The sequence below is a fragment of the Patagioenas fasciata genome, chromosome 16 (genome assembly GCF_037038585.1).
Source record: "Patagioenas fasciata isolate bPatFas1 chromosome 16, bPatFas1.hap1, whole genome shotgun sequence".
Taxonomy (NCBI): Eukaryota; Metazoa; Chordata; class Aves; order Columbiformes; family Columbidae; genus Patagioenas; species Patagioenas fasciata.
The window spans coordinates 10,332,268-10,451,813 of NC_092535.1; the positions used below are offsets into that span (position 1 = coordinate 10,332,268).

The 119,546-nt window shown below is 45.4% G+C and overlaps 3 protein-coding genes across 4 annotated transcripts; all 3 read right to left on the reverse strand.

Annotated features, from left to right (window-relative positions):
- Positions 1 to 8,528: 8,528 nt before the first annotated feature.
- MAP1LC3A (microtubule associated protein 1 light chain 3 alpha) lies at positions 8,529 to 29,166 on the reverse strand. Its single transcript, XM_071815529.1, has 5 exons — positions 29,100 to 29,166; positions 27,119 to 27,307; positions 17,009 to 17,064; positions 10,206 to 10,312; positions 8,529 to 9,721 (listed from the first exon to the last, which is right to left on the reverse strand). Exons 1-5 carry the CDS (start codon positions 29,164 to 29,166, stop codon positions 9,559 to 9,561), a joined length of 582 nt encoding a protein of 193 aa, XP_071671630.1. The 3' UTR covers positions 8,529 to 9,558.
- Positions 29,167 to 35,057: 5,891 nt separating this feature from the next.
- DYNLRB1 (dynein light chain roadblock-type 1) lies at positions 35,058 to 43,063 on the reverse strand. 2 transcript variants are annotated; one of them, XM_065850198.2, is made up of 4 exons: positions 42,974 to 43,063; positions 39,648 to 39,723; positions 37,245 to 37,412; positions 35,058 to 35,589 (listed from the first exon to the last, which is right to left on the reverse strand). In XM_065850198.2, exons 1-4 carry the CDS (start codon positions 42,974 to 42,976, stop codon positions 35,546 to 35,548), a joined length of 291 nt encoding a protein of 96 aa, XP_065706270.1. In that variant the 5' UTR covers positions 42,977 to 43,063; the 3' UTR covers positions 35,058 to 35,545. The 2 variants fall into 2 exon arrangements, with proteins under 2 accessions (XP_065706270.1, XP_065706268.1); XM_065850196.2 differs by having other exon boundaries at positions 42,929 to 43,063.
- Positions 43,064 to 46,442: 3,379 nt separating this feature from the next.
- ITCH (itchy E3 ubiquitin protein ligase) lies at positions 46,443 to 107,308 on the reverse strand. Its single transcript, XM_065849751.2, has 24 exons — positions 107,223 to 107,308; positions 82,784 to 82,874; positions 80,176 to 80,314; positions 79,010 to 79,134; positions 78,058 to 78,195; positions 76,133 to 76,175; positions 73,159 to 73,328; positions 71,692 to 71,989; positions 70,354 to 70,449; positions 68,871 to 69,045; positions 67,243 to 67,309; positions 65,282 to 65,366; positions 64,003 to 64,131; positions 63,273 to 63,345; positions 61,610 to 61,681; positions 59,511 to 59,599; positions 58,744 to 58,903; positions 58,329 to 58,462; positions 54,500 to 54,640; positions 52,606 to 52,726; positions 51,972 to 52,076; positions 51,651 to 51,747; positions 50,436 to 50,508; positions 46,443 to 49,854 (listed from the first exon to the last, which is right to left on the reverse strand). The coding sequence occupies exons 2-24, from the start codon at positions 82,851 to 82,853 to the stop codon at positions 49,755 to 49,757; spliced, it is 2,700 nt and encodes an 899-aa protein (XP_065705823.2). The 5' UTR covers positions 82,854 to 82,874; positions 107,223 to 107,308; the 3' UTR covers positions 46,443 to 49,754.
- Between the last annotated feature and the right edge of the window lie 12,238 nt (positions 107,309 to 119,546).

The window sequence follows — 119,546 nt, forward strand, 5'->3', positions numbered from 1 at the left end:
TTCAGTGCTGGAGGGGTCTGTTCCAGCTCCTTCACTCCTCACAAGCACTGCGGACAGAGAGCTGGTTTTATACCATCTTGTCTAGGCAGGGGATCATCAGAAACAAAGCACATGGGGCCCCACCTTGTATCACGTCCTTGGCCTGCGTGACGGTGTGAAGTCGCATCTCCATGTGACTCCGGGCGATCTCCAGCTGAGACCTCATTCTCTTGCTCCAGCTACAATCACAGAAGCAGAGAGCACATCAAAGACAGGAACATTTCCTAGGAAGGAGCTTTGGCTTGGACAGGACAAGGAACAACATTTGCACAGCCAGCCAGTCCTACTGCTGGAAGGCAAGAAGGCTGAGAAGCAGCAGCAGCTGGAGACAAACAGCTGGCAAGAGCTTTGGCAACTCTGCTCACCTGCAGCACAAGGTGGTTCAGCTGCACTTTCTCCACTGCAAGAGTTTCATTGATACTGCTCATGTTGGCTGCTGCAGCACGGAGATCAGCTATTTCTACACTCAGCTGCTTCTGAGACCCTGTCAACTCCGCTACTGACTGCTTGGCCAGAAAAAAGATCAAAAAAGACAGCAAAAAGGCTGTACAGAGACAGAGCTCTCTTTATGCTGCTCTCCATTTCTCACCAAGAATCAGCTAACTGCAAAAACACTGTGCTATGCAATCTCTTTGCCAGTCCGGTCTTACTCAGAACAGCTTCTGTCAGTCTGATTTTTTTTCTGTCCGTCCTGTTGAAGGCAACAGTTTGACCAGGCACAGAAACAGGGCTGTGCAGAATGGGTGTGTTTAAAACGTGAACACAGCTCATCTACGAATCACAGCAGCAGCCACAAAAGATCATGTTGGTAACAGCAAAGTTTAAAACAGCTTCACCTGTCCTGAAGCTCCTTCTTCTCCAGGTCGCCAGAGGTTGGACGGGAGCAGCTCACAAGCACAGCTCCAGAAAGCCTCATGTGCTCTGTCTTCAGCTCAGAGAAATCTCTGAAGAAGAATCAAGAAAGAGACCGTGTTCACAGCACCATCTCTATCAGCTCACTCGCTTCTGAAGTGCATCATTGTGCACCAGTCCCAGCTGGCAGGAAAGGTGACATCTTGGCTGGGATGAGCCGCTCATCTGGCACTTTGGCACCAGGACGCATCTGGACAGTTGAGCAATGAGTCTGCGTGATCGTCGAGGATGAGTCTGTTTTCTCCTCAGAGATGAGAAGAAATGTGTGGGACGGCCAGAAGGCCTCAAGGCCCTCCACTGACTCTCACTGATTATTGCTCCTGCTCTAGCTTATTAACATACTCTCATTGTCATTAATAGATGCAAGGAAGTTTACCAAGGTCCCCAGCTTTTATACCCTGGGGATCAGCCTGAAGCGACCTGACAAAAAGAGGTATCAGACCAAGAAAGACAAAATTGAAAAATGCCATAATAGGATGGAGAAGCTATTCTTTCTCTCTGATTTGGGGTTCCCCACCCGCCACCCTTCTTGCATTGGTTTCTGTCACTTGGTTTTGGTTCCAAATTAAGGCTGATTTAAACTTACTATTCGTTTGGAGTTGTTTTGGGGTGCCTCCATGAGAGCCCCCCATGAGGGGCAGGGACCCAGGCATCTAGCGCGCCACATCCTGCCCCACAGCAGTGCTGAGCACCCAGGTATCTGCCCCACTACTTCTCCGCTCCCTGCCTCCCAGTGCTGCAGGGGATCTAGGTGTCCGGCCCCCGTGTGCCCCACAGCCCCCTAAGCTGCTGGTGAGGTGGGGCTGAAAATGAACTTTTTCAGATCTGTGAAGCCCTTATAGCTCTTAGGAGGGACTTGAGGGGTCCCCATTTCACCCAAAGCCCACCCCCCCACACCACAGGTCCTGGGGAAAGGAAGTTATCCTTTTTCTTGTGCCACCTGCCTGTGTCTGCCAGCCCAAGCAAATGTCTTTGGGAGACCATTTCTAGACCCTTTTTAGACCGTTTCCCTGTCACGGGCAAAGCAGCCTCCGCTCAGGGAATTGCCCTGACTTGGCCCCCAGACCCAAACCACCAGTGGTGCCCCCATGCCTCCCCCAGCTTTCACCTGCACAGGACAGGCCGGGAGGCCACGCCAGCTGAACCTGAGGGAAAAGAGGAGAAAAGGAGCTCCCGGGGCAGAGAAACGCAGAGCCCGGCACCCAGGGCACAGGGAGCGCCGTGCTGGGTACCCAGAGGCAGCTGTACAGAAATTCACTTCGCTAGAGCTCCGTGTTCAGAAAAACAGACAGAGGAGTCAAACCCAAACTTCATTTGAATAACGAAGACCCTACCAGGTATATCCCTGTGGGTTCTCTTCCAAAACACAGGGGACGCAGCCCCCGTTGACCCCAGTTCCCCAGCCCTAGCTCCCGGCCGCAATGATCCCTCCTCCTTTCCCCATGGGCTGAGGTACTCGGAGGGTACAACCTTTCCGATCCACCTGCTCCCCGTCTCCCCCCCACCCCGGCAGCGGCCTGGTTCAACCTCACTGCCCTCATTGCAGCATCGGGCTGTCGCAGCCCATGTTTGTAAAGACCCGGGACAGCTGCTCCTGCCCCAGGGAGAGGGCTCTGCTGGGCACCCACAGGCACACGCAGGCTCGGGGCTGCACCCCAGGACACACACAGGGCCCAGGAGGGGCCGAGCTGGGCTCATTCATGGGAGCGCTCCAGAAACTTCTCTCAGCCGAGGCGTTTCATTGGTCACGGGCCCTGTCTGTCCACCAAGGGCGGGAACATGACCATGGTGGTCTCTTGGGCCAGAAGCTTCTGGTGCTTTGAGGGCGGGGGAAATGAATCTGCCCCTTGGCAAGGGAGAAACAGCAGAGAGGTCGCTCAACAACTGCTGCCCACAAGCAGCAGCCCTGGGATTTCCCAGCTCCCCCAACACATTGAGCGTATTTCCAGTCCAAAACTCCAGCCCAAACTCCTCAGGCTCCAGGACCACACATTCAGTTAATTAACTATCTATATTACGTCAGTTCACTATATATCAGAAGTAATATATCATTTATATATAATATACGACATTCTTGTAATCACAACTATTGATTTCTGTGCACTTACATATACATATAGCTTTAATTATGGATATTGTGGCTACCTCCTCAGCCTGTTCTTCTGCATTGAGACAACATCCCAGGTGTCTCGGGAAGATTTTCCTCTGTCCTTCATTGTAACCCTAGTGGTATTGTCCTACTTGGAGCTTTTTCAGAAGCTTTCTTATGGGAGAGATGGTCACTGCACCCCCTGAATTTCACTCTATAGCCCTGGCAAAGCCAGGCAATGGTGCACCGTAAATAGTAGATGTATTGTGAGGGCTGTACAGATCTCAGCTGGCAAAATGGAGCACTGCAGGCCCTGCTGGGGCTTCTTCCTGTGGGAGCTGTCAAAGGAGCAGCAGATGTGCTAAACACAGCGAGCTGGAGCCTCTGATGGGCTGTGGTGGTGGAGCCGAGGTGTCCTGTTGTCAGCACCGTGAACACAATCACTGGAGATGTGCTGATTGCCTTCACCACTGTAGCTCTCTGCTCCATGTGACCTCAGCCAGCAAAAGGATGCTTTCAAAATGCAGAGCTATGGGAGAGGCAAACCAGGGCTGCCTGTGTTGGCGAATCTTCTCAGAATAGTTTGGGCTGGAACCTTTTCAAGATCATCTACTCCAAGCCCCCGAAATGAGCAGGGACACCTTCAGCATTTTAGAGCACAAGTCTTACGAGGAACAGCTGAGGGAAGTGGAGTTGTTTGTGTGTGTATGATTGTTACGTATGGAAGACCAGTAAGGGCAGACCAGCAGTCTGAGGGCCGTACCAAGCTCGGAAGTTTCATGGCAATGTCCTTGACCCCGGCCCCAGGGAGGCAGCAGACTTCTCTACGGGGAAGGTCTGTCTGGCATTTTGGGCCTTCTGTTCCTGACAGAAGCGAGTCACCTACAACTGTAACCCATTTTTTCCTTCCTCGTGTAGCTGGTCTTGATACAGCAGGTATGCTTCCTGACCCTGTCAACACCTCTGGTGTGGATGGGCCTTCGTCCTCATGATCCATTGACTGGTCTTCCACATCCAGAGCCTCATACCTGTTGTACGGAGGCACCTGGGAGGGCGAGGTGGGCAAGGAGGGGTTTCACGTGCTGCCCCAAGTGTGGACTTGCTTCCATTCACTCCTTTCCCTTGAGCTACTCCCTCCAGCCCGGCAGGGTGAGGGTAAAGGGCCCCCTTGATCTTGGTGGGCTTTGTTGGGTTTTTTTTGGTGGCTGTTCCTGTCCCAGGGAAGCCAGAGCATAGTCCCACCAGTCTCCTCAGACTCCCTGATGCTTCTTAACCTTTCTGCTTCCTCTCTTAGCTCTGCCACCAGGCTGAGCAGATGGACGCCTGGTCACCCCTCCCACAGCTCTGGTCTCTACTGCCATCCCAGCCCAGGAAAGGCTCTGGCACTGCCGGCAGCCCCAGGCCTGCAGGGCTGCATGTTTCCCTGGCAGCTCTGCCTCGGTTGCTGCAGGACCTTCCTGGCAAGTGCAGAGGACACAACTTTCTGCTGGGTGGATACCATGGCCAAGCTCCTCCTGGGAGGGTGACAACCACCAGCTGAGCTCGGCTCTTGAGCCGGTGGGGTGACGGCGCCCTCCCCGCACGCACGGGCCTGCCCCTGGCTCTCCACAGGTGGTTTGCTCGCTGAAGGAGTTCAACCAGTACAGGCAGTACCGGACCATGCTCAAGCTGGAGGCCCAGAAAGCGTTCATCCGAGAGCAGGTCAGCAAAGCGGGGTGCTCGCAGACACGCAGAGTCCCGAGGGAAGCCCTTCCCTCCTGCCCTCGTCGCGGGGCTGGAGCAGAGCCCTGTCCTGGGCCCACGGGACGCCTCAGCACGCAGGGCCAGGAGCGCTTGTCCAGCCCACAGCCAGACACAACCTGCTGTCACCTTGCAGGAGAAGCTTCAGGAACACCTGCCCAAGTTAGAGCATGCTCCCAAACGGACAGGAGCCATCAATACTTCTCGCCTGCGACAGCAGCTGCTGCAGCCTCAGAAACCACCTTGTCTGGGACAGCGGCTGCTGCTGCCTCAGAAACCATCTGGCCTGGGACCGCAGCTGCTGCAGCCTCACAAACCATCGTGCCCGCCTCCAACCAAAGGAGGAAACAACTCCATGAAATGGGGGCGATGCTTAAGAGTGGATGCTGCTTTGAGCAAGGGCCAAAGCCCCTCCCAACCTGAGCTGGGACACGAAGGTGCAGCCGGTGCGCTCAGAGCTGCAGAGCCTCCGGAGATCTCTTCTCTGCGCCATCGGCAGCAAATCGGACTGGTGGCCGAGCAGCTTACAGCGACTGTGTCGGAGAGCTTGGGGAAGCACTTTGCATCCGGCACACCTGAGCCAGGGCCTGTTGCCGGAGCAACCACCGAAGCGGGCAAATCCAAGGAAGAGAAATCGGGGCAAGCTGAAAGAGCAGCTTCCGACAGAGCAACTTCAGGGGCTTTGCTTGACCGTCTGGCCACAGAAGTTGTCAACGTTGTCTGCAGCACCTTGGAAGCCATTGGAGCCTCTCAGGCTGAAGGAGGCTGTAGCTGCCCATGCTCTGGACTGCTGGAGCTTTTCAGGGGAGCTGTCTCCAACAGACGGCCGCAGCCACCCCGGGCGCCTTTCTCAAGTCCAGGCGTGGAGGAAGGACAAGGATACCCCGGCGCACCTCAAGAGCAGAGCCTGGAAGCCGGCAAGGGAGCAACGTCGCCCAGACCTCCAGGCAGAGAGGAGAGCCGTCCCGCTGAGGACACCCGCCCCTCCACGGGCCCACAGCTCTGCAGACAGCCCGTCCCTCCGGCAGCTCCGAGGGCCCCTGCCCAGACAGCAGCACGACGCAGAGCAGCGCGCGGCCAGCTGGTGGGAGGCGAGCCCCAGCAGCCGCGGCAGCAGCGAGGCCGTTAGCTGGGAGGCTTGCGGGCCATGTCCTGGGCAGGGCTGCGGCAAGAGACGCGTAGAGCCCTGGGCAGCTCCGCCAAGTACAACCCCGTGCTTCCAATAAAGAGTTTGTTGCCAAGTGCTGGCTTGTGCCTGCCTTCTTCGCTGAGGGAGCTGCTCCTGCACCCGATGGGCGGCGGAGCGGCAGACCTTGCCACGCTGAGGGGTTTCCTGGGGCAGGAAACACCGAGAGAGGCCGCCCGGAGCCGGCAGCTCTGGCCAGAGGCGCCGAGGAGACCTGGGCCTGGCCGGAGCCACGCTGACCACCGCTCTCGCCCCCACCTGTCAGCAGCAGCGCCAGCCCGCAGCGTGTGGCACGGCCCGTGCGTGCGGGGAGGGCGCCGTCACCTCACCGGCTCAAGAGCCGAGCTCAGCTGGTGGTTGTCACCCTCCCAGGAGGAGCTTGGCCATGGTATCCACCCAGCAGAAAGTTGTGTCCTCTGCACTTGCCAGGAAGGTCCTGCAGCAACCGAGGCAGAGCTGCCAGGGAAACATGCAGCCCTGCAGGCCTGGGGCTGCCGGCAGTGCCAGAGCCTTTCCTGGGCTGGGATGGCAGTAGAGACCAGAGCTGTGGGAGGGGTGACCAGGCGTCCATCTGCTCAGCCTGGTGGCAGAGCTAAGAGAGGAAGCAGAAAGGTTAAGAAGCATCAGGGAGTCTGAGGAGACTGGTGGGACTATGCTCTGGCTTCCCTGGGACAGGAACAGCCACCAAAAAAAACCCAACAAAGCCCACCAAGATCAAGGGGGCCCTTTACCCTCACCCTGCCGGGCTGGAGGGAGTAGCTCAAGGAAAAGGAGTGAATGGAAGCAAGTCCACACTTGGGGCAGCACGTGAAACCCCTCCTTGCCCACCTCGCCCTCCCAGGTGCCTCCGTACAACAGGTATGAGGCTCTGGATGTGGAAGACCAGTCAATGGATCATGAGGACGAAGGCCCATCCACACCAGAGGTGTTGACAGGGTCAGGAAGCATACCTGCTGTATCAAGACCAGCTACACGAGGAAGGAAAAAATGGGTTACAGTTGTAGGTGACTCGCTTCTGTCAGGAACAGAAGGCCCAAAATGCCAGACAGACCTTCCCCGTAGAGAAGTCTGCTGCCTCCCTGGGGCCGGGGTCAAGGACATTGCCATGAAACTTCCGAGCTTGGTACGGCCCTCAGACTGCTGGTCTGCCCTTACTGGTCTTCCATATGTAACAATCATACACACACAAACAACTCCACTTCCCTCAGCTGTTCCTCGTAAGACTTGTGCTCTAAAATGCTGAAGGTGTCCCTGCTCATTTCGGGGGCTTGGAGTAGATGATCTTGAAAAGGTTCCAGCCCAAACTATTCTGAGAAGATTCGCCAACACAGGCAGCCCTGGTTTGCCTCTCCCATAGCTCTGCCTCTTGAAAGCATCCTTTTGCTGGCTGAGGTCACATGGAGCAGAGAGCTACAGTGGTGAAGGCAATCAGCACATCTCCAGTGATTGTGTTCATGGTGCTCGGCTCCACCACCACACCCATCAGAGGCTCCACCACCACAGCCCATCAGAGGCTCCAGCTCGCTGTGTTTAGCACATCTGCTGCTCCTTTGACAGCTCCCACAGGGAGAAGCCCCAGCAGGGCTGACACTGCTGTGGGGTCAGTGCAGTAGGCACAGGCCCATCACCCATGCCGCAAGGAGGTGGTTCAGAGAGGTCCTGAGCTCAGGGACCAGAGTTTAAATACCGTGAGGCTGGTGCTTAACAAGGGTCAACCTGCATTGCTGCTCCAGATGCCAGGACCAGTGAGGCAACTGTTCTCACCTACACGCTGCTGCATGCTGAGCTTCCAGCTGGCTTCCCACCATCTTTCTTCAGCACTTACCCACCCGTGTGCGCTCTGCTGGCCCTGTCCCTTACACCCGCAGCTCCTGCCCTGGACAGAAGATTCAGCTGGACAGGGTGCTGGGCCACCTTGTCTAGACTGTGCTTTGCCGAGAAAGGTTGGACCAGATGATCCTCATGGTCCCTTCCAACCTGGTGTTCTATGATTCCATGATTCCCTGCAGGCGTAGGACATAAACACAACAGTCAGCTGCAACTCAGGCAAACGGTATCTAACCCCACCTCTGCTGGGCAGTGCAAAGGGCCTGAGCCAAGGGGCAGCAAAACACACTGAGATGCTAAATGGTCATCGGCCCCTGTCTTTGGTTGGAAGACAGTTTTGACTGAGCGCTCGGGGAGGTTTCCTGCACTGCTCAAAGTTTCCTTTAAAAGCAGAGACTTTGCAAATGCCCACCACCGCAGGGTTTGGTTTTTTTCCCAGGTGAGGCAACTTGGTCATGGGACAAGAGACTTACCTGTGTCACGGGTAGGGCAACGATAACCACATTTCCCACATCACTATCCAATGATCTGTCCTCTAAACTGAGCTTCCACCTTTGCCGCAGCCCCTCAACCCCAGCCAGTCGCCTTTGCCACAGCTGGGACCAACCAGCTCCAGATCTTGGGCAGGCGTAAAATGCACCAGCGAAGACGGGGAACACGCAGCGCTCTGACTTGGTACTAGGGACATGAACAGAGACAGTGAGGTGGGAACAGAACATTCCTACAAGACACGACTTGAATTTATGTTTATTTTATATATATATTTATAGATATATATACCTTTGTATAGATTAAACTGGGTGGGATTTTATCATATACATTGTTTTGGTATAATACATGAGAAACAGGAAAGGGAACATAGCAAGTATAAATCAGTACATTCCTTGAGCGAACTCTTTGCCACACTGAGACTGTAAAGTTGCATGCAATGGGGAGACAGAAAGGAAACCAATTTTACTAAAAAAAAAACCAAAAAAATAAGACAATCTAGGTACAACTGTCAACAGAGGAGCAGCACTTTATATGGCGACCTGTATAAATTAAAATTAAGTTCCACTCTGACATCTACTATGCTTTAAAGTGCAATGAAGCCTGATTTATTTACCTACAGATACAGGAAAGATTACCCCCTCTCCCCATTCCAATCTATCCCTAAAAAAACAACCCAAACAAACAAACAAAACCCAATAAAATAAATCTAAAGGATATACATTATCCACAGTCCTATAGAGACGCCTACATCTACTCAGTAGCACCAAGAATCTGATATGGGTGTAATTAAAATCAATTAAAAGTCGGGAGCAATGGTAACATCTGTTTGCTGCTTTTGCAGACCTCCTGCCCGTTGTTAGTGTGTCGGAGGAGAGGCGGCTCTCCCTGCGCTGCCAGCGAAGGCGACAGTGTCCTGTCCCCTCTCCATCACTGGCCGGACTGTCTTGGCAGTGGGTTACAAAGCTGCGGAGCACAGCGAGAGCAGCAGGGGGTGACACAGGGGGGACGGGACAGGGAGCTGAGGCCCCACGTGCGCGCTTGGGTGTCTGCACGTGGGTGCGTGTGTGTGGAGGGAGCGGGACTAATGCACACAGAGCTGAAGGGCTGTGCTGGTCCACCACACGCCACGAGCCTCTTCGGTGATGGGAAGGGGAGGGAGGGAAGGGGGGTCAGCACAGCCCCCGTCTCGTGAGCCTCTGGTTGTGTCGTCTTCCAAAGCCGGGGCCTGTGTGCCACAGTTCATCTGTCTCCACACGCCACCTCTCAGCAGGCCTCAGTAGCCAAAGGTCTCCTGGGACGCATAGACCATGTAGAGGAAGCCATCCTCATCCTTCTCCTGCTCGTAGATCTCCGAGATGGGGGTGGACACGCTCACCATGCTGTGCTGGTTCACCAGCAGGAAGAACGCCTGGGTGGGATTCAGCTGCAGGCGACGCCTGTGGGGACAAGGGCAGGAGGGCTGGGGTCAGCCCACTGGGCAGGCACCGCGACAACAAGTTCTGCCTCCCCCAGCAACACTGTTCACGCGGGGCCAGGCCTGCACAGCCAGGACATGGTGTCTATGAGCCCAGCTGAGCTGCTCGGGGTTCTGTGGCCCCCTGAATTGGGACTCTGCAAAGCCCCTTTCTCCAAGTACTGGTGGGCAAGGGCAAAGCCAAGGAGCCTCTTCCATCTGAGCTGACGGACGAGAGAAGGGTACTGGGGTCCCCCCATCGGCTCATGGAGTGTCCCTGGCAGGGAGAGGTCACAGTCCTTCACCAGATGTGAAGAACCTGCCCCCTCCAGCCCCCTGTACCACAACACAAGGATGCTGTGGTTGTCATGTCCCCATCCCCACCCTCAGCAGCTGTCTCTGCATCACCCTCGCCCACCACTCTGTGCCCAGGTTCTCGGCATGCCAGCTGGGGCCACCCCACTCACCGGATTATTTTGACCAATTCACTCATGTTGACATGGTCTGGGACAAGGAACTTGGTCTTGTCCAGCACTGGGAGCTGTTTCTCCCCTTTATAGCGTTCGATGATGACCTGGGGAGAAAGTCAATGGTAGGGTTGGCCAGAGTTTAGCGTGTCCCAGGCACTGGCCTCAAGGTCAAACCCAAATCAAACAAGTACAAGTTAAAAAGTTGAAGTAAGGCCCCACTTTGCTTCACCCTCACAGGAAAACAAAAAAAGAGGACATGAGCAGTGACCACCTGGTTGGCTGCAGACAGCTCTTCGACAAAGCGTCGGCAAAGAGTCACCTGTCTGTCTGAGCCACATGATGGACAGCATCTAAGACAAGTGAACCAAGGCATCCATTGCTCTGGCTGGCTGGGACGCAGTAGGTGTTAGGGTATTGATTTAGCTGCACCTCCCAAAGAGCAGGAGACCCACAAGAGGAGTGAGGTGCATTGTAACATCACTTTCAGACTGACCAAAACCACAGGTTTTGCTGGCTTGAGCTAAGGGCGGAACTCACGGTGCACACAGCAAGAGACGTTTGCCTCCCTTCTGTGCCACAGCTCTGTGCTGCTGCCGTTCGGCATCACCCTGTTTGCTCAGGAAGAGCTGCAGATATTCCCAAACCAGCAGTTTTTACAAATCGCTGCAAAGCCACCCGAAGCATTCCTTCAGAAAGGGGGAGGTTGGATTTTGCCAGTCACACCCCTCGTGTTAACGCTCAGACGCGCTGACTCCAAAACGGATCACAAACCCACGGCCACTTCTCCCGTGTGCCACAACGGTGGCACCATGGGGACAGTCCAGCCTGTCCTCCCCTGCAAGAGGTCTTGCTTGGGAAAGCTCTTACCAAACCTACATTCTGAAATGGCTAAACATGGATCTCTGTTCAGTTTTCCTGCTATTATAATTAATTAATTTCTTCCATTAAGGAGTGTCTGCAAACAGCTACAACTGCTATTCTAAAACAGCTTGGAAATGTACTATTTGTATTCTAAGAAACAAGGTGATAAGCAGTTAAAATAAGTAATGATATGATTTATAAAGCTCAATATGTTTCCATGACAGTGATACTCTGACTCTCTCCAGTACCCAGTTGTTTTCTCTACAGAAAGACACTTCTATACTAATCAGTTCATCATTCTCTCTGAGTTGAGACTGAACATCATGTTTCACTATAAGGCAAGGAGTTCCCATAAATCATTTTCTTGGGTCTTTTCCAAAAATATACGGGAGACTGCACATGCCCTCGGACAGCGGAGGGATGGAGCAGCATGCAGCGATCAGGATCCCCAGAAGATGGCTCTCTGGAGCCGAAAGGATCAGTCAAACCTCTGGGAACACAGATTTGCCTTTCCCTGAATTGTTTGGTGACACACCATTCTCCATCATCAGCAATGCAACTCCTGCTGCCCATCTACCCCAAAGGCACACGAGACGCTCCTGTTGGGATGTGGTATCACCAGTGAGCTGGGAACGTTCCGCAGGTTCTCCAGACCACACGGATGGTCTCAAGGTCCGCCAGGATGGATCGAGCTCTGCTGCAGACAGCTCCTGGGTGAGGGAGGGTACGAGCTGCCGTGGTGAGAGCCCTGCACCTAAATGCCCTCTGAAGAACCCACCCTGCACAAAGCTTCTGCAGGGGAAACCCAAGAGTCTGAGCGCTGGACAAGCAGCAAAAGAAGGACCCCATGAGTCCACCAATGCTTTCTCACGCTGGCCGTGTCTCCTCTTGATACTGAGCGAGAGAGCCAGAGGGAAACAAACAAACAAACAAACATCAGGGAAAGCCACATACTGCTCCTTCAGCCCCTTTTGCAAGATGGGCACCTGATGAAACAATACTTTTCTGTAACAGACTAAATCATGCCTCAGGATGCCCCTACCAACCTCCTAGCATCCCTTCCTCCCTCCAGGGGCGAGCAGAGAAAGGACAAAGACAAGCAGAACCACCCTACTGTAAGCCTTACTTGGACAAGGAGTATTTTGGCTGTAGGCAGATGAACAATCTCAGGGACTGGACACTCACAACAGCTCCGGCCACTGAGGAACACAGAGACAACAGCCGGACCTCGAGGTTTTAACACTCGTTTGCACAAAGGGGCAGCTGTGCAGCAGCTGTGCACACACCTTTACACGCACAGAGGGCCTGTGCACCTGGGCTACGCCTCATTTCTCTCTTGTATCTCACAGGAAGAGAAGCAGATGTCTCCAATTACCAGCCAGTTCCATCCCACAAAGAAAAGCCCCTCAATTAGTCCAAGAACGGGCTGAAAGGGATGTCATGGCTGTTAAAGCAGCAGCTGCCTTGTGCCCTGAGCAGGCAGAACAGCTCCAAGAGTCTCTGTTTCCAGATGAGCTGCTATCTGGGTAACCCAGCTATGGGAACAGGTGGCCAATGGACAAAAAGTTCTTGTCTAGCTTTGGAGGGAAAAGCATGACCAAATGCTAATATTACATCCCTGTGGCCACAGGGCCTGTACACAAAGCCACCTCCCATCCCGTATCCTCTTCCAAGCTGCTGCCTCAGGCCAGCAGGCTCCTCAGTGTGGGACGCCTGCTCTTGCAGTGGGAACCCACCACAGAAATAACACAAGCTGGGCACATGTGGAAAGGGCAGAGCTTGGGGTCCCGGTCTCACTGCAGAGGGGGCTCAGGCAGCATTTGTAACCTCAACCCTTGTTCTGGGGCCAGTCTGAAGGGGTGGAAAGGGATTATGATGGGGAATGGGGCCAGATCTGGCAGTCCTCAGTCCAAACAGTGCTTGGATGTTGATCCATCTCGAGCCGTGTCAGCCCTGGACACTGGGTCTGCAGCTCCCTGGAACAGCCCTTAGAGGTGCCCACAGAAGGTTGTGCCTTCCTCCAAGTCTGTAATTTGGGTTTCCATCCACCACTGTGCCAGGGCAGGGCATTATTTGGGCTCCCTCACCTGTCATTGCCTCTCTGTGCTCCTCTGAAGGTGTGCAGATGAGCTCTTGATCATGTAATTTAATAGAGATGCCATCAGACTCCCCATCAGCATGAGAGGTGGCTCTGCCGTAACACACCCTCTGAGCAGTACAGTCTCACCAGGCCTCACTGAATTTGTTATTACGGTGCTGGAAAATGGTTTGCTCCCATTGCTGCCCAGCACAAGCTGCTCCCCAGTGATTTTAGACTCCCCAAAGCTCACCAGAGCTGGCTTGGAGCTTGCAGCTGGTCCTCAACAGGCTCCAGGAGGGCACTGGGGCTGCCGGCAGGCGAGGGCGATGGGCAGGCATAAGCTTGGTCTATCATCTAACAGTGCAGAAGGCGATTACTGAAGCACCTGCTGAGGCTGTGGATGGAGGTCCCAGCAAGAAGGCAGGAATCTCTCTGCTTGCTCTGACTGCCCAAGGAGGAGTCAGCCTGCAGCTGGAGGAGGAGCCCCCAGGTCCTGCCTTTCCCCTTAGTACATGGGCCACTGAGGTGTCCTGGGATGCTGGAGAGGGGCCAGAGGAGCCCCAGAAATGATTCAAGGCTGGAACAGCTCTACTAGGAGGACAGGCTGAGAGAGCTGGGGTGTTCAGCTGGAGAAGAGAAGCTCCACGGAGACCTTATTGCGGACTTTCTGTACTTAGAAGGGGTCAATAAGAAAGATGGGGACAGACTTTTTAGCAGGCTCTATTGTGATAGGGCAAGGGGTGATGGTTTAAAACTAAAGGAGGGAGATTCAGGCTGGACATGAGGAAGACATTTTTTACACTGAGGGTGGTGAGAGCCTGGCCCAGGTTGGCCAGAGAGGTGGTGGATGAACCATCCCTGGAGACATCCCAGGCCAGGCTGGACGGGGCTCTGAGCAACCTGAGCTGGTGAAGATGTCCCTGCTCACGGCAGGGGGGGCACTGGGGAGCTGGGAAGGTCCCTTCAACACAAACCATTCTATGATTTCCCTTCAAACACACGCAGAGAACTCCACACCTCAGGCAGGGTCCAGGTTATCTACTGCTTTGTCTCTGGTGGGCTCCGCCAGACAGCTCCACCTGCTCTGTCCCCACATTGGCCCCCCAAGTGTGTGTGGCACAGCCCCCTCCCCAGCCTGCCCTGGAAGCACCTCCATATAAACAGCAGAGAAATGCTCATCCCTGGGCACAAAGCCAGGCCAGGCACTCTGCAAATCCTCCTGGTCTTCTGTCAAAGCAAAAAGGGACTCACCCAAGGGCTCTAAGGAGAAACTGGAGATGCAAGAAGAGGGCAGCAGCTGCAGCACTGCTTGCTGTGATTTCTGTCAACAACAAGGGGGTGACCCGGGCCATTCTCCCTGACTGTTCCTGGGCTGCCGGGTCAAACCCCAAACCCCTCAGCTAATCCCAAGTGCCTCTCCACAAAGCCAGGCTCTTGGCAAACATCGTTCTTGCCTTTCACAGAAGACCAAGAGCTCCCTACAGCCCACCTGCCTGCACTGCGCAGACCCACAGCCATCCCCCACACTGTGCTCCGTTCTGCACTACGAGGATTTGCTCACAGCCCGAGCACCGAAAACTGCATACAGGGACTTGCAGGAGCTTTGCTATGTAAAAGAGAAGAGACAGCATCAAACTTGGTGTCATGAGCCAATGGGGACCAGGCCTTTAGAGCCACCAAGGACACCAACAGCGCTGGGCCTCCCATGGCCTTCAACACCCTTCTCTCCTCCCCATTCTATTTATGCTCCAGCAGAACTGGCAGCTAAACTTATCCTCCTGTCACGTCTGTCAGCCCAGGAAAGCAAAGCTGAGGGTCCAGGTGAGTCCCTCCTCCTCTCACAGGGCTGGCATTCGGGACACTCCCGAGGACAAGGCACTGAACAAAGAGGTCAGTGGAGCAGGCGTGGGAGGGCTCCGGTCTCTGCAATGGCTGAACCTCCCCCGCCCACCACACCTGGGCCAGGCCCTTCTCCTGGGACACCTGCTGTTGGACCCCAACGCAAAGAGCACTCCAGCTGTGGAAGCTCTCCCGGCACGTTTCAGAAACACTGGTGAAATTCTGCACGTGGATGCAGCGCCCTGGCTCCTTCTGCTCATTTCCCAGGCAACACACATCTGCGTACAGGCACTTGGTACGTGTGTGTGTACCATGGAATCACAGAATGTCCTTAGTTGGAAGGGACCCACAAGGATCATCGGGTCCAACTCCTGTCCCTGCACATGACAACTCCACAGTCCACACCTTATACCATTCTATTACTCTGCATCCATATTAAGTTACTAATTGTGACCAGAACAGTAAATTACCTATAATGGCATATTTAGAGCCAATTAGAGGTTAGTTTTCAAGACAAAAGGACTGATTGTCTTGAACCTTCCATTTTTCCATACAAGAGGTGCAACTGTTCATTGGTCAGGCAGGGGTATCCCGGGTTTCGGCGTTTTCAAAGGATTTTCTCATTGTGAAAAAAAAAAATACCATAGCAACAAAGTGTGGTGTGTTTTTTAGTTGTTTTTTTGTTTGTGTCTTTCAAATTAATGTCATTCAAACTTCTACCACAGCTAAGAGCTTGAGCTTTGTCAGGCCCCGGACCCACCTTCAATTCCTTCCCAGCCTGATGCACCTGATGGCAACACCCCAAGCACAGCGGCCAGCGATGCCCAGGGAGCACCCAGATGCCCAAATCTCCCACATCCATGATTTCCCATCAGCTGCAGGCATGGGACAGCCCTGCACTGGGGACTGTGACCTCCCCATAGCACATATATGCTATGTACAACTTATTTCTAGCCTGTCCTTACTGCTAGAGCCTTAAGGCATTACAATTAGCTCAGCCACAGCTCTGGAGAAATGCAGAGCCAGCCTAATGCCATGAAAACCATGTTAAAAGCAGTGGTTAAATGTGCAGATGATGTGGCACACTGGTATTCGGTGTGCTGCAAGAGGCAGGTCCTGCTGTGCTGAGCTGACAACACGCGGACACCACACTGCTGGTGGAAGAGAAGAAGAGAAAGAACTCTTTCTGCTAATAGATGCTGTGCTAAAATGAAAAGAAGAGCGAGGCAGGAATGGACAAGTGTGTGCAAAGAGCAGTGTGAAACGTTAAGCCTTGAAGGCTAAACACAGAGGAACTGTACGCATTTTAAAGACAAGACTGATATTCATCCAATGTGGAGAGCAAGCTGAACTAGCAACACTTCTCATTTTTTGGTTATATGTGCTATGGTATTGCAACTACTAACGAGTAAGCCCTGAGTATGTCACCTCTCCATCTTCCCAGGAAGAGAGGCCAATACTCAGCTGGGGTATTTAAAGCACACTCACAGCACACTCAAAGCACACTCACAGAGCAGGGCAGCATATTAGGCCTGACACGGGCAGGAAGAACTGGAGACAATTCAGAGTCTCACCTACATATAGAGCCATTTGGCTGTGGTATGAATTACCCTAACAGAGTCTCTTTGCTTTCAACAGAACAAAGATCATCTCACACATCTATCCCTGGGCAGATGCAGAGAAATCCTTAGCATATTATCCAGGAAAAGTCAGGTAGCTACTGCAGCAACAACAACAAAGGCCACTGCAGTTTTCTCCTGCTTGCAAGTAAGTTTGAGATCAAATCGGTTCCTTGCCTCTAGGGCAGGCATGAAGCTTAACACAAAGATTCTATTTTGCACTGCTGACAATGTGGTCTGCTCTCGAGCACTGGCATGCACAAGGCACTGGAGGCTTGTGGAAAGCATCCCATGTTGATCCTGGGGAGCAGAGCTTTGTAAGCTCCATGGCTGGTTATCCAGCAGCACAGAGGGCTCAGGAGCACAAAGTCTGATGCAGAACAGTGAGAAAGATAACTTACCGGGATTTTGTTTGGATGCTGCTCTCGGATCTGCTGTACTTCTTTACAACGATCCGCTGGAAAGCAAGAAGTACAGAAACCATGTTAGAAACACATGGCTGCACTAGTTCAGGCAAAAACGAGGTAACGACCCTGCAAGCCGTGAAATGACTCAGATGGACATTGCAAAAGAAATACAAATTCTGTCCAGGCCTTTTCTGAACGTTTTGCAGCAGTGAGATGGTCAGTGAGGCATCAGCTTCACCTCCTATGACTGCAACCACCCCCCAAGCCATAAAACCAGGCAGCACACACAGACACTGAATGACTTAAATGAGCCCATAAGGATTACAAAACCATACTCCTAAATCCACCTTGAGCAAATACAGCCCCTGATCATCAGTGCCAGGCAGCAGCACAGATTGAGGGTCCCAGCCCTGGAAGTCCTTTGTGTTTCCTGGCCACCTCCCAGAGATGATTCTCCAGCTGGCGCTGGGTTCCGGCCGTTTCCTTCTGCCTGTCGTGTGCTTCCAAGCACTACCTGGCACGGTGCCTCAGTCCAAAACTGACCCACCTTGCCAAGGAGGAGTCGTTCACTGTCACATATCTGCAGAGTGGATACAACAGCTGCTGGCCTGACATATTTCTAGAGAAATCTCCTGTGTGAGGAAAGGCTGAGGGAGCTGGGGCTCTGGAGCTGGAGAAGAGGAGGCTGAGGGGGGACTCATTCATGGGGATCAATATGGAAAGGGGGAGTGTCAGGAGGATGGAGCCAGGCTCTTCTCGGTGACAATCAGTGACAGGACAAGGGGCAATGGGTGCAAACTGGAACACAAAAGGTTCCACTTGAATATGAGAAGAAACTTCTTGATGGTGAGGGTGGCAGAGCCTGGCCCAGGCTGCCCAGGGAGGTTGTGGAGTCTCCTTCTCTGCAGACATTCAAACCCGCCTGGACACCTTCCTGTGGAACCTCAGCTGGGTGTTCCTGCTCCATGGGGGGATTGCACTGGATGAGCTTTCCAGGTCCCTTCCAACCCCCGACATTCTGGGATTCTGTGAAAACTTCAGCAAGATTACCCACAGACTAAAAGATTTTTTTGATGCAGTTGTTCTCACACTTTGTAACCTACTTTGTAACCTATTTTCCTCCAGAGTTCATGTTTACTGACACATATAAAAGCCTGTATGCTCTTGGAGCTTGCAGGAGAATTTCAATGCCCTCCCAGTGCTCCACCAGAGAGCCAGCCCTCCGCTTTCCACAGCTCACAGCGGCACAAAGCCGGGGAAGCAGCTGTCCCAGGACCAGGAGCGGCTCTGTGCCACAAACCATCGCTCCCCTCACATCACCACCACCCTGGGAAGGGTTCAGAGCCTACAATGGCCCCTCTGCAGTACCCAGGGGAGGCAGTTTCATGGATCACAGTAGATAAAACCGGGGGTGAAGGCCAACGTGTAAGCAGAAATGCAAGGTCTGGGGATCACAGGGTCTATCCTGGATCATCCCACCACTCACAGTCACTGGGGCAGCACCCACTTCAAATCTGGCTCCATACAGTCCAGCTCTCATCACCCACTGGGATCATGTACGGCAGGATAAATGCATGTGTTCCAGTGTGTTTTCTCCCCACAAATATTGTGGGGTTCCCCTCTAACCACTCAGTAAAACCTTAATGCTTATAAATTGAATTTGGCTAGATATTACTTTGGGAAGAGACTGGAGTTTCTTTAGAGGACACAAGACTACAAAATCACCACATCACAGAAGATTTAAGCACCATTTCTGTCTCCTCTGAGAGGAAAATATCCCTCTGCTCAGAATTGCCAGACCTTTTTTCTGTAGGACTCCATGGCTAGCAGGACAGAGCAAGATTATTTGGACTTAATGGAAAATTTGGGCATACTTGTTTTGGGTCTTACGAGTGAAAATGTAGCTCCTCATGTTTCCTTTTCATCCTATTCAATGCTTCAGGACATCCTTGTGATACAGACAACTTTCCCCTGAGGTCCCAATCAGCACGGAGAAATCAGCACTGCATGTGATGCTGGGACAGCAAAGGCTCCGCAGGAACGCTGAAGGACATGGGGACAACAAGCACCCCGCACCCGAGCGCCCAAGGAGCAGCACCCAGCCTGGGGAGCTGGCCAGGACTGTGAGCCCTCTATTCTGCAGGGCTCACACGGGTTCACTGCAGCCGAGCTTCAGTGGGACAGAGAGTCTGAAAGGCTGGACATCAGAGCTGGAGCGGACAACACTTGTCCAGGTACGTACTGCAGGCAGCTCAGACCTGCCAGGCATAGCAGAGCCTGCAGAGAGCTGTGAGCCCTCATTGCTGCCTCGTTTGTCCAGCTTCAGCAACCACACTGTCCTGTCTCTCCACACTATCAGATGGGCCACGTGGATGAACTTCCTACACATCATGCATTTCCCTGTAGGGTCACAGGACTGTTCACAAAGGAAGCCCCAACAATTCCAGGTAATTATGTCTGCAGAAGGCAAATGTGCAGCCTTTGCATGTTATCATGGCTAGTCATGTCAACAACCCCAGGGAAAGGCTGAGGGAGCTGGGGCTCTGGAGCCTGGAGGAGACTGAGGGGGGACTCATTCATGGGGATCAATATGGAAAGGGGGAGTGTCAGGAGGATGGAGCCAGGCTCTTCTCAGTGACAACCAATGACAGGGCAAGGGGCAATGGGTACAAACTGGAACACAGGAGGTTCCACTTAAATTTGAGAAGAAACTTCTTCATGGTGAGGGTGGCAGAACCTGGCCCAGGCTGCCCAGGGAGGTTGTGGAGTCTCCTTCTCTGCAGACATTCAAACCCGCCTGGACACCTTCCTGTGGAACCTCAGCTGGGTGTTCCTGCTCCATGGGGGGATTGCACTGGATGAGCTTTCCAGGTCCCTTCTAACCCCTGACATTCTGGGATTCTGTGTCCAACTGCTGAACTGCGCCTGACACCCCCTCTTGCCTCCCTGCAGCGTCACCAACTCCAGCACAAGGCTGGTAGGCATCAATCACCACCTCCGCTTCCACAGAGCAGCCCGAGGTGCCCCCTGCCCATCACAATGAAAAAGATACCTCACAGAGAACGAAATGGTCCATCATCAATCCAGCTACACACCAGGGGCTCAGGATCCCACCCCAGAAAGCAGAGTCCTTTGTCTCCCACGGTGCAGACTGCAGGTGCCTCAGACACAGGCTGCAGCTCCAGCACATTTTTTACAGGTCTTGCTGACTCTATGCTCAGCAGGAGCCAAGGGCAATGAGCCACCAGTGATAACGCCCTCAACTGCCATCAAGCGTGATGGGCCACAGAGGCAGCTCCCGCTCTTTAAGACCTGCCACATGCCCAGGACCTGGTTGCTCTGGTCAGATGGGCCAGGGCTTTTGCAGTCATTCCTAATCTCAGTGGACTCTGCAGGAAGGGGCTGATTTGCAGGTTACCACAATGCAATGGCAGGAGGTGCTGATCTGCTCCAGTAAATCCCTTCGGCTGCTGAGTATGACTGCAATCACAAGCACCTAAAGCCCTGCACTGCTTCTTCTGCCCAGCTCAGACATTTCATTTAGGAAGGCAGTCAGGAGCAAACCCACCTAAGCTGCTCTGGAGCCTGAAGATTCAGGCAGAAATTTCCAGGACATCTGACACTCTGATAAGGAGCACACTCGATCCCATCCTAGACCTGGAGATGCAACCAAGCAGACTTGGGAATCAGGAGAAGCTGTCCTGCATCAAACCCTGCACAAGAGTCACTTCTGTGAACACAACAGCTCAGGCACTGCAGATCTCCTGCAAGAAATGGGGGATGGTCACCCACACCCTGCTCAGCCTGCAGCGAGAGCTGGAGGTTGATCCTCTGTCTCATGAAAGCACCTTCAACATCACACAGCAAGGAATTTATATACCACCTTTAATTTAATGTATATGTAGTCTAACCTAAGCCAGAGGAATAAAGAGAAACCATTAAAGGGCACTTCAGAGATGCTTTCAGAGGTGCCAGCCTAGCGCCCAAGCGCAGACAGGTAACGCTCCCTCCACCCTTTCACCAGCAGTGGCTGCACACTCGTTTCATACATGACACATCTGATTTTACAAGCCTTGTTCTCCTGCAGCTCTCCCAAATTATAGCTATGCTAAGTGAGGTTGAGACTTCCCTCTTTTCTGCAGCATCTGGCTGTAGTTAATCCTCAGCCTATATGTAAAGTGAACCAGAACTGTTTTGTGTAAAATTGCCTATTTCTCCTCCAACTGCTGTTTCAACTGTTAAGTACCAAAAGCAAAGCTTACAAATTGCCCCAAACACCAGAATCTCAGCTGTTTTCTTGACTGAGGTCCCTCCCAAAGATACGGGCACACAATGTATCCCATGGCAATGCAGGATGGAATCATTGTGATAGTCAAGGAGAACAGCAGAAAACTTTAAGCCAGATTTCCCTCTTTTATAAACAGTGCCCAGGAACCCTGGCTACAGGAGGCAGGTCTCTGCTGTGATGCACACCGTGCAGAAGAGAGCCCTGGATGCAAAGGAGCTTAATCAGACAAAACATACAGATGGTGGAACAGAAGGAAAACACATGGCAAGTTCTCCAACAGCACAGTTGCGTAAGAGACAGCATTTTTCAGGAGATGATAGACAAACACTGGTCAGGCACAGGTGCTGCCCTGGGGGAGCGCATGGACTCTACAACCAGTCCTGCAGCCTGCGACCAACGGGAACGCTGTCAAGAAAACACAATGAAGACAAAACACCACCTGGAAATGTCATCAATGTGCTACCAGGTCAATGGCTCCTGAGCTGAGGAAGAGCTGTGTGTGGAAAGCAAAGCGGAGAGTAGAAATTCAGCCAGGAGCGGCTGCCGCTCCCTGCGGTCCCCGTCCCATGGCACCGAGGGTGCTGCAACTCAATGACAGACCCCAGGGAAAGGCAGAAGATGAGCCAGGGGAGGGTCAGCTGGACATGAGGAAAAGGTTCTTCACCCAGAGGTGCTGGACACTGAACAGGCTCCCAGGGAGGGGTCACGGCCCAACCTGACAGTGTTCAAGAAGAGACTGGACAACGTCCTCAGACACACGGGGTGACCTGTGGGGTGTCCTGTGCAGGGACACGAGTTGGACTCCATGAGCCTTGGGGGTCCCTTCCAGCTCAGGACATTCTATGATTCTCTGGTCAGTCCCAGGGAAGAGAGTCACTAGGATGCTGTCTCTTCAAGAGGTTTTCTGCAAGGGGAGGAGGAATTGGATGGTCTGAAATCAGGATATGTCCAGGATGAGCTGGCAACAGCTGAAAACACAGGCAAGTTATGCAGGTCATTCCAGATGAACATCAATAAATATTTTTGTAATGTCACACCACCCTGAGGCCAGACACCTGTAACCATCAGGAAACACAGCCCTGTGGATGTGTCACGGCTCACACAACAGCTGACCTGTCCCAGCCCAGGGCCGGAGAGCTTGATCTCGGGCCAGTGACACTGTGGGAGCAGCAAGGACAGACTCCCACAGCAGGACAGACTCCCACAGCAGGACAGAGCTGGTGAGGCCAGGTGTGCCCAGGGAAAACCATCCTCACTGTCGATAAGGGGTTCTTGTCCCAGGTTACATTGGACAGCAGCGTCACAGGAACTTGACAGCGATTCTGATCACTAGACATATTTTACTTCCGTCTGCAAAACTGGGGGTCCAGACAGGATGAATGACTCGGGTCCAAAACTACACTGTTTTGAACTTATTGCCTGATAGAAAGTGTGTCTCTACGACATGGTGTACGTAGAGCTTGATGCTCCACTGTCACAGGCAGGTGCTGCCAGTGTGAACGTGGAGCACCTGATGCCCTGTCTGCATGAGTGTCCATGTCGTTGTCACTGCTTCACTGCAAGACGTGCGATGTCTGGAAGGATTTCTGAACACCCCATGACTGCAGAGGGATCTCAGCACTCTTCATCTGCATCAGTTCCAAATTTTCCTGGCTCCAGAGCACAACTTTGAAAATGGATTTTAAAAGACAAACACAAACCACCTTCATTGCTTTTTTTTTTTTTTTAGCAGTTTCAAAATTGAACTGAGTATGATGTAAAGCCTGGCTCCAGGAATGAGCAGTTGTAGCTGGCAAACCCAGGATAAGTGCTCAGCTCGTGACTAAGCAGAGCCACACAACAACTGTGAAGTCTAAATCCGTGTCAGGACACTTGTCCTCTGGTTACACGTACCACGTCAGCCCCGCCGTGGACCAGGCAGGATGAGCACTGGACCCCCATCATTCACAGACATTAAAACATGCCTTCCAGCTCCCTCCACCTCCCGAGCACAGCGGGCAAACAGGCAACACCTTCTGTGCCACGTCTGGGTGGCATACGGAGTCTTTACATCAGCGGTCCAGATAAGGAACTGGTTTTTTGCTCTAATGTTTAATCGCAGTTTCACCAGTCTTGGAGAGAGAACAGCAAGTTCCCTGCATACAAGACTGTCCTCGGCCAGGGCTTCCCTCTGGCTGCTGTTTGACCTTCTCTTCCGTTTCGACAACCTTCACACTTACGAGCGTCCAGTACAGCAGGAACACGCTCAGATTTCTCAGAACTACTCGGGACACTTGGAATTGCTCAAACCAAGAACTGGTGCCCCGACAGAACTGTATTTCCATGCAGAACAGCACACACGTGAGACCTTGCACAGCCCGGGTCATTGCTATTTGTGCACAAACACGCCTGGACATGCACGGATTTGCGGGGCCTGTGTGGGGAGACGTGCCAGACACAGGAGTCTTGAATTTATTCTTTCGTTTTCTCTCACAACCTCTTTCCAAACCTCCTTCTGAAGACAAAAGGCAGCAAACAACTGCATAAGCACTGTGTCAGGGTGCTCACACTGCAGAGAATGTCACACGAGCAGGGTGACACCCCAGAAATCCTTCTGAGTGACTCTCCTGACCACGATCCACCCAGGACTGACCACAGAACCCAGAGCCAGGGGAGGTGACCGGGCTGTCACTCGATGACTGAGGATCAGGACTCCCAAATTCAGCCATCTCCACCCTTCTGGCTCAGAGGGATATCTCAAGTTTTTGTAGTGGAGAAAGTATTAAGTATCAAACAAAGAACACAGAGGTTTTATTAATCCTGGCTGCCAGAGAGAAGCTTTTGTTCTATAAAAGAATAATAACAAAAAATTCAATATCTGTGCTCTACATGTCTAGCTGACATTTGTTCTGGATGTTTGTTTAGTTCTTGTACCAATGTTTTCTTCAATGCTGATAATTAACCCCATATCAAATCATGTCACAGAATGTCCTCAGTAATTAATACAATCAGACACGGGCAACTAAGCATCAATTTGCAGCCACAGCCTCATTTCAAGGAATCACAGTTCTTAAAGCACGACTACTGGAGCACAAATACCCCGAGCACAGAGTATGAGGACAAGCTGACACATTAACCAACCTCAGATCAAGACCAAGATGCTTTTTTAAGCCACCAATAAACAAAACCGTTACGACAAGCACAGGGTTACGTGCAAGACAGACAATTCAACCCCCTGTTGATCTTCCAATGGGTACGAGCATGGCTGCCTGGCACCAGAGCGTCCTCGGAGAAGGCAACGTTCCACTTTTCCCCAGAGCCAGGAGAGGGAATCCGGCTCCACACACAAAGCCTGGCACCTCTTGGCAGCCACACGAGTTCAAAACAACCACTTCAACAACAGAGGGAGGCGCGAGCACTGCCCAATGCTCCGAAGGACTCGTGCTCTTTACGGGAAGCGCATCGGTGTCGTCAGGCTGCGCCACAGCCAGGACAGCCTGTTCCTTTGACAGCAAGCACAGCTTTGTTCTGGGAATTGTTTTGGACCCCTGCAATGATCTGATCCACAGAAGGAAGCCGCCTCTGTCCACAGTCGGGTTCAGCACATGGAAGCAGAGGGTTCTGCACCCAGACCGAAGATGCTCAGCTGCAGATGTGTCAAGGATGGAGCAGGTCACAGAGTGTCCCCTCTCACCACTAATGGCACAGCAGATGATGGGAGAAGTCAGCACGGGTGTCTTCAGCACACCTTGACTCAAACCCCAGCCGCTTCCCAGCCAGTCCAAAAATTTTATTCAGGACAGGCCCAAGACAAGGCAGCCAAAGAAGCAGAAGAAATTAATGGAAAAACAAACCTCAAAAATACAAGCGGGGGAAAACACATGAAGGAAAGCAGAACCTCCAGCAAGGGGTGGCAGATCAGACCTAATCAAGCCACTTGCAGTGAAACTGGAGCCTGGGTGCCTTTAGTAAAGCATCATGTTCCTGACTCTGCCTTTTCTCTGTTTTTTTGGAACCGTTCCACTCCTATAAAGTTTTGAAGCCTTATAAATTAATCCATTCTGAGGGTACAGTGTCACTGGCGATGTTTTCCATCAGCCCTCTCTAACTGCATTGTAAACAATCGCTTCCTGCTCCTGTTGTGTAATGATTTGAAGACAAAAACAAGCTGTATTTACTTTCTCCAACTGAGCGATTCCAGCCCTGACCCAAAGCAAGCGTGTGGGCTGCCAGGCCTCCTCCTCCTCCCTCCGCCGAGCTCTGCGGACCAGTCAGCTGAGAGAGCGAAAGGGCAGAGGAAAGTACACAGAAACAGGAGCCCAAACCCCCTCACCCCCCTTCCCTCCTGGGCTATTTTAATCCTGCTTTCTCTCAGCTACTCCGAGCCACAGATTTTGTTTTCCTTCTGGCTCATAAAAAGCCTGAGCAATGTGCAAAGGCAAATGACTTCTCCTGACCATAATAAGCTGATTCTCACCAGTTCAACAGTAGGTAGTTGCTAAGGGTTTAATTTGGGACTTTACTGCTTTTGACACATAGCTTAAGAGAGCATAGCAGGGTCGCAAGCAAGTACTGCAGGGCACTCACACTTCATTTTACTCCTGTTTGTGCAAGTTCACTTGGCTCGGCCGCTGTGGCACGAGCAGGCTGGGTAAGCATTCAAGGCCGGAAGGGTTGTGCCAATAAATTACCAAATATTTACAGTTTCCAAGAGAGCAGCGAGGGGTGGGATTGGCAGTTCAGTAGGAAAAAGCTCCAATTTTAAAACTCACATAGGAAACACGCCCTCACCTGCATTTGGACAGTACCTGACACAAAACGAGCCTTTGTTTGGCATGAATACACTGATTTCAGCATTATTCAGGCAGTAAGGCTCAACCAGTATCTTCTTTGGGGTGTAACCTGCCAGAAACCCAGAAACATGCACCTTTCCCAATGCCGGCTGGCAAAGGTCGAGAGAAACAGATGTTTCGTCTGATCTCACTATCTGCTCTGGCAATCAAATCTGGTACCTCCTCTGGTGACATCCTTTGTCATTGGAGTTTTCCCACCACATGTACATTAAACAAAGGGATGGCATGATGTGATCGTTAACTCTTCTAGGCCTCAAGAACAATTAGAGAGGGTGTATCAAATTCTTGGAACAACAACCACTCTAACGCTAATGAGACAGGGAACACAGGAGGTAATTTTTGAAGAGCTCATTGTACTCTGACAGTCAAAAGTGTAAAGACTGGAGCCAGGGCAAGAGTGAAACAAGAATATTTACCCCCTCAGCCTGTAGATTCCAGACCGCCCCGCAGCCAGCACCCCACCCCAGCCATCCGGGGGGACCCTCCGGCCGTGACCCCGGCGGGCGGTGGCTCAGCAAACACCGCTTTTGTGCGACACCGCAGCCGCCCCGGCTCCGCTCACCCCACACATCTGTTATCATGGCTTTACAGAACATAGAGGCGCACTGGGGAGCGGTGTCCCCTGCCCAGGGACCCCTGCCCGGGGACACCGGCGGCAGCCGATGCCCAGCGCAACTATAAATATTTCGGCAAACGGCGGCGCGACCCGCGGTTGGGAGCTGCGGGATCGTGTGCCGCGGACACAAAGCGGCCGGGGGGCTGCCGCACACGGCAGGGGAGGCTCCAACGCCCCCGGGCCGCCCAGGCACGGCCCGTTCTCCGGCTCCCGCTCCCCCTGAGGCCGCTGTCCCGCGGTGACATCACCGCAGCCCCGCCGCCCCCGAACCCCCTCCCGCGGCCCGGCGGACATCGACAGCGGCCGAGGCTCCGCCCGCCCGGCGGCGGGTGGCCCCGGAGGGCAGGGGGACGCGGGACCCGGCTCACCGAAGGTGCGGCGCTGCTTGAAGGGCCGGTCCGAGGGCATGGCGGCCGGGCCGGGCGCGGCTGCCGGCGGCGGCTCCGGGTGGCGGCGGCCTGAGCTGCGGCTGCGGTGGAGCGGCGTGGTGACGTCACCGCGGCACGCCCGGAGGGGGCGGGGCTTGGGGATGCCCCGCCCAGAGCCGTGTGCGCCCCCTGCCGAGGCCGCGGAAGCAGCGGCGAGGACAGAGTGGAACGAAGGAAGAAGCTGAACAGAGTCAATTGTACTGTTAATCACACATAGAATCCCAGGATGTCAGGGGTTGGAAGGGACCTGGAAAGCTCATCCAGAGCAATCCCCCCATGGAGCAGGAACACCCAGCTGAGGTTCCACAGGAAGGTGTCCAGGCGGGTTTGAATGTCTGCAGAGAAGGAGACTCCACAACCCCCCTGGGCAGCCTGGGCCAGGCTCTGCCACCCTCACCGGGAAGAAGTTTCTTCTCAAATTTAAGTGGAACCTCCTGTGTTCCAGTTTGCACCCATTGCTCCTTGCCCTATCACTGGTTGTCACCGAGAAGAGCCTGGCTCCATCCTCCTGACACTCCCCCTTTCCATATTGATCCCCATGAATGAGTCCCCCCTCAGTCTCCTCTTCTCTAGCTCCAGAGCCCCAGCTCCCTCAGCCTTTCCTCACACGGGAGATGCTCCACTCCCTTCAGCATCTTGGTGGCTGCGCTGGACTCTCTCCAGCAGTTCCCTGTCCTCCTGGAACTGAGGGGCCAGACGTATTCAGTACTTCACAGAAATACGCATTCTTGTATTATCAAGTGTACATTTTGATCAGCAGACTATAACCCTCAAGAGAAGAGGAATTTAGAAATACATTCTGTCATAAATATATATATTAAAAAATCAAAGTCTTTAAACAAATACAGAAAAGAGATTATATGATATCCTAAATAATTCAAGTTAGTACTTACAATTTTAACTGTAGAATTTCACTGGAGAGGGACGTTTTACAAGGGCGTGCAGTGACAGGACAAGGGCTTTAAACAGAAAGAGGGGAGATTCAGGGTGGACATGAGGAAGAAATTGTCGCCCCTGAGGGTGGTGAGAGCCTGGCCCAGGTTGGCCAGAGAGGTGGTGGATGAACCATCCCTGGAGACATCCCAGGCCAGGCTGGACGGGGCTCTGAGCAACCTGAGCTGGTGAAGATGTCCCTGCTCATGGCAGGGGGGCACTGGGGAGCTGGGAAGGTCCCCTCAACACAAACCATCTGTGACTCTGTGATCTCCAATGCAACTGCTGGCTCCCGTCAGCAATCGCTGACACTGTGGGTGTCGGGGGGACAATCCCCGCGGGGGTGGCTGCCGAGACCAGTCAGACCACAGGGGCATCCATCAGCTTCCACCGTCAACAAACCGGGACATAAACCAACCTCACCCAGATAATCAGGTATTTGCAATTCCCACAACCACCTCCATCATTTCCCAACTAATGAGGCTGTTGTTTTCCCCACTGCATCCAGAGCCACATCTGCACTGAATATTTCAGAGACGGCAGCACAACTACAAATAGGGCAGGCTATTTCTGGAGCTACCGTAAATGAACCCAAACATAACTGCAAACAGGCCGTCAGCGCTTCGCAAAGAGCCACACTGAATATTCCTCCTCGATGCGCGCCACAATAAAAGCTGTGTTCTGCGAAGCAATGGCTCGTTGTTCACACCGAATGGGCACGACATGCAAGTGAACACAACGTGTTGCGGGATTCAGCACAACCTTGGTAAGAAAAGACGTGAAAGATGCACCTACTAAAAAATTCTCCAATTATTGAAAGTGTCACCAATCAAAAGAAAAATATATTTAACTACAACTGAACTTTTTTTTTTCCTTATAGAATTTATCCAAGAAAGGAAACAACGACTTTCACGGCTGACATCATGGATTTTCCTTGACCAAGTGTAGCAGCAGTTAATTAAAGGAAGTGTAAACTGTTCGGACTCACCTTTATAATTAAGATACAGGTAGGCACATTCGTCTCTGATATAGGTGCTTTTAATCAGAAAACACATAAGGGAAAGCAGCAGTGCTGAATTAGGTACAGCAAGCAGATCAGCTTTACAGAATGCATCCTCAGGCAAAGGATTTTTTATTACTATTGTTACAAAGCATTAACCCCTTTTTGATGAGAAGCACGAGGAACTCTTTCCAATTTAGTGATCTGATCCCTGATTTTATCCATCATTGCAGGACCGGGGCTGTGACCCATAGAGGACGATTCATACACCCAGCATGGGAGAAAAGACACTGGTTCATGGAAGCTCTGGAGCTCCTCAGCATGTTAATGTGCTTGAAAAATGGGACACAGATCAAGGAAGTTTTACTTCTAATACAGCAGAGAATGATTTATACACTTCAGCTCTCCTGAAAAATGGTGCATGCACCAATACCCCTTGCCTGTTCATACTGATATCATTGGCAAAGCGCCTTATTTAAAGAGATGCACTTCAGATCCAAAAGATCCCGGATCAAAGGTTTAATGAAGATAGAAGGAACCATCTGTATCAACCCAGCAGCAGCAAGCGCTGCCAGCATCACCCGGGATCAACAACAGGCTTTCCACATGCCAGCGTTCCTGGGGTAAACACCCCGATAATGAGCACCCTGGATGCTTGTGAAAGTGCGTTAGTGGAGCGGAATCCCCCGAAGGAATCCTGTCCTGCTGGTAAAGAAGCGTATTCTTGTCAGCAGATGTGTTGATGCTCAGTTCTGACACGAGTTTGTTGGAGCTCACTGCCCTGGCTGCTCCTGCACATCACGCTGGCTCCAGGAGCTGTGTGCTGGTTTGACTGAAAACGGGTTAATTTTCTTCCTGCAGTTAGAAACCTTTATTTTCCATAGCTCATTATTTGCACTCAGTTTGAGAACAAGCAGATAACACCCAGCACAGAGTTAATGTTTTTACTTGCTCTGCTCTGAGAGCCAAGGACACGCTAAGCTCTGCCCACAGAGATGGGGCAGAGCTTAACTGACATCCAGATTGATCAGTAAGAGTATTCCATCCCATTAGCATCATGTTTCGTATATAAAGAGTCCGGCTGTTGGGGGCTCTTCTGTTTTCTTGCCTGCTTACTCTTGCTGTCGAGCCAGGGGAGTTGGGTCAGGACATTTAGCCCGGCCTGTGCCACCCTGCAGAGCCTCTGGGCTTTTCTGCCTTTTTCCTCTCTTTTCTCTCTCCAGGATCGGCTTTAGGACCAGTTGTGGTTTGCTGGGAATGGCTGCTCAGTTGTGGACAGAATTCATTTGGAATTGCCTTGAGTATCTTTTATTTTATATTCTATTTCTATTTTATATATATATATATATATATTTACTAGGAGTGTATTACTATTTAGTTATTTATTAAACTGTGTTCCTCTCAATCCAAGTTTCTCCCTTCCCTTTTGATTCTCCCCTGTTGAGGGGGTGAGTGAGCAGCTACCGTGGTTGTATTGCTACCTGGGGTTAAACCACGACACTCTGATAATGTAAGACCAGCCCGTATCAGTGTAACTATGCCAGACTTTCACCTCCTGTAGATGTAGCTACACATAACAAAAGTGTTAGGATAAGCTCCAGCATAAACATCCCATGCGCAATGACGAGCGCTGCACAAGGCAGCTCAGCCATTGCAGGCAGAGCTGTCAGGAGGGTGCTGGAACAAACACAAGCTGGAGCAGCTTAAAAGAGCTGCTCTGAGGTGCACAGAAAACGCCTGTCCAAGCCTGGCTTTCGCAGTAATAACACATTATCATCTCCATTGCTCTGCCAGGGCCTCATCCTGGTGCAGTCAGCACCAGAGCCTCAGGTGGGGCTGGTCACAGTTGAACCAGCCTCAGGCTGCCCTTCACACAGAATCACAGAATCCCAGAATGTCAGGGGTTGGAAGGGACCTGGAAAGCTTATCCAGTGCAATCCCCCCATGGAGCAGGAACACCCAGCTGAGGTTCCACAGGAAGGTGTCCAGGCGGGTTTGAATGTCTGCAGAGAAGGAGACTCCACAGCCTCCCTGGGCAGCCTGGGCCAGGCTCTGCCACCCTCACCCCCAACAAGTTTCTTCTCATATTTAAGCGAAACCTTTTGTGTTCCAGTTTGTACCCATTGCCCCTTGTCCTATCATTGGTTGTCACCAAGAAGAGCCTGGCTCCATCCTTAGCTCCTTAATACATTGGGGTTGGTTTTCCAAGGCGCAGATCGCAGAATTCGCTGTTCAGACCCAGCTGTGTCTCCTGGCTGCAAAAAAGGCCATGATGCTCAGTTTTTCATTCTTTCTCACTTTGACAATAATTTTACCATACAAAATGACCAGGCTCAAACTCAGCAAACACAGGACAAGAAGCAGAACTGCATCCCATCACTTCCTTGACCCTCTTTAAGATAATTTAGAAATGAAATCCTCCCCTAACATGCATATAGAGGAATTGCTGCTGGTCAGATCACTGCAACTCCCTAATGCTCCTGATCCAAATAAGACATTGTTTCCTCCATAGTAAACGGAAGTTGTTGATCTCCAGCTTCATACACCTTTCCCCCTTTTTTCTAAAACAAACAAACAAACAAAATCAAACCAACAAACAAAAAAACCCCAAATTAAATGGAATTACCTTTGAATTCTAATGTAAAGGTAGCATGAGTATGGCATAAGCAAGGCCCTGCCCTGACCAGATGGATTTGAAAAGCTCCTGCATCCTCCAAAACCAACTTCTTCAAGACCCCTTTATTCAAATTGCCGAGTGTATTTCAAGTCAGACTGCAAACAGTCCTTGAGAAACCCCCTCGAAACACAACAGGCACCGGGAACCAACCTCCTCCAAAACCCCAATCAGTCTGCACATAGCAGGAGCTCAGTAATTTCACTGTGAGTTTATGGTCTAAACACAATGCAGAAAAGGGGTACGATCTTTATTTTGCAATAGGGTTACTTACCACAGCTTGTTTAATAGAAAACACCTCAACACTGTCTCAAACTCAGACACCACACAAAACCACTGGTGGGGCAGCTGTCCTTAAAGAAGCATCCAACATAAAGCAGGACACTACAGTTCTTTGCTGTTCAAAGAGTGACGCTGCCACCTACCAAGGACAACCAAGGTGCAGAAGCAGGTCAGCACCTCCAAGAAACATTTCCCTGGTTACGAACAACAAGACAGACAGAGGTACCTGAAGTCACTTTTTGATTCTGCCTTTCCTCACTATTCAGTTATTATCCGGAGACTTCAGCTTGCTGGAGATCATTTTTGGAGACGGTATTCAATGATGACAGATCACACACATCATATAAGCTGCTGTGTATCGGGACACACGCAGAGCATTTCAGCCCCTATTCGTGTTGGATGGCATGGCTTAAACCCAGATGCAATAATGAAAATAATCCATGCTCTGAGAGTTATCTGTCAGTTTTCTGCAAGTAGGGAACGGATGTTTGTGTTGGTCCCTTCTTGGCACAGAACATGATCCCACGGCGATGCCAATGTAGTGTGGTCAAATACGTGCTGATGGGAGAAACGGTTCATAAACAGAGTAACAACTGAAACCAAGACATGACGACAGCAGAGATACAACCAAAATAGTGTAAAGCACCCTCACCAGGTGCTGCGGGACTGACCACGGGTCACAAACAGCATTTCTGACCTTCCCATTCATACACACTACCTCAAAAAATTAGACGGTCTATAAATTAATGCCCAAGTCTGAAAAGGCACGGAAAGCAAACGCTGAACATACAGGTGGTCTCAGCTGTTTGAGTCACCTCAGATCCACCTTGTGCGCTGAAACCCAGAAAAGTGTCTGAGTCAACACCCACATTTTTACTGAAGATTCCAAAGCAGGAAAGCAGCTGCCTGGGACATCCAGGAATTCTTGGTGTGTTCCTCAGTGTGGGCAGCATCACATGTCCCAACTACGGTTTGTAATTCTGACAGAGCAGGGCGAAACACGGGCGCTTCTGCTGACAGAGATACGTGAGTCAGGAGCGATCCCTCAGCAGCACAATAAACGTCATCCCCTAATAAAACTGCAGGTACTCGGTCAAGGTTCTTCCTCTGGTTGTACAGAATGTTTCGTGCCTGGAGGCTGTGGCTCTTTGCTCAGGTGCACTTTGGCACAAATCCTTTTTGGACAGGTGAACACTGATAGGCAGTTGAGGAGAAATGTATTGTGTGGACAGCAATGTATTGTGTAACTCAATTGTGGTTAATAATGTATACAATGTGATTGGCTTAATTAACAGAAATAGGGGCTTCAACAGGAACTTAAAGAAGATCACCTATCCCAGCCTTAACTGCATCCCAGCGTGAAGCAAACTAAGCAACAAAGCATGACAAGGAGTCACATATCAAATGGTTTCCAGGCCAAAGAGCAAGGGTTTATGAAAGTTTGTCAAGAGGAAGACTACTTACTTCAGCCTGAAGACCCCAACAGACGACCACCAGCAAGCTGTGCGCACGCGCGACAAGGGGTGCGGATATTAAAATTATTTTTGAGAACTAATTGTAATATGACCGCCCACTCTAAGAAATAGCTTGAGTATGTATGAACTAATGGGCATAAACCAGCAAGCTTTGGGAGCGATCCCCTTGCACATACCTGCTTTATAACTCATTCTGAGTTGTAGTTTATTCCGCATGTCAACACTTGTGTCACAATTGGTTCCACCGCCGTGAATCCCCAGCCCCGTGGGACAGAGGAGGCTGAAGGAGCCGATGCTCTGACCGCGCTGCAGCGTTGGCTGCGTTCAGCTGCCCGAGCACACAAACGTAGCGCTGACAACGTACGAATTGCTGAACCTGGGCTGGGACCGTCTGCATGTCTGTCCTGGTTTTATTAAAAACAAGTTTTTCTTTTAGTGAATTTGCCTGTCAGCTAAAGCTTCATATCAGCTGCATTTTCCTGGAGAACCAGATCCATGTTTTGGTGAACATAGCAATGGAATGGGAAGTTACTGATAAGCATGGATGGACATCTCGCGAGAGGGGCAACGAGAAACAGGGGACCAAGAAACTGACCGAGTATAACATCCCATTCACGTGAATACTTCATATAAAAGTGGGAGATCACAAGGATCTTGTCCCTTTTCCCTCTTTTCTTATGGTGACATTAGGAGAGGACCTTGCGAGTCGTCCCTGTGAACTGAGGCCCAGTGACAGACTGAATCCAGCTCCGGTTGGCTGCAGAATCCAGTCCAGGACTTTGGGTGCCAGCTCTGCAGTTGCTGGGACTTTCCAGATTGGTTTTGTATATTTTGTATTATTTTCTCTATTCTTATTAGTAGCATAGGTAAAACATTTTTAATTTTTCCAGTTCTCCTTTCTCTGTCCTTCTTTCCCTCCCGATCGCCTGTGCTGAGTGGGAAGGGGGAGAGGGAAGGGTTGAAGGGGAGGGGGTTAACAATACATCTGCCAGGGTTTTATTGTCACCCCGCAATCAAAACCCTCAACAATGTCGCTAAGACTCTTCAGGACAAGCCAGAGTTGTGTCTGTCGCACACGTGAGAAACATCTTCAATGCAGATGTTTCGCACAAATTCCTGAGCTCTGCGTGCAATTACAGGGCTCTATTAAGGCTACAAAAATAAGCCCTTTATTACTTCAGAGGACCCAGATGACCACCTGTCCTTAACGGCCATATTTAAACATTACTAAAGGAAGACACCAGATAAAACTGGATACTGGACTGTGATGTTAGGAGAGCTCCAACGGGCAACCGATGGCCTTGCCACGACGTTTCTGTCTAAAACAAAACGGAGGTGGTAGGAAAACACACGATTATGCGTCTATTGCACATGCACTTAGACTAAAAACTTGTTTATAGAAAGCAACAGATGAGTGAAAATAGCCCTAAGAAGGTTCTGTTTTCTGAAGAAAAACCCAATCAATCACGAGAATAATTAAAACCTTCAGAAGGAAAACACGTAAGGCAAAACCAGTCACTGATGACACTTTTTAATTCGATATGGCCAGACTCTTTCAAAGTAACTTATAAAACCAACAGAATAAGACAGAACTAGAGGACAGACAAGTTTCATATTTACAAAAGTAATAGTGTAAAAGTAATTCAAAACTAATAGTGTAAAAGCATTTTTCAAATAGTGGTGACAGAAGCATGGAAACATACAAAGCATAATGTGTTTTAGAACATTATTAGAGTTTTATTATATTATCTTCTTAACTATTAAAAGAATCTGTTCATTTTTTTACTGCCTGATTCTAATTCACCATCTCGTCCTCAAAACGACTTGCGATACAAACTAAAGAAAGCCACTTTTTCTACTTGTAAACAACAAAACCACCTGCTTTTGTTTTCCCAGACATTACTGAAGTGACACAGCAGAGTTAACACGAACGCTCTATTCATTACCATTAAATTAAAAAAAAACAGTTGAGCAAAGGGAAACAAACAGACCAAGTCAGTGAATCATTCAGTTGGATTCTGGATGACAATCAGGAAGTAGTCTTTATCTGGAGAAAAACAAAACACAACAAAATCATTCTTTCATTGCTGATATTTGTTCACAGCAGCAGTAAATGTCAACATTTCTTCATATCTCGTTGATACACTGGAACGATAGAGTCCTGACATTCATCCTCAATGAGCAAAACAGGCTTGGCATCTCAGATCACTTACGAGTCTCACTGAGAAAAAGTGTCAGGTTTAGAAACTCCACGCTTCCAAACGAACTGAATTTAGCTCAGTTTGTGCTTAGGAAACTCTAACTGGGGCGGCTGGAGCTGCGTTTTTGCGGGAGCAACGCTCATTTCTCTCTTTTCATGCCTCGCATGGAAATCAGAGGCTGTCTCAGCATCAACCCCAGAGCTGGGCTTTAGATCTGCCTCGACCAGCCCCCGAGGAGAGGTTTATTGCAGCTGCCATCCCCTCCTGCAGCACAACCCACTGCGGAGCAGCACCAACAAACAAAGCCGAGTTCCTGCCCCACGAGCGACCTCCACTCATCTCACTGCTTCCCAGGTGTCCTGGTTTTGTTAAAAACAAGTTTCTCTTTTAGTGAATTTGCCTGTCAGCTAAAGCTTCATATCAGCTGCATTTTCCTGGAAAACCAGATCCATGTTTTGGTGAACATAGCAATGGAATGGGAAGTTACTGATAAGCATGGATGGACATCTCGCGAGAGGGACAACGATAAACAGGTGACCAAGAAACTGACTGAGTATAACATCCCATTCACGTGAATACTTCATATAAAAGTGGGAGATCACAAGGATCTCGTCCCTTTTTCCCTCTTTCCTTATGGCCGACATTAGGAGAGGACCTTGCGAGTCATCCCTGTGAACTGAGGCCCAGTGAGAGACTGAATCCAGCTCTGGTTGGCTGCAGAGTCCAGTCCAGGACTTCGGGTGCTGGCTCTGCAGTTGCTGGGACTTTCCAGATTGGTTTTGTATATTTTGTATTATTTTCTCTATTCTTATTAGTAGCATTAGTAAAACATTTTTAATTTTTCCAACTGTCTTCTCTCTGTCCTTCTTTCCCTCCTGATTGCCTGTGCTGAGTGGCAAGGGGGGAGAGGGACAGGCAAAAGGGGGAAGGGGGGAAGTAGAGGAGGTTAACAAAACATCTGCCAGGGTTTTGTTGTCACCCCGCAATCAAAACCCTCGACACCAGGGCATAATTGGATGAAATGAGGATGTCCCCTGAAAAGATGGTTGCTGCTGCTACATTCTACAACTCACGATTCCAGCCACAATATGTTCTATTACTTTTCTCTGAACTGGAAAATCTATTAGACTGTTTTGCTTTATCACAGTGCAGAGCTGGAATCGCTTTCCAAACATATTCCTTTCCAACTCTTGTAGTTTTATACCGAAAGCACAAAACATGAGAGGCTGCAACACGCTCTCAAACACTATTTAACACTTTCTACTTTGATCAATGTGAAATGAGAGAAGTGATTTCCCACATTCAAACATGAAAAAAGCAAATTTAGGTCAATGATAAAAGCTTTCGACTCAGAAGAAACCAGAACAGCTTCTTGGAAGGGATTATACAATATGAATAAAAGCAGCAGGCAGAACAGTCGTCTCAGGCTGACAGTGTCAATCGCACGAGAAGAGAACTGCGCTGAATTCCCTGATCCCTGCTTTACCCCACTCGCTTTTACCTGGTGCAACCATGATTTCGTTTTTCTTGGAGCGGATCCGCAGGAACGTGAGGTCGTTCTGGGGATCGATGTCCCTCACGGTGCTCCGCGCCTTCATGATGAAGCTGTGCATGAGGCCCGCGTACTGGATCGTCGTGGAGTTGTCCATAGTGCTTTTGATAGGAATACCTGCAAAACAGGGTCAGTGACAAAACTGCAGAACTAACTCCGCCTTGGGCAGCACCAGGTCCAACTGGGGTGGCCATTTAACCTCAGCAGATGATGTTGCTACACTGGGGATTCTTTTTAAAACCTTAAACGGAGAACACAAACAGAAATACGATGTGGAAAGGCTAAGATCTGGAACTGCAGGTGTAGGCCAGAAGAACTGTTTACCTCTAGTAGCATCAGTGCTTTACTTTTGCTTTTTCATTTAATTGTTTACTTGTGAAATTTATAAATCGAAATAAATAATAACAAAAATATCTGGGACAGAGAGAGGAAATACCAATGTTTCAATGCTTTTATCCTGACTAGGGACAGCTTTTCCTTTCAGAAAGGCTCCTGAACATCATAGCTGGGCTGGGATCGGTGCTGATTACCGAGAACATTGGTTGCTGCATCACACAGGTATGGGGCCTGTACCTAGTGGAGTCCCTCAAGGGTCGGTACTGGGACCAGTATTATTCAATATATTCATCAACAACTTGGATGAGGGAATAGAGTGACTGTCAGCAAGTTTGCTGATGACACCAAGCTGGGAGGAGTGGCTGACACTGGAAGCTGTGCTGCCATCCAGAGACCTGGACAGGCTGGAGAGCTGGGCAGGGAAAAATGTAATGAAATAGAACAAGGGCAAGTGTAGAGTCTTGAATCTGGGCAGGAACAACCCCAGGTTCCAGTATAAGTTGGGGAATGACCTGTTAGAGAGCAGTGTAGGGGAAAGGGACCTGGGGGTCCTGGGGACAGCAGGGTGACCATGAGCCAGCACTGGGCCCTTGTGGCCAGGAAGCCAATGGTACCTGGGGTGGGTTAGAAGGGGGTGGTCAGTAGGTCAGAGAGGTTCTCCTGCCCCTCTGCTCTGCCCTGGGGAGACCACATCTGGAATATTGTGTCCAGTTGTGGCCCCTCAGTTCCAGAAGGACAGGGAACTGCTGGAGAGAGTCCAGCGCAGCCACCAAGATGCTGAAGGGAGTGAAGCATCTCCCGTGTGAGGAAAGGCTGAGGGAGCTGGGGCTCTGGAGCTGGAGAAGAGGAGACTGAGGGGGGACTCATTCATGGGGATCAATATGGAAAGGGGCAGTGTCAGGAGGATGGAGCCAGGCTCTTCTGGGTGACAACCAACGATAGGACAAGGGGCAATGGGTATAAACTGGAACACAAGAGGTTCCACTTAAATTTGAGAAGAAACTTTGTCATGGTGAGGGTGGCAGAGCCTGGCCCAGGCTGCCCAGGGAGGTTGTGGAGTCTCCTTCTCTGCAGACATTCAAACCCGCCTGGACACCTTCCTGTGTAACTTCAGCTGGGTGTTCCTGCTCCATGGGGGGATTGCACTGGTGAGCTTTCCAGGTCCAGTCCAGTCCCTGACATTTTGTGAAAGTGAAGGCTCCAATAGATACGTTTCCCCACAAAAAGGCAGCTAAAATTCAGCTCATGTGTCCGAACAACGCAGCAGCCAACTACCGGCACAGCAGAAAAACCCCTGTAGGTGTTTGTTCAAATAAGTGCAGCTCCAGCCTGGAGAGTACGATCCATTATTCACCATCATGAAAAAACAGCGAGCAGGAACACAAGCTGCATACAAGTATGCAAGGATCTGATCTTCAATAGATTCACATACAGTTACTGTCTGTCATCTTTCCTAAGGGTTACTTCTAGGAAATATTCAATTTAAAAAGACAATGACACAATTTTAAGAAGCTGGGCTGCGCCCAGTGTATTTAGAGGGCTCTGAACAAGTCTGTTCTGTTGGGCCCTTCACTGAGTTCAAAAAGAGACAACCAGCTTACGAGTGTCATGGATCACAGGGCGGTTGGGGTTGGAAGGGACCTCAGGAGATCATCGAGTCCAAGAGGCCGAGAGAGCAGCGCTCTGGACATGCACAGCAGCAACATTTCAGATGTCATGAGAGCTTTTAGCGCTACTGATAAACGCTTTGACCAAACACAGCCTCAAACACTGGCATAACTCAAGTATTTCTAAGCGTTTGCTATTTATCTTCATTTATTTATTTCCTAAAATACTAAAGAGAGCTTACAGAAAAGCAGAAATGGGAAACCAATTTTTCTTGTCTCTCTGCTTTGGCTACAGTAGAACCTTTGCTAAAGACGGACTGGAATCTAAACGCAAGTAGCACCATCAGCTGTTTTTAAAGTGCGTGTTCAGAAGAAGTTACATCTCAGATAACCGAGACTGACACTGTACCTTCAGAATTAACCACAATGATTCCTTGCACTCCTTTTTGGCTCTGGATTCGCTTCAGTGTTTCTTCCACCTCAGCCTGCAAACAGAAAAAGCCCAAATCAATAGATGACAGCTGCTGTTCACCTTCCACCAAAGCTTTGGAATCATGTGTCCAAAAATAAAGCTGCACCAAGATGATTCAGGCAGATTTTACCTACACCGCCCTATGCAGCGACATGTCTGTGCTTTGGTACCGCCTTCTCTGCACCACCTTTTCAGCTGTTTTCCATCTTCGCTCTTCACTCATTTGCGATTATAATCTTGTGGCAATTCGGAACTCCTCTCTAATCTTGCCCTCTCACCGCAACCTCACCCATCAGCTCCTCACTGCAGGATGGCAGCTGGAACACTGCTGACTCAGACTGCTGCCATTCAGGTGGCAAGCAAAAAGCACATAAGAAAATATACATGGAATTTATATTTTTTAAATATTTTTAATATATTTTTAAAATAATTTTATATTATAATTTTTTCTGCATTCTTCATGCAAGGCTACCTCCCCTTTTATCAAATGAATGCTAAGAGCAATTACAAATAAGTGAGAGGAAAATCAGCAAATAAATGCTATTTATTTCTAATTATGATTCATGCTGGGATAACTAACAAGATTATAACCACTAACAATAATTTGCAACTTTGTGAAATCAACTTAAAAAACCCCAAAAACTGAAGGCCAAGGCAAAAGTCCCTTTGTCTTTGTAAAAATCACCATCAACTTTGGAAGAGCTTTCAAACCCTTCTGCGCAACTGCCACTGCTACAAGACATCAATCAAAATTCACCTATGTGTTCTCTAATAGGGTCATAAAGCCTCAGCACCTGAGCTGTTTTCCACAGCCGGGGGAATATTTGGCATTTTCTATTCCCATTAAAGGGAACTGAGACACAAGGCACCTTTCAGGTCTTGCTAGAGAGTCGCACAGAAACGCTCCTGCGGTGACAGGAATCACCTGAACCTGGGAAAGGTGAGACCGCCCGGCGCATCTGGCCACGGCGGCTGTTCCTGGGGCATCGTGAAAATCCTGTCTGATTCCACCCCACAGCACGAGAACGTGGGCGCGTTATAAACCCTGTTCCCTTGTCCTAACAAAACCACACGGCCTCAACCTCAGATCTTCAAACCAACTTTCCGCAGGGTGCTGTCGGTACAAGCAGCTCGGAGTAACAAACTGTCGCTGATAAGAGATGGCGCCGCCGGAGTTTGTCTTTACAAAGCAGAGTTTTTCTGTCTTATTCAGCATAGAAAAATTCAGTCTTTTCAACAAAGCTCTTGATTATTTCTGAATGCTGGACTATTTTCAAATAGAAGACAAAGGAAGCGGAACAAAAACCAAACTACCGCGTGTACAGATGCTGAGAGGAATATGGCAGCTCACTTGAAGCTGAAATAAATTCCTGACTTATTAGCAGTAATTAAGTCCTGATTTGTTAAATACTTTCTTTCATTGGACCTTAACAAATTCATTTAAATGCAAAGAAGCATCTGCAGATAACAACACCAATTTTTAATTTCTTCTAACAACCGGCAGATAATCTAATGACAAGGGGGGGTGATCTGCGGCTGACATGGGAAGGTCTCGCTCCTCCTGTTCTTATGTCCCGACACGGGGAGCTCTGGAGCTTGTCCAACACCTCCACAAGCCAGTTCAGCTCAGCAGAGCAGCAAAAACACTGCTGAGGAAAAAAAATGTATATTTAACTTGCAAAACAAACAAAAGCTATCTTCACAAAGGGATGGATAGCTACAAAAGGCAGTAAATGGGGCAGGAGAGATGCACACTTCAAAAGGAGAATAAATACTCCCCATCACTGGTTTGCTCTTCCATAACCTTTGCTGTATATACAACAGTAGCCTTTGTCTTTCTGTTTTCATCTAGAACACTTTAACTCCTCGGTTTGCTGAAAAAATCTCTTATTAGACCATTTCAACTCCACACCTTCAATTTAGGTCAATATATATTTCTTTAGAAATTTTTCCACATATTTTCATCCCCAATTTCACAAACACAAACTGGCCAACAAGATACTTGAACAGGAAACAACCTCCAGCACAATCACAACAAAATAAATACGGTCCAGGTTCCAAAGAATACCGAACAGCCAGTTGGTTTAAAACGGTCTTTCTCCTGACTGCTTCCAGCTTTAGAAGCTGTAACCTGGTAGCCACGAGAAACGCAAACGCTTTCCTTGAACAGCACCTTCCCCCATCCCAGGGGGTGTTCGAGTGTCTGACAGAACGAACTGAAGGGTTCAGTCCAGGCGATGATTTGGGGCAGGACCCACAGTCCCGGGCGGGCCAGGTGAATCCCCTGGTGACAGCACAGGAACTGTCCCTCTGTTTTGCTCCAGCTGTCCTGGGCTTGTACCTCTCGGAGAAGGAGTCTGATCACACTCCCACGTTACCCTAAAAAGGCACCAGGCACAGCTGAGAGCAGAGGGACCCACCTCAGACCATGACACATCTCACCCTTTCCTAAGGTCTCATCACCTCACTTTTAGCCCAGGAAACACACGGCTCATTTCACAAACCCAGCAGCATCTTCTCTGTCGCATCATCTCTGTGCTTCTCCACGGGGATTTCATGTAACACAAAGATGCTGTAGGACAGGTTTGCATCCTGGAGGGAGCTCCCAGCTTGTGAGGACGCCCCGAGGAGCCAGCCAAGCGTCCTAGTGATGGCACTGGATCCAGGGACACTCAGCCCCACAGGCTCACTGCCCACCACCCCACAGCTCAGAGGAAACCTGGGACATGCGTCCCCATGGACACACCTGCAGGAAAGGACCCACAAGACCAGGGTGACAAGGTGTGTGTCACACAGTATGCAAGACGCAGTGTGTGACATGGGGTGTGACCCAAGGGGTGTGACACAGGGGGTGTGACACGGGCTGTGACCCCGGCCAAGCCACAATCAGCACAGACCCCGCTCAACCCCCACCTCACAACACACCGATCGCACCGGCGCGGTCCCAGAGCCCAAACCGAACCCGTCCCGAACCGGTGGGACCAGGGCAAACCGGATAGAGACCAAACGGACACCAGACGGACACCGGACGGCCCAGAGACCCGCCCAGGCGGGGCAGCCCCAGCACCGCTCCCTCCGCCCCGCTCTGCGCCAACACGGGCGTTTCCCACAGCGGAGCACCCGAGAGGCGGCGCCTCCCCTGCCGGCCCGGGGCAGCGCCAAGGGGACGGGACGGGAAGGAATGGAACGGGACAGGATGAGACGAGAACAGAACGGGCCGGGCCCCGCGGTTCTGACCGGGCCCCACGCGCAGCCTCACCCACCATCTCGAGCCGCCTCCGCTCCGCCCGCTCCCAGCAGCGCGCGCATGCGCCGCCCGCTCGGCCAATCCGCGGGGAGGAGCGGCCGGAAGCGGCCCTGGCACCGCAGGGGTGGGGCCGAGCGGCGGCACTTCCGCCCGGAACACGTAAGCAGGGCGGAAGGTTTCTGGAAGGCCGGTTTGGTGCCGCTCTGTGTGTTGTCGCCGAGCCGCCCTGCGCAGCCGGCTGCTCCGTGAGGAACGGGTAACGAAGAACCTGGCGCCTGAACCCGGCAGGGGGGAAGGACCGAGAGACATCGGACTATGGAGCCTTAACGTAAAACAGTCTCTTCCCGGAATGTATACTGACACCTGTGTGCACATTGACACCTGTATTTACAAGTTAATTGAGGGGGAAGTGTAGCCAAAGTACCAGGAATCCATATTGATAAGGGGAAGGGTATTGTATGTGTCGGAGCGGTCTGTAAACCCTGCAGTACCAACCAATGGGGAACAGGAGGGAAATTGCAGCAGGGAATTTGGGGGGATATAAGCAGGGGCTTTTGCCCTATTGTGTGTACCTGCCTTTAGGTAGAACACCCAGCCTTGCAAAATCGTTATTAAATTATGCTTTGCTGAGAGATCCTGCCTGGGCCTATTATATTTGCAAAATAATTGTTTCCTGCATTCTGTGAAGAAAAAGCAATTTCCATACCCAAGCCCAACGCTCCCAGTCCCGTTCATTACCCTTCCCTGGCCCTCGTGCCTGTGCAATTCTGCCCCAAGAGCATCACCAAGACAAATGTCAGGCTGACACAGAATCTGCCTCAAACAAACTTCCCTATTACAATGAGATCCTCCTTGGATGAAAATCAGTGTTTCTGAACATGGGCTCCAGTCACAGCTTGTGAACAATGACGAGTTCTACCAAGTAGCAAGTGACAGGACAAGAGGAAACGGCCTCAAGTTGCACCAGGGGAGGTTTAGATTGGATATCAGGAAAAAATTCTTCCCGGAAAGGGCTGTGGGGCATTGGAACAGGCTGCCCAGGGCAGTGGTGGAGTCACCATCCCTGGAGCGGTTTAAAAGGCGTTTAGATGAGGTTCTCAAGCACATGGGTTAGTGTCAGAGTTAGGTTAGGTTATAGTTGGACCAAGAGTCCCAAGAGACCAAGTCTCTTCCAACCAAAATGATTCTATGATTTCAAAATCCACCCTTGAGAAGAAGTGGAATTAACATTCCTTCTCATGGGGCTGGGAGAACACAGACAAGGAGGGAATGGCCTTGTCAGTGAGCTGTGGAGCAGCAAGCCCCAAAAACCTCGTTCCAAACAGATTTTGGATATTTCCCCCCAGAGTGGGACCTGTGGCTCAGGTCAGGGCTGCACTTGCACCAGACCCCAGCTGCTTCCAATATGATTTGACTTTTCAGTCATGTGGCTGAGTGTCTTCTCTGAGCCTCTTGTCTTCTTGTTCTCCTCCCAGCAACGCTGGGGTGCTGGTGTCTTGTCAGGGCCTTTAGTGTGGAAATGAAAGGGCAGGAGAGTTGATCCCCCCCGGCCGAAGCGCCTCAGCTGCCTCTGGAGCCCCGGGCGGGTGCCGGCAGAGCTGGGAGGGTCTGTCTGGTCCCCCCTGGGGCTGTGCAAGCATTGGGCACCCAAACCAGAGGCTGGGGACACCGGGAGCTCACAGTGGCTTCTACATGTGAGCATGAAATGCCTGTCCCGCCTCTGGAAGGATCAGGGATGTGCCGTGGTCTGAAGGCAAAACAAACACACTGAGGAACCATATAGAGCTTAACCCCAACTGATTCTACAAGCACAATAACGGCATTTGGTGCTTTCCCCCTTTCCTCGGGAATCCGTTCTCTGCTTGGATGTTGTTTCCTTCAGCATCACGACCCTGCAAGCAGAAAACTGCCCTGCAGCCTACGCTCACAACAGCTACAGAATGCAGAGGTTTGTTGGGTGAAAAGTAGAAACATGAGGCATTTCCCCCCGCCACCAAGATACTCTGCAAGCCGGCATTTGACACAGCAGATAACCTCACTGGTCCTTCGGATCTGGCAGAGACTACTTCCTGCTCAGAGAAATTTCGCCAACAAATGTGTGCACTGCGGTATGTTTGACAGGTTGAGAGTGGACATGGGATCTTCAGAGATCAGGAACAAATCCTTCTTTAGGATCCAGGAGACACTATTTTCTTTTCCAGTGGATGTTTACAGCTCTGCAACCTGATTAATTGAAATTCTATTCTCTCTTACCAGTCCAGCAGTAAGTTTTTAAGCTTGGCTGCAGAAAGTCATTTCAGCAGGTTGGTTCCAGCTCTGGTACGACTGATGATGCCAAGATGGGGTCAGGAGTGCACAGCTGCCATCAGAGACCTAAACCAAAGAGGTTTTGTTTAAACCAAACCAGTGCTCCTGTCTCACCATGAACAAACCCACCAGTAGCCCCCCCAGCACTGGTACTGGCACCAGCAACAGAAGCAGCACGGAACTAACACAGCGGTGCAACCCACTTGTACATTTACCATGCCTTTTAAAACCAAAACAAACCTGCAGATATACGTGAAATATTCCTCATAGTAGCATAGCTTAAAGATACCCAAAGCAGTGTCAAATTTTGGGTTTTAACAACTTACTTTTAAGAGAGTTCATCCAAAGCATGGAGGAAACTACTCAAAACTAACCTCCCCTGCTGTGGAAAAAAGGTGATTATTATTGTGTATTTTTACTTTGCATAGAAAAGTGTACTTGGGAAGTGTATTAACTGAGGCTGTGTGAACATCTGGGACAGTAAAAGCAGAGTGAAAATGCAGCAGGAAGGGCTGCAGGTGGGACAATCGCCCTCAATGGAGGAGGAGCCATTTAGGGAACATTTGAACAAACTGGGCAAAACTAAATTGGTGAGACTTGAAGGGATGTACCCAGTGCCACCGTAACGCTGATCTCAATTATCTTTGCAGGGTCATGGTGATCAGGAGAGGTTCCTGATGACAGGACGAATGTAAATGCCACTTGTCCCGTCCAGGAGGAGGATCAGGGTAACAACACAGCAGGTCAGTCTCATCTGAGGTCTTTTCCCCTCCTGCCTGTCCCCCTGTGATTCCTGAACAGAAAAGGGAACACAAGCTTGCACAGTCATACCTCATTTTTGTGTCACTGCAATTAGTGGTACCAGAAGATGTGAAAGCTCCCGTAAAGCAGTTCTCCAGCCCATCTCCTTGGTAATGGAGCAGCAGCTTCACTCTCCCTGGAGCAGCGTCCCACGAGCGCGGGAATTGTTTTACCTGCGTTTTTTAACCAGTTACACAAACAGCCGTGTCCAAAACCTCCTCCTGACCTTCCACTGCGATCAGCAATGGCCCAAGACGTGGCAGGAATGAAACGTTCCTAAAGAACTTTGCCAGCAAAACAACTTGGACAGGCTGACCCCGCAGCAGAGCAGAGAGACAATTTCCACACACAGAAGGAATAACCACCAGACTACCAGCTCTTTAAGTAGTTTTATAAAAGTATTCGACTTACTGAGATACTGTTACAGTTACCTGAGTATTTGAAATTACAATGCAAGGAAATTCCAACAATGAGTTTCAGTACAGTATTTTACAATCCAGTGCTGCTGATCTCAGTTTATATACGAGTTCACTAGAGCACATATACACAAACAGTGAATCTTGAAGAAAATTAAAAGACACCACACAAAGGGGGCTGGAGATACCAATAGAACAGGGTTGAGATTATAAATCCAGTGCAGCATATAATAAAAATTCAAACACAACAAAAAGTTTTTTTTTTTTTTGCTTTACTTTCCTCAGAATAATTAAAAAAAAAAAACAGAAGCAACTGGATTAAAAAACCCAAACAACTTCCACACTAGATCAGATGAGGACGTGACGCATTTACTGTGCATTTCACTAGTGTATTAACATTTCCTGAGCTACCCAGAACAATAAGGCTTTGTTAATTCTTAGATCAGCAGCTCAGCGGAGTATTTCCTCATGTCATTCTCATAAGGCAAAATTCTAAATAAAACTTCTCTTAATGCTTGAAAATGAGGATCAATTGACAGTTTCATATGAATATACATTTGTGACATACCGTGAATTTATGCAGCTTGGGCTGCTAATCCCATCAAAGCAGTGGGAGACAAATTCATTAATCTCTGCTGAAAATCTTACTTCTAAGTCCAATTTGTCAGGACTTTTATCTGGGATACCAGACGCTGTGGGATCATCCACAGGTGGTTTTCACCAGGTCCCCATAGAGAACAGAAAAGTGCACCAGTGGCTCATATTCATTTCTTTGTATTTCTACCCAACAGGCTATAAAGTTAACAGATCTGTCAGCACTCACAGCGCTGACAAAGTAAAACGCCTAAGTAATCATAACTTCCGACTTCAGAAATATTGCCCATTTAAAACAGTAATGTTGCTTTCAATTATTTATATTTTGGTCAAATCCATGAGCTTTTTTCCCCTTCGATTAATTCTTTATTTATTTTAAAATCATATCTGGTGCTTGGGATATCCAGCCCCCTTTCCCCCATCCTAATACAGCAGAAAAGACATATAAACATGCCATTTAAATTAAAGAAAGAAAAATGGAATAAGTGGAATCCCGGACTGCAAAAATATATACAAGCATTTACCTTTTTCCTGAACTAAACATTTCAACCATAAAAATATTCAACAGCCATACCCTATAGAACTAGGGCTAAGGCTATTTCAATTATAACTATTCTTTATTTTAAAAATATAGGGCTGAAAGCCTTTTGGGTGATATTTATACAATAACAATATTTCTAGGTTCCCTACATGAATCATAAAGCATTATGCAGAACACAGACTATTTTCATAGCTTAATCTTGCATTATCTTGCTTAATTTAATCTCTCTCGTAAATATGTTAGATAACTACATTTCATTGTAAGAATTAATATAAACAGAAAATATTTATAAGGCTTTTTTTTCTCTCCTCACGAGCTGTATTACTGTAATATATCCATCAAATGGTTTGAAGTTGGCAGATTTTCCTCCTATAAACCCATGAAGTTCTCACCATCAAAGGAACTGTAAAAGAGGGTCATTTCTGCATCATCAGAAACTCTTTTCCACGCATGACAATAGAGCTACTCACTCTAAAATGGAATTATTCTGCCTTCCAAGAGGCAAGTATCGCTTTGCGTGACCTGAAAAACTCTTGAAGTTCAGTTAAAAACTGTCGTCTCTTGGTTCTTCTTAGGCCTGAATCAGTTTTCACCTCTTATAGTTCAGCCAAAAGGGACAGCAGGCAAGAAATCTTTGAAAGACTGGAAGTTGTGTTTTACAGTGTCCCTCTGTCCTGTTGCAGCTCTGCTATTGAGAAGCCTCTGAAAAACAGCTCCCATCCCAAGGCTTTGAGCTGCGCTTATATTTAATATGTGCTACATGCGATTTCAAGTGTCTGGTCTCCTACTGCGGCTCACAGCTCATCTCACTGACGTTTGGTTTCCTCCCTTGAGGCAGGGGAAGAGCTGACCAGACCCAAAAAGTGCATTCAGTCTAAAGGAGCGGTAAAATTCAAAACATTATTGTAAACCAGAAGAGAATTGAAGATTAAGAGATTCTAAAAGGAAGGAAATGATGTTACTAATCCAATAGGAACTGATTACAAAAGTTACTAGCTATAACCTTAGGGTGAATTAGCTTAGAAACCTCCCCTCAAAACTTTAGTTTCAGTCTTTATAGAACTATTTACTGATGCTCCAGCTTTTCAAGAATCTGTGATCCATGTCTGAACTTTCTAATCCCCTTCGCCCCAGCCAGTATTATGTATCAGTTCATCAGCAAAAATGAAAAGTATCATCATTTTCTGAATCCAGTTGGTTTTGCACCTCTTCTTGAGAACCCAATAAAGTCTCCTGACTGCAACAGATAGGAATAACACTGAGAACAATGTCCATTAACACTTTTGACAAGAAACATCAGCCTGCGAACAGGAATCTACATGGAATCAGTGCAATCCCAGGTGGTCTTGTCTTTTGCAAAACAAGCGAAGTACCACAGTGTTAGTATTGATGTAAAAGTTAAAGGTGTTACACAGAAAAAAGACCAGAATTCTTCTGAGGGCACACAAAAATGTTGCAACAACTTCGGGCACATGTCTATTTTGCTGAAATTAGCAGGATTGGGAAAAAAACAAACAAAAAAAGACCCCAAAGCAAAGCTATGCCCTGGGTTTGTGCCACAGTTTGACATCCCCTTAACAGCAGCTTGAGTCCAGTGAGCAGACTCCAGGTGAGGAAAAACAGTCTGGCCACACTTGGCTTAGAAAAAAGAGCTTAAGCAGTGGATTTGCTCCCGGAACGCAGAGAAGGGTCGCACGCTGGCTCTAATAACACTGCTGTCTAACGAGGTGTATGAGGATGCTGCAGCATTGCAGCTACCAATGAACTTCCCAGTGCATCAGTAGCAAAAAATGCTACTAAAAAAGGAAAGACAAAACTATTGTTAAAAATCTGTCAGTCGTTAAGGACACATTCTAATTAACGAATGGTAAAAGAAAGCAGAGCCCAAAGCTGTATTAAACTGCTACTTAATCGTAATTCATTTGTAGCCGTATCTGATTGCTCATTTGATTTTTGAAAGTGCTCAGCAGAAATACAGAGTTAATGTGGATAAAACCTCAGGATAACATCCATTCACTTACACATTAGTACTGTTAAATAAATCCAAGTCAAGCCTACTTTACAATGAAGTGTGCAACAAGCAGAAGTGAAGAACATACACCGTGTTGAGTTCACATTCTTCAAGGTGCAAATTTTAGCTATTCTTGCCCAAATCCTTCTGTTTCTTCGATTGCAAATAACAGCTTTTCCTTCAACTGCTCATAATTCTTATAGGGTGGAAGGTCTAAGCGATTGAAACTGAAAATAAAGAAAAAACTTAAGTACTGGAAAATAAGTGAACGATCACAAAAAATCCATTAGGAATACAGGTAATTAAACTTCTTGTTGTGTAGATGGATACCTGGATTTATACCCTGTGAAAAGCTGACTACCGACCTAAATGTATATATTCCTGAGGGCAAAAGTTAGATTTCAAGCACTTGAACAGCGACAGTTCTCTAGAAATGCAGCGTACTTGGTAAGAATTTTCACTAACTTTTCCTAGCTGGTTAACTAGAGTCATCATTCACATTTGAGATTTTAAATGTGTGTGTTTTTACAACCACTAACACACCCGAGGAACTGAGTAGATGCTACTTTTTCTCTAGGGAAGAGAGAGTGTGAATGTGGCTCCTTCACTATCAAGGTGGAATCTACTCTGTGCCACAGGAGATTTCCAGAAGTTCAGCTGTTATTCAACACCAAAGGTTATTGGTATAACTTGGTGTTTGCTTTCACACAGCCTCAACCATTTCAGTGTTATTACCCATTTACTAAAATCTCCAGGTAGATTGTTGTCAACAAAACCACAACGATATTCTAATTTGTTACATACTCACCAGGTATGACTTCTAGGTAACCAGTTTTCCTTTCCAACTTTTTCAATACAAAATTTTTGGGGTCCGTTGCTCCCTGGAACAAATTCAAATAAACAAGGCACAGGTATAGTTACCTTTGTATCACAGAATCACAGAGAATCCCAAAATGTCAGGGGTTGGAAGGGACCTGGAAAGCTCATCCAGTGCAATCCCCTCGCCAGAGCAGGAACACCCAGCTGAGGTTCCACAGGAAGGTGTCCAGGCGGGTTTGAATGTCTGCAGAGAAGGAGACTCCACAACCTCCCTGGGCAGCCTGGGCCAGGCTCTGCCACCCTCACCAGGAAGAAATTTCTCCTCAAATTCAAGTGGAACCTCTTGTGTTCCAGTTTGAACCCATTACCCCTTGTCCTATCACTGGCTGTCACCGAGAAGAGCCTGGCTCCATCCTCCTGACACTCCCCCTTTCCATATTGATCCCCATGAATGAGTCCCCCCTCAGTCTCCTCTTCTCCAGCTCCAGAGCCCCAGCTCCCTCAGCCTTTCCTCACACGGGAGATGCTCCACTCCCTTCAGCATCCTGGTGGCTGCGCTGGACTCTCTCCAGCAGTTCCCTGTCCTTCTGGAACTGAGGGCCCACAACTGGACACAATATTCCAGGTGTGGTCTCACCAGGGCAGAGCAGAGGGGCAGGAGAACCTCTCTGACCTACTGACCACCCCCTTCTAATCCACCCCAGGTACCATTGACCTTCCTGGCCACAAGGGCCCAGTGCTGGCTTATGGTCACCCTGCTGTTCCCAGGACCCTCAGGTCCCTTTTCCCTACGCTGCTCTCTAATAGGTCATTCCCCAACTTATAGTGGAACCTGGGGTTGTTCCTACCCAGATGCAGGACTCTACACTTGTTCACTACATCAGCAGGGAATAATAAAGACAACTGGAGCCTGAAAGGCTTAAACACAAACCAATATTATTACCATTACTTGCACAGAAAAAAAAAAAACCTGTCTTTCGCTATACAACTCTGTCTAGATCAAAGTACATGTGTGGTGAAATGCATAAATTTGAAGTGATTTTGAAATAGGTGTAAATATTCCCCTCCATCTCTTTTTCTATGATAGTTCAAGTATATGCAAGACTTACAAAATAGCATAAGATGTGTTAAAAATGTCCATTAAAAATATGACTTGGTTCTTAAAAAAAACCCCTCATGCATTAGAGGGATTATTAATGCATACCCATGAGGTCAGCAAATCCTCCCACTGGTAATCTGCATGTTCCAGTAACAAACTGCAAGAGTCTCATTCTCTTCTCATTATCTATTTCTTTCACAAACTGCAAAAATAATAATTGAAATGAGCATTTAGGTAGAGATTTGCTATTAAGATTTTCAGATTCTCATGCACAGATTAACAAATCACACGACTGTTAGGAACAGCTGCATTAGCAGTGACAATTCACACTCACTACAGATCTGTTCAATAATTGGAATTATTGTTTGTTACGCTGTAGCTGCGCTCTGGAACTTTTGGTTTGAGAATAAAAAGAAGTCTACGAACCTGCCAGAACCACACGATCTGCCTGCTGGTCCTGGTGTAGTGGCGGTAGATGGTGTGGCGCTGCCAGTCGTTCAGATCGATCTCCTGCATTCCACACAGAAGCACCTGCAGGGAGAAAAAGGAAAATGAGCATGTGAGTACAAGCCCTGACTTTCCTTCTGTGACCTCCCACAGAGCAACACAGAACATCAGCTGCATCCATACTTAGAAGCATCTGCGATGGTAGTACACTTGTTTTTGATTTTAAACTTGATCTAAAATTTCTACGACAAAGAATGATGACTGCTTGTGAAGTGTATTTGGAGAGGCCACCAACCAGAAAGCACCTCTGTCATGAAAAATAGAGTCATTGGTTGCATTTAGACATTCGAGCCAGGAACAGTTTCTCATTGCCCGGCCATACAATTCTCCCCTAGGAACAGGTTTTGGGTTTGTTTTTGCTTTTTGAAATTGAACAGATGTTTCAGAAAATGTAATTTTGAGAGATCAAATCCATCTTGAACAGTTTACATGTGACCACCCACGGATACCATATCTAGTTCAATCTCCCTTTCTGACAAGTTAAAAGTTACAAATCAAACCAAAATTTGATGTGTAACCACCTGGATCGAGCTACAACCAAACAGTCCTTTACCTCCAGTTCCTTGGCATCAAAATACTGCAAATACTGTTGTGGCAGAATTTCATTGAAGCCTTCAAAGAAAGCCTGTGTCTGCTCCTCAACACCACGAGAAAGTCTCCACTCTGCTACTAGCCTGGAAAAGAAGATACAAAAAGGTAATTAAAATGGCCTGTGTTAAGCCACGTCCATGTATTTGTTAGCCTATTGTGAGACGAACTGCAAGCTGACCTGAAAAAAACATGGAAAGTCTGGAAAGTTCTGAGGATAAAGCATTGTATCATTTTATTAGTAACTTCTACTCTGTGCAAACTGTTTTGTTTCTTCTTAAAGTTAAAACCCTACGCTTCCAACCATTCTGCTACAGACTCCAAAAGGACACAGCATCTATTCACTGATTGTATTAATGAGAGCACAGCAGTCCCTGGGTATTTGAATGAAGTGCAGAGCTATATCTGTCTAATATTCTCCCCAGAAATTTCAGTCATTATCCATGAAAAGGTAAAAACTGGGTCAAGTTAGTTGTACCGGTGAAGATAAGTAGGACTGCAGGCTTACCAAGAAATGACTATGCCCAGTTGGAAAGTTCCATATTTGTTTCTGTTAATCATGAAACTTTGCTCTGTGGCAGAAACTCCACTCACCATTAACAAAAGGGTGAAAAGTAGGCAGGAGACCCGAAGAACCTGAGCCCAGGGAGAAGCAGATATTAAGCTGAATTCAAGCCTAACCCGGCAGGAGAACTGGAGGCTAAAGTAGGTTTGGCTGCCTTCTGATTTCAATCCCAGAAACTTGGGGGACTTAAAGCAAGACTCAGAGTAAGACAAAAGAATAGGAGTGAAACCTGAGCTCTCCCTGGGTTCCTAGAAACTAGAACAGAACGGTTTGCTGCAGATCCTCCCTGTTTTCCACCCCAATATCAATACTTTGCAAAACGCCAGTATGTTTCTTCTGCAAATACTCTCTTTTCTGTGAATCACTGAAATGTCTTCAGGTTATCCATGCAATGAAAACAACAGCCACTCCCCTCTCCCCTCTCCCTCGCCCCTGGCTGTTGAAAGAAGCCTTCAAAGAACACAGTGTGAGGAAGAGAAGAAAATTCTACTGTGATTCAGATTATTTTGTGCCAACAATGTGGGACTGTTTGGTTTTTTGTGTTTTTTTTGCAAGCACATCCTCCAAGCTTGTATGTTGTAGTTCATAAGCAGACTGTATGTACTCCTGCACATTGGGGAAGAAAGGGCTATTTCAGGACAAAGCAAGTCACTGCTCATGTTTTTATTCTTTAATCCTCTCAGGCTCCTTCTCTCTTAACCTACTGCTTTAAAACATCCTGGTACTGCAGACAAAATCCTTCATTTATGACAGTACAACTTACAACATCATAACACTGTCCTGTTACAAGTGTCAAGACCTAATTATATTATACTATCAGACCATTTCAGATAAAACTAGTAGTGAGCCCATGTATCTTTAAAAAATAGGAATTATCACAAAAGCATCCAAAAATGTTGGGTTTAAAAAAGCCACAGCCATAAGCAGCTGAGCAGAATATCAGCAGGCTGTGAAGCAATACAATTCAATAATGCAGGCGATGATTCAATGAAATACCTGACACTCACATTGGTTGTCATGATGTTCTGCTAAACTTAAGTATCTCTAAGAAGAAAGTGGACCTTCCACTAACTAATCTGTGGGGAAAGTGGATTTAAAAACCTTATTTCTGTCAATATTCTCCTTTCAAATATGATATCCAAACAATTGCCACCTGTTGCCCACAAGAGCAACCACTCCGGGACAGAATTTCAACAATGTTTCACATGATACAGTTTGACAACGTTTTCTTGCTAAAACTAAAGAATGGAAATGACGCCAATAAGAATATTTTAAAATCTCCATTTATTCTTACCTGATATATTCTTCTTTGTTTTCTTCTGTGACCAGAATGTTGCTACCATTTGGCTTCAAATCGTGGCTTTTGATTTCACCCAGAATTTCTTTATCAACTGAGAAAAACATTTCCAAGCCACATTCTTCAATGTTATTCTCTCTGTAAGGAAAAAAATGACATTTTAAATAACTGTGTCAACACCTACTCAGTAGAGATGGGTATGAAGAACCTTAAGAAAGAAAGTTTGGAGCTAAATAAGCAAGAGAAGGAACTGTTCCTTACACAATAAGGATGGTTTTGCAAGAAGTACTGACTCATTTCACCAACGCTCATACGAGAATCGTGCTCCTGATCGGAAGTTTTTGATGGGTAGTATCCTTAGATTTATCAGTCACAAGGCTGACAAACCACCTGCTGACTGATCTGTGGAATGTCTATGGAACACTGAAACCTTCCCAGCAATGACATCTTTGCACATTTAATTGCATGATCGTTGCTTCTAACAGGTCATGTAAGGGCTGTGTTAAAATGTAGCCGTCACTTTGGCAGATGATAGCAGAAAAGAAGCAACTAAGAAAGACTTTGCATGCTTTAATGAATTATCTTCAACTCCAGTGTATTTATCTTGTAAGCATATCCTAAAATATCCCAAGCTCCTAAGTTAACAAATACAAATAACCCCTGCTAATTTCAATGCAGGAAGAGTCTGTACTCAACTGACATTGCTCAAATAAACTCTATTCTCTATATAGGCGTTAACAGCCAGGAGAATAAGGGGTACAACACTAATTTATACATTGATATGTGCTTCTTTCAAGCAAAGAATCACCTGCATATGCAGAGGTTTTGATCACCACTTCCCCTGAAAATAAAGTTCAAAATCAAGATATTTGTTCTGAGCTGTAACACAGAAATCTCAGTCTCGACAACACTGCTGTGGTTTATCTAGCACTTGATCCTCCCAACACACGTGCTATTGCATGGAATCTCAGATGAGGAGGGAAGGCTTCAGATGGATGGCTGATGAAATAAAATCACCCCTTCCTTTGAAAACAAATAATACCGACTCCAGTTCAGTTTGAGCAGAGGGGTTTGACTCCAGAGGTCCCTTTCCAAATGCAACAATGCCGTGAAATTATGGGAATGAGAAAAATGGGCACCCGACAGGAGAAGTGCCAAGAAATCCAAAGCTACTGAAAGATTCCTGGAAGCTGTGAAATCTGCTTTTTTGGTGAGGAACAAAATTACGCCCACCCCAACAGACATGACGTTTTCCCCTACAAACGTGTAGGTGTTTCCTTAGAGACTTCATCAGCGTTACAGATAAACAGGCTCTGCTACATTAAACTTGACGCTTGGGTCTCTGTTTAGAGGTCAATGTGCACAACCCCTCAGGAATCTGAAGTTTTTCTCTATAATTTTCATATCCATATCACATCAAAGGGACAAAGCATGGACTCCAACCTAGATGATTTCTTTATCACAAGAGAAATTGCTACTGAAATGTGGGTCCTATTTGCTCTAGAGACAGCCTTCAGAAAAGCTTAAGGCTGTAGCAAGAACTTTTCTATCGCTTTCCTCTGTGGTTAAAAGAAAGCAAAAAATAACCCCAAGCATCAAGTGCAGGTTAATAAAAACATACACAAGCAGCTCAGCTTGGTCATTTGAAACCCTTGTCTACGGAATGAGATGTAAGAGTTGCTTCTGACAGTAAGTTCTGGGTTTCCTAGCTCCTCACTACAGACTCAGGCTTCTCCTCTGACAGGATCCTTCCTTAGTGACTGTTGATACCCAAGAATTCATCCTGGAAATTTCACAGCAACGATGCCTTGGGTGGTAGCTGGCAACACGGCCTACTTTGAACTAAAATGATGGGAAAAGTAGTCTGGGATGTCTATAACAAGAGCCCATTTATTGCCATAGACTAGCAGCCTAGATGGGTGTACTCTTTGATGGACAAAGAACTGGCTGGAGGGCCAGGTCCAAAGAGTTGTGGTGAACAGAGCCACATCCAGTTGTTGACCGGTCACGAGTGGTGTCCCCAGGGATCAGTACTGGGGCCAGTTGTGTTTAATCTCTTCATCAATGATCTGGATGAGGAGATCGAGTAAGTTTGCAGTGACACCATGCTGGGTGGGAATGTTGATGTGCTGGAGGGTGGGAAGGCCATACAGAGGGATCTGGAGTGGCTGGATTGATGGGCCAATTGTCTGAAGTTCAACAAGGGCAAGTGCCGGGTCCAGCACTTGGGTCACAACAACCCCATGAACGCTGCAGGCTGGGGAAGAGCGGCGGGAAAAGGACCTGAGGGTGTTGGTGACAGCGGCTGAACATGAGCCAGCGTGTGCCCAGGTGGCCAAAAAGGCCTCCAGCATCCTGACTGGTATCAGGAATAGTGTGGCCAGCAGAACTAGAGAAGTGATTGTGCCACTGTACTCAGTACTGGTGAGGCCACACCTTGAATCCTGGGGTCAGTTTTGGGCCCCTCATCATAAGAAGGACATTGAAATACTAGAGAAAGTGCAGAGGAGGGAACGGAGCTGGTGAGGGGCTGGAGCACAAGTGTGATGGGAGCAGCTGAGGGACCTGGGGGGTTCAGCTGGAGAACAGGAGCTGAGGGGAGACCTTCTGATCTCTGAAATGCCTGAAAGGAGCTTGGAGCCAGGGGGGGTCGGGCTCTGCTCCCCAGGAACAAGCGCCAGGAGCAGAGGAAATGGCCTCAAGTTGTGCCAGGGGAGGTTGAGGTTGGATCTGGGGAACAATTTCTTCCCAGAAAGGGCTGTGGGGCATTGGAACAGGCTGCCCAGGGCAGTGCTGGAGTCACCATCCCTGGAGGGGTTTAAAAGGTGTTTAGACGAGGTTCTCAGGGACATGGGTTAGTGCCAGAGTTCAGCTAGGTTATGGTTGGACTCAATGATCCTGAGGGTCTCTGCCAACCAAAATGGCTCTATGATTCTAATATTGACACCCAGAAGCCTCTGTGCCCTCTTTTACGCCGCTATAAATTACATGTGCACCAAAAGAACCATACATAGAATAAATGTAACACCCTCAAGCAGCACTTGAAGACCTTGCAATTATTCGGTGTTGTGAAGTAAACCCATTGCTTTGCAATGTGAAAAGGGGGCAATCTACAAGCACCGCACACACAACTTCAGAGATGCAGCTATGGCAGATAATGGCCTAAAGCCATTCTACTCTCGACTCTCCGCAAAATAATAAGGGATTGACACCATTCATAAGGTAAACGTTGTTATATGTGCAACTCATTGCAATTTAGTCAGAAGATCATTCACCAATAACAGCTTCCCCCATGATTTAATACAAGTTTCTTCCCTATAACTTGCATTTTTCAGTATCATATTTGCTTGATCTCTATAACTCAGTAAGTCAGAAGATGACAAAGTGCCCTTATTTTAAAATAACATATGTATATTTTCTGTGTACAAAACAGACCACAATTCCTTAACTACAGAAATCAGGATTGAGAGGTTTGAGACTTTTTCCTTCCCTTTCAGGTCACAGTTTCATGGCATCTTTACTCAAATAGCAACTACTTTACATTTTCCTAATGGAATTTTAACTCACTACAGCTTTTAGCACCACATACATTGAGCATGGAACATACTATTTCAGTGCAATTTACTCAAGCCACTTTATTTGTAGTAGTGTTCAAGACTGCCACATCTGTATAATGTCTAGCTAGATTTATTAAATTGATGATGCAATTGATATATTATACTTTCCAGTGGTGTTTTTAGTAATAAATGTACACCTGCTTCCTGGCATAAGTGAAAATCAAAACCATTGTGTTGCTATTTCAAGAACAAAATCAAGTCAAACTCACTTTACCCAGATGAGAGAGTTGTAAAACTCTGGGTCAACAGATTCTAAATCCTTGAGTCCCACTGGCTTGTTCAGGATACGTTTATAGAACGGCAGAGAGAAACCAGTGTCAATGAATTTCCCATGGAACAACGCCTGCAGAACATGAAACCAGACAAAATAACGCAAAGGATGATTGACTACTTAATATGACGACATTCTGTACTCTATACCAATGAAATTTGACAGCCAAATAATTAAAACCACCTAGAATATCATGACTGCTAATATGCTGAATTAACTTATATCAACACCAGTTCTATGCAAACACCTGATGATAGCTTCAACTCCAAAATGAATTGTTTCATTATCCATCTGACAGTACAATATTCATTTATAGGAAAATTACATTAATCTCTTTCTACTTTTGAACTTACCATGGCAATGAATCTTCCAATAAAACGGAAATATTTCAGATGGTCTGGATTAATATAGGAGGCTGGGTTTATCTGTAAGCAGTAGTTATCTTTCCCTGCATATTCAAACAGGCAATACATTGGGTTCAAAACTTCATGCGACAACAGAAAGAACCATTCCCTGAAATCACACAAACAATAAAAACACGTTTCAAAATAAATTAAGTTGGCAATTGCTTTAGCTAACTCATGTTGACTCAGGAACCTGTTGGCACATTGGTGCACCAGAAAGTACCAAACTGAAACTAACACAAATTACAAATTAACATGCAAAGTTACAATGATATGCGATTGTCCGTGGTTTGGATCAAAACCACCCTTAGCTAAACGAGTGGATTAAAAGTCAACCACTGACTTAAACTTTAGAGTGTTACGGAATGCTAATTAACACGTGCACTTCTCAGTGAAATTCCAGTAAAGGCTTTTGACTTTAAAGTAGATTTATATTGACTTTTCCAATAAACCTCTACTTGGACGTTAACGGGTGAGCCAAAGGCGGACTGTAGTTCAGGAAACTGCATCTCTTTCATCACTGAGACCATCCAAGTAATTCCTAATGCGAACCAAAACCAATTTTATACCGTTTTAAGACATGCATACATCTTACAGAACTGTCTTCCTCAGAATAAACTTCACTAATATTTGAAAGCACTGCAGTTTGTTTTGTGGAAGGCTTCACACAACAACTTGCAGAAAAAGGTCTGATTTGCCATTTCAGTTTAGTTTACCTTGCAACACCTCCGTAATCTAAGCCTTCTTCACCAGGGAAAATAACCCATAAACGTCTCCGGAGATCTTGAGGGCTGAAGCTCATTATCTTAGTGAAAGAAAAACAATTAGTTCTTTTTAAGAAAACAGCTGTAAGCATCAGCTACACTTATTACTATTTGCTACCAAACAATATAGCGTTTAATAATTCAGACTATAAAATGAACTATGAGTACGTGAAGTACTTGCTTCCGTCATGTTCATTAATTTGAAGCGTTAGTACAAATGTATTTTCCATAGATGGAAAAGTAAAGGATAGAAAAGAAATAATAATTCTGAAATCAAGGACTTGGGATAATTAGGCCAGCAGCCTGTCTATAAATGACAGAAATCCCGCCAATAAATAACAGGCCCAAAGTGAGTCAATTCAGTATTTGTTAAATACCGGACTAAATGGTATCTCAGTTACAAGCAATGAAGGCACATAATCAAGGGCTCAAAGAAATAAATTAGAAACAAAGCAATAAACAACATACACTATATATTTTTTCATTTTACAGCTTCATCTCCTAAAGAGGATAATAAAAGTCTAGCTGGTTGGTTGGTATGGCTTTTTTAAAAGTTAGGTAGAATCATAGATACTAAGGAACTTCACTAATTTTGGTTTTAGTACAATGACCACATTTGTAATTACGCTGATTTGGTCAATTGTGGGCGGTTTACCTAAGGAAATTTCACATATCGCTTTTGTAAGTCCAAGAATCTTAAGGTTTTGGTTTACAATGAGAGATATAGAATTTGGGTTGAGATTTGCAGTTTAAAATCTCTCCTAGATGTCTGTAGGAAGCATCAGAAACATTTTTATAACCCCAACAGAGATACTTGCAAACGCTGAATGACTAAGAAGCAGAAAACATTACCTCAGGTCTTTGTGATTATGTCATCTAAATGACTGATAATGCACCCTGTTTGCTGATGTTTACAGAATTACACCATCTCTTGATTCTTTCCAGGACAGTATAATTTTATTATCTCTATGGTTACCCTAAAAGGACTAAGTGCCATTTTAGAAATAAGGCCGGAGCTAACTTTCAGTTACAGGATTTATTTTGTCCCCTTCTAACCCCTTTTACTGGAAGGCATCACTGTTCCAAAAGAAGAGACAGGTAAACTGCACTATTTGTTGCTTCTGCTAAACCAGCTTCCAGTAATTTGGACAAGCATTAATCCTCATTTAATAAAATAATTTGTCTCAAAACATACTGTCCTATTGATTCAAATTTCCTGGCTTGACACATCTGTGACAATCCCTACAAGAAATGAAGTCTGAAGACATCGAGGAAGATAAAACAAATATTCAGCTAGGGACAGAGGAAGTGAAAAGTTCTTGCCTTCTTAGATAAGGTTTTCTGAAGCTGTTTTTAAGTCAGAAAACGTGGCAGAATGCAAACCCCCCTCTCTCCTTCGATATGGAAGGAGTAGACACATCTGCCTCTCTGACAGCTGCTTTTGTTGGGCCCCAGAGCCCCCTGGCCAGGGCCGTTAGGAGAAGGCAGTGCCGAGGCGCCAGAGAGCCGCTGGGTGCCCATGGCCAGGGTGGGGGATGTTTGGAGGCTTCAGGGGCACCCACAGCCAGGGTGTGGGATGTTTGGAGGCTTCAGGGGCACCCACAACCAGGGTGGGGGGATGTCTGGAAGCTTCAGGGGCACCCACAGCCAGGGTGGGGGGATGTCTGGAAGCTTCAGGGGCACCCACAGCCAGGGTGGGGGATGTTTGGAGGCTTCAGGGGCACCCACAGCCAGGGTGGGGGTGCAGAGAAGCTTCTGGAATGCCCAGTCAGATCTGATCAGGCTATAAAAACGGGATTCTCGTCGAGACATGCAGCCTTGCGCACGATCACCTTCTCTGTCAGATGAATCAGCCTTTAGAGCCTGAGCTTCACATTTGAGCATGATCTTTTAATAGATAACTATGAATGTATCCTAACTATTAAACTAGTGTTTTTTTGTTAGTCTCACTTAAAACAACATTAGCAAGACGTCAAAGAATCAAGAATGACGTGACAAATTTAATCAGCTCAATGCTTCATGCCCACTACTATCATGTTTCAATACAGTACCTGTTGAAATGAGTCTTCGAATAATGTTTTCCTGCTCACTGTGATCTTGATGTGCTGTGGCATTGCCAGTTGCTGAAATGACATTTTTTAGAGGTTAAGTGTATAATCACTTAAAGCTTGAGTTTGGATTGTTATTTGTTGCATATGTTGTTTTAAGAGGTGCAGTAAAATTTCATTAAGCCATATAAAGCAAACCCAGCAATCAAGATAGTTGAATTGTAATTTACTTCTTGATACCTGCAGTCAGGTATCGTTGCCTCCAGCTCCTGCTTCAAACAGGTTCAAATACTCTACTCTCACAAGGCGTTGAAAAACATTCAAATCAGTAACATACTCTAAGCCAGCACGGCTTTCTACCCCAGAATTCAATTTAAAAAAAATGGAAAACTCAGGTTATTCTGCACAAAATTCAAAGTCGAAAAATTAGGCTAGGCCTCCAACTGGACTCTGCCTCATTGACCATGACTCTCTGGCTTCTTCCCTTCAGCCAGTTCTTAGTCCACCTCACTACCCAGTCACCCAGACCGCACTCCCTCAGTTTAGCTGTGAGGATGCTGTGGGAGAATGTGTCAAATGCCTCACTCAAGTCAAGGTAGATCACGTCCACCACTCTGTCATCATCCATACATCTTGTTATGTCCTCATAAAAGTCAACGAGGTTGGTCAAGCATGACTTCCCCTTGGTGAAGCCATGCTGACTGCCTCTAATGACCCTCTTATCCCTGATATGCCTTGAGATGGCACCAAGGATCAGTCGTTCCATCAGTTTCCCAGGGATGGAGGTGAGGCTGACTGGTATACAGTTACCCGGGTCCTCCTTCTTGCCCTTTTTGAAGACTGGAGTGACATTTGCTTTCGTCCAGTCCTCAGGCACTCTCCTGTTTCCCAAGACTTAGCAAAGATGATGGAGAATGGCCCAGTAATGACCTCAGCCAGCTCCCTCAGCACCCGCGGGTGCATTCCATCCGGACCCACGGATTTACGGATGTCCAGACTGCCTAACTGCTCCCTAACCCAGTCGTCATCAACCCAGGCAAACTCCTCCATTGTCCTGCCTTCCTCTGGGGCCTCAGCGGTACGAGGCTCCTCAGGACAGCCCCTGGCGGAGCAGACAGAGACAAAGAAGGCGTTCATTAACTCTGCCTTCTCTGTGTCTTCTGTCACCAGGGCACCCACCTCGTTCATCAGTGGGCTTGCATTGTTAGTTTTATCTGCCACGTATTGGAAGAAGGTCTTCCTGTTGTCCTTGACCCCTCTCACCAGGTTTAATTCTAAGGAGGCCTTAGCTTTCCTAGGTGCCTCCCTACACCCTCTGACAACAGCCTTATATTCTCCCCAAGTGGCCATCTTGTATGAACTATAAAAATGCTCTGCCTCCATATATTCCCTTACTAACAGCAAAAAAGAAACACTACTCTGAAACCCACCACTTAAAGTAGCTAAATTGATGTTTTCCTCTATTCTAAAAAGTTTAAATCCACAGCTTATTCAGCTTTAAAGCTTACATGAGTTTGTACAGGTCCTGGATTTACTCTGTCCTAATTAACCTTTAACCTTAAAGTAGTTTGATTACCTTTATTTACAAGACAGTAAAGAGTTCATTTAAAGCATGTACGCAAAAAGCAAAAAAGCAAACAAATATTCCCAATAAATGAATCCATACCTGACACCAGAATCTGAAATAATGGACCTTTGCCTTGAAATCACGCACATAAGCTATCTGGGGTCCATTGTCTCTGGAACCAAAGGGAGAAAAAAAAACAGATTTCAAAAGTGTGCTTGTAGTTTAAGTAAAAGGCTGCAAGTGTATTAATTATGAAGTTGTACGGTTTAGTTGCCTATCAAGCTGGAAGATTCTTATTCACATTTTTTGACTTGGGGGTGTAATCTTCTTGCTTCTAAACAACAACAAATCTTCCTTTGTGAATTGTGCAGTGCATACGCAGTACTTGTTAACCAGTCTTTGATTATTAACTGTAAAAAAGATTCTAACAAGCAGGATGGGATGACATTCAGTTAATTTAATTTGGGAGTTAAGTTCCGGTTTTAACTCCATTCTGGTTCCTAAAAATCAAAAGATGGAAAGGGTGAGTGTACTTAAAAATACAGTAACTGGAATGAAGAGTTCTGGTCATCGACAGGACTAATGAAGTTCTTCCATTATCTTCAAATCTTACACAGGGCTTGGCAAGAAGGATTATGAAGCGTTCAAAACACCACCTTCCTCTGGGACAGTTATCGAGGATGAAAAACCCCCAGAAAATTACGAAGCACAATTACTACATGCTAAACTTTCTGCATGAAAAAAACGCAAAGAGGAAAAACAACTTTCAAAAATGATGCGTGCTAAACTTCGCTTTTGAAAGCTTTGTATAGATGTTAAAAACACTTACAGAGCGGACTTGCCCGTGCGGGGGTCTATATACGTAGTGGTTCTTCTATTGTGATCCACAAAATATGGAATGCCATCCACAGTAAATCGCATTTCCCAGCCCTCTGGCAAAGGTTTCTCATTTAATTGACTATGGATACAAGAAAACATACTGTAACTGATCAACTTAATGTATTAAGTCAGTTGAACAATATCTGAGATACTAACAATTTCGGCAGATCTAGAAAAACTACAGATGGAGAAACTCTCCATTCACTATGTATTCTGCCTTTATTCCCCTCTCACATTTTCTGCTCTCAATTAGACCGAAATTACCGTTTACATAAACATGAGCTCATTTGGTCATGCTAATTGGAATAACGGCAAATAGAAACTCAAGGGAAAAATATAAGCAAGGTTTATTGATGTTTCCTACACGTAAACAACTTTATCTTCTAGCTATTCGGTTTTTACTCAAAAACTGACATAATTAGAATAAGTAGCTTTCATGCATAATCACAGTAGCCAAAAACTTCAAAGTTTCAAAATGACAAAAATAAAACGCAAAAACTGATCTTGCGGGTTTTTTGACAACTTCTAATTCAATTTAGCTATGGACAAAACCAAACCTCAAGATATTTGGAGGAGCTGAGTAGTGTCACTCTCAGAGTGACATCCTACATTGTAGGACCGTATTTCCTGCCTATATTCCCTACCCCAGAGAGTCAGAGTGACAGAGATCGAAACAAGCAGTACTCCATTACTTTTAGTAGTGCCTCAAGGTCTCTATCTTTCAACATCCCCCCCTTTTTTTCCTTCCTCCCTATTATTTTTAAAGCCGGGAGGAGGGGCACTGCAGTTTTTTAAGTCTGTCTTCTTCTGTCTCTTAGCTATTAACTGTCTAGGAAACCACCATTCTTACTGAGGATTTTCTGCGCTATCCCATCGCCGCATGAAAGAAATCCCTTCCTCCTTCCATGATACAAGTGTTTAGATGCATCTTCTTTTTAAAAAAACAGTAGGAGCTGTTCTGGGGAATGACCTTATTACTGTTGATCAAGACTTTCCTGGTAATTGTACTAAGTAATAATCTGACAGTTTCCATTTGGCTAGTACTTTTGGATATTTTAAGGGGTAATCTGAAGTTCGTGTAGGACAGGTCATGTTTCAGCTGTGGGCAGTATTTCCTAACTCCCAGTCTCACTACTCTGTTACATTATTGATCCTGAGGGTCTCTTCCAGTCAAAATGTTTCTATGATTTGCATTCCAGACTCACATGAAGCTGCAACTGATTTCTTACCCCTGACTCCTGGGATCTTCCCACTGAGTGATCCGTGTGTTGTGATTTACAAAATACACTCTGCCGTTGCTGTCGGTTCTCTTTTCTGAAAAGATGCAAAAGGAAAGGAGAGCACTTGATTTATTTCTGAGACTACATAAAATTAAACAAATTGGAGACAGTAACGTAGGATTCATAGTCAAATAATGAGCAGAGAATAAAAAATGATCCATGTCGTTTCCAAGAAAACACATTCATATTTTCTCTCCGTTCAGTGCAGACCCATGATTGAACAAAGTTTATGATAAATGCCCTGATTTGGTCTTCTGTACCATTCTGCAGCTCTTTATGCAATTTGTATTTAGCATTGCAAGAGAAATACAGAACACAAATTATAAAAACAGGTCAAAATCTATGACATGTAAAAACCTTCTGTTTACAAGAGGAGTCTGGAAATAGACACCTCTCTATGAGTTACACTGGTAACAGAATCCAACCCAATGTGCAAACGCAGTTTTGTTGTTTCCTGAGCAATACCAGCCTTAAGAATTTTCTTTCCAATGTTCTATATGCAATGCAGCAAAGCACAAGTGTGGGGAACAGCAATTCTATGGGTGGAAATTGCACCAATACCAGAACTAAAAATCCAGATAGTTATGTTTGAAGACCAGAAGAACCTAAATCCCAGGTCTAACTCTGCCAAGTCACGGAATCCCAGAATGTCAGGGGTTGGAAGGGACCTGGAAAGCTCATTCAGTGCAATCCCCCCATGGAGCAGGAACACCCAGCTGAGGTTCCACAGGAAGGTGTCCAGGCGGGTTTGAATGTCTGCAGAGAAGGAGACTCCACAACCTCCCTGGGCAGCCTGGGCCAGGCTCTGCCACCCTCACCATCAAGAAGTTTCTTCTCAAATTGAAGTGGAACCTCCTGTGTTCCAGTTTGAACCCGTTACCCCTTGTCCTATCATTGGTTGTCACCAAGAAGAGCCTGGCTCCATCCTCCTGACACTCACCCTCTATATATCTGTAAACATTAATGAGGTCACCCCTCAGTCTCCTCTTGTCCAGCTCCAGAGCCCCAGCTCCCTCAGCCTTTCCTCACACGGGAGATGCTCCACTCCCTTCAGCATCTTGGTGGCTGTGCTGGACTCTCTCCAGCAGTTCCCTGTCCTTCTGGAACTGAGGGCCCACAACTGGACACAATATTCCAGGTGTGGTCTCACCAGGGCAGAGCAGAGGGGCAGGAGAACCTCTCTGACCTACTGACTGTGCGGGGGTCTTCTAACCCACCCCAGGTACCACTGGCCTTCCTGGCCACAAGGGCACAGTGCTGGCTCATGATTATCCTGTTGTCCCCAGGACCCCCAGGTCCCTTTCCCCTACGCTGCTCTCCAACAGGTCATTCTGAGAACTTTGCCTACATATCATGAAAATTGAATTCTTCCGTCTTCTTGATAGTCACACCAGAGATTAGTTTTACACTTATATTTTTGTACACCCCCGTATGAATTAATTGTAAATTGTTAACCTGTAAAGTACAAAACCAAATTTAGTCCAGGGAGAGGGGCAAGTCAAGAAGTGGTAAGTTGTGATTATAAAAGCATTTTCAGACCAACAGATTGGCTTGAAGAGGGAAGGTGGCAGTCTGATTTCAAGGGGATTTGGAGTGTGTTTTGGCAGGAACAGGATGGTGGGGAGGATTCCTGCCTAATCAAAGTGGTAAAAAAAGATGATGGTGTGAAAGAAGCTATCACGATAGTTACAGGGTGCAAACCAGGATACTTTATAGTTTCTAATCTACTTCGAAACCACACATCCTTGTCAGGACTGCTTTAACAGCACATTTGATTAATTTTAAAAGATTTTTAATCCAGATTTTCATTTAAAAAAACTAGCCTAGAACAGCCAACCAAATAATCTGGCAGAAGTATGCTTTAGTGTTTAATTATATTGTACAACAAACCACTTTCAAGGCAGTCTTACCCCATCCATGTGGCAGAGGACCAAGGGGATCAAACTCTTTGTTCTGTGTGGATGAAAAGTCCTGGTTCTGCAAGTGACACAAACAAATGGTGCATTAATGACGAGCCATTTGCTTTCCAGATGTTCTCCTAGAGCTATAATGAATTACTGCAGTAAATGCAATTTTGTTCGTGTTACGTATAAGCAAAGATGCCAACAAATTTCTTTTTCTCCACAGAGAAGGCCTATCGTACAGACCTTGGCATGCTTAATTCAACTACGGTGCCAAGAAAATAATTATTCTTTGTTTAGAGCCCCTGCCTACGCAGAAGGGAAATCAGCACAGTAGCACCCAAAATGATCAGAAAGCAAACCACTTCATTCCGCACTCAGTACCATCCTCCCTACCACTGCTAATGAGGCCTTTATTTTCTACACATGCAGCAAATTTAGAACCTACACCATTCTTGATGGACTCATAGCATGAGTTGGAGTTATCCAAAGTCTACTATTCATCAGAGGTAAACAACGGATTTAAAATTCCAGAAGGATTATTTTCAATTTTGCTGCTTTCTGAACATTCATTGTATGTATTTCATTTTACCCAAAGTAGAAAGAGATGTCCTGTGAGCTTGCTTACCTTCCAGATCTTTGGCCAAGCCAAAGCGAGGCAAAATAAATCAGCTCATTACTAACCACAGAATCCCAGAATGTCAGGGACTGGAAGGGACCTGGAAAGCTCATCCAGTGCAATCCCCCCATGGAGCAGGAACACCCAGATGAGGTTCCACAGGAAGGTGTCCAGGCGGGTTTGAATGTCTGCAGAGAAGGAGACTCCACAACCTCCCTGGGCAGCCTGGGCCAGGCTCTGCCACCCTCACCATCAAGAAGTTTCTTCTCAAATTCAAGTGGAACCTCCTGTGTTCCAGTTTGAACTCATTACCCCTTGTCCTATCATTGACTGTCACCAAGAAGAGCCTGGCTTCATCCTCCTGACACTCCCCCTTTCCATATTGATCCCCATGAATGAGTCCCCCCTCAGTCTCCTCTTCTCCAGCTCCAGAGCCCCAGCTCCCTCAGCCTTTCCTCACACGGGAGATGCTCCACTCCCTTCAGCATCCTGGTGGCTGCGCTGGACTCTCTCCAGCAGTTCCCTGTCCTTCTGGAACTGAGGGGCCACAACTGGACACAATATTCCAGATGTGGTCTCACCAGGGCAGAGCAGAGGGGCAGGAGAACCTCTCTCGACCTACTGACCACCCCTTCTAATCCACCCCAGGATGCCACTGGCCTTCCTGTACTTTGTTTTGAAGCAAAGGCTTTCATCAATATTGTCTATCAATTTAATCAAAGAACAGTACCTATATTCAGCTGATAGATAAACCACATCACACTGCATGTGCTGCCTGCAGTCATTGCAAGGACTCGACCTGTGGTTCCCAATTATTATCTCCCACCGTGCTACACAAACAAAGATACTGTATTATCACAAAAAATACACCATAACAAAGTCTGGTATATTTATGGAGAAATATGCCCCAAACTCAAATTAATATATACTTTGAATATGCAGAAGAGAGGCTAATAGGCTCAAAATCTGGAAGAGACGCCTGTTACTCAACCTGTACAGTCGTGGTTCTGTTCCTTACCCCGTAGATAAATCTCTGGTTGAACTGCTGCATGGCTCCCTGCAGCTGACTGCGCTGCAGCTGCCACTGCTCGTAGTTGCGGACAGACTCCAGGGTCGGCCTCTGCCACGTCGTCGTTCTAGTGAAGTGGTCAACGTAATAAATTCTCCCCATGTTGTCAACTCGCCGCTCCCAGCTTTTAAAAAAATTACAAGCAACGGTTCTCAATAGCAGACAATTTGATGGGCTCAGAAGCATTTTTAGGCAAACAACAGTGTGTTGGAAGTGGATATAAAGCAAGGTGTGGGCAGCAGCCTCGTTTTCCTCTTTTACCCACCACTAAAACGATGAAAGAGCTAAAATTGTTTGAGAAGGATCACTTCGTTGCAAACTACACCAAGTCAGACTCATTCCATTTACTGTACTTTCAGGATTTTGTGAAATAGTTTAAGTGCTACACAAACCACTACCAATACCATGCTGCATAAATCCTGCCCAACCTATAAGATCATAGGCTGCTGTTTTTTCCTAAAAAGACAGCAAACCCCTGCCAGCTTGGGCTGTACAATCAAAGATCTCCTCAGAGAGGAGAAAAGGAAGCTGTGGGCATTGTGGTTTGGGGTTTTTTTGGTGTATATGTGTTCTTTCGTGTGGGTTTTTTTGTTTGTTTGGTGTGTTCTTTTGGGGGTTTTGTTTGTTGGTTTGGTTTTTTGGTTATTATTATTTTCAGTATATATGAAGGCAGTACTGTTTACGAAACTCAAGTGAACACACTACCATTCTGAATAAGTTAAAGTAACACACTTATCAATCCTCTCAACATTGAGTATGGCAGCTGGGTTCCCTTTATAGGCCTGTCTGCCAGTTTTCGTTCTTTAATATTAAGTTCTCTTTACCATTCCATGTTTTAACTCCGTAATTCTGTATAGTGTGTGACCCACTGAGTATGAATGAAAGGCAACAGGATAATTCTTACAGTTTACTTCCACTTTTTAAAAAAATAAGAAACAGAATAAATGATAACATTGATTTAAGTAGAGATTAACATCACTGGCTGTTCCAAACAGCTGGAAACGCCAAATAACCAAAGCTGTTTTATAAGAGCAGAGTCAATGAGCAGCTGGGAACCCTGAGACAAGACTGTGGGGCTGTAACCTCAGGATAAAGAGGTGACCAAGGGTATTCCTGCTCACACTGATAGTCACCTCAGTCCCCAAAGATTCTTCAATGGTTTTGGTTCTCTTTTACAGCTGCAGGTGTCTACTGTCTATAACTTACATCTGTTTCTCAGTAAAGATGCGTTTGCTTAATCTTTGACAGGAAATCCAGATTCTGTTGTTTTCCACATCCTGTGTACTACGCATTTTGGCAGAACTCCTTGGAGACAACCTGGAGCAATTCTTTACACTGAGTTCACATTTCTATTTACAAACATGCTTTCTAGCTTTAGTAAACTTTAGTCAATTAATTTCTATCCTAGACAATTATACGACTTCTGACTCACCTTGGAGGAAGAGGCTCGGGCCGATCCCACGTTGTTCTTTTTTCAACATGATCTACATAGTAAACTCGACCATGCTGGTCTACTCTTTGCTCCCAACTGAAAATAAAACAATATTTTAATCTTCCTCTAGATGAAACTACTCCAGCCATTCATCTACAGTATGAGAAGTGTTTGTTTTCATAAAAATGTTTACTTCTAGATAAAATGCTTTAAACTAACTCTTGGTTAGTGAAATGCACCAAAATGCTGTGTGCTATACAGCGGTACAATGTTATTAATATTAACAACTAATTCTATGCCAACTAGAATACAAAGCACATTTTACATGACCACCTTCAGAAACTGAAGCTAAAATTCATGCCTATGCATAGAATTTTAGCAAGCAATGAAGCAAAGTTTTGTATTCAATATCATTTACATCAATAAGCTGTTGAGTAGAATCATCTGTAGAACATAATCCCCTTAGAGAGTAACGTTAATTCCACTTAATTCCTCAAAATATGCAAATTTTGCACAGACCACATATATGCAGAGTTCATCATAAGGGCACCGGTCACTTATTGTCTGCACACACAGCCTTTGGGATCCTGACTCACCCCTGTATTTGCAGCAAATGTAACGTTACGGGGAAAAAGAAATTCACTGTTTCTGTTGAAATCAAAATGGTAACTGGTGTTTTCAAGACCACTTTTCTATTTCTCATTTATCCTCTAAGTGAGATCATTCAGACCTCTCCTAAATTTTGGTTCAGCTGCCCACAAATTAAGACAGATATTTCGACAATTCCACCGTTCACACTGGGAAGCTTTTTCTTTCCCTTGCTCAATTGTCCTGATTTATTTCAGTTTACAATCTAAATGGGAGCTCTGGGGCAACAGACTAACCATGTGGCAAATTCCACATGTGCCTGAAACAACACAGGAGCTGCAGTACGAAGCCCAAAACTTCAGGACAAATTGTAGACTGTGTACAGCAATAGCAGCTTTTCTTCTACTTATCTATACCAACATTTTACTACCTGACTTCATTCTAATAATTCTAATTTAAAGACAGCAAGCTGCCACATTATGTACAACTTCTGTGTTTCACTGACATGGGAACCTATGACAAGCAGCCAAAATATCAGAAAGATTCATTATTTTCTTTAATAAGCCATGCCTAAGGGCTTACCAGACAAAATAGTTATGACATCTTCCCAATTAATATCGGGGTGGGGGAAATTTGTTGGGCAGCAAAAAGCAGATGTTATGAATGTTTTGTTACACCTGCTGTAAGGAAAATAAAGTAAAACCAGAAATGACGGTACACACACAGCAAAACACATCATTGAACTCGTACCCAGGCGGGAGGGGACCTTGACTGACTGTAGGAAGGGCCTGAGGAGGAGGATTTACTGGCTGGACTTGTCTTGATACGGGAGGTGTGGTGAGTGCAGTAGTTGCAGGAGCGGTTGTTGCAGGAGAGGTTGTTGCAGCTGTTGTTGCAGTTGTTGTTCCGGCTGTTGATGCAGATGTTGATGCAGCTGTGGCCCCCTCAGGGCTCTGTTCTGAGGACGTATTCGCAGCTGTACCTGCCAGTGATCCTGCACTGGCCCCATCGTTTTCTGTGGATGTGGATGAAGGACCATTTACACTTGCTGTGATGTCAGAGATATCAAAGAAGAGGAAAAAAAAAGGCATTTAAGTGATATTTATGACCAATGTATTTCAGAAGTTGTAAGTCACAAAAGTAAATGCCCAATAAGTGGTATTTCGAGGTGCATGCATACAGTCCAATCCTACAGCTGACAGAAAAACTAAAAAGCAATTCTGTTTCATTTTGTAACAGTGTTTTAATCCAAGAACTGTCATCAACGGCACAATTTTGTTATTTCTGATAGAATAAATCACATTTACTGAAGGAAGTTGCCTGCATTCTGTAAACACTAAATTATAAACAAAAAACTACTTTCTTGCATTAATGGGTTAATTATTTTTGAATTATTATTTGGAAAAATAATTTAAGATATAATAAGCATCAAATTTTCGATGAGAGATTTGACAGTGCGTATAAATTAATTATCTGAATGGGAAGGGAAAACATACATTCTTTAAACATCTTCATATTTTTCTGAATGCCATTTAGCGGGTGGGATTGAAAGTTGTACACAAGTCAGGTCTGATTATTGAACGACAGCCGATTAATCTTTTAAAGTCATTATTATCTTGCAGTTTCCCATCCAGACTCAGCATTTATCAATTGTAATAACGAAACTACTGAAACCAACCACAGTGCATGGGGAGAAAGGAGTTACGCTAAAAACATCATCTAGCTTTTCAGGACTACTTGTCTTGAAATTTTTCAGTTTCTAAATAATCAGATAAATTTAAAGAAAAAAAGAAGTATCAATTTCAGTGCAAAATAGTAACGATTTTTTGGTAACTAGAACTGTAGAAACGAGCAACTAGTATTTCAAAACCCAGTACTATCAATTTGAGACAGTTCTATGAGGTTTCATCTGGAGCCTCAAGTTCAGTGGATGTATCGCTACAGTACAATATTGTTCACCTGTGTTCTTTTGGTCACAGCTCCACTATCGCAGTATCACTGCGATCAGTACTGAGCAGACACGGCAGCAAGAAATTTCTAATAACAGGAACGCCGATTAAACATGGACTGAATGCAAGCTAAAAAATAGTCCTTCAGGAGTTATCTGCCAAAGAATTTACCCTGAGAACATGCAGTTAAAAATAAACGTCATGAACAGGGCTGTTCATTCATAGAGTGTGAAGCTCTGAAACAAACGCCTGGCCCCACAACACCTACCGGCTGTTGAGGGGGGTCTGCGCGGCGTGGGGGGCGGCGGCCGGGAAGGCCTGGGGGGTCGGGCGGGTTTGCAGTTGCCGTTTGTGAGTAACGGAGAATCGCTGCCATTAACAGTCCTGTTTTCACCAGGAGTAGTATCTTCACAGCTTTCCAGACCGTTTGAGTTCGTCCTTTTCCAGGAAATAAAAACCAAACAGAAAGAACTATTCGAATGGTGTATGGACGACATTAAATTCTGGGGAAGACACTAGAATGCAATACTTATGATTACATGAGATTCTTACATTCATAATAATTAAAATAACATCCACATCTGCATGAACATACTAACAGCTTATGTCCCGAGGTATACGACACCTCAACTGATGAAAAGACTGTGAAATAGATATAGAGATATATATATATATAATATCTGTCCCTGAAATCTCCGCTTTCGTTCACCAACTCGACACGCGTGCCTTTAGGCCCAGGCTCCAGATTTTACTGCTCAGCTATTTCTGCCCATGAATTTCACCCTAATGAGATGGGAGCTGAGTCAAAGCTGGGAGCAGCCTGTGTGCATTCGCTCCACGGGGCAGCATATGCTCAGAACACACAGAATATTTCACATTTTTAAAAAGCTTAATTACACGTATACTATTTTTCCCCGTAAACTCAATGCTGGAAAGGGCTGGAGAATTCAGGACTCAGCATTAAAGTTTTGAGCAAAAGCTATGAATATAAGCTTCTCAATTTTACAAGAATTAAGAAACTAAATAACACTACTCATCCATTCTGTACTGTTCAGTTATACCTAGCAGCGTAGTATGCTGATATATTTGTAGCTCCCTCAGCAGAGTTCCAGGTATCCACAACATTACATCTAAAGCATTTTATTTACACAATCTGTTGAGCAAAATAAAAAGACTGTCATCTAGAATTCTAGTGGATTGACAGGTCAAGTACATAGGCCACCAGTAATGAAACCACAGGTTACAGTTTCAGCCCAGTACCTCTAAAACTCCATCCCTTTAAATGTACACAAAATAAAAATCAGGAGGCAAGCCTACATCAATCACAAAGCATAAAGGATCAAGTAGAATCATGTACATTTAACCTCAATATCATTGTCAAACACACTTCTGCTCTATACCAGGTGTGGTGCATGTGACTTAATGAAATATAACAAGGGCAAGTGTAGAGTCTTGTATCTGGGTAGGAACAACCCCAGGTTCCAGTGTAAGTTGGGGAATGACCTATTAGAGAGCAGTGTAGGGGAAAGGGACTTGGGGGTCCTGGGGACAGCAGGGTGACCATGAGCCAGCACTGGGCCCTTGTGGCCAGGAAGGCCAATGGTACCTGGGGTGGATTAGAAGGGGGTGGTCAGTAGGTCAGAGAGGTTCTCCTGCCCCTCTGCTCTGCCCTGGGGAGACCACACCTGGAATATTGTGTCCAGTTGTGGGCCCTCAGTTCCAGAAGGACAGGGAACTGCTGGAGAGAGTCCAGCGCAGCCACCAAGATGCTGAAGGGAGTGGAGCATCTCCCGTGTGAGGAAAGGCTGAGGGATCTGGGGCTCTGGAGCTGGAGAAGAGGACACTGAGGGGTGACTCATTCATGGGGATCAATATGGAAAGGGGGAGTGTCAGGAGGATGGAGCCAGGCTCTTCTCGGTGACAATCAGTGATAGGACAAGGGGTAACGGGTACAAATTGGAACACAGGAGGTTCCACTTGAATATGAGAAGAAACTTCTTGATGGTGAGGGTGGCAGAGCCTGGCCCAGGCTGCCCAGGGGGTTGTGGAGTCTCCTTCTCTGCAGACATTCAAACCCGCCTGGACACCTTCCTGTGGAACCTCAGCTGGGCGTTCCTGCTCTGGTGGGAGGATTGCACTGATGAGCTTTCCAGGTTCCTTCAACTCATGACATTCTGGGATTCTGTGATTCATACCAGATCACACCAAGGTCACAATAAATGACAATGAACATGTGCAGAGATGAAGAACGATGTGAGGTTTTTACGTGTCACCTTTTATATTTAGTGTATTTGACCAGTTGGCTTAAGTTATAACAATACATATCAAAACATTATTACACATGTAACAATAACCCATTACACATATTCCAGATCACTTACATAACCATCAAAAATGGACCTTTACGAACACCAAAAACCCCACTGTTTGGTACTAAAACTGCATCAGCTCCACTTACTATTATACACTCAGGCATTCTGAATACCCAAAGCATGGAAACATTCTTCAGAGTATGAAAAGGAAACAGAACAAAAATAAACTTTCACGGGAAGACTTCAGATGACAGTGAGTTATTATCTATTAAAAAAACCCACTAAATTTAACTTATGTACTCCAGATATCATCCAAGAGTGTTGTGCATTGTACAGATCCTTAAAATACTTGTAGTGCTGGTAACTAATTAGAGTGGCACGGTGCTCACTGCAGGTTAATCCACCATCAAGTATGGTCACACTTTTATCCCATCAAGCAGCAGGGCACATAATCTGATATCAGCCTTAAAACACTGCACCTGCCAGACACTTCTTGGTATCTTCTTTAAGTTAAATATAATTCTGATACTTCCATGCTATGAAACAAAACAGTGTAAAAATAACCAGTGCCATTTATTCACCAGTGGAATTTTTATATATATATATACACACACACACATATATATATATATATATATTTTACTTTGGTTAATCATTGGGAAAAGGACAAGAATACAAAATAAAAACAAAAGATGGGTCAGGTATGGAGGCAAACTGAAGCAAGACAATGAGGATCATATGGAAAACTATTTAATACGTGAATGTATAACAGTACAGGATTTTGCTTTAGTACATGCTCAGACCTTAAGAGTTACTGTTGCAGGGCATACCCAGAAGTTTTTCAATTGTCTTTATAACAGATAAAATTCTTCTTTCAAAACTGCAATCACTAAAAGGCAGTATAAAAAAAAAAGAGGAAGAAAGTCTTACCGTGTATCGCTCCTTACTCTGGAGCCATCATTCTGTGTAGGACCTTAAATACCAGAAAGAAAAAGACGATAGAACTATAAGCAATATTCTGAATAAGTTCCAAGAACAGAAGCAGTCTTCAACACTCACATTTCTTTCAAATGTGGAGGTGATGCACCATATACTGCTTATGTATCTTATTTCCAAACTGTATGTCTCTATAAGCATGTGTGCGTGTATACGCTTTTTTTTAAAACACTGCCACTGTGAGTAATGTTCTCGCCTTATGGAAGACATAACAGGTTATCATTTGACTCCAGCCTGGACCCTTCCCTTTCTCTGTAAATTATTTAGCCTAAAGGCATTCAAGAGGTACAAAATGTGGCAGGACTCCAAAGAGAATTACAGCAGCTCAGCCGAGATTTGCAACTGTTTTGCAACTGCTTGTTCAGCCAGCTTGGAAATATTTGCCTTCTGTGTCGGCATTTGCAGGACTTGCATATGCAGCACAGAACTGCTCATTCATGTAGACAGCGCCAATACTTGATTTCTGTAGAATTAAACAACGGAGAAATCAGTTCTCAGTTCTGATGGGAACTTTGGTCTAAGCCAAAGACAGTGATGGAATCCTGCAAAGCCTTGTGATAACGTGCTGTTAGTGGGCAGCACGCGGAAGGGATTTTAATCCCACAAGCAGAAATCTTATCTTCAAAAGCTACTCAATAAACAGTGTATTTGCCTGTAAGCACCTTTAGCCTGTACAGTAAGAACGTGTTAGACTACTTTAACTCTTTCCTTGTGTGCCCCAGTCCCCTGATGATCTGTGAACCCTCTGGCTTGGTGTGTCAACATCTGTCTTTACTGTCGAGCCCCAAACTACCTATAGTGCCCAGTTCCAGGCCTTTTCCTGCACCTTTTGCTCAGGAGGTGACTTTCAGGAAATGGAACAACGCAGAGATGAAAACCAAGTATTGCACAAGAGGAAAGTTCGGTACTGTCAGTAGGTGTTTCTGTCATCCCATGTCAGCTCTGCTCTGCAAGCCCCACACAATCCCAGCATTTGGCTTTTACTTACCAAGAAATCCCACATCATCAAATCACGTGCTTAATCCTTTTAACAAAATGCAAATGAAGATGGACTACAAGCTAAGAAATAACAGTTACAAAGCCAGCGTGCTCATTCAATTTTCCTGTGATACTTCGATGGAATCTCAAAGCAACTTCCTCTAGTGCCCAAAAAAGCCACCACAACAACCCCCAACCAACCAAACCAGAAGCCTAAAACTTGCCAATTAAGCACGTAGCTAATTGCTACAGCTGACAGACCCTCCAATGCTGACTGCTGGAGAAATCTCTACTTTTCAGGCTACAATACCCTCAAAAATGTTCCATTGCTTGTCCTGCACCAACAGAATTAAACCCTCTTACTTATTATTTCAGTGTGATTACCCATTTTACATGTATTCAAGATTTTCAGTTAAAAATCATCCTAGTTATCTGAAGCTGACAACATCAACTAAACAGAACAGTGGATCATTCCACAGGGAACAAAAACCCATGAAAACATTTATTTGAGATATTTTAAGAAAAAAATACTATAAATCCATGCTGAATATTACTATTATTATGAGATCAAACTAAATTATTTTATATTATTTTCTGTTAATGATGTTAGGAAACATTCAGGGAAGCCAGAGACTTCCGTTGAAGTCTGGGATTGCCAGACAGAAGTCCACAAAATCAAGATGCTGATGTTGTTTTTGTTATGGCAAGGCTGAAAATCTTCACTGTGGACTATGACTCCACCTCAAATAAAAACACAGAAGAGTTATGGTCTCTACAAATAGGAAGTTATAGAAAACGCTGTTATTATGTTAAAGTTACCGGAAAAAAAGCTTTGTCTCCCAGATATATGTAGAGGGTGGATTTGAATTCAAGCTACTTACTTCTTGTACTTGAGGCATCACCGTTGGTGAGGAGCTCAGGATCTACCTGCAGCCCATCTAGACAGACAGACAGGTCTCCCACCACTTCTGCTGGTTCTCTGTCACCAACAAGATGCAGCGTCACCACTACCTGCTCAACTGAAAAAAATACAGGAAATAATTTTACTACATGACAAAAAAGCGATTTTTATTCAAGAAGCCAATCACAGGCCACAGTCAGCAAGGGAAAAACATCCCTAACAAACCCCAGAACTCTCTCCATATTTTTTTTCAGTTTTGTGTGGTAAAACAAATCATTTCCAGGTGTTATTATTTCTACAGAAAGGGGAAAACTGGAGCATAAGTTTGTTGCTGCCTAAAGAAAGGATTAACATCAGAGCAGAGATTGAGTCTTGTGTTTCTGCCCACGCTTCTAAAGCAATTAACATACCTATCCTCAAAAACCTATAGTTAGGAAATGTAATTCACCTTATTCCTCGTGCAGAAGAGATTTCCATTCTACCTTCTCATTAAAATATTTCACATTTATCTAATGACAACAAGATTCGCATTTAGAAGGTGAACATTTTGCATCATATTCCCAGACCGAGTGTATTTTCAGGGTATATAACTGGTTTTCATTGAAACAAAGTTGTAAATAAACATTCTTGCTTAAAGTTTGAACCAAAATCCAGTGGATTACAGCAGGGTATCTGATGCCATACAGCACGATGTAGTTACCCAAGGTAATTCCCCCCATGTTTTCACCATGTTTTCAATGACACCATAGCAGACCGTGTATAACCAAAAAGATTACACTGAAAAAGCCGGAGGAAGCTCATCAATGCAATCTGTAGCAACTAAAGGAATTCCTAAGGGTTTCCTTCCTCCTCCAGTTGCCCAGAGCACTGATTAACAGACAATTCCTGACGAATTCTGCAGCATTCCAAAGTGTAGTTAATCTTATACTTACGTTTCATACTGTTTGATTTCAAAGTCTCCTGAATATCCAGAGCAGCACTTCCCAGAAGTACATCTGATTTCAACGTTTGATGGCTCCAGACTCGAAAGTTTAATTTACTTACAGGAGTGACGATTCTGAAAAGAAAAAGTTGAGCAGCGGGTAAGGGCATTTGTTGGCAGGGGAAACGGCTGAACCGAGCAATCTGCTTCAACTTCAAATGAGTCAGCCTAGCAGAAAAGACCATTTCGAAGTTATTTATTAACTGAGCCACTCAAGTCGGTGTCACCTGTAAACTTGCCCATGGTGTACCCAATCCCACTATCTATGTCATTAAAGAAGTTGCTAAATAATATTGGTCCCAGTATGGATCTTTGAGGGACACCACTCATTACTGGTTTCCACTTGGACATTGAGCTCTTGTCTATAACTCTCTGGATACAGTCACCCAGCCAATTCCTTATCCATTTCATAGTCCATCCATCACATCTATCTCTCAGAATCACAGAATGGACTGGGTTGGAAAAGACCTCAGAGATCATCAAGTCCAACCCTGAAAGGAACAGAGGGCCCAATATGCAGGGTTGACCCTCATCTTAGGGAAGTCTGTAGTCTACCTGGAGCCTGGATCAAGGATATTGCTAGAGAGCTCCCCAGACTGGTGCTTTCTGGCTGCTGTTAGAGGATGTAGGAAGGCACAAATTAATCAGGAATTTTGTACTTGTGATTGAATTTAGACGTGTGCCAGACAAGAGTTATCTACCTGCTCTGTGGCACGGCACACAAAGAACAGCCGCACTTTTCAGCCACATATTTCTGAAATACCATAAACTTAAATGTGACAACAAAAACGTGAGTAGGACTTCTCAGTTTTCATCTCAAATTATCTTCCTTTCCTTACTACACACAGAATTAAAGCTCCTTTGATACACCACATACATTAATACAGAATAAATGACTTCATTAGCATTGTGTCCTTTCCATAAAAAGTAATGGAATGGTTTGTAAATATATATTCCAGACCACAGTACAATTAGCTCCTAAAAAAATCACACAAATTATCTTCATATCACGTAATATGGAATTCCTGGCTTAAAATAAAAACACAACCCTTAAGTCCACTGTCAATTGCATTAATTTAGCGAAAATAAGTTGGAAAGCAAACCCATCAAACCTACACTGTAAGATGTTGTTTCCACTTCGGGCTGTTTGTATTGTTGCATTTTTCTGTCTTCTTGGACTGTCCGTCTACCGAGACTTCCACATAAGGGCTTGGTCCAAACCATTTATTTTTTTCTTTCAGTTTTGCTGAAATAACTATTAAGAAAGAGAAAATCATTTACTCAATAAGATTTCGATTCCAAATAATACTTTTCAGTTGTGTGCTTAGTATTTGAGTATCAGGTCACTGAGGCATGACAATAAAGCTCAAGAAGAAATATATTAGATGGACAAAAATGCTCTTGCATTCCAAATCACTTTATACAGTGCTATAGCTCACACAAGTGCCTAAAACATGCAATAGTACTTCATAATATCAGACGCTATAATTAATAATAATCAGTATAAAACTGACAAAAGCACTTAGGTGTCGAAAGCAGAAAATATCCTCTAAAACCTCCTCCTGTCTATCACCCGCCAAGAGAATTACTGGAGTTTGTTACACGTGCTTGTTAGAAAGCTCCAAACACGATTTGTGTCACTGGGGAATTGCAGACAACTGCTGCCAGGGCTGCTGAGAAGAACACCATGAAGAACCAGAACTTTGCGTTAAATTCTCTGTACCAAAGCAAACTTACAGAAAAGCGAACTGAAGGCAAAATCCTGAGTTCCAACAACCACCTACTGTTCTAGAAACACAAAATCCCGGACAGGACCTGCAGCTCCAGAGCTGTGACTGGGCAGGGGAAGAATGGGGAAGGGGGGGGGGTGGGGGGTGCGTGTGTGTGTGTTTGTTTGTTGTTATTTTTGTTGTGTGCGTTTGGTTTTTGTTTTGTGGGTTTTTTTTGTCTGTGTGTGCATTTTTGTTTGGTTTTTAGACATTCAACATCACCGACTGCAAGGCTCCTCTCTGACACCCCATATAGCCAAGCAGCATCATGCGCACGTCCCTGTCCCCAACATTGAGTCTTAGGAGTGTTCTTGGATTCCTTGGCAATAGTAAACTCACAAAACAGTAGTCAAACCAAAGATATTAGCATTTCCAATTGGCCAGGGAACTCCACTCCCTTCTGACAAATAACAACTTGGTCTCCTGTGCTTTTGTCACCCACCTCAGCTGCACTGCATCCTGAAGAAAAAGATTACTAATTCAAGCCCATATGGCTAATCTACCTAGATTCCCTTTATAGTCTGCACTCTTTTAGAGATTTAGAGAAGGAGCTTAGTATAAACTGCTCTGAACTGCTCCTAAAAGAAACTCTTTCTCTCTGTATTACAGACATCTTACAGAAATTCACTTAATTTTCACAAATATCTCCCCACCCCTCACGTCTTCAGTGCTGCAGCCTCTCCCGCCTCAACAGCACCAGCTGCCTCAAAGGCACCAAGAATTACAGTGAGGCAGCACAAACCAGCAGTTTTGTCAGGACTTTCTAGGTTCTTACTTACCCAGACAACCTGAAAGTTCATTTATAACTAAGAGAGCAGAACGGGGAGGTGAGGGTAGGGTAGGGTAGGGTAGGGCAGGAGGTGGCTGCTGCTTACAGAAATGTCTACAAAAAGGTTGTGCCTGCTCACACACTGGGGCTTAACTCCTACAGCAATTAAAAACCACTCAAAAGTCTTAATAGTCTCAGTTCTAATCACTGAGACACTTCAGTTTCACTTTATGTGAGTCACAGGCCTTTAACAGAGCAAGGCTCAGACAGCAATTTCAGTCCGTAGTGCTGCTCTCCGTACCATGCGGAGGATGAACCTCCAAACTGCTTCTGTTTTTCTCTCCAATATCAACCTGTAGGGACACGATTTCTCCTAAAGTCTCAGAGCCTACGGAGAACAAACAAGCATGCGACCTCAGTGTGGCAGCTGCAGTCAGCAGAACTTACTCTGTTCCAACCTCCTGTCCGGTCTAAGGCTTTCCCATCTATTTTGGATGATTCTTTTCAACCCCACAATATCAGCTTTGTGAAACTTCTGCACCACACTGATGGTGCAAAATTTACCTTTGATGCTTCTAAACACAGACCTGCGTACACCCCCAGATCTCCCCAGGCTTCAGCAACGTTTGTCAGAGAGCAAAAGTGAGGAAAACCTGGTCATTTTCAACAGCTGCTCTGTTGGTGCTCAGTGACAGTTATATTCTCACGCACGCTTTTAATAGAGCTCCTCTACAATGGTGCCCATCAAAACATGGAACAAGGGAGAAGTAGTAAGTTAAATCACTTAGCTTGAGATGGAAAAACACCAACAGGAGAATGTGTTAGATTCGGTGTTATGTCAAGTGTTAGTAACTGAAAGCAGCATCATATTACATCTTACATTTTGAAAAGGATTGGTTTGTACAATTTATTTGACAGTATTCAAAAAGAATTATTCCTTCTTTTTTTTGTTGGCACAAAAATGTACCATTTTAAAATCCATTTTAGATAAAATCTTTATTAAAATAGTTATATTTCTGCCAAGTAATGATGATATAACACCACCAATTTTATTGTGCGACTTGTTTTGGGTTTTGTACAACTCAAAACTCCCTGAAATGCAACATACTGGTAACTTCCATTTAATTGTGGGAAAAACGCTTTACCATTTCTAAGCAGAAAATCTGCACGTTTTCCACAGGCTTACCAGTGACTTGGAGCTGTGATTTCATGGAAAACCCACCGGATGGTCCTGCTCTGGCCCCACTGCCAGCCATAATATGGGCTGGATCTTGAATCTGGATGAAGAAACAACAGAAACATTTGAATCAGGAATTCAAACAATAAATCATCTGGTTTTTGACATGTAGATACATTATCCTGAAAACAAAACCACACTTGTTTTCTACTTCCTTTCCCTTTTGTCGAAGTACAGAAAATGGTTTACAAAGGGCTTAGTCTCTATTACATAATCTGTAAATACTCATGTCTGAGGCAAAAGAGGTCTTTTGATTTTGTCCCTTCAATTAGAACGGAGAATAAACAAAGTTCTAATTGCAAAGTTTGCTGTACCTCTTATGCCTGCAAATACAGGCTTATTTTGACGTCATAAGTTCCCATGTCAAATATTACTTGTCTCAAAAAAAAAAAAAAAAAAAAAAAAAGGAATAAAACCACAATACACAATCATAGGAAAAAGGTTGAAAAAATAATTATTAAATTTAAGAGCAAATTTCAAATTTAGAGAAACCCACTTCTGTGTTTCTCTCATTTTCACTTGGTCAGATCAAGTAATTCCACGAAGCACTTCACTAACAGAGGAGATACATCACTTCTGAAAGAGGGTGAGAAACCTCCATTACCGGCATCCCGAACCTCGCACCCGTGGCTCGTCTGATCCTGCACCAAAGCAAGCAGCTATTTCTAATATTCTTTGAAATTAATTCAGTTCAGTATTTGGTTTTGGGGAGCAGGGGGAGAAATGGACAATATGCATCATATAGCTTCTTTATTAACAGGCAGAAATGGTGTGCTGTTATATTAAAAATAGACATCGCTTTGGAAATATCCAGATATCCTTGCTCCTATTCATATTTAAAACACACTTTCAGCTCCACATCTCAACTGAAGAGGCTATTATACCAGCGAGTCTTCTACAGCAGATTACCCACTGAAAAATGAATGCGTTATTGAAGACTCCAAACCACCTGCTGGATCCATCTTCCAGACTCCTTCCTGCATCCCCCTTACATCCTGTTCCCTCCTCTGTGCCATTTCCTCAGTCACCTCTGCTCGTAACCTCCCACCAAACCTTCATTGCCCTGGGTGTATGACCTGGCTCAGGTGCTGCGGCCAAGGGCGGGCTGATCCGCACACCTGGGCTCAGGTACCAAACCTGCATCCCAAAGCACATCAAACACCACGTGTCAGCTCTCCAGGTGCGTTCTGCACACGTTATTGCCAACAAGGAAGCAGCTTAAGCAAACATGTTCCCTATCTGTATCTTGAGTGCAAGGGGCGATAACAGCCCAAGCAATGTAAACCAGTGCATATCTTATCCTCTGCATGCCATGCAAAACACAGTTTGTAAAGGAGACCAGGTCTGAATATCGCAACTTTCTTTTTAGAGGCCGCAAGCTAAAGCAAAGTCTACACACTGTGACAGTGACTGTGAAATTCATAATTCCACAGGTATTTTGAAAGCAATAAATGGGAAGTTCTTGCATCCTACAGCTTGCTGGTGCCAGTGTTAACCACCGGAGAATATCACACTGCCGAAACAAGTACTAATGTCTTGCTTAAATAGTATATAGTGTTATTACTGGAGTTCAATACTGTCAATTACCACATTCCAGATGTGAATCATACAAATCTAACTTCTGCTACAGTGAAAAAGCTTTTAATGTAAGTATTTCAAAAGCAGCCTAAATTTAAAAGACCTAGAGGACTATACCTAATTCTGATCCCATGATTAGTTCTACCAAACTCAACAGGTATCATTTATGCTTTCAAAAAGCAGTTGAATAGCATCTGGACCAGCACAGACATACTGGACAGCCTGAAGGAGTTTGCACTGATAGGAGAGCTGCCGTTCTCCACCCGGAGAAACAACACTGCACACAAACATGATTACTGCAGAGTCCTACAGTAAGCACACACAGCGTACACCATTCGTTCAGAACCATATGTTAAAGTTGATTTTCATTTTGAAGTCTGCAAAAATACCCATTAAAAATGTATCAGTATTTTATCATTCTCCTTGAGAATATGCAGAAAAACAGCCGATTAATCACATTTGAAAGGACTGTTGTGCAAACAGTTGCTGAGTCACACGTGTATGTACACATGTGTACATAGTGACAGTTTTCACTAACAACCAGTATAAGTAAGATTTCAATAATCTATCATCTCCCAATACTTCTTAAAAAAAAGAAACTCCATTACGCATTGTTTAGCCCTCTCAGCTGCCATCAAGTTTCTAATTATTTTTGACCAATAAAACAGAAGACTTATTTTATTGCATGCTTGCTAAAATCCACTGGTGGCTCTTTAACACAAGTGCCATTAGTTAACGAGGAAAAAGGAGAATTCAGAGGAGGAAGCAGCAAGCAGCAATTTCCCTGTGCCCTGCACCTCAGCAGCCCTATTTCTCTTTTCCTATTTCAAACACCTCGACCCAACGTCTCCTGTGCCCCCTTTACCTGCCGGCTGGAAAAGACTCTGCACATCAAATGGGTGGTTTTGAGCCAAGAATAACCACGGAACTCACAGTGCAGCTTTCCTCTCACCTGAGCGCTCTTTTAAGTCTCTTCCCTACCATGCACGTATATACTCCATGCAGATTTTCTGTAATTCATAGAAATTAATCAACTTTGATACCTCCATTGATTTTTAGCTAGAATGGAAAAGTTTGTAGCGCAACACATGGGGAAAGGGGGAAAAGCAGAACAGACTGGCAGGTGGAATTGTATACATCTCATTTTCTTGGGAAATAAAGCTAAAATACATTAATTACTCCAACAAGAATCTTGTGATGATTAGCGAACTCCACTTTGAAGAAGCACAAAGAGACTGCAAAAAACAATAACCCCACAAGACACACATATTCAGCTGATGTCGACATTTAAACTTCAGTTTCTAGTATTTAACTCCTCTCTGTTTACCTAACAAGCATGCAAATCTGTTTGGTAAGAAACTACTGTATTAACACCTATTTTTAATGATTGCACATGATTTCAACAGCCAGCCCAGGGCTACTTGGAAACTTAATCACAAAATAAGACAATCTACACTCTTAAATCATTATTAAAATATTTCCAGTTTTATGACAACAGAAACGATATTTAGGATTCTGTGAAAAGAAAATATCTTTATTTACAACAAGAAGTTCCGCCAGCAGCTGGATGCTAATGGACCATCCCGTGTGAACACCAAGGAGCACTTCAGCTGTAGCAGAACACTGGACCCCTGGCCATTATCACAGAATCCCAGAGTGTCAGGGGTTGGAAGGGACCTGGAAAGCTCATCCAGTGCAATCCCCCCATGGAGCAGGAACACCCAGCTGAGGTTCCACAGGAAGGTGTCCAGGCGGGTTTGAATGTCTGCAGAGAAGGAGACTCCACAACCTCCCTGGGCAGCCTGGGCCAGGCTCTGCCACCCTCACCATCAAGAAGTTTCTTCTCAAATTCAAGTGGAACTTTTTATGCTCCAGTTTGAACCCATTGCCCCTTGTCCTATCACTGGTTGTCACCGAGAAGAGCCTGGTTTCATCCTCCTGACACTCCCCCTTTATATATCTGTAAACATTAATGAGGTCACCCCTCAGTCTCCTCTTCTCCAGCTCCAGAGCCCCAGCTCCCTCAGCCTTTCCTCACACGGGAGATGCTCCACTCCCTTCAGCATCTTGGTGGCTGCGCTGGACTCTCTCCAGCAGTTCCCTGTCCTTCTGGAACTGAGGGGCCACAACTGGACACAATATTCCAGGTGTGGTCTCCCCAGGGCAGAGCAGAGGGGCAGGAGAACCTCTCTGACCTACTGACCACCCCCTTCTAATCCACCCCAGGTACCATTGGCCTTCCTGGCCACAAGGGCCCAGTGCTGGCTCATGGTCACCCTGCTGTCCCCAGGAACCCCAGGTCCCTTTCCCCTACACTGCTCTCTAATAGGTCATTCCCCAACTTACACTGGAACCTGGGGTTGTTCCTGCCCAGATTCAAGACTCTACACTTGCCCTTGTTCTATTTCATTACATTTTTCCCTGCCCAGCTCTCCAGCCTGTCCCTGCCCAACACTCAGAGCCTGATCACGCAAGTATCATTTTCTTAGAAACAACCAACACTAATTATTTGGTGTAGAAAAAGACTTAAACCAGAAACAATATCTTGACACTGAAAACAAATCGTCCAAATGCTTGCCTGAATTTCTTCAGAGGCTGCATACCTACCCCCAGGTAGGTCGGTTTGTTTTTATAACCTGCTGCCACAGTGTGTGTGGATTAGTAGATAAATTAAGCTCAGCTTCATCATTGTATAAGCTATTGTTTGCACCCGAGGCAGGTTTGAACAAACATTGCCTAAAATAATACACCAATAAATCCACACATCCTGCCAGGATTCAGTTCTTTGAATTCCATCTCCAGGGAGGATCTTCATTTATTTTTCTTTTAACAAATCATGAGAAGGAGCAGGGAGAAAAGCAGCTCTGAGAGCTTCTTGGTTAAAGCAATGTAAGGAGGAGGTGGGAAGGAGCTTCTTACCCTGCAAAATCAGGGAGTATAAATAAAAGGAAAATGCTATCAAAGGCCTGAGAGATCTTTGGAGTGTCACACCGATTCAACTTCTGGTGACTTTATTCAGTAATGGGATTCAGCTCTTGAAGAACTGACTTAAAGAAGGTCATTTTGTTTCATAGGTATTCAACAGAACAGAAGACACAACTAAGTCAGAATGAAACCCTGTGATCGCATATTATACATACATAGCTTTGAAAATATGTTGGCACATGCTCTTTATAATTTACAAAAATACTGAAATAATTGCACACTGTTGGCTGCTCTAAGTCTTACATTTAGTAATTTGAAGAACAGGCTAAACTGCTCTTTACAGGTGCATTAATCCACAGTGTATCTGCTGTTTCAACAGTGGAAATAAAAAATGCATCATTAAAATCTTGCTTTAACCTACGTAGTAATTTTAACAATGGTTTTGAGAATCTCACTGTGTAACTCGGGAATTGTAAAATACACCACATTTTGTTTAAAAAACTGCACACAAGATGTAGCATGTCCTCTTCACAACAGTTAATTTTTTAATTAACACATATGTGAGTTACAGCCAATTAATAAGAAATTAGGCTACATATTTCAGAGAAAGTTCAAAGTCACTTGTTTACATTAATACTGCACTTTTTTGGGTGTGAGAAATTAAATACAAATGCTTGTTCTCCTTCGCACAAAACACTGAAGCCTCTTTTTAACTGAAGTCATGTTTAGTGTGGAAAAGCTATTTTCTTTTAACTGTTAAGATACAATCACTCAGTAACCCAGGCACAGACAGCTCCTTTGGTAACTTACTTGTTTAGCAAATCTGTAGTTACTTTAACTGTCCAAGTTTTATCTTTAAGTAAAAAGTGGTTTGACAGAGCTGTTTCTATTGTTTGACATTTTATAGGGGTTTTTTTCCCTAAATAAGTTTTAAGGACATGCTTGGTTTAGTCCAAACAAGAGGGCCTACAGAAAGAAAGAAACTGCTGAGTAATCAAACAGGAAAGAAAGAACAGACAGAGATTACAAGGGTGTTGAGTACATGTTGGGAAGGGAAGCAATTACAAGGTTTGCGTTAAAGGTTATTTATATAAGGAATACAAACAGAGAGGGGTTTAGCAGCAGAATGCAGCTTAGCTCCCTTGGTCATTACTGTGTGTGAGCAGCACTACACCTGTTTACTGAAAGTGCAGTAAAATGAACTATTCTCTGCCATAATACATCTGTTAGAATTTAAAATCCAGACACCCGAATTGTTTTTTTGAACGAATGTGAAATACAACACATAGTGGGTCCAACACCAGGCTGGAGGTTGAGTTCCTGAGTGGTTGCTGTATCTGCCGTGCTATGGATACCTGCACTCCCAGAGCCAGTGTGGACACCCGCTCAGCAGGACAGACAGACAGACACACACCTCCCTGCTGCCCTGTGTGTGCCGCTCCGTTCAGCCACTGACAAAGCTGTCCTACAGGCAGTTGTTCTGCTAAGAACAAGTGAGATGGAGGCTCAAAGACAACACTCGAGCCAATTCAATATACTAGCTAAAAATATATTTGTGGGAAATACAATTTAATCAGTTTGGGCAGCAACCCAAGTGACGCGACCTTCAGAGGCTGCAAGGATGGAAAAGCAAGATATCAAACCATGAAACGCAGGAGAAGAGCTGCCCAACTTCTGGCCTTTCCCTACTATGGACTTGCTAATGAGAAATCCTTGACATTGAAACAGAAACTTCATCTGCCATGCTACCTTAAGAATGTATGTTTTCCATTTTCTCCTATCTAATTCATGTATACAATATACGATCCATTGTACTTTCGGCCCAACACAGGAACCACTTTCTCATTATGTCTGCTTACAAACTATCATTTCTACCCCCTTTCATAGTACAGTGGTACAGAGCCAGAAGTCACATCTTTAAATCAACAGATTTAAATCTAAATATATTTTATGAGTGAGCTCACCTGAATCTATTCTAACTACCATCCCGAATCTTTCTTCTGGATGACTTACTGCTACAAGTAAACATACCTTGTAGAGAATTGTAATGGAGATGTTCAGATTGGTATTAAAAAAAGGAGTGAAATTGTACGTGTATAAATGAGAAAAAACAGTAAAAGAAAGGACAGAAGAATGGCTTTTATTGATAGCAAAGGACACTTTTTGCAGCAATAAAACTCGCTGTTTGTGTCAAGACCAAGATGCCTCCACCCTGATAACACCGCAGTGTTTGAGCATCAGCCTTCATTTAAGACTTAGGGAGATTGACATAAGTCAGATTCTAAAGCAAAGGCGTAGCGTAGAACTTCTGACTCCCAAAGGACATAAAATATCCATCTGTAAAGCAGTTTGTTGTCACCAAAAGGAAACGGCAGCATGATAAGTAGTGACGGTTACCGTTAGTTCTGTCCCCCATGGTGCACATAAGAGACACCGGCTACACAACCTCGACACACAAAAACATGCTGGTGCTTCTGAGCACAGGAGTGTGAGGGAAAGACTGAATGAAATGTATGAGAGAAGGAGTGTGAATCTGTAAAATTAATTTGAGACTTTAAAAGTAAACAATACATTTCTTTTCTGTAAAGTCCCACACTGAGTTTTATTATATGAACAATAATTAGCCTGACACCATATTGATATAATGCAACGGGATCACATGAGGGCTCTATCCTGTGTCATGAACAGATTGAAAATTACAGTAGCAAAGACTAATGAACTCCAGACTAACAGCCCTAAAGACTTTTCCTAAAAACACTCAGACAATTATTTATGCAACACTAATCCTCAGTGCTGATTCCTTGTTTTTCCTAAATATCTAACACTTCAAAACAGAACTGAACATGGGAAAATCCTCTAAATCCAAAATTTCTAAGTCAGAAGAGCCAAAATAAACATTTAACCTGACTATCAAAACAAAAGATTGCCCAAGGAAAGACAGAATAGCTCTGGAAACGCTGTGGCCAGACACTCAGTGATATTCACACCGGAACTTTTACCTCAACACCAGGGATCACCAGTGTTCCCCATGCAAACTGCGCAGATTAGAAAAACTGGTCCATCAGCTTCCACCTGCAGAGAAAAATGCTTCCAACTTTGCTTGCAACCCAAATTAAAGTCTGTCTTCAGACTTCTCAAACCCAAGACATCAAAATTACAGAGAATTCATTCATTAGCATTTCTCTGCACCAAGCAGCCTGCCTGTCCAACCTGCGCCTCAGCAGAAATCTCTCATAAGACTCTTTTCTACATACCTATAGCATTTGATGCTCAATAAAAGAACTGGAAAAAAGATGTGTAAATAAATAGTGCTGCAATATATAAAATGCAAAGAAAAAAATAATGCAGTTTGATTTTTTTTTTCCCTTTCAGTAATACATCAGTAATTCCCCAACCACAAGCTGTTCTCACACCAAAACTGTGGCAGGCAGGACAAAAGGGACAAAACAGGCTTGGCCACAACTCAGGTAACTTGCCAATGAATCTCTTCCCTAACTGAAAGCATGTTTGCTTTTACCAACTTGTAAGAAATGTTCAAAGAGGGGAAAAAAAGAGACCAAAGTGTACATGTGTACATGAACATCATACGCCTTTTGCTTGATTCCAAAAAGCCTGGCAAGAAAAGGCACTGCAGAGAGCTGCGCGAGATAATTAAAACCATTTGTGAAAACAAAGAGATGGTCTATTTTTATTTCAGCCATTTCCTTCTCATGGTACAATCCACTGCAAAGACGACAACAATTCATATATGCAAACCACTAAGCTAAAACTGGTTCACTGCTGTAATCTTAGAAATAGAGCAACACTTTAAATGGCTGGTTCTGAAATACCACTGTTGGAAAACAAGATATATTAAACCTGGCATGCTAACTCTCAGTATAGAGAACCAAACCGGTATTAGGAAGACAAAGAAGACAGTGAAACCGGCATTGCTGTAACTACAACAAACTTAAACAGGTTTTTAAAACGCTGGATTTACTGGTATTAACTGGACATTAAGTGAATTAACTCCTGCATTTTACAAACCACTGCTTTTAGAAATTCATTTTGGTCTTTGAATCTCTTTTAAAAAACCCTTTTATAATAATATAGTTCCAACACTATACTGCATTGATTCACAACCACGTTTCATCTTAATACTCCCATGATGAGGCTTCAGGAGAATTTTCCAGCGGTAGCGAACAAGCTGAACAACATTAAAATCTGTGGATAGGAAGGCAAGAAGAACCTCTCTACTCGCTAAGCAAGACAAATTGCTTTTTGTTCAAGAAACCAGATATTCTATGGCTGAAAGTACCCAGGTTTTATCATGGGCTGACAATACACTCGCAAAGTTTGTCTTTAGGGGTTTGTGCTCTTCTATCAGTCTCATGATGGGCAAAATGATTCTCCTAGGCCCTGTCTTCTGGAAGCTTGCCTTACAGGGCAGGATTTTTAAATTACTGGTGGTTGCCTTTTCCTCATGGAGTAACAAACCCCTCAAAGTATGAGTACAGAACATTTTTACTTTATTTATCTGTCGAGGGTTTTGATTGCGGGTGACAATAAACTCTGGCAGATGTATTGTTAACCTCCCTCTTCGATCCTCCTTCCCCTTTCGGTCCCTTCCTCTCCCCGCTTCCCACTCAGCACAGGCGATCAGGAGGGAAAGAAGGACAGAGAAAAGACAGTTGGAAAAATTAAAAATGTTTTACTAATGCTACTAATAAGAATAGAGAAAATAATACAAAATACACAAAACCAATCTGGAAAGTCCCAGCAACTGCAGAGGTGGCACCCATAGTCCTGGACTGGACTCTGCAGCCAACCGGAGCTGGATTCAGTCTGTCACTGGGCCTCAGTTCACAGGGACAACTCGCAAGGTCCTCTCCTAATGTCAGCCATAAGGAAAAAGGGACAAGATCCTCATGATCTCCCACTTTTATATGAAGTATTCACATGAATGGGATGTTATACACAGTTGGTCAGTTTCTTGGTCGCTGGTTTCTCGTCCCTCTGGTGAGATGTCCATCCATGTTTATCAATAACTTCCCATTCCATTGCTATGTTTATCAAAACATGGATCTGGTTCTCCAAGAAGATGCAGCTGATATGAAGCTTTAGCTGACAGGCAAATTCACTAAAAGAATAACTTGTTTTTTAACAAAACCAGGACATTATCAAAGAAAACTAATCAAATTTAGTCCCAAATCTGTCTCCATAGTAGGCACCTGTATTGGATTTACACTGTGAGAAGAGACCAGGGGCTGTGTCCATATTGGACAGAGCTGGCTCCAGGACGGACCCAGCGCTGGCCACAGCTCAGCCCATCAGCAATGCTGGTAGTGTCTGTGATAACATATTTAACAAAAGGTAAAAAATGCTGTGTAACAGCTGTGTCAGAAATTGTGAGAGAGTTTTCCTGCCCCTCCTGCAGAGAACGGAGCAGTGTGGTGGGCGGCCAGGGCTGAGCCATCACACTGCTCTGCTCTGACCGTCACGTTTCGGTTCCAGCCCATTTGTTTCAGGATGGTTTAAAGGAAATTCAGCTCCCAACACCCAAATTAAACTCACGATCTGAAACCTGCCAGCTGACAGTATTATGATCCAAGTGTTGCTACCCCAAAGAGGTTCCAGAACTGGGGGTGACTGACTACATAGTGAACCAGCTTCTCAGAATGAGTCATATTCTTCTTTCACAGGGAAACATCCTTTTAGCACCTCCAAGTACCCAAGTTCCTCTGACCTTATGGAGTTCCTGTTATTAGGACTGTTAGACTGTTATTACAGATCTCTCAGAAAATGCATCAAGTTCTAGTAGTTAGAACTCTCACAAATTGTAGAAATTAATTACAGCTTTCCTCCTTCATTCTTCCACTTCCTTGCACTGTGAACCATGTCCTCTACGGAGCTCCGTGGAAATGCAGGTTAAAAAATAACCTGTGTTGTAACTTCAGGGAGAGCCTTCCTCAGAAAGGAGAGACAAAGTATATAGATATGTATTGAAAAAGCCCTAACAGGCAAAAAGCCCTTTCATATTCCACTTTGAAAAAACAACACCTTTATATTTCCAGGTTTCTAAAAAGAAAGCACCTAGAAAGTATCCATAACATTTGCCACTGGTAATCTTGGAAGAGAATTTTCTCAAGGGAAAAGCAGATAGCGTGGCCAGACAGTTCGAGCAGTCACTGTTAAATGGCGCACTAACCTCACCAAGTGTCCAAAAGCATTTGTGCTTTGAATTGCAGCTCTTCCAGAAACACAATATTCTACAGCATGCAGCCTTGCTTTAGTTTACCTAAGATTGCATACTAACTGTAGAAATACACGCTTTTGTTTTGCAATTCAGAGATTCCATTTCTCAAGGCTTCTCAAATTTTATCACAAATGACGACAAAGAAGCATTGAGGAGAAGCCCAAGATAGTTACAAAACACAGAGTCACCAAAAGCAGCAATATTTTTTGTTCTGTCTGCCATATCGAATCTCATTCAGCCCCACAGCTACGTTTACACTCCAGCTGGCTCTGAGGCTAAGAAGTTCCTACAAAGCAAAAATCCCAGTCTTGAGAATCTCAGTCAAATATTAATATTGGTGCTGGCAACAGGTTATTTTGGACCTTGTCATGAAAGCATGAAAAAAAATCTGAAGAACTCTACCCAAAAACTCTTCCTGCCTGTTGCTATGGGAAGGGGAAGGAAAGAATTTATCAGGAGGTGTCTGGTTATCACAGTTTTAGCTATGTGACACAGTAGTGAGAAGAGATGGTCACACAAATCCACAAGCCATAAGCTACTTATTCATGCTATTCAATTAATTCTTAATTAGGGCAAGGAAAAAATCTTAATGTGATCACTCAGAGCAAAAAATATTTTCCCTTTGAGCAATTTTCTTACTTGCAATCTATTAACTGATGATTGCCTGGAAGAGATACTTCAAATAATCTCCTTTTTACCCATCTTTTTGCAGTTTTAACAGAAGTTAGTAGAAAGAGTCAGGTAAAACACAAATTAACATGGCTCTTTTTCATTATGGCATATTTTAGAATGGCAACAGCCTTTTTCCAGCTATGACAGTCTTTGAATTCACTGTACCTTGCTATCCTTTATCTGGATCAGCACACAGTGCAATGTGATAGAAATGGAGCCAGGAAGCAAGACAGATCTGTAGACCCAAAACCAGCATTGTACGCGTTTCTGGAGTTTTATTTTGGAACAGCTCTCCCCTGATCCCACAGCCCCACACCAGTCAGACCGCAGCTTCCAGTTTAGTTTCATCTAAAAGCAATTCAGCTTCTTTGATCTGAGCTCATTTCACGAGCCAAATCAGAGCGCAGTCTGTGAGAACAATCGGGGGATTCATTCCCAAAGCACAGCCCCTGTCCAAACAAAAACACCAATGCAGATGTTCCCCATTCCTTCACCCGTTCCTCTCTCATATGCATTCTGACCACACGGAAATCTCCATAGGTCTAAATTATGGCCACTGACTCAAGTTCATTCTTTTGTACAACTTCTGTTCTCTCTCTCTTTAATCCTGTAAATGTGGATACAGGTATCTTCATGCAAGAGTATTCTCAGTCACTTTGTTGCAAGACTTCTACCTTTCACTCTGTTCTGACAGTTTCAGGGGAGATTCTTTCACCCAACGTTTTCCTTTATAAATACCTAAAAAGGAAACCCCAAAGTCTCCCACTCTCCATCACTGGGATAGGTCTGTTTTGTTGATCAATGCTGTAGGTAAAAAAAGAAAGCTCTGTCATAAAGCACAAAGTATATGTGTTTTCAAACAGGGTAGCAGATTGTGTTTCTGAGGTCTAAGAAACAAGCTGGACAATATAACTACTTGTTTCATATGGAAGGAAGACCAGTAACTGAGTACCACCATCTGTGTAAATCCAAATGTTTCTTTTTACAAGGAGGATAAATTTCAAGAAGTATTATTCTACAGAGATGCTGAAAAATTGAAGTTTCTTTTCCCATTCACTACATGCAGTAGAGAAAACCATTCATCAAAACTAACATTTCTGACAGATCTCTGAAATCATGTTTCAGCTCAGTGAAGCCCATACTGTGCCATGTAAAAGTGAAAAGGTCACGGAACTCCTTTGAGTGACTCTTTGCATTCCCAAGTACTGAAAAAACCCAAACAAACACCGTCTCCTCATAGACAAGATGATGAAATATGGCCCAGACGGAGGGCTATGGGGTGGGCTGAAAACCCAGCTCGAAGTGCTGTGATCAGCGGGATGCAGCCCAGCGAGAGGCCAATCATTAGGGCTGCATCCCAGGGGTACATACTTGGCCAACACTGTTGAACTTCTTCATTTATGACCTGGACAACGAGACCAAGCTCACTTTCAGTAAATATGCTGATCAAAAAGTTCCACAAAGGGAAATGCAAAGTTCTGCACCTGGGGAGGAATAAACACACACACCAGTAAAGGCTGGGGGCTGCTGGACAGAAAACAACTTCCAGAAAACACGGGTCCCGTTGAACACAAACTAGCAATGCTTGCTTGCAGTCAAAAACAGTCTCCAACACCCTTGGCTGCCCTGGGAAAAGCTTCACTAGCAGGATGAGGAAGGTGGTTCTTCCCCTCCACTCAGCACCACTGAGACCACATCTGGTGTGCTAGCGGGTCTAGTTCTGTGCTCCCCAAATCAAGAGTGACACCAGCAATGGGCCATGGAGATGAAGTGTTTGGAACATGACACATGGGGAAAGGCTGAGAGAGCTAGAATTGTTAAGCCGGGAAGAGAGAATGCTCAGAAGGATCTTCTAAGTGTGTATAAATACCAAAGGGGATATAAAGGGTTAAAAAATACAAAGCCAGACTCTCCCCAGCAGTGCCCAGTGATGGGACAACAGGCAGTGGGGCACAAATACAGGAAATTCCACTTAAAAACAGGGGATTTAGTTATTTATTTTACAGTGAGGTGGCTGAACAGTTTGCCAAAGGAGCTTACGTTGCCACCCTCAGAGATTCTCCAAACCCCACCCAAGATGTACTGACCGCTCTAACTGGCCTTGCTTTACGCAGATGGGTTTGAACCAGACAATGTCCAGAAGTCCATTCTAACCTCAATTATTCTGTGCTTCAACTTCCCTAAAACAAACTTAATAATTCCTGCTATACATGTCCTGTTCTTTCTGCTTGTTCTCTCTAGGTCTCTCTCTTGGAGCAGATTCTTCTTCTAAAGAGACAGCTAGCAAGTTGGTTATTTAGTTTGTGTTTTATTTATTGGTTTGGTTTTGGTTTGTTTTTTTCTGCCCAAACTGAGGTTCCCTTTCAGTGCTCAGTGACTGACTACAGCTTAAGTTTTACTAATTTGAACAGAAAGGGACAGACTGCATAAGCCAGCACGCACCTCCTCCAGGTTCAGTAATCTTCATCTTGAGTATCATCTACTTTGATTTCTTCAGCCTTTCCCAAGTCCTATATTAAAATTAAATGCACAAGCCTACACAAGGTTATTTTTTCTCACTTTTAAAAACTACTTCCGTTTACCTTATTGCTGTTCTCTATTATAAAGAACAAAGCAATACAGCTTGAGTCAATCTTCTACAAAATGTCCAAGTCTATAAATACCAAGTAATGATAATTGGGTAACGTGAAACTTAAAAACGTGCAAAAATTAAGGCCAAGTTCAACTGTCCCAACAGAAAAAAATGCTATTGTACACTTCTTATACACACTGCTTTCTGAGTTTATTTTCATTTTCTTTTGCCCTGATAAGAAACCTCATAAACATTCACATATCACTGCCTTGGAACCTGCGGTATCCCTTCATTATTTACATAATGTCAGAGATGGGGAAATCATTGAATATGGTGGTTGACACTTTGTTCACTCAAAAGACATTTTATTTTGCTATTGGCAGGTGTTCGACTGCTCATACCTTTAAGAATTTCCTTCATTTTACCTCATATGGTGATAACTTCCCAGAACAAATCTGGAAGGTTATCTATACGTTGCTCTGTATCTCTCCCACACATCTATAAAGCTTCTGTCCCAACCTCTGCAGTACTTTCAACCAAACTAATTACTCTTGTTTTACATTAAAAATACCCCATGTGTGACAAATTTGGGCTGGAGTGTCACTTAAAGGATGTTGATCCTCTTAACAGTTTCTAAAGGTGTCTCCTTTGTATAGATACTTGTAGGTATCTCTATAAATTGATCCAAACCTCAGTGGGAAAGAATAGCAATGGAGTTTCACTTATACTAAAACCAAACACAATAGATGCTGCCAAAAATCCCAGTGATATAAACAGATAACATCAGTATGCTGTGCTACTACTTTAGCCTTATGATTTAAACGTACGCACTAACTTTCAATCATTTCACACTTCCCAGTGCACACATTTAACTCCCCTATCTCATTATTAGAGAAATACTCACATAGCATCCCAGTTCAGATTACAGTTTCATGTCATTTTCCAATCTAAAAGGCAGAAATCACTAACCTTCACAAGCAACTTTCAGCAAGTGCAGAACTTAAGTTGATGCTCATGGCAAAAGAGAGAAAAGACTGTATCAGTAAACATGTTGGAGAACCACTTGAGCTTTAACTAATTTGACTGGTTATTTTGCAATTTGGCATCAGAAGGAAACTAATGTTTTTGTATTACACCTATTTTTAAATGTATTTCAAAGGCACTGCTTTTGCAGCAATGAGAAACAATATCTGGATTATAAACTCCCCCAGTAATACAAAATAAAAGGTCACCACCTGCTATTTCACCATCCACCTTGCAGCTTTTAAACAAGTCACTTTCAAAGCAGTTATATATTCAGCTATTAACAGCGGACAGCAGCTACAGATGATTTCATAATCTCTTTTTTACAGCTCAACGCTTGCTTCAGCGTATTTCCCCATTCCATTCCCAGTGCTACGTTTCATTACCAATGGTTCACACACACCCTTATTCAAACAAACCTACATGAAGTTTTTAAGTCTATGGGGAACGGAAAAGAAACAGAAAGCTTGACCATTAAATTACGCTATTACCTGTATACATTACCAAGAGTGACAACTTCACCCACTATTATGGTTGTTTTAAAGAAGCCTTTTGGAAGGCCGTTGTTTAGTAGCAGTCCATAAACCCAGAACCAAAACCAGATCCTGTCACCTGGAAGACTCAAATCTTCAAAAAGATATATTTTTCAAAAGCATAATAAAGCTGGCATCTACATTAACCTAAACCAGATTCTTTAGTATGTTCTGTACAGATCTGCAGAGCACACAATACACTTTGTGTTAAGTGTTCAGGTGCACTCGTGAAGGTTCAGACCTGTACAAAGGTACTTCGCTCTGGGTTATCTCAATGAAGAAAGCCCCAGATACGCCTTCATTTGTCTGCTCCCAAGAACACAGATTTAAAAGGCCATGGAAGTAGCAGGAAAAATTTGTCCGCAAATGGTATCGCCTGACAAAAACTATCTTGCTAACAGATTGTCACCATAGGTACCTGAGCAATAAACCAAACCAAAACAGGCTGCACAGATCTGCAATTCAGCCTGGCAAGGCTCATCAAAGAAATGATGAATCATTCGCTACCATCAGTGATCACCACAGACCTGACATTTGCTGATTATTTAAAATCTCTTGACAAAGAAAGTTCTTTGTCATTTGCTGTTTGAAGTTGCTTTAGCAAATGTGATGGCATACGAGATGGTTCCTCTGGAGTAGCTTTGGTTCAGCTGTAAGAACAGGAAGTACTGCAGCCAATGCACTGAAATTCTTACAGTTAACTAGTCACCAAGGTATGAATACACATGCACTGCCCCATAAAGAAAATAAATTGCTGCTCTGAGTACCCTTAAACATCACAAATAAAACTGGACATCTCAGATTTACCAAAAAAAAGGAAACAATTTTCCTGTGTGCTAAATTCAATGACAGCCAGAAATAAAGGTTGCATCTTTCCAACCTAAATTATGCATTACTAAAGTCAAGCACACAAATCCAAAAGATGTAACAGAAATAAAAATTAGAAAAAAAACCAACATTGAGGTATCTGAAAGTCTACTATGGTTCACTGTCTTTTTTTAAACTGCAAACTGCTGCAAGCAAAATCTTGATTTCCAGAGGAATCACCTTCATGCTTTCTAACTCCAACAGAAGCCCATCACTTGCTTCCTCGGAATCTTTTGCAAGTGACCAGATGGCAACACAAAAGCATAGCCAGGAGCGAACAACACAATCGGCCCAACCATGTAAAATGTGACACTTGCTACATTCCAGCTCATGCCTCTCTGAAAAATAAACCAGAAACTACAGGAAATAGATGGCTTAAAACTGCATCACTATTTCAATATTCCAGCAATTCCATTTAACTTGGTTTTCATAGGGCTGCCCTAAAACCCTTTTGTCCTTTATCAGAAGATAAAGTAGAATTCACTTCTGAAATCTTGAGTTACCAAAGACTGCCAGCTCTAGTGCTAAAATCCTTGAATGAAAGTTCCAGTCTTTACATCCTAGCTCTTCTGTGTGAAGAACTGACAATTTCACATTTAAAACCAGAACATCACTATCTGTTAACAACAAACACTAACTGCATCCTTCCATTTCAAGGGGATCTCCATACTGCAGGGATACAACTTAAAGCCCACAGGTCTGTGAAGAAGCTGAGAACTGTTTCCTAAGCTAAAACTTGACAGTGAGTCAGAGGTAACTGTACAATAGGAGTGACAGCAACTCGGCTGTTGCAGCTATCGGGGAGTGCACATGGTGGGTTCTGCTCGGACAGCTTTGCTGATGCTGAACAAGTGGTCCCACCTGCCTCTTCCCACTCCCCCAGTCACACAGCTCCTCCTGCTCTTTGTGCCCATCCTAGTGCTAATTTCACACTCAATGACCTGTTCAAATTCAGTAAATCTTCAGGTGAAATGAACAAACAAAACCTAAGGCCCCTGATAACTGCAAAACATTTTTTTAAAATAAAATAGACATACTTTGCACGCCTTGGCGAAGTATTCTGTACATGGAGTGTAATTCAGTGTCAACACACACCACCCTTCACAGCTTACCTGTCCATGCATTATTTGGCAAACCAAAAAGGTACCTACATACTGGAGCAAAAGTATAGGCCCACAGGGTTATGATGCTGTGTAATGACCCTCCTAATCAGCATTCTTCCAGATGCAAATCCCAGGTCTAAGTCATGTGAGGAGTTCTGACAATTGTTCCACATTCTGTTCAGATGCTTTTACTTAGTTTGTAATGCACCAGAACCTGTGTTCGATTATAAGTCATGAAAGCAGAAATATAAAACACAAAGTACAGAGTATACTACTTTAAAAATAGGAAGTGAAGTTCCAAAAAGCAAAGAAATCGCAGCAGTGGCACAGGCTTTCTCTCATAATAGATCCTTTCCCTATCATTACTGTCTGCAAAGACCCTCCCCGCATAACTCCCACATCATCCACCCTTAACCGCGAATTTCATTTTGCTGCTATCTTCTCCACTCCAATGTGCAGTTCACTGGGAAGTTCACAGCTTCTAAGTGAACACACATCAGCCTGAAAGCATTTTCATTTCTACTGTCAGCATCAGAACAGTACTATTTTGTTCAGACATTCACATCCCAGATGAAAGCAAGACTTTTCTTAAATGTTATATTTTGCTTTAATAGCTCAAATTGTCACTAATGCCATAAAAGTCTTGTAGTTCTGAGGCCCTGATAAGTGCTGGAAAGGAAATAAAATAGGATACCACACCTCACAGGACTACGTTTAAAACGTTTAAACCATTGAGAATACTTAAATTAACCACCAGCAATGTCAACAGGTTTCCACACTGAGCAAATCCACTTGCTCAAATCAGATTTCAGAAGAGGGGTTAAATACACTGATTCAATGGGTGCACAAAAAGAAGAGCAATGAGAACACAGTTGCCTTGTGATAGCTTATTCATTGGTCCAAACTAGATCTGGTTCAGGACAATGTTTAACAAAGGTAGCACTGCTCTGCAAACGGATCATTCAAATATATAGCACATGCCACATCTGCAAAAGACAAGATATTCTAGCATCTTACTGGTAAATTCAATTCAACAAGCACAAAATACAGTATGCCAGTTATCAAGTATTGCCCACTGGTTATAAGTTTTCCTCTGTATGTTTAGGTCACAAACACTTTTAAATGGACTTAGAAATGTTACACATGGCCAGTATTTGGCAAGCAACACAATGTAAAAAATCCCTGAAAAGACAAGTGAGCGGTATGTGGTTTGGATAGCTATAGAAACTTTCTAAATGTAGAGTGAGGTGGTCAGAGTGTTTTCCTAAACCTTCAGCATTTCCCTCCTCTTTGCTGTTATTATTATATACATGATTCCCCTTCAAGCAGCTACAATAAGAAGCTGCGTTGAAGACTGCATCATTGATGACAACACATGCATTGGATGAATTGCACACATTTAAGAAGAGAAGCAGTCTTGCTATCCTTAAACAAAAACCAAGTCAGTGTCGCACTTACTTTTCATCTTCTAAGCTCCTGTACTTTCTTTTTTCTCACTTCCTTTATAGAGGGAAGTGCCCTTCATGTGCAGGACCACCCCAAAAGCTCTTAATTTGAATAAGAAAGCGTGTTCAGGTAAAATGTAGTGAAAATACGCAGCTCATCACTCTCACAGAAAGAAGCAAGCAAGTCTGGTTAAAGATCAGATTCAACACATTATCGCCTTATGAGCATTTTTATATATTAATTGCCACATTTTTAACTAGTCTCTGAAATAATATTTACAGCAGTAGGAAATACACACATAGACCTAAGGCACACACACACTTGTAGAGGCAAGTCCTATGAAGATAAATCAATCAGAATGATCCAAAAGTGAATTAATTCAGGCTCTGACCATGCCAAAGTAAAAAAAAAACTTTAAAGTTGAGGAATCCTTATAACGAATGAACTCGCTCCATGTAGTTGATTGCAAATAAATGGAGTTCATGGCAGAGTAAAACTTAAGCTGTCAGAAAAGTATTAATGCAGAATTTGGAACAACAGGTCTTAATCCATTCAAAGGTTTATGAAAGCAGCAGTGAAGAAATAAAAACTTGGATATCTGACCACTCCAACTGTCAAGCAAGAGTAATGATTATTAATATACGATTAAAAGACAGCTAGCTCTGAGGATGGGATACTGGATGGGATAGATAGTGATGCATGTTAAAAATTACAGAACCACAGAATGTCAGGGATTGGAAGGGACCTCAAAAGCTCATCCAGTGCAATCCCTCCACTGGAGCAGGACCACCCAGCTGAGGTTACACAGGAAGGTGTCCAGGCGGGTTTGAATGTCTGCAGAGAAGGAGACTCCACAACCTCCCTGGGCAGTCTGGGCCAGTGTTCTGTTACCCTTACTGAGAAGAAGTTTCTTCTCAAATTTAAGTGGAATCTTTGGTGTTCCAGTTTGAACCCATTATCCCTCATTACTCACCCTGTAAACATTAATGAGGTCACCCCTCAGTCTCCTCCAAGCTCCAGAGCCCCAGCTCCCTCAGCCTTTCCTCACACGGGAGATGCTCCACTCCCTTCAGCACCTTTGTTGCCCTGCGCTGGACTCTCTCCAGAGTAGAGAGGCAGGAGAACCTCTCTCGACCTACTAACCACCCCCCTTCTAATCCACCCCAGGTACCATTGGCCTTCCTGGCCACAAGGGCCCAGTGCTGGCTCATGGTCACCCTGCTGTCCCCAGGAACCCCAGGTCTCTTTCCCCTACACTGCTCTCTAATAGGTCATTCCCCAACTTACACTGGAACCTGGGGTTGTTCCTGCCCAGATTCAAGATTCTACACTTGCCCTTGTTCTATTTCATTAAATTTTTCCCTGCCCAGCTCTCCAGCCTGTCCAGGTCTCTGGATGGCAGCACAGCTTCCAGTGTCAGCCACTCCTCCCAGCCTGGTGTCAGCAGCAAACTTGCTGATAGTAAATTCATTCTTTGAGTTGCTTCAGCATCTAGTCTTCCTCAGGTTTTTTCACAGTACTGGACAAGGCAAATGCTAGAAAGTGCAGTAACCACTTACACGTGATTCACACAGGCAAAAATTCCATCAGGATCATGTGAAACTGAAGGAATCAAAGAGCCCGTTTTATTTTTAAGTAATGAACATAGGCCCACTAACAAACTTTATATTATTGAAGGGTATTTCACTGCCAGTGGCTTCCCATTGGATGAATTAATGAATAAATCAGAACGTGTCGAGCTAATACAAAGAAAAGAAGTATGTGTAAAGGCTACCCTTGACAAAAAGCTAGACATATATATAGAACAGAAAACACCATAAAGATTTTATAGAGGCAGACAGCAACACACTCTTCTTCAAAGCACCAGCTTCCCTATCATGACCTACTCAATAAAACCTGAGATCCACACATTGCAGGTAAAAGGTACATCACCAAACTTTCATTTCTTGATCAGAAACAGGGTTCCCTACAACAAAACTTGAACAATCTATCCGAAAAGAATAGGCCTTTTCTTGCTCAACAACTATATCATTTGAGCCTAAGCTCCGAAATTGAAAATCGATGATCTAAATGCAAACAGGTAAGTAGTTCTGTTCATGACTGAAACAATGGGCCTCTCCTACCAGCAGTTTAGAATAGCTCAGGCAGGTGGGTGGAAGGCAGGCATTATCAGTTTCTAAATGAAAGGACTGTAATAAAACTTTTCTTAAAGAAAGAACAGCATAGGAACATACTGCCAAGTTTTAGAAAAATTATTTGAATAACCAGTGTAACAAGATCTAGTATCATGTTTCCTCAGAGGGGGGAAAAAAAACAACCAGCCCTTGATGTTTTACCAGGAAGTTTGTTCTGTGCCCCAGTATAGTAAAAGTAGAAATTCCAGGCATAACTTAAGAGCTGGTCATATGAAACAGGGCCTTGATTTCTTTAAAATGCTCTTTCCCAGTTTGTTACAATACTTCCATTTCTATTAAGTGTAATTTGCAATTCTTATCTAGGAAAAGATCAATGGTTCAACTGCAGCAACTTTGCAATACAGTAAAACCTGAATGTCAGTCACTTACAGAAAACACTCAAGTCCTTATTGCTTTATTCTTCAGATGAGAGAGAAGAAAAACCACCTTTCCCTCTCCAAAATGTGGACTCAGCCTTAGCTCAGGTAACAGTCAAACCAAGCCCAAGAAGGATTGCCTAAAACCTTGAAAAAATACTCAATTTATGAGACAGTAAAAAGAAAATCTCTACAAAAACAGAATACTCCCAAGCTAGACTATAATCATGGCTTGTCTACTTCATCTTCTGAGGCGAGTGCACACTTCAAAGTGCTTCTACAGCCAGGCAGAGCTCGGCTGCAGTGAGCAACGGAGGCAAATACCCTCCTCTAGGTTATGCACACGTATTCTCTCTCCTGAGGTGTGAGGACACAAAGGAGTTCCTTCAATTACATATAAATACAACAGCCTGACAAAAATTAGACCATTACACAAATGTTAACTGGACAGCCTAACAGAAAGGCTTAAACATAAGCAGCATCAGTAATTGCACTCCCAGAAGGTTCACCATTACCATTTGCAAGGTGTTTTTCTTCTGCTCTAACCCTATCAATTCTTTATCTTGATTTTAAGCAGAAATCTAATTGGTTTTGCTGCAACATGAAAAGCACTTCACAATGGTCCAACACTTTTACCACTTTGTCTAGACAGCTTAAATTTACAAAAGATGTTTATTTAGCTGCTATCATCAGATGATACTGATAATGCTGTGAGAAGTGACTTATCTATTGCATGTGCTGTAAAATAAAGGGAAAAATAATTTATTTTGTAAATCTCTCATGAAACGTATTTTTCAAGCAGTCCTAAGGCAAACTTTCTTGGAAAAAAATTAGTAATTTAAACTGTAGAAGAGAAACATCGTGCTACTTTACTATCTGTCTTCCTATTCTTTTATTTATTCTGTAGTTAACCAAACCATTCTGAAACTTTGAAACAAACAAACAAGACAACTTCATATTTCAGGTCTGTTTTAGCACAGAAGAAACAGAACTTTATGAAGGAAGAGAAAATTGTGGGAAGACAACAGGTGATGCTCCTTAACTAATAAATTGATATAAATAATCTTCTCTAAATCTCTCTCAAACCCCAAAATAACTGTTTAATCTGTAAGAAGCTTTCAAAGCTAGCACTCAGAAGTCTCAGTTATTTTCCACTGCAACATCACCTTTCACATGTACTATATTAGTTGTTTTAAAGGCAAGAAAATTCACTTTGGATCAGAATGCTACATATTATTCCGATGATCACTCAGAGGTGAACACATTCAGTGCAGCAACTAAAACTGTCAGCCAAACCACAACTAAGAATGCACACTAGACCAAGTTCAGATTGAAATGGCTGTAGCAAAGAGCAATGTAACTGTAATTAAATTAGAGCTGCTTTGGACTTTCGCTGCAAGAAAAGAGTAAATAATTTAAATGTGCTTTTTCAAACAAGATTTCTTTAAAGCATTCAGATCCTCAGAATTGAAGACAGCTTGCAGTTCATGTTTGATTTGTGAACATCTATGCTTTTTCAGGTAAATAAAAGCAAGCAATAGCTGGATCTACTCCGATTCTCTTGAAAGAGACTGTCTCCTTGTAAATATCAGTCTGGATTTCTCTCCTTTTCTCCTTGAAAAGGATGAGTGGCAGAGTAGCAGAGACCAAACAAAACAATGAGAAAGTCACTAAAGCAAGCAATAATATATTTGGAAAAGTAGGCCTAAAACACCCTGGTTTCTCATCTTTTCAATTCTAATTAAGCTATAAAGACAGGTTTTGCTGGGGATATTTTCTGAACTGTCAAGTGTAAAGGATGCTATACAAATGACAACAGATAAGCCAAATGCCACACCGTCCTTCTCTCTGTATCACACACAGATCTGAAGTTCTTTTGCCAATTAACATGACAAATTAGAGCTATTCAAACAAGCTGAATTCTTGGCTGTCATAACCGATTAGATGAATGCACCCTCCAAAACTCTCTTCTGCTTTTATCTGGATACTATTGCCACACAAGGTCAAAGACAAACCTAACTGGAAGCAGGAGGGTTAACAGCTAAAACTTGTCCGTGTTTCCAAAATAAAGTGGTGGCACCAGCTGCCATTCTGCCGTGTTTACAAGAGGGAGCACAGCTGAGTATAAACCTCCAGCTAGAGCCGTGCTTTATCGCTAGGAAACAGGACTCCCCGGCACGGCTGTCCCCTGACAAGCCGAAGGCAGCGAACCCTCAGCTGGCCCTGGAAGGAGCCCCCGGGCGGGGGGGACGCGGGGTGCCGTGCCACGGAACGCCTGTCGGAAAGCAAAGCGAATCCCCGAGGGCCCAAGAGGAAGGAGGTTTAGAGGCTAATCCCGGCGACCAGGAGCCTGGAAAGGATGGCAGGGGCTGCCCGGGGAGGGGAAGCCAGAACCGCTGGGGACAGCCGGAGCGAGCGATGCGGAGCTGAGGACAACGGGCCCCCCAGCCCGGGCTCCGGGCAGGCGTCCCCTCCAGGTGGAGAGGGGAAAGGGCTCGGCAGCACTGGTCGGCGCAGCCGGAGAAGGGGCGGCGGGGCCGGGCAGCCTCGCAGGGAAGCGCCGGGTTCCCGGGACCGCCGCCCCGTCCCCGGGGAAGGAGCGATGCTGCCGGCCCAGCCCGGCCGCTGGCCCAAGGGCTGCCCCGCCCGGGCGAGCAGCGCGGCGAGGAGGGCTCCCCCAGCGAGGGCGAGAACCCCTCCCGAAGCCAGGCCTACGCCCGCCGGGGTCCCCGCGCCCCCGTCGCTGTGGCACAGCCGCCCGGAGCTGAGAGCGGCGAGGCCGCCGTGCCGCGCCGCCTCGCAGGGTCCCGTTCCCACCGCTCCCGCTGCCTCCGCCTCCCCCTTTCCGCCCCGCCCGCGGCGCGGACCCCCCGCTCCTCTCACCGGGCACGGCGGCGAGGCGGCTGCTCCGTCCCTCGGCCAAGATGGCAGCCGGTCCCGGCCCAACCTGAGGCAGCGACTTTACAAAGTCGGGCGGGATCTGCGCATGCGCCGAGTCACTCGGAGCCCTCAGGCTCGGTGACTACAAGTCCCGGCGTGCCCCGCGCCAGCTCCGCGCATGCTCAGAGCGGCCTGAGGGACCTCTGCTGACCGGGGGTTTTCGCCTCCGTTCGGGTCGTGGGTCAGTTTTGTGTCCCCGGGCTTTGGCGTTCGGCTCTCGGGAACGCTTCGCAATGGTACTCGGTTCCTAGGCCGCTGCTGGTGCGGCTGCCCTGAGTAGCAGGGAGGCGCTTGGGCCTGCTTGTCCCCTCAGCACTCACACCAACCCTCCGGGCCAGGTCCCTGGAAAGAACTACAGAATCGCTTTGGTTGGAAAAGAGCTTGAAGATCATCGAGTACAACTGTTAACACTGTGAAGTCCACCTCTAAATCATGTCCTTAAGAACCTCATCTACACCAGGATGAGTCCAGCATGTGCATGGTCCTTAAGATGCTGAAGGGAGTGGAGCATCTCCCGTGTGAGGAAAGGCTGAGGGAGCTGCGGCTCTGGAGCTGGAGAAGAGGAGACTGAGGGGGGACTCATTCATGGGGATCAATATGGAAAGGCCGAGTGTCAGGAGGATGGAGCCAGGTTCTTCTCAGTGACAACCAGTGACAGGACAAGGGGCAATGGGTTCAAACTGGAACACAGGAGGTTCCACTTAAATATGAGAAGAAACTTCTTCCTGGTGAGGGTGGCAGAGCCTGGCCCAGGCTGCCCAGGGAGGTTGTGGAGTCTCCTTCTCTGCAGACATTCAAACCCGCCTGGACACCTTCCTGTGGAACCTCAGCTGGGTGTTCCTGCTCCAGCGGGGGGGATTGGACTGGATGAGCTTTCCAGGTCCCTTCCAATCCCTGACATTCTGGGATTCTGTGATGTCCATCTAAACATATAAAATGGGTGAAAGAACCTCATCAAGACCCACTTTGGACTCCCAGCTGAATGGATCCTGATGTGATGAGTGGGTGAGGATGGGGAGGGCAGCATCACACCTTCACAACACTCCAACCTCCCTCCTCCAGGACCCGTCTGCTTCCTGCCCTCCGGAAGAAGGTTGGTGGCATCTTCCTGCACCCAAGGCATCTCTTAGCACCCTCCTCATGGATACAAACAATATACAAGCTATGTGTATATATACACACACGCATGGAGTATGTATATGTGTGTTTGTATATGTATATGTACACTACAATACAGATAACTGATCAGCAAAGCAACCCTGCGGGCTGAGCTAATGCTTCTCTGAAATTACAAGAATACCTGTAACGAACCTCTGGCCATCCGTGGTGCTGGGTTATCACAGTAACACTAATAACTTCAAATTTTGAATAGGACAAAGCGACATACTGTGTAATCTATTTCTACCAGTCAAGCAACTGGGACATCACTGGTAGCAGTGCGGGCTTTGTGACACACAGGCAAGGTTTTGCAGTTCTGATGTAACCACTGCAGATACTTAAGCTATAACGTTTATATAAAATCTTTCTTGTTTCAATGTTATTTTTTCTTAATCAAAATGCACTGTTGCATAAGCGAATACATAGAGATCACAATGCACCTCCTCTTTTGACAGTGAAGAATGAGAGTTCAGTTTCCATGCACTGAAATCAGAGAAAAGACTCCTTAATTCTCAAAGAGTAGGAGAACATCCTGATTAATTTTTCAGGAAAATCACATATTTCATAAGTGCAAAGTTTAGCATTTTCATACAACTGGTAGGGATGTGAAAATCCGTCTTGTCTTCCCTACTTCACACATGAATGAGAAAGATCCCACAGGTATGATGAAGTGAGCAATTTGTATTGACGAGGCCTATGCAACAACTCAGATTCTTTTCCCTTAACAGAACAAAATCTGGGTTTCAATGCAAATTAGCCATCTGCAGTTATGATTGACCAAGGTACATATGGCAGTGTGGCCATTTACAGGCTCTGTTTTTGTCTGGTTTTTGTATTTCCAGGGTAAAGGTTGCTAAAGCAGACACAAACTAATAACATTGTGTCTCTTTTCAAGGACACCACATAAGTTGTCCTATGAGTTATCTCTGTTTTCCTCCTTTTGTAACTGGCATGTTGGTAAAGTGATTGTTGTTCAGCCCCAGCAACCCTAATCTCTTTATTTTTCAGCTTCTGATGCCTCAAATCAAGTTCCACTGGTGCTATCTGCTCTGTAAAATTCATGAGAAAAAGAATGCATTCCAGGTGCATAGAGCAATCTTCACATTCCCACTCTTTCAGAGATCATTTTCCCTGTTAAAAATCACAGCCTATCAGTGAGGTGGAACAAATAATGAATTAACGCCAGAACAATGTGGCAAACACAGATGAATACAACTGAGTGACAGATGAGCTGCTACCTTTCTTTTGTTTGCTTATCTGGGGAGAGGAGGAGACTACTTGATTATTTTCTTTCTCTCTACACTTTCTATGACACAAAATACTCAGGTGGGATGCAATTTTCTTGCTATTCCCTCTCATAGCTTTCTTTTGACTAGTAAGAACCCCAACAGATTAAGAAAGTTTGCTACAATGGTTCAGGATGATCTTATACAAAGGCTTTTTAGAAAAACTGTGTATACTTTATAACTTTTCCGATTTCCTGGGTTTGATGTGATTGAGTAGAGCTTCTGGAAGTAAATTTCTGAGATATAGTATTTAATAATATTACTAATATTTTTTCCATTCTTTGTCAGTCCAATCCAGATTTCAAGGTCACTAGGACAGAGATTGTTTCTTGTGGCAAAATATGTATAGTGTTTATTCTCGGATGGGCTATTGTAAGTAGCAATATTCAAATCACTAACGCACTGTTAACTGTGTTGTTACAGCCAGAACTATTAATAGCACTCTGAGTTAGTGCTGTTGGTGCTGGGAGTTGACTGGGAAACCACTGAGGATAAGGGGGTGTGTGACAGCATTGTATAAATCACTTCCATGTTTGAATCTTTCATGTAGTAATAAAAAAATCCTGCAGGATCATTAAAATATTGCAATTCTATTAGATTTCTGAGCTGAAGTCTCTCTCTCTGATACCTCAAAGGTGTAGCGTCCCTTGGCTAGAGGGCTGGGACTAGACTGTGTAGCAGAAGCACTGCACACCCTTATTATTCTGCTGTCCTTGGAGTATGAGGGTTCTCCTGAACCAGCCCCTGCCTTCCGTCACTCCCTTTTCCACTCTCAACCAACAGATCCCCATTGACCTCACATATGACAAACCTATTCTTCCCAAGGTTACATGATTTAGTAAAGGTTGCACAGCAAGTCGCTGTCAGAGTTCGGAATAGAGCTGGGTTTCTTAGCTTCTTGGCAAGTGTTTCATGATTTTTTTTTTTTTTTTAATTTTAGCGGAATCCACAACAATCCAGGCAGAATCACATAAATACAAAATAATTTGGGTGGGAAGGAACCTCTTGAGGTCCACTCCCGGCCTGAACCAGGACCAACTGGGTTGCACAGGGTCTTGTTCAATCAACATATAAATATCTTCAAGGATGGAGATCCCACAGCCTCTTCATGCCCTGGTCAAGTGTTTGATGACCTGCCTGGTGATTTTTTTTCCCTGTATCTAACTGGAATTTCACTTGTAGAAACTTTTGCTTCTTGTCCCTCATCCTGTCCCTGGGCACCTCTGCAAAGAGTATGGCTCCATCTTCTTTACACCCTCCCATTGGGCTGTTGTAGACAGCGGTAAGATTACCCTTTGCCTTCTCTTCTCCAGGCTGAACACAACCATCTCTCTCAGCATCTCCTCACACGTCCTGTGCTCAATCCTTGACCATCTTGGTGGTCTCCCCTGGACTCTGGTGCATCAGCACCTGTCTTACACCAGAGAGCTCCAACTAAACCCAGCACTAGCAGATGGGTTCTTACCACTGCGAGTAAAGGACAAGGTTCTCTTCTGTGACCCAGTTGCTACACTCTTGGTGACACAGCCCTGGACACAGTTGCCCTTCTTTGTCACAGGGACACTTAGTGGACACCTACTTGTTTACCAGGACCCCAGCACCTCTTCCACCAAATTGCTTTCTAGGCAGTTGACCCCATGTCCTGTTGAACTGGGGTTAATCCTGCCCAGATACAGAAGCTTCTTTGACCACCTGCATTTCTGTTTGTTGAGTTTCCTGAGCTTTTTGTCCAAGTTCATTTAGGACCTCAGTCCGCTCACGCTGCATAAGTTGACAACATAAAGCTGGTCCGGGTATTGAGGAGACCACAGTGACCATCTCTCCACGGAAGCAATTTTGGTAGTGGGAATGCTGACCAAATTTGGGCTACACACAGCCCCAAGCAAATGTCACACAATGACTGTTGAATAGTCATCAGATGTCATCAGCTCCCATTAGTTGCTAAGCTATTGTAAATCTTTAACAGTGGCTTAACACTTCTGTCCTCCTTAAGGCTTTGTAAAGTTGGTGGTTTATAAATGCAGGAATATTTTGTTTTCACATAGTTTTTCATTACTGGATTTCAAAGCAATTCATAAAAAACTATAAAGTAAGTCGTACAAATAAGTCTTCTGGAGGTTTTTGTTAACTAGGTAATTATTAGAGCAAGTACTTTATATTTTAAAATTTGACTTCTCTTGAAATTATCATCCCCAAAAAGAGAATTTTTGTTGTGCTGCCTTGCCATCTGAGTCTGAATTCATGATTTCTCTCATGAAGATAAGTGTGGTGTCAGAGTCTATCTACTTCTAATTAACTTTAAAATCAGAATTGATTAGTTTGACTTGGGATTTAGAAAAGTATCAGTACGAAAAGATAGATTACTTCCTGTTATCTGGAGAAGGAATTAACGAAACCCTCAGGTTGGTGAGCAACTATTATTATTTCCAAGTAATCTAATTAAATAAAGACATGTGGCTACTTAATTAAGTATTTTATTACTCAATTGCTTGACAGTGCATAATCAGAGAATTGGAAGGAGCGATTAGGTTTCTTGAGAACGGAAATGACACAACCAAGATACGCAGATGTTTTAAAGGAAGGACAAGATCCTGGGAAAACTGTTCCCCTCTTCCCCAAGCAAAAGGCTGAACATTCTTTTTCCCTGGAACTGAAGAACATGATACTGTAAATCTGCTGGGGAGTGTTCAGAAAAAAAACATGACATGCCAGTGCTGGGATATGTGGAACACACCACATGTTTTGTAACCGATGGCTCCGTCCAGTTCCTATCTGCTCAGAGCCCTTGGAAGCAGCCACCGGGTCAGCAGGGCCGGTGCTGGGACAGATGGCAGACGTGAAGGTACCCATGGGCTCCACCTGTGCCCCGGTTACAGCTTTGCCCTCTGGATGCTGCATCCAGGACCCATAAGGGAGAGAAACAGTGAGGAGGATACCTGATTCTGCCAGGCTCTTTGAGGAGAGTATTTGAAATGGAGCTGCTGGTAGAGAGGGAGCTTTTATCTTGTTTAGACCCATGTTTATTCCTGTCCCACCCTGATAACTTCCCTCATTTATGCAGTTGGAAATTATCTACATCAGAAAGGCTGGCTCTTCCTCTGAGTGGTTTACCTCCTTGCAAATTGCTCCGGTGTAAATCAGCTTGCATTTCGGAGCACAACAGATGCTGATAAAAGCTATGTAACATCAAAACTAATACAAAGGGAGAAAGTACAATTTAAATACCTGGGGCTTGATCCAAAGCCAAGTAAAGCTCATGAACTGGCTTCCATTGTGAATTCTTTAAAAGTCTGTATCAGCTTCAGGGGTCTGTACCTTCTTTACTTTATTTAGTCCCTCGTAGCAGGGTACCCCAATGCTATCCACTAAAAAGAACAAAACCATTCAAGTTATCAGTCCTGTTGAGCAAGAGGCCAAGTTGTGTGTTCCACTAAGTCCATCTGTCCCTTGGAGCTGCAGCATTACACTTCTGAACAAGAACTCTGAACCAAACCTCAGCGCTTGGACTGCAGGGAATCTAACAGGCCTAGGCTTTCAATATCCCAGGCTGACTAGGAATCGTGCTCATTCGCTCTATTTATTTTATTCAGCCTTTCTCATGCTCAGTGTGTGCTAAGTAACTGGGCAGCTGAATCGCAAACTTGAGGTGAGTAATAGTGAGGGGCAGGAAGGTTGCTGTACCAGTCCCATGGCATGCCATTAACATACCAGCTCATAATTTCCCAGACTGGATTAAGGGAGAATTCATGTGGTTAAACTTGCTCAACAAGGCTCAGGGCTTGGTCCTCAGTTCGTGTTATGCTCATGCTTGCTACAGCTGTGAGAGGGAGGAGAAGCTGTTGTTGTACTGACTTACCACCAACTCAGAGCCCCAGGCTCTCAGGGACTGAACCAGCCTCTTGTGTAACCGGCTGGCCCCAGGTTCCTCTAAGAAATAAAACCTGGTGGTTTTTTCTCTTGTTAAGGATATAAGGAAAATAAGAGGCAAGAGGTAAAATTAGTCCAAACTTCCCATCACAGGAGACCATTTATTATCTTCTAGCTTTTGGTTCAGTTCATGCTTGCACTGGGTGTACAGACAGCATGTTCACAAACAAATAATTTCTAGTATTCTTGCAACAAAAACAGAGACTCCTTTTAACCCTTGGACTAACCATACTCCTCCCAAAAGGCACCAGCTTGATCATACCAAACTCTTATTGAAATGTCAGTAGTCCTCATTCACAGGGAAGTCAAAAGGAAGGCTCCCTCTGCCCTCTGTTGGGCAGTTGACAAGGGAAAGTGGATGGTAACCACAAATATAAAATCAGGACCTGGTAGAGTGCAGAAGTCTTTACTGAGGAAAGGAGTGTGGTGACTCTGGAATGTATTGAATTTAATATCGCTGGGGCGAATGATATTATAACCATAATGCTAATGCTTGCTACAGTAATACAAATGTTGCTGTGGATTGAGGTAGCAGTAACTGAAATAGATCTTCAGTGGTGTTCTGTGCTGCTGCACAAGATGATCCTGAGGGGGAAATCACATTTTGAAGGTCTTTGTGCAAACACATGAAGCAATATGTCTCAGAGTTTATGCTCAAGGCAGGTAGGGAGAGTTTACTTGCGGCATGAGCTGTAACACATTTCTGAGTACTGCAGGTGTCTGTGCTACCTGTAGCAGCACTATATTAAAAGCAGATTTAAGGGATGAACACCAAGGGCTGTTGTCCACATGGGACCCCTGCTAAGCGCAGTTAGCAGTGTGGCTCATCCAGAGCTGCTGCAACCTCCAGCTGCTGGCTGGGGTCCTTGGGAGCAGGAAGGCTACAGAGAAAAACACTTAGAAGATGCCAGTGATGCCATCACTGTTACAACCTCCATGAGGCACCTTGTGACATTTACCATGATACAGTCCAAACGGGTCATCAAACATGGTCCCTGACTCACTGCGTGGAGTGGCTCGTGCTGGCTGGAGCAGCAGTTCTGCTGCACCTCTTTCCTCAGCATCATTCACTGTGGGGATTCTTCTTCATTCCTCATCAAACCCCTGCGCAGGGTAAACCAATATTATTTCCTAATTCAGGGCACACCTGAATGCTGCCACCATGATACTGTAGTGCTTCACAGGCAAAAATTAATTTATTTTTGCAATGTGTATGTAAGTTTGTGGGAAAGTGAAATCACCGTTTGTAGTTTATGGGTAAGGGTGAACTGAGGTACAGAATATAACATCAGATGATCTCAGTGTTTTGGGGTACCACTTTGGGACATGCAGGGTTTGTTTTGTCAGAGTATTTGGCATTTTGCTGGATTTCCTAAGCTCAGTGATGTGCTCTGGACTTCACTCCACGCAGCCTGGCAGAGCATTGGTCAAAGAACAGGAAAAAGCAGAGGACGATTGTTATGGGCACCTAGAAAATGAATATGCAACTAATGATCACTCATGCAAAGCCTGTCCTAAGGGACTGAGCCAGAACCACAGGGGCCGATGTGCTATGGAAGGGCTGGGACCCAGTTCTCCACACTCCCACAGCGCTCCATTGATTGTCAGGCCATTCTTGCCACCCTTTGTACCCATCTTCCACCTGCTGTGACAAACAAAGTCCTGTGGACAACAGCCTCCTTTTGGGCACGTTTCTAATTCACACTCAGCACAGATACTCCCCGGGCACTGTCAAGTGAGAATCCTGTTGAACAAATCACAGACATTCTTTCAATAAGGAATTGTACAAAATCCTTCTAAGAATGTATATAATAAATAAAATGCCCCAGTCAAGTAACTAACTGGCTTTATATGGAGTACCTGTGTGAAGTGTCACCTGTATTACACAGAAGCTGAAAATGATGTTTTCTCCTAGTCTTGACATCTACAATATTTCCCAGCCATGCTAGTATGCCCAGTCTATTTTTAAATATAGTTCTTAAATATAGTTCTTTAAATATACTTCTTAAGAAATGTCATATGCTTGTGGCTTGTTTTTTGTTTGTTTGTTTGTTTGTTTTTTCCCCTGAGTTTCACAGCTTTTCAGTGACTGTGAGATATTTAAATCCAACCCAGAACTTCCCTAGGTGAACTAGGACAGTAAATGAAACAGTTGCAGGATGTATAACATGAATATCATCCTATTATTGTTTCATGTACACTGTTAGGTAGTGGAATATTGGAGTTTTTTTGTACTCTTCTGTTCTTTTTCCTGTTCTTCCTTCTTCGCTATATCTTTCTCCCTCCATTTTGTGCCTATTGTGTGCCATCTGGTGTCCCAAATCCACCAGTGCCAGCAACAATGAAAGGACCAGGGTAAGAGCAGTCAAGGCACTGACTACTTATACATTAAGATGTAGCATAGCACAGTGTTTTGAGGTATTAATGTCCCAAATCAGGTCAGAGCAACTGATGCCTCTGCATGACTTGTCTGTAAGCACTTCTTATGCAGTTATAAAGAACTGCGAATATTTTGACAAGCGTTGGAGCACTTTCACGCGGGGTGGAGCTGATCTGTCCTCATTTAATAAATACTGTCAGCTCCCACCACCCACTCCTTGGCTTCACTGTCATCAGGTGCTGGTCCCTTTCAGCTTTCACAGGGAAGTGTGCCTTGAGCTGAAATTAGTGGGAGTTATATTAAACGATGTCTTTGTTCCAGCCTTGCTCATTAATTTAGGAAAGACGTTTTATGTGTAGTGGATTGTGGGAACACCAGGACGTGCAGGCCTTGGACAGGTTATACAAAAGTATGTTTTTTATGAGTGTAAGGAGTGATAGTCCAGGCCAGTGAGAGTGATATCTTGGGCCAGAAAACCACCCCTGTATGTATGATGTGTGAATGGGCATGTGTGTAAGTGGGCCGGAATGCCTCCCACAAGATATGCATGGGAACGTGACTGCAAACAGTCGCAACATGAATGTGGTGTATTTGGAATAACATTTCTCAAAAAAACACCCTGTCTAACCTCTTGGTCCTGGCCCATATCTGTAAACCTATAAATTGAGGACTGTTAATAAAAGTCAGCTCAGCCTGGCTCAGCTCTGCTCTGTTCTGCTCTCACTACTAGCAATAACTGTGTGTCTGTGCATCTCTGTCTGCATCTGTATGCGTTGGTCTCATCGCCGTGGCAGTTGCTGGGGGTTAGTGCATAGAGACGTTGTCCATAATTGACAAACTGAAGATCAGGTTTGCTGGGGAGGCTGTGGACTGACACCTAATGAAAGGCACATTTGGAGCATTTCGCTGCCCTTGGGTCACGCTGTATAACGTGGGGCTGCCAGGAAGGTCCTGGTTTGCCTGTTTTCAGAGGCAGGAGTGCAGGAGCAGCAGACATTGCAGTCTGCCAGTGATCGAAGAATCATTTCAGTTGGCAGAGACCCTCAGGATCATTGAGTCCAACCATAACGGAACCTAACTCTCATGCTAACTCATGTCCCTAAGAACCTCGTCTAAACACCTTTTAAACCCCTCCAGGGATGGTGACCCCAGCACTGCCCTGGGCAGCCTGTTCCAATGCCCCACAGCCCTTTCTGGGAAGAAATTGTTCCCTCACCCTCTCCTGGCGCAACTTGAGGCCGTTTCCTCTGCTCCTGGTGCTTGTTCCTGGGGAGCAGAGCCTGACCCCCCCTGGCTCCAAGCTCCTTTCAGGCAGTTCAGGGATCAGAAGGTCTCCCCTCAGCTCCTGTTCTCCAGCTGAACCCCCCAGCTCCCTCAGCCGCTCCCATCACACTTGTGCTCCAGCCCCTCACCAGCTCCATTCCCTCCTCTGCACTCTCTCTAGTATTTCGATGTCCTCCTTATGATGAGGGGCCCAAAACTGACCCCAGGATTCAAGGTGTGGCCTCACCAGTACTGAGTACAGTGGCACAATCACTTCTCTAGTCCTGCTGGCCACACTATTCCTGATACAAGCCAGGATGCTGGTGGCCTTTGTGGCCACCTGGGCACATGCTGGCTCATGTTCAGCCACTGTCACCAACACCCCCAGGTCCTTTTCCCCCAGACACTTTCCAGCCACTCTTCCCTGAGCCTGGAGCACTGCCTGCTGTCCCTGGTGTCCCTGAGGAGCAGGTGGGGAACTGCCAGAGCCCCAGCTCCTGTCCTGCTGCTGGCAGCCAGTGCACTCGAGCTGTGACAAAAACAGTTTGGTGACGTAAACCAGCAGAGGTGTGACTGACTTAGATGGACTTGGCCCAGAGGAAAGAACACACTTCTCTTTTGGGTATCTTTAGATTTACAGAACTGCTTGGTATGGTATCAGGTGCGTTGATACACTTGTAGTGCTCCAAATATCCAACACAAATGCTACCATTTGTATGTGTACTGGCCGTAGGGCTACAGGATTCCTACTGTGGCTTCTTGTTTCTGTGTGGACTGTTTGCTGTAGGACCAGTCACTGAAGGTCGGCTGCTGCTCACATAACAAATACTGAACCTCATTTACAGGGAGCACTGTGAGTCGGGGTGTTGGGGTGAACTCTGTACTGAGAATTATTTCAAACCTTGCAAAATAATTCAGTGAGAAATTATGGGTATGAGAAAGTCTTTCCTTTAAAATATTTCACAGCTAAAAGGGGTATATTACACCCTGGTTGCGAAATTTGCTGCAGATCATGACTGAAGCTTGTGAAAAACGTATTTCAGACGTTAGAACAGGACCGGACGTGCGTGTGACCACAGCCCAAGGCTGAAGCCGGGCTGTGCCTCCGGTGTGTGCCGCGGGCACCAGCTGTGCCCGGGGTCAGGGTCCGGCAGCCCTGCCTGTAATAAATTTCGACTCGCGATAATTTGAATAACAGAACTTTATTGGCCGATTAAACGCAATAAGCAAAGACAGCGCTGGGGGGCCGGGGAGTCTCTGCTCCTCCTGTGGCGTGCATGAATCCACTTCTTCTGAGCTTTTATAGGAGTGACAGTCCCAGGTTCGTTGCTCAAGGTGCCGCGTCACTCATCACTTGTTCTTTCTGCACGTGTCCTCTGCTGCCAGGCAGCTAATCTCCTATCTTTTCACCTACCCCTGCCCCCTCCCACACATCTTTAGAAGAGCAAACATTTAAAGCGAAAGTTTCCTGCACTGCATAACAAAGGGCAGGGGCTTCCGGTGTTGCACAATAACCTCTGAACCTTTCCTTATAAGAAGCTTTAATGAACAAACATCTTTAATTCTTAAAATGGTTTATTACACTGCCCATACTCGTTCTGCCCTACACCTGCCAAACCAGCTGTTGCTGGAGAGGGGAACGGGCCATGGCCAAGTCCAAGGTCCAGAGGGACTCACGTGCTGCGCCTTGGCCCTGGCTGCCCGGCACCTCACCCACACGCTGCCCGGCCACGCTGAGCTGTTCTCTGTGCTCACGGTCTGTACACCAGTAACCGCAGACACTAACCATGAGATCGTTCAGGGAGCCCCCCGGGACAGTAAGCCAGGGCAAGCTGCCTGGTCAGTGCCCACAGCAGCTCCACGGCCAGATCTGTAAGGAGACATTGAAGGAGAAATGCTTTTACAACTGATCTGGCACCTGTCCCCAGGGGAGTGGAGGACTGAGAGACATCAGACTGTGAATCCTTAATGTAAAACAAAGTCTCTTCGAACTAATCCCGGAATGCGAACTGATTATTGTATTTAAAAAGTTAATTTAGGGGGAAGGTAGACAAAGAGCCAAGAATGTATACTTTAAATCAATAAGGGGAGGGCGTTGTTAGATGAATGAGACAGGTAAACTGAGGTAGTGTTGGGTGGTCTGTAAACCCTGCAGTACCAACCACTGGGAACAGGGGAAGGGATCTGTGGCAGGGATTGGGGTGATATAAGCAGGGACTTTTTGCCCTATTCCGTGTGCCTACTATTAGGTAG

Coding starts and splice junctions, on each gene's coding strand:
- MAP1LC3A (XM_071815529.1), bottom strand. CDS start 29,166: ATGTGTTTTCTGATTAAAAGCACCTATATCAGAGACGAATGTGCCTAC. Junction 17,065..27,118: donor CAAGCAGCGCCGCACCTTCG/GTGAGCCGGGTC, acceptor CTTGCTTTCCAG/CGGATCGTTGTAAAGAAGTA. Junction 9,722..10,205: donor GAATTGGTCAAAATAATCCG/GTGAGTGGGGTG, acceptor TTGTCCCCACAG/GCGTCGCCTGCAGCTGAATC.
- DYNLRB1 (XM_065850196.2), bottom strand. CDS start 42,976: ATGGTGGGTGAGGCTGCGCGTGGGGCCCGGTCAGAACCGCGGGGCCCG. Junction 39,724..42,928: donor GGTCAGAACCGCGGGGCCCG/GCCCGTTCTGTT, acceptor TTCTGTTTGCAG/GCTGAGGTGGAAGAAACACT. Junction 35,590..37,244: donor CGAAATCATGGTTGCACCAG/GTAAAAGCGAGT, acceptor GTTTTTCTCCAG/ATAAAGACTACTTCCTGATT.
- ITCH (XM_065849751.2), bottom strand. CDS start 82,853: ATGGCTGGCAGTGGGGCCAGAGCAGGACCATCCGGTGGGTTTTCCATG. Junction 76,176..78,057: donor TGATGCCTCAAGTACAAGAA/GTAAGTAGCTTG, acceptor CTGGTATTTAAG/GTCCTACACAGAATGATGGC. Junction 51,748..51,971: donor AGATCGTGTGGTTCTGGCAG/GTTCGTAGACTT, acceptor TTATTTTTGCAG/TTTGTGAAAGAAATAGATAA.